Below are 138,307 nucleotides of genomic sequence, written 5' to 3' on the forward strand. Positions count from 1 at the left end.
GAGTCGGACACGACTGAGCGACTGAACTGAACTGAACTGAAGCAGAGAAAAAATGGCAAGGTGTTTTGTTTCTCTGGAATCCTATGGGCTTGGAGGCACAATCTGGTGTACAGCAGGCTAGAGGGTCCAGAGTTAGCTGTGAAATCAGGTAAATTACAATTTTAGTACTAAACTGAGAGTCTGTTTGGGGCATCAAGGCTTAACATGGAGATTGTCATGAGCCCGAATCCCATGTTGGTTACGGAACTCAGCAAGGGTCTTGAGGCTCCTTTGGCCAGAGTGTGACAGGCCTCAGGATTTCTTTGTACTAAGGAACAGAGCAACTTGGAAACTACTGTAGCTTCTGTTGTTGTTTAGTTGCTAAGTCATGTCTGACTCTGCGACCTCATGGACTATAAGCCACCAGGTTTCTCTGTCCATGGGATTTCCCAGGGAAGAATACTGGAGTGGGTTGCCATTTCCTTAATAGTTAGCTAGTTTGATGCTCCACAGTTTAGTTCTGGATCAGATATGAGTTGTTTCGGCTGGCCCTGTCCCAGAAGAAATTATGGAAGGTGTCTGCAAAGTAGTATGAGGCATTACCAACCCTCCAGAGAGAAAGTTGACTCCTATCATGTGTTTGAACTCATCTGGAGAGTCTGGGTGACAGTGGTTCTGATCCTTCCTCACTTGGGTCTGCAGGTGTTCTAGAGAGACTCTTCTGGGTCTTTGGTGGCCATTACACTCTAAGCACAGCTTCACATGGTAAGTTCCATGAGTCAGCAAATATCTGTACAGAGCCCACCTTCAGTTCAGTTCAGTTCAGTTCAGTTGCTCAGTCGTGTCCGACTCTTTGCGACCCCATGAATCGCAGCACGCCAGGCCTCCCTGTCCATCACCAACTTCCGGAGTTCACTCAGACTCACATCCATCAAGTCGGTGATGCCATCCAGCCATCTCATCCTCTGTTGTCCCCTTCTCCACCTGCCCCCAATCCCTCCCAGCATCAGAGTCTTTTCCAATGAGTCAACTCTTCGCATGAGGTGACCAAAGTACTGGAGCTTCAGCTTTAGCATCATTCCTTCCAAAGAAATCCCAGGGCTGATCTCCTTCAGAATGGACTGGTTGGATCTCCTTGCAGTCCAAGGGACTCTCAAGAGTCTTCTCCAACACCACACTTCAAAAGCATCAATTCTTCGGCGCTCAGCCTTCTTCACAGTCCAACTCTCACATCCATACATGACCACAGGAAAAACCATAGCCTTGACTAGATGGACCTTAGTCGGCAAAGTAATGTCTCTGTTTTTGAATATACTATCTACGTTGGTCATAACTTTTCTTCCAAAGAGTGTCTTTTAATTTCATGGCTGCAGTCACCATCTGCAGTGATTTTGGAGCCCCCCAAAATAAAATCTGCCACTGTTTCCCCTGTCTCCCCATTTATTTCCCATGAAGTGATAGGACCAGATGCCATGATCTTCGTTTTCTGAATGTTGAGCTTTAAGCCAACTTTTTCGCTCTCCTCTTTCACTTTAATCAAGAGGCTTTTTAGATCCTCTTCACTTTCTGCCATAAGGGTGGTGTCATCTGCATATCTGAGGTTATTGATATTTCTCCCAGCAATCTTGATTTCAGCTTGTGTTTCTTCCAGCCCAGCGTTTCTCATGATGTACTCTGCATATAAGTTAAATAAGCAGGGTGACAATATACAGCCTTGACGGACTCCTTTTGCTATTTGGAACCAGTCTGTTGTTCCATGTCCAGTTCTAACTGTTGCTTCCTGACCTGCATACAGATTTCTCAAGAGGCAGGTTAGATGGTCTGGTATTCCCATCTCTTTCAGAATTTTCCACAGTTTATTGTGAGACCAGGAAACCTGTATTCTACTGACTGATTCGCTATTAAGAAGCCACATAGGGGACTTCCCTGGTGGTCCATTGGCTAAGACTCCATGCTCCCAATGCAGGGGGTCCAGGTTCAATCTGTAGTCAGGGAGTGTAGTGTAGTGTTAGTCACTCAGTCGTGTCCGACTCTTTGCGACCCCATGGACTGTAGCCCACCAGACTCCTCTGTTCATGGGATTCTCCAGGCAAGAATACTGGAGTGGGTTGCCATTCTCCGCTAGTCGGGGAACTAGATCCCATATGCCATGCTAAGAGTTGGCATGCTGCAGCTAAAGGCTCCACACACTGCAAGGAAGATGAAAGATCCTGTGTGCCTCAGCTAAGACCCTGAGCAGAAAAATTTTTAAAAAAGAAAAAAAAAACATGTAGAGTTGGGGGAGAGGGGCAGGAGAGGAAGCTATGGGACTTCCCTCTCAGAGACTCAGTTTTCAATTATCTTTAAATGACAGGAGTCAACAATATATTTATAAGACTCTTCCTAGCACTGAACTTCTGTGATTCTGGCAGAGATTGTGTCATTTGGATTTGCTTCTCTGATTAAAATGTGTGTAGTTGCTTGAAAAGTATTTGGTTGACTGTATGTGAAGCTAGAGTCATGTCTTTTTCAGGTTGTCCCATTACCCTTTTGTCTGGTCTATCCTTCTTTTGCTTGCTCAGATAGGATGAAGTTTCTTTGCACTAACAGTGTCAGGAGCTGGAACTGGAGTTACATGTTTGGTTTAAAGAGCTATCCAAAGGTTTCCATTTCTACTGGCTTGAGGGCAAAAGAGGTTTTGGGGGGGCTTGCCTTTGGCCTCTGAGCCCAAGGGATTCCAAATGAATGCTCCTCAAAGGTAAGCCTGTATCATTCAGCTTTGTGCATTCACCCCCACAGCCTGTGCAAGGCAGACTGTTCAATAAAGAAATATTGTACCTGAGAATAAAATGGCATTGTCCTTTAGTTCCCTCCCCAAACCACTAGGTGTCGCCTCCACCTCAGAGAAACTAGACCCCTCCTCTCCCTGCACACCCACCCTTCTCGCTCCACTCAGGGAGCTCTCAGCTTCTTGGAATTGTGATTGCTGAAGTGGCCTGAAGCAGGAGACGCACTGTGGCTCTTGGCAGGGGGGAGGAAAATGGGTTGATATTCATCTCCTTAATGACAATTTGAGGAAAACTCCCTAAGGTCCCATGGCAGTTCCTCCCAGCAACCATGATTTCATCCCTCCCAAGCTGGTCCTCGCAATCAGATCAGCTCCTCCAGATCTGGGGTGTCTGGGGTGAGCCTTCTAGGCTGGATGCTTAGGAGGGAAGGTGGAACCCAAAGGGGACACAGTGGGCTTCCACTGCTGGAACTGTTCTGCTGAGTCAGTCCCTGAGCTTTTCTTGGGTGCGAGCCCGGGCCGTGAAGGGAGACAAAGAGAAGAGGCTGTTCTGGGGTCCTGCCCAGGAGCAGATGGTGTGATGGAAGCCCAGTGGGCTGTGGTGGCCTCTGAGGACCCGGGAGGGCACAGACGGGGCGTAGGGCCAGGAAGAGAGAGATTGGAGAGTTGAGTCTTAAGGAAAAGGGAGACTCATGGACTTCGTAAGGACTCAGGAAAAATCGGTCCTTGGGACGCCTTGGTCTTGGAGGGGCCTGTTCTTCAGGGAGCAAGCATGTTTTGCTGGTGAAGGGGAGAGAGAATTTGCGGCAGTGAGAAGGGTGGTGTGGCTCGCTAGGTGGAGGACAAGTGAGGATACCAAATACGTGGGGGTTCCAGACTTCTTCCTGAAACTGGAGTGTCTGAGGGACTCGGGGAAATTGAGAAAGGAGACCCTAAGAAGAGCGGGATGTGCGAGGGCAGTGTAGAGAGGCCCCGGCTCCTGGGAGTGAGATGGACAGCGCGCGCTGGGGTGGCCCGGGGGGCCTGGAGGAGACCGGGCAGGCCTCAAAGTGAGGGGACGCCCGGAACCTCGCCGGCCTGGGAGGCCCTTCCGCGGCGCCCCCTGGGTGGGTGTGAGACCTGGGAGGCCCCCGGGCGGCCGGGCAGGGGTGGGGGTGCGGAGGGGCGGGTTGGGGGAGACAGCAGGCGCCGGAGGGTGGGGCCGGGCGGGGGAGAAGGAGGGGCCGCGGGGAGGGGGCGGGGAAGGCGCGGGGCGGGGGCGGGCGGCTCGCCCGGGGAGTCGCACTCGGCTGCCGCCGGCGCAGCGAGCGGAGACGGCCGGGCCGCGGCGACCTGACCCGGACGAGCGGCGCGCCCGGGGGCCCAGGCAGGGGGCGGGAGGAAGCGCGGGGCTGCGCCGGCCGCCCGGGCCCAGGAGAAGCGGAGCAGAGAGGAGCTGGGACACGGGCGGGGCCGCCGCAGCTCCGGATGGGACCAGCGCCCTGGGCCCGTTAGTCCAAGCAGGAGCTTCGGGAGAAGCCTTCTCAGGGAGATTCACCCCTGCCTTCCCTCCCCTCCGGCCCAGGCCTCGCTTCGCTCCCCGCCGCCCATGGTCCCAGTCCTTCCGCCGCGCCAGCCCCCTCCCACCTTATCCCCCTGGTCCTCCTTTCCGCAGCTCTCTGCCCTCCTGGCCCCTTCGGCTGTGAGGTGCCCCCCAGGCCTTCTCTTTGTACCAGCCTGCCCCCCACCCCCACCCCATCCCAGTCTCGGATCCCCTTTTCCTTCTCAGCTTCAGATTCATCAGCCGACTTCACCCCTCACTGTCCACATCCCAGTCACAGGCCCCCTCGGTCCTTCCGTCCTCCTGCCACCCTACCCTTAGTCCTCCTCAGTCCCTGCCCTGGGCTGCTGGACCCAGTCCTCACCCGCTCCCTGGGGCTCCCTTTCTCCCTCCTCTTCCTCGCCCGTCCCTGCCCCTCTCCTGTGTCCCGGCCCTCCTGGCTCATCATCACTTCTCTTCTGGCCGGTCTTCCCCTGGTTCCAGGCTGGGTGGTGCTGGTGTCTCCCCCGTAGGCCCGCCTGGCCCTGGGTTCTGGGGGCAGTGGGGCCGCCGCTTTCTCCCCATGGCACTGCCATCTCTCCTGCTGGTGGTGGCAGCCCTGGCAGGTGGGGTGCGTCCTCCCGGGGCGCGCAATCTGACGCTGGCGGTGGTGCTGCCCGAACACAACCTGAGCTATGCCTGGGCATGGCCACGGGTGGGTCCCGCTGTGGCCCTTGCCGTGGAGGCGCTGGGCCGGGCACTGCCCGTGGACCTCCGCTTCGTCAGCTCTGAGCTGGACGGCGCCTGCTCTGAGTACCTGGCCCCTCTGCGCGCTGTGGATCTCAAGTTGTACCATGACCCCGACCTTCTGTTGGGCCCGGGTTGCGTGTACCCCGCTGCCTCTGTGGCTCGCTTTGCCTCACACTGGCGCCTTCCCTTGCTGACCGCGGGTGCTGTGGCCTCTGGTTTTTCGGCTAAGAGTGAGCATTACCGAACCCTGGTGCGCACTGGCCCCTCTGCTCCCAAGCTGGGTGAGTTTGTAGTGACGCTCCACGGGCACTTCAATTGGACTGCCCGTGCTGCCTTGCTGTATCTGGATGCTCGCACAGATGACCGGCCTCACTACTTCACCATCGAGGGCGTCTTTGAGGCCCTGCAGGGCATCAACCTCAGTGTACAGCATCAGGTGTATGCCCGTGAGCCGGGGGGCCCTGAGCAGGCCACCCACTTCATCCGGGCCAACGGGCGCAGTGAGTGTGGCCCGGGCTGTGTTAGGGCTAGGGGAGGAGGGTTGTGGTGTCCCTGGGGCTGGGCACTGGGAGGCTGTAGATGTAGATGGGTGTTGAGGAGCTGATGGTGGTGGTTGGGATCAAGAAGCAGAGGTGGATGGAGCCCCTGGGAGAGGCCCAAGGCATTGTATTGGGGTGGGGGGCGGGGGGCGCTGCTGGTGGCCGTTCAGGTAGATGTGAACAAGGAATAAGATAGCATGGAGGGTAAAGCTTGGGTCAGGGAGAGTGTGGGGTTGGGGGACATTGAATCTGGAGAGCAATGTGAGTGCCCTGGAGTAGTGAATGTAGTTGATGGTCACTCCAAAATGTGTGCCTGTCTGTGAGCAGAGACTTCTCAGACTGGGCTGCCAAGACCCCTTGGAGGCATAAGAAGAGTGAGGACTCTGTTAATGGGCTTTGAGGTACAGCAGATTTGGTGGGGAAAGACAGGTAAAGCTCACACTGAGAGAAATTCTGAGCAATCAGTGCCTTTGAGCCTAGGGAGAGGCAGGGCAGAGTGGGGGAGTGAGGAGGTCTGGGTGGGAGCAGAAGGCAGGGCTCTGGGAAGGGGAGGGGCTCAAGGGATAGCTCCCTTCCTTTGGAGTCTGGAGTCAGGCTCTGACTTCTGCCAGATGGTCCTTATAGCCCCAGGGTACTTATGACATAGACTCCCAAGGGGAGGGATGGGGGACATCTGGTGGGTGGTTGATAGGTTAGGGCCTCTATTCCTTGCTAAGCATGGAAATGCAGACGCTCAGAAAGGGGGCTGTTCAGGGTCCTGGCCCCTCTCTCAGGGGCCCCTCTGTCATGTACCTGCCCCAGTTGTGTACATCTGTGGCCCTCTGGAGATGCTGCATGAGATCCTGCTGCAGGCCCAGAGGGAGAACCTGACCAACGGGGATTACGTCTTCTTTTACCTGGATGTTTTCGGGGAGAGCCTCCGTGCGGGCCCCACACGCTCCATGGGCCGGCCCTGGCAGGATAATCGCACCCGGGAACAGGCCCAGGCCCTCAGAGAAGCATTTCAGGTATCATCTGAATCAAACTTGAAGGAAGGGGGAGAGGAACTTTTGGGGGATTCTCTTTCTCTCACAAGACCCCACAGAAGCCCCAGCAATAGGGCGAGAATTGTAAACTATAGAGGTGAAATGGACAAAGGATTTTCTAGCCTAGTCTCACCTTTGTGGTTCTTTCTCAGCGAGTCTGCCAAGGCCACCTCTTAAGATCCTGGAATGGCTGGCTTTCCTAAGTACCAATGGTAGATATACCGTCAGGGAGAAAAGTCCAGGAGAAGATTTAGTCCCAGCCCCTGGGAGGGCTTCCACCCTTTCTGAAGAGGTGAGGCATGATTGCAGTACAGTTAGATATAAGTATGAGATAGGATGTGATTATAGGTCCTGGAAGAGATGCTAAGAACGTGAGTGGTTCAGAAGAGAGAGTCACTGTGGGCTGGGTTTAGGGAATGCTTTTATAAAGGAAGCAAGACTCTATTGTGACTCTAAAGACAGATGTTGTTTTCCTAGTCAGAGTGGGAAAGAGGATCCAGGCAGCTAAGAGAAAAAGACAGGAATGGACCTGTTTGGGGGTCCAAGGCAAACTGACCTGACAAGAAAGAGTGGTTCACTTGGGGCAGATTATAAGAAATAATGTTGCACGGGTAGCCTCAGCTTAAGAAGAGCCCTGAACCTAAGACTGAGGTGCTTGGACTTAAGTGGCCGAGTTTTCGAGGTTTGTTTGTTTGTTGTGATGAGAAGTATACTGACAGAATTCAGGTTGGATTGGAAGAGGAGAAGACTGGAGGCAGTGAGGCCACCTATATGTAATAGGCTAGAATGAGGCCTAGGGCTACGGGCTTGAACTGTGGTAATGATGCGTGTGTGTTCATTTGTGTCTGCTGACTCTTTGCAACCCCATGCACCGCAGCCCACCAGGTTCCTCTGTCCACAGGGTTTTCCAGGCAAGAATACTGGAGTGAGTTGCCGTTTCCTTCTCCAGGGGGTGGTGATGATAGCAGGAATGAAAAGAAATGGATGTGAGAAACAACTTGTAGGGAGAAGTGACAGGACTCTGTTCACTTCTCTGCTCAAAACTTTGAATGACTGATTTCCTACTGAATGAAGTCCTGACTCCTTATCATGACTTTTAAGATTTTCTACAGTCTGTTCTCAACCCACTTTTAAAATCTTACTTTCCAGTACTGCTGAGTACGTCAGCGGCTAGACCTCTCTCAAATCCGCGACCAAACGCTGCCCCCATCTTTACGCTCTCTGCTCCTGTTCACAGTGCTCTTCCTCCCTTCACCCCAAATCTCTACCTCTTAAAAGCATACCCATGAATTGCTCCCCTCTTCTCCCACCAATCTTTCCCTGATTTGTGTGCATAAGTATTTTTTTTAACATATTTGTGCATATCCCTCCTTTTCCCAAAAGGATTTGAGGTGGCATATGGGATAACCTTAAGGTCCTTTCAACCCTTAGATTGTTTGACTCTAAGTAGGTATGTATAAGTGCTGGACTTGTTTGGCCACCTTCTCCAGTAAGTGAGGTTTTACATGACTTTTTTTTAATAATTGGAGGATGGTTGCTTATGAGATTTGTGTTGGTTTCTGCCATATATCAATAGGAATCAGGCACAGGCATATACATGTGCCCTCCCTCCTGAGAACCCCTCCCATCTCCCTCCTCAGCTCACCCCTCTAGGTTGTCACTGAGCACTGGGTTGAGCTCCCTGTGGCTGTGGCTGTGATTTTGTATTTGGTTGTGTCTGACTGTGAATGACATATCTGTTTGCACTCCTGAGTATGAGTCTGTGACTGTCACATGTGAACCCAGGCAGTGACAGGACAGGTTTTGTTGATGCTGTAACTTTTGCCTAAAACGACCTTCTCACCTATTGTCTGTCTGAATAAGGCATTCTTTAGGACTCAGATCCGTTATCTTCCCTTCTAGAAACAATCCCTGAATCCTCAGGCTGGACTGAATTTCCCACTCTTTACCTAACTTTGTCTTCTCTGGAACTTACTATTCAGTCAATGTTTGAGTCACTTGAAGGCTGACTCGTTCTATTCGAGTTTATTGAGCACATGTTACGTCCCAGTCTCTGGGCTAGGTACTAGCATACAGCAGAGAACATGACAGATATAGTCCCTGCCTTTTTGGAGTCCACACTCAGTAGAGTAGACCAACATAAACAAATAGGCAATAATACTAGTATAGAACAAATTGTGATATGGTATGGTACTTAAAAAAAAAAAAAGAATGGAGTGGTTTGAGAAGAGAGTAACAAGAGAATTGTGCTTTAGCTACCGTGGTCAAGGAAGGTCTCCCTGACCCTCCCATATGGGAAGACTCCACAGCCTTCTGGGCCACATTTTCTTTGTTGAGGGAACACTTCTCTCTCTTGTGGGAGAATTCCTATCAGCCAAGCGGCCCCAGCACTTAGGATAGGGGAGGAGGGATATAGTCCACTAACAATTAGCTACAGACAATTGATCTTTGGATATTGTGGGAAGTGGGGACACCCATCCCTCCATGCAGTCAAAAATCTGAGCATCACTTTACAGTCGGGCCTCCCCATCAGAAGTTCCACATCTGTGGATTCAGCCGACCATGTCATACAGTACCGTGGTCTGTGTTTACTGGGAAAAAAAGCTGCATTATCAGTGGACCCATGCAGTTCATACCCATGTTGCTCAAGGGCTGACTATAAATTAATTCTCAGCTTTCCCACTCACTGTAGGCATTATTCAGGCAGAAAAGCAAAGAGGGAGGTTTTGCTACAGTATAAGAGAAGGGACAGTCAAGAACATGCCAATGGGAAAATCAAGGTGGTGAGGTGGGGAGAGAGGGTGATGGGGTATCCTCTGACAAAGCTCTTCTTAGCCTTTTCTGATCCTGAAGCCGGGCAGGGGGTTAGGGAGGTTATGTGGTCAGTTTCAGACAAAGATGAAAGAGCAGAGAGGCCACGCCCCAGACATACCTGGCCCACTGTGGTCCCGGACTGGACTAACCTGGAGAAGGCGGCAGCAGAGGCGAGGCGTCCCTGATACAGATATCCACGGCTTTCTAGGCAGGTGTTGTGCCCAAGGAAAGGGTCCCGGCTCATGCTGGATACTAGCTAGAGTGGGGGAGAAAACCCTAAAATTAAGTATGTTGCTATGATTTTTAAACCTCATTAAACCTAGAGGGTAGGAATCATGCCTATCTGTGTAGTCCATGTGCCCAGCACTTGTTTACTGAGTTGAATCAAGGTGTGTGTTGGGAAGAGAGGAACAGTCAGGAATTCTTCTAGAGAGGAGTAGAGCTGGCAGATACTATAAACCGAGATGATCAGCCAGGAGAGGGAAAAATAAGTAGGTACGGTGGAGCTAAACAAATGGCTTAGCTCTAAGGACCCAGAGCCTCTGTCTGGGCATTTTAGAACATTGGACAGACTGGCCCAGAAACCCAGGCAGAAGCAACCACCTAGGTGACCAGCATGAGACTGGGTTACAGAGAGGGGACTCCAACGTCAAGAATGGAAGTTAGCAGTAAAGCAAGGGCTGTGTGGGGCAGCATCTCTTCTGGAGACCACCATTCTGTCCATTGATCAGGGTTAGGTGTGGGTGGGCCCGCAGGCTGAGCCAGGTGTCTGCTGCCCTTCCACATTTCCTGGGTGCCCTTCTAGCTTCCATCACTGCTGCGCTCATTTTTGGCAGCCTTTGCTTTTTTTTTTCCACCTGGGGTCCCCTATGAAATGGGACACAGAGACCTACCTTTACCTTCTCTCTAGCCCCTGAGCAAGAACAGCAATTCTTTGGAGGTTCTTCTGCTTCTCTCTCTCTTTTTTAGCAGCTAGTAACCACAGCAGAAGAGTCTAGCATAGCAGTTTTCAATGTGTGGTCTTGGGATCCTGGGGGCCCCTGGAATCCTTTTATGGGGACCATGAGGTCAAAACTATTTTAAAAATACTGAGATGTTATTTGCCTCTGTCACTCTCATTCTTCCATGATTGTACAGTGGAGTTTTCCAGAGGCTACGTGATGTGAGATGATGTCATCACTCTGGCAGCTATAGAAGGTGTGCTTGTGTATTCTTGTGCTTTAAAACTTTGTCAGTTTTTATTTCTCCTATGGTAAATATTGATAGATGTAATCCAAATTACGGACTCCTTGGGGTCCTCCGTAATTTCTAGTAGTAAAGGGTTGTGAGATCAAAAACATTTGAGAACTGCTGGTCTAGCAAACGAATAAACCTAGGGAGTTACTTTTTAAAAAGCACTGGAAATCTATTATTGACATTTGTATTGAACTGTAAATTGTGTGAAGCCTGATCTTTTCAAGTTTTTTTTTTGTAATGTTTAAAACATTTTATTTACTTATTTATTTTTGGCTGTGCTGGGTCTTCATTGCTGCGTGTGGGCTTTCTCTAGTTGTGGGGAGTCGGGGCTACTGTTGGTACTGTGTGCGGGCTTCTCGTTGCAATGGTTTCTCTTGCTGTGGAGCACGGGCTCTAGAGCGTCGGCTCTGCAGTTGTGGCGCGTGGACGCAGTTGCCCTGTGGCATGTGGGATCTTCTCGAGCAGGGCTCAAACCTGTATCTTTTGCATTGGCAGATGGATTCTTAACAGCTGGACCACCAGGGAAGTCCCTCAAGTCTTTTAACTAACTTTTTACGTTGTCAACCATATCCTACCTTTCTGTTTTTATTTTATTCATTGAACAAGTGTTCCTGAATGAACCCTTCCAGCCCCACCCTCAGTCTCCCTCTCCTTTTAAATTCTGCCTGACAGTGGGAGAGTATTAGCAATGTGTGGTCAAGCATCCACATACTCCAGTAAGAATAATTACCTCAGTAGGCAAACTCTAGTCTGTATATTGAATGTGTGTTATAAACTGACTTCACTATGTTGTACCTGGAGTGAATTGATCTAGAATAGATCATAAGTAATATATCTAGTATCTCTATGGTACTTTAGGGATTAAAGACACGGATATACACAATTGCTAGAAATGACTAGTTTTAGTCTATCATTTCACAAAATATATTGATCTAAAGTCTTTCCCCAAAGTTGCCATGCCAGTTTTCTGACCAAGGCAGAGAGGCTAGTGACTGTGGAGGCCTGAGGTACAGGCAGAGGCCAGGAAGGGGGAAGTGTGTGAGGGCGGTGGGAGCCAAGCAGGCACCCCCGTGGAAGATGGAGAAGTGCTGACGGTGGCCAGGGAGCAGTGTGCACAGCTGAGACCGCATGTGTCACTGGCTTACCTGTGAGGCGTGGGTGGGCATGGGACCGTGTGCTTTCCTTGTGACTCATGACTTGTGGGACTAGGCTGGAATGCAGGGCAGTACTGCATATAGTGGGTGTTCTACACACATTAAAGGAATGGGCTCGTGGCTTTTTACAGATGGAATCACTGTCTCCAGGTATTTCCCCCACTTGTCATAGGACCTCACTGGGTGGGAGCACTGGGCCAGCATTGTGCTGATAGCATTAGCAGTATTAACACCAGGGAGAGGAGCTGTTGCTCAGGGTTGTCCTTGCCGATAACAGGTACCCAGAAAGGAAGGGACCGAGGGCTGTGACGGATAGTAGGGGCTTCAGGAAGATGAAGGGCCCATTTGGGGGATGGAGTTGACTTTATCTGTTTCTTAGTCTCCACATTCCCGGAACCATCCATAGACAGATGGTTCTATCTATCTTGTATGAAGGAGTCCCTTCTCGCAGGTGTATTAAACACACACACAACACACATAGTGTTTAGTATCCTCTCAGCCTTCAGGGTCACTCATGTACATTTTATATCATGTGTATTTCACCACGTTTCTCTCTCCTGCTTCCTCTCTTCCCCTAATTCCCATCTTGAATCCTTTTCACTCTCCCATGTGCTGTGGGTCCAGACGGTATTGGTCATCACATACCGAGAACCCCCGAATCCTGAGTACCAGGAATTCCAGAATCGTCTTCTGATTAGAGCACGGGAGGATTTTGGTGTGGAGCTGGCCCCTTCCTTGGTAAGCAGATCTCTCTCTCCCTGAGAGTCAGACCAGGCTTTGAGGAAAGGCTCTTCTCCCTAACTCAGAATACAGCCTTGGCCACAGAGCCAGCCCTACTGTGGGGGCTGACGGCTTCCATCTGGGTTTTTCCCTTCTGCCCTAGTAAGGCAGGGATGGCCCCTTAGCTATGGGAGGAGGGAAGAAAGCAAACCAGGAGGAGGAGAAGAAGGAGACCTCAGAGATGGGAGGGAGGCTGGAGAAGGGGCCTGGCGGGACCTTTGGAGAGCACTGCTGAAGTTACCACCCCCAGATGAACCTCATTGCTGGCTGCTTCTACGATGGGATCCTTCTGTACGCCGAAGTCCTGAACGAGACCATACAGGAGGGAGGCACCCGGGAAGACGGACTTCGAATTGTCGAGAAGATGCAAGGACGAAGATACCGTGGTAATGGAGAGGGTCAGATGAGGGCCAGAGCGTTGCTGCCAGGCTCAGGAGTGGAGTGGGCAGAGGCAAACACAGACACCAGGGGCAGGAGAGAAAGTCAGCTGGGGCCAGAGCACCCGGCTGAGGTGGACACATGCTAAGGACAGGGGCGGGGACAGACCGCCAGGTAACTAGAGGGCTTGGGAAGATAGGAGAGCGACCAAGGGCAGATCTCCAAGTAAGGGGTGCTCCTTTCTGTCTTAGGGGTGACTGGACTGGTCGTTATGGACAAGAACAATGACCGGGAGACCGATTTTGTCCTGTGGGCCATGGGAGACCTGATTTCCGGGGACTTTCAGGTGATGGGGGAGGAGGCAGGGAAGAGAGTGTGGGTGGGGCCCACAAACCCAGCTTTTAGGGTTCTTATGGGGGCAGAACCAAAGGCACTGGAAGCAGGGCCTTACTTTCTCTCCTGGAGCTGCATGATGGTGGTGGGGGGAGCGGCAGGTTGGGGAGAAAAGCAGCCAAGTAGCTGGGTATGGGGCGAGGAGGCTGGTGGGAGCAGGCCTGTGGGCCCCGATCTCTCCATCCTCACAGCCTGCAGCCCACTACTCCGGAGCCGAGAAGCAGATTTGGTGGACAGGACGGCCCATCCCCTGGGTGAAGGGGGCCCCCCCCCTGGACAATCCCCCCTGTGCCTTTGACCTGGACGACCCATCCTGTGATAAAAGTGGGTGTGTGCAGGGACTGGGAGCAGCCCTTCCTCCCTTTGCTTTCCTTTCTCTTATTTCCTCCTCATGTCCCCCTGCCCCCGACTCTTAGCTCTGCTTCACCTCGTCTCCTCTACCCCCTCCCTCCTCTCTACCTTGAGATGGGTCTGCTCCCTGCACCTAAGAGCATCGCCGCCTTCTGGCTCCCAAGGCCACACACAGTCTTTCTCAGGGCCCCCCTCTCCCCTTCAGCTCCACTCTCAACTCTGGCAATTGTGGCGCTGGGCACGGGAATCACCTTCATCATGTTTGGTGTTTCCAGCTTCCTCATTTTCCGGTGAGTTCTGAGCTTTCCGCTGACAGGCTCCCTTAGCTGTAACTCCACCATCTCTAGCCTTTCTTGTCAGTTGTCTTTTAGCCCTGGACTTGTTTCCCCTCCCCGACTTTGGCTCTAGACTGGGTACACTAGTCTAGAATTAGTGATTTTGAGTGGGGTCTTCTATGGGCAAAGGTGAACTTTCCATGGATGCAGTGGTAGAGAGCCCCCCTGCCAGTGCAGGAGATGTAAGCGATGTGGGTTTGATCACCTGGAGGAGGGTGTGGCTGCCCACTCCATTGTTCTTGCCTTGAGAATTCCATGGACAGAGGAGCCTGGTGGGCTGTAGTCCATAGGGTTGCAAAGAGTCGGGCAGCATTTTAAGAAGGTACTTTATCTTCAGCCTCTGTGTTTTTACGTAAGCACAGGGCTTGTGTCTGACCCACAGAGGGTGCTTCACTCTCTCTCTGTCCTGTCTCTTGGTGTGACGACTGCAGCCTCAAGAGCTGCCGGGAAGCCCCCGCCACCCCACAGCTGGCCTCTGGGGTGGTAGGATCAGGCTTGCCAGTCAGCTGAGGGGTGCAGTCCTTACAGAAAACTGATGCTGGAGAAGGAGCTGGCCAGCATGTTGTGGCGCATCCGCTGGGAAGAGCTGCAGTTCGGCAATTCAGAGCGATGCCACAAGGGTGCAGGCAGTCGCCTCACACTGTCGCTGGTGAGCCCTCCTCTCAGCTGTTCCTCCGCTTTCCTCTGAGCGCCTGTCTTTTCGTGCCCTGGACCTTTCCCAGCACATCAGCCTGTAATGATAGCGCCTGCACCACCACCACCATCTAATGTTCCTTTCATCCTTCCGCCTCCATGTTGCCCTTGGCCCCAGCGGGGATCCAGTTACGGCTCGCTCATGACAGCCCATGGGAAATACCAGATCTTTGCCAACACCGGTCACTTCAAGGTGAACAGTCATCTGCTTATTCTGGTCCCCACCATTTCATCCTGTCTCATCCTCATCTTTCACCTCTTCCCGTGACCCTCTGCCCCTCGTCAGCCTCCTCTCTCTGTCCAGCTGAGCTCCTGGCTGCTCCCATAGTTCTCTAGTCTTTCCCAGCACCCAGAGGCTCCTTCAGAAATTAATGTTCCTCTGCCCCTTTCACTCCCCCTCTCAGGGAAATGTTGTGGCCATCAAACATGTGAATAAGAAGCGCATCGAGCTGACCCGGCAGGTTCTGTTTGAACTCAAACATGTAAGTCATGGTGTATGGGTTGAGGGCCCAGGATAAACTCCGATGTGGAAGGGGAAGGAGAGGACTAGGGAATAGTAATACTGGCTGGGAGGGCAAGTGGGTCATTTTTAAATGACTTTGAGTTGTGAGTACAGTTAAGAGAAAGGTCCTCTCCTTTAGTAGTAGATTTCTGTATCTAATTTTTAGCTCTCTTAATTCTCTTTTCTTCCTTTTTTTTTTCTTTTGACTAGATGAGAGATGTTCAGTTTAACCATCTCACTCGTTTCATTGGCGCCTGCATAGACCCTCCCAACATTTGCATTGTCACCGAGTATTGTCCTCGGGGGAGTTTACAGGTGTGGGATCTAGGTGGGGATTATGGGGGCAAGGGAGATAGACCCCAAATTACATCAACTGTGTGGGTGACAGTGGGGCTAGGATAGTCACATCATCTATCCCATGTCACTTACCAGGATATTCTGGAAAATGACAGCATCAACCTGGACTGGATGTTTCGTTATTCACTCATTAATGACCTTGTTAAGGTGAGTCTTCCCTGCTCCTTGAGTTCATCCACTTTAATAATGCCTCCTTTTTTCTGTCTTTGCTTAGGATTTCTCTTCCTGGTCTTCTAAAAATTCCATTCTCTCCACTTCCCCTTATTCTGAAGATTGAGTAATAATGGGTAAACAGGGGATCTGGGGCTTTTGATTGGGAGGAATGAGTTTTATTTGCCACAGAGAGTCTTCGTAGAAAATTTTTATTTTCCTACACTAGACACCTCAAATCTCTCTCCATCATCCTTTTATTTTTTTTAACCTCCAAGAGTTTATATTAAAATCCCTTAGCAGGGAAAAATAAATGGGGTCTCCAAACATACTTATCTTCTGGGTTTTTTACCCTCATTTTTCTCTGTCATTTACTTTCTAGCCAATATTTGGCATATCTGCTCTTTTGTTCAGAAAAACTGAAATTCAAAAAGAACATTTTACTAAGTAAATGTAAAGGTTACATTTACATAAAAAGGTAAGTTTTACTTACTTCTCCAAATAAAACTGAGAAGCCAAGGAAAACTATGCTGATCATTTGGTATCTTCTAAGATACTGCTGCTGCTGCTAAGTCGCTTCAGTGGTGTCTGACTCTGGGCGACCCCATAGATGGCAGCCCACCAGGCTCCCCCATCCCTGGGATTCTCCAGGCAAGAACACTGGAGTGGGTTGCCATTTCCTTCTCCTATGTATGAAAGTGAAAGGTGAAAGTAAATTCACTCAGTCGTGTCTGACTCTTAGTGACCCAATGGACTGCAGCCCACCAGGCTCCTCTGCCCATGGGATTTTCCACTGCAAGAGTACTGCAGTGGGGTGCCATCGCCTTCTCCATTCTAAGATACTAGGCTTCAGCTATTTTCAAGTGACCCAGAGGTCCATGGATTTGTGGAGGTATAAAGTTGCATCTCGCACAGGTGTTTAGAAGCAAGTCCCTGGGTCAGTGAGCTAGCCTAGTGGATCACCTGTACCACACCTGAAGCTGGCTTTGGTTATTCTGTTTAGTTCTAATGAAGTTATTTTAAAAATTTTGTGTGTAATGTAAAGTTTGCCATCAAATGAGAGAGAAATTATTAGGTAACGTTGATGTGGTGCTCAACTGGAGGTGTGATGATAAATTATAAGAAAAACATGACTCTTAAGAGAACAATGATTTGATAGAAAGGTGATTTGTAACAAATCCAGAAGTCTAATCATATCTATATTCACAAATTTGGAGATTTCCCAAGGTTTGTTGATGTCAAGATGAAACAAATAAGAAGAGTTCACAGAGAGTAGAGTTTTGAATTGTTTAGGCCCAGAGCTAAACATTTAGAGGAGTTTTGGTTAGCACTGTATCCTTTTTCTATTCCACCCGAACTGACTTCCCAGTGGAAGCATCACTCTATCCTCTTATTAGGACCTGCCTTAGAGTCCTTCACAGGCAAAGGTTCTCTCCTGTCTGGCCCTGTGGGGTCAGAAGTTTCAGGCTTCTGGATTGACTTGGCAGCTGCCTCCTACCTTGGTCCACTTTCCAGGGTTTTTTAAAAGAATGTCATTTATTTTTGGTTGTGTTAGGTCTTCGTCGCTGCATGGTCTTTCTCTAGTTGCCGTAAGCAGGGGCTACTCTTTGCTGCAGCGCATGGGCTTCTCACTGCAGAAGCTTCTCTTGTTGTAGGGCCCAGGCTCTGGGTGCTCAGGTTTCAGTAGTTGTGGTTCACAGGCTTAGTTGCTCTGGGTCATGTGGGATCTTCCTGTACCAGGGATTGAACCTGTGTCCCCTGCATTGGCAGGCAGATTCCCATCCACTATGCCACCAGGGAAGTCCTAGGTTTTCCTAATTTACCATCCTCTCCACTTTCTCTCTGGTCCACATTCCCTCTAGTAGATCACTTTTCTTCTCCATCTTGACCTGCCTGCCTGTTTATGATTATATGTTAAAGTTTCCAACTGGCTTATCTTCCTTGGTGCGTCTAGGTAGTCTTAATACCTGGATCTCAAAGCACGCCTTCTTGAGCAGTGGCCAAGCATTTGAGGCCATCATGGGTGTAGTATTCTTGGAGTTCACCCTCATGGTTCTGTTCCCTTTATTACTCGGAAGACAGACTGCCCTTCCCAGGGTAATAACTGATAACTCCCCTTGTCCCTTTACTTATGCATGTCTCCTGGCCCTGGTGCTTAGGTGCTGATATACTGCTTAAGATACCAAGAAGAGATGGTGGTGGTTTAGTTGCTAAGTTGTGTCGGACTCTTGCAACCCTATAGACTATAGCCTGCCAGGCTCTCTGTCGATGGGATTTCCCAGGCAAGAATACTGGAGTGAGTTGCCATGCCCTCCTCCAGGCGATCTTCCCAACTCAGGGATCAAACCCAGGTCTCCTGCATTGTAGGCAGATTTTTTACCATCTGAGCCACCAGGGAAGCCCGTGGAAGAGATGACTCTCCTATTTTTGCCTGCTTCTTTGAGTGGAAACTGTACAAAGGATGCCTTCCAAAATTAGCGTGTTTTTATGGCCCTGAGATCTTTAGACAGCTAGCTAATGCCCATCTCATGGAGAGGGGGTATCCTAAGCCAGATATGACCCAATCCTATGACTTGATCTGTATCCTGCAGGGCATGGCCTTTCTCCATAACAGCATTATTGCATCCCATGGGAGTCTCAAGTCCTCCAACTGTGTGGTGGATAGTCGTTTCGTGCTCAAAATCACAGACTATGGCCTGGCCAGCTTCCGATCAACCGCTGAACCTGATGACAGCCATGCCCTCTATGCCAGTGAGGCCTTTCCCCACAACCCACTTCTACATTGCCCTCCCCCGGCCCTGATCGTTTCCACTTAGGGAGGGTGGGAGAGGGAGATGGAGTGGCAGTACTGTGGCGAGCATTATGCGAATGAGCCCAGGTGGGCTTGGGGATTCCATCTGTGAGGACCTGGTTCCCTCTTTTCAGAGAAGCTGTGGACTGCCCCAGAACTGCTCAGTGGGAGCCCCCTGCCGACCACAGGCATGCAGAAGGCTGATGTCTATAGCTTTGGGATCATCTTACAGGAGATAGCACTTCGCAGTGGGCCTTTCTACTTGGAGGGCCTGGATCTTAGCCCCAAAGGTAAGAGTCAATCTACTACCCAGCGCTTCCCCTACCTGGAGGACCTTTTCTTCAACCAAGCCTTTGATCACCCTCAGAGATTGTCCAGAAGGTCCGGAATGGTCAGCGGCCTTATTTCCGGCCAAGTATTGACCGGACCCAACTGAATGAAGAGCTAGTTTTGCTGATGGAGCGATGTTGGGCCCAGGACCCAGCTGAACGACCAGACTTTGGACAGATTAAGGGCTTCATTCGCCGCTTTAACAAGTGAGAGGGCATGACGGGGCAGGGGCTCCCCAGGGATAGAGGCCTCATCAGCCTTAGTGGTTGAGGTGGGGCTGGTGGGGCCAAGAGGGTAGGTGGGCTGGGTAGAAAGCCCCGGGAGTCTTGACCGTCTTGGAGCAGGTACCATATCGTGGCCTCCTTCCAGGGAAGGTGGCACCAGTATATTGGACAACCTCCTGTTGCGCATGGAGCAGTATGCCAACAACCTGGAGAAGCTGGTGGAGGAGCGCACACAGGCCTACCTGGAGGAGAAACGCAAGGCTGAGGCTCTGCTCTACCAAATTCTACCCCAGTGAGACTTCTGACCCCTTCCTGAATTTTCCTTTCGTATCTGCTCTGTCGCTTTCTACCTCATCCAGCTCCTGACAACTCCCTTCCCAACCCTCAGAACCCTGCTTTGTCACATCTTGCTACCGTGAACCCATTCTGGCTCTAGACCATGTTTTTTATTCTGTCTCCAAATGAGCTGTGCTGCCTTCTTCCTGGCCTCCTAGCCCTTCTTCTTAGGATGCTGCTCTACCAGAGCTTCACTCCAGTGAGTGTAGGTAGAACAGTCCCATCTCAGGACATTTGGTCTGCAGCCCCAGGGATCCTCTTCCAACCCCCACCACGTGTCCACCCTATCTTGTCCTAGACTGTCATGACTTCCCAGCCACCTTCCTTCTCCTCCCGCAGGCTCAGCTTTCATGTTAGAACCCATCTTTGCTCCAGCCATACACTCTTTTCCCCTCCCTTTGCCCTCTTCTCTGAGTCTGGCTTGGTCTGTACCCTTGCCTCCTAGTTCAGTGGCAGAGCAGTTAAAACGGGGAGAGACTGTACAGGCTGAGGCCTTTGACAGCGTTACCATTTACTTCAGTGACATCGTTGGCTTCACAGCTTTGTCGGCAGAGAGCACCCCCATGCAGGTGAGAGACAGGTTAGGGGCCAGGGACGGGGTGGGGACCTAGGGAAGCTTAACTGGGGCATAGAGATCCTTGATAACAGGAAAGACTAGCCTGTTCTGGAGTTTCCATATCTTGCCACGGCTCGTGTGTTAAGAATTCTTAGAAAGTCAGGCACAAGTTTTAAGGCCTCTACTTTCCCATCCCTTTTAGGTGGTGACACTTCTTAACGATCTGTATACATGCTTCGATGCCATAATTGACAACTTTGACGTCTACAAGGTGAGAGCTGGGGCTGCCCTTCCACTGACACTCCTTTAAAAACCAGTCTCCCCGAACCACATGTGCCTTGCCCTCCCTGTGGTTAGTTTTCCTGCTTGAGTCTCCAGCAGTCTAGTGCTGGAGTGTCCCTTATAGACAACTGAGGCTCTGGCACTGTAGTTGTACATCCCAGTCTAAACTCTTGTGAATCCTTGTGGCTTCCCTAGTCAGAACCATCACAAGATCTAGTCTGCCACTTTTTGCCTGAGGGTATGGTCAGAGTCTAGCCATCTTTTCTCTTTATCCCCTCCAGACATGGAGGAAGCATATAGGATGTGGGTATAGAATGATATATTGGGATGAAGGACAAGCTCTGTAGTGAAAGCTTTTTGTTGAAGTCATTGAGTCATTTAGGGTAGTCTTTATGGTGCTTTGGAATAAAAAACAATCTGATTTTGTAGCTAACTGTGTGGCCTTGGGCAAGTAAGAGAAGCTCTTTGAGCCTCAGATGTTTTATCTGTATGATGGGAATAATAGACTTATTGGGAATAATAGACTTATTGTGAATAAGTGCCTAACATTGTGTAGATAATAAATACCCACTCTTCTCCCTTCCCTTTGGATTCACTCTGCCATCTCTTATTTACCATAACGAAAAATTCCCATAAACCCATTATTCAGATTTACCAATTGTTTGTATTTCCCATTTGCTTTATTAAAAAAAAAATCTATATATATGTATCCATATAATTATTTTCTGAACCTTCTGCAAGTAAGTGGCAGACACAGTGGCCCTTCGTTCCTAAATAAGTCTGTGTGTAGTTCCTAAAAACCAGGACCTTCTCTTACACAGCTTCAGTACAGTTAACAAAGCCAAGTGCCTGCTTTCTTTCCTTTGACACTTTGGGCTATGTAGGGCTCATTTCATTGGGCCTGCTTCTCCCAGATACTCAGGACCGGGGCACTTATTTGCCAGTCAATGTCTGGCTTCCTGGCTGCCAGGATGACTCATAGTGGTACTCAGCTTGTCTCCTCTTACTCTTCCCCACGCCCATTGATACAGATAGAGATGACCTTTTTATCCCCCTCTCAATCAGGTAGAGACAATTGGAGATGCCTACATGGTGGTATCTGGTCTCCCAGGGAGAAATGGTCAGCGTCATGCCCCAGAAATTGCTCGTATGGCCCTGGCGTTACTGGATGCAGTTTCTTCCTTCCGCATCCGCCACCGACCCCACGACCAACTGCGGCTACGCATAGGGGTCCACACAGGTAGGGCTGACTCTCCCTCCTACCCTCGTATCCACTTTCCCCAGGCTCTTCCAACCTGTTTCTTCTCACAGGGCCCGTCTGTGCTGGGGTCGTTGGCCTGAAGATGCCCCGCTATTGTCTCTTTGGAGACACAGTGAACACTGCTTCTCGAATGGAGTCTAACGGTCAAGGTGAGACGTCAACCCTCAACCTCAGCCTCAGCCTCCCCCTGGGTTGGCCTTTCCTTCTTTTCAGAGTCTCTCCAAGTCTCTCCGTTGGATAGACTGCCGTTCCTGATTGCCCTGTCCTTGGACATGCTTTGGTTCTAGTGCATGTGCCCTGGGAAGACCGAGACCCTCCTGAAGGATGGTGGTTGGGTAAAGGTCTCTCTGATACTGCAGTTCTTTGGTTGCCTTTTCTTTGATTCTTCTTTCCATCATCTCTCTTGTCCTGCCCCAGCCCTGAAGATTCATGTCTCCTCTACCACCAAGGATGCCCTGGATGAGCTCGGATGCTTCCAGCTAGAGCTTCGAGGGGATGTGGAGATGAAGGTGATGGCAGGCCACAGGAAGGGAGTCATGGAAAGGGAGGATCAATGTGACTGTGGAGGCTGTGGGGGAAGAGAGGGAGGTATGAGGAATAACAGAAGAATCTGAATTATCTCTGCTCTCCCAATTCCAGGGAAAAGGAAAGATGCGAACTTACTGGCTCCTAGGAGAGCGGAAAGGACCTGCTGGGCTCCTATAAACCCTACTTCTTCTCAAGCCAGACAATCCCCTGCTGCTGGTACCTGGGTGGGCAGTAGCCATCATCTCTCCATACATCAGAAGTGGACATTGTCACATGAGATGGAAACCAACATTCATAAAACCCCCACCTTATATGGAAACTTGCCCTTTGCAGCTCAGTCTTGTACATATACCTGTCCCTCTCTGGCCTGGTCCCCTTCCTCCCTACCTTCTGTAAATATCTGTATCTAAACCAGAATATTTTGGCCAAATATAAAACAAACAAAAACAGTTATGGGTGACATAGTCTGTGTAAGGGGGCGGCTTCAAGGAAAGGTTCTGGGGTGTGGACACAGTAACTCACAGAATCACTGAATCAGCAGTCTCAGGATGAGAGAGAACACTTTTTATGTAAAACCCTGTCACCAAGTACAGACCAAATTCACTTCCTCCCCACCTCTCCAGTACAGAGAGGAGATTCCATATTCCACATCTACTTGCCTCCTCAGCCCTTAGACAGGAGTAGTTCAAGCCCCTCCACCACCCTGCGCCCCTCCCTGACAGGCAAGGGAAGATATTTTTCCTTGTTGGGAATAACTCTCAGGTTCAAAGGGCAACGGCTCCCCTAGAGACAAAGGCGCAGGTGTTGAGAAACTGCAGTTCTTCCGGAACGGTGTGTCTAGTGTCCTGATGTTACTGACACCCTGGAGGAATGCCAGAATGAGGACGGGGCCTGCTCTGCCCCAACCCAGGACAGAACAGCCTCCTCCCCTCCTTTCACCCACTCCCAACAGCCGGTCACTCTCACACACCGGTAGCTGAGGTGCCCTCTCTAGCCAGAAGGTTTCAGGCTGCTCTGTACGGTAGTCGTGGAGCTGTGAGGGAAATACTGCGTAACTCTTGGCCTGAAGAGTTAACTCTTCAGCTCTTCAGCCTCTGGGCTGGCTGCTTTCCCACAGCCTGTCAGGACCCAGCTGCACAAGGGTGAGGGGTGGGGGTGACTGCGTTCTTACCTTTGTTGGGGCGGGAGGCCCTGCCTGCACCAGCTCCTTTTTGTAGTCGTGGTGTGTCACAGACTCGACCTCAAAGTCCTTCCTTGTGGGTTCCTGCTCTGCCTGCACCTCTTTACTACAGAGGCCTGGGGAGTGTCAAGGGCATTCTCCCCTGACTTTTGTCCTCCCCCTCCCCATTTCCCTTCACCCAGCCTCTCACCAGATTTGTTGGCGCAAGAGCATCTCCAGTATGGCTTCACGCTTCCCTGGGGGAGGTCAGGGAATGGACAGAATAGAGGAGGCTGCTTAAGAAACAGGCCCAGAAGAAACAAAGCTGGGGAAAGGAGGAAAAATTGGGTTTTGTCCTTACACCCTTCAGACAACCATAGGCCCACCTGATATTCTTTTCTCTACTGGACTCATTCTTGCCCATTCTCTCATGTTTCATACCTCGAATTGGCTGACAGTGGCTTGTTGGGGGCTGGTATGAGTCTTTCTGGGTGGTGCAGGAGGACATGGGTGACTGTGGCTGCAGGGTCAGCAGTCCCCGGTGTCCGTGTCGGAAAAAGAAACTCTCAGAGCCATCCTGCATGACTGGGACTTGATCCAGGTAGTTGGTGGCTCTCTGTAGGCCCCAAGTTGAGTGACAATGATATCCTTCCTTGTAACCCACCCCTATCAACCGAGGGCAGCCTTCAAGAAAAGGGAGCAGGTCAAACCTTAATACCTCCTCCTCCCAGTTGTAGAGAAGGCACTGGCCCCGTGGCAGTGTTTCACTGAGAACCGTACTCTTCCCTTCAACTTCGGGGGGCTTCCACAGCCCTCGGGCACCAGGTTCTGAGACTTTCAAAAATTTCCAGGATTGTTTCTGCGGCTCCCAGTGACAGTGGTGTTTGCAGCCAGTATAATTAGGGATAAGATCTCCCCTGGGGTTTCTGAAGCCTACAGGAGCAGAGAAGTTGAACCTAGGGCCATGGCCATGGCCTGGGCTATGCCTAGAATCAACAGCAGGACCAAGATCAGTGCCTTGACCAGAGCCACCGCCAGGACCCTGACCAGAGCCACTACCAGGACCAGGGCCATGGCCAGGATCTCCACCTGAGCCACCGCCAGGGCTACCACCAGGACCAGAACTGGAGCTAGGTCCAGGGTCAGAGCTGGAGTCAGGACCAGGGCTAGAGCTGGAGCCAGGAACAGGGCCAGAACTGGAGCCAGGAACAGGGCCACGACTAGATCTAAGGTCATTTGTAGTATAGGGATTCCGAGCAACATGGGAAACATAGACAGGCTGAAAGCCGAGTCTCCCGTGGCTTATCTTGTGGGTAAATCCGGGTCCAGTGTAGCGCTCTGTCAGACTGTCAGAGGAGGGCTCCGTGAGCAGGCTCCCATGAGAGTAGGGGGCTGGGCTCTTTGTCGATAATGCAGCTGCTCTGGCAGTGGAGGCGGCTGTAGCAGCTGCTGAAGCTGCTGCGGTTGCAGCTACCAGGGCCGATCTATGACGGCCATCCCAAGAAGAAAAGGGATCGGAACTGGACCCTAGTCTGTCCGAGCTGGGCTGTAAGTCTAAAGATCTGGAAAAAAAAAAAGTGAAAGCGGCAAAGCTGTCAGCACAGCAAAGTCTGTAAACTTCCTTGTCCCCTTCCGCCCGCAGCCAGAGCTGTGGCTCTCACCGCGACTGCGATCTGTCAGTAGACTCAGAGGTCTCCATCTTCCGACGCCAGCTACTGGGTTGCCATAGAGACGGCAAACCTTGCCAGGAGACTGCGCAGAACTAGAGCTAGGCGGACGTGGAAGGTGAGGGTGCTGGCAAGTTCTCTGAGGGGCGGAAGTCTTAAACCCGCTGTGGTTTGGAATGGCTGCCTTCCGTCCGGATTCCCTTCCGCGTCAGCCCGGCTCTTAAAGTTCCGCTGGCCTCCATACCTAACCAGGCGTGCTGCGATTCATGGGGTCGCAAAGAGGTCGACTGAGCGACTGAACTGAACTGAACTGAACTGAACTGAAGGTGGTTCTTTGTGTTTTAGAACAGGCACAGGGCTGAGGTATCAGTCAAAGGCCTATTTCGTGTATTTATGGAGGAACATTTTTTCAAAGCTTTTAAGGATGAAGAGGCATCAGACAAGTAGCTCAAAAGCAAAATGGTGAGACATGGGGATTAGCCAAAGGGTGGCCACTATTTTGGGGTTTGATTATTTCTCTTCCAGTAAAAGGCCCTCACACTGACAGTCCTCCTCACAGACCCTCCTTAGAATGTGGCTTGGCAAGTCTTGGGATTCAGTCTCTTCCTATTCATTCAGGTGAATTCCTACCACTACTTTTCTAGAAGCCTGCCCCAGGTAGACCATGAGTCTTGAGCTCAGAGATATATAGGCATTTAAATACTCCTTTACAGAATGGGCTTCCTTAAGTGTCTCAGACCATAGTCAAGGGGGATCATAGTCTTGAATCAGTTTTCTTTCCTATTTGTAGTATAAATCTTCATATATTTAAGACAAGGATCCAGAGTTGAGGGACAGCGAGTTTATTAGCTTCACAGGGTGCCGTTTTCCCTCATCCCATCCAAACATCCAGGTCTGGGGTCCCTGGTCATTTGGTAAGTTCAACCTGGAGGCCACTGGAGCTGTCGGCCCCCAAGTACGTGAATGTGTAGGTGATACACAGACTGTGCACCCAGCTTGCCATCGTTGATCACTGAAATGGAGTTTTGGGTTAGGGGGTGAGGATTATGGGAAGGTCAAAGAATGGTCACACAGAGGGGCAGGTGTGAGAATTCACAGTCGAGGGAAGGGCTCAGGGGCCAAACATCACTCACCAAGTCGGTATCCATCACCCAGCCCCTCAGCCTTTGCTGTTTTCTTGGCCACAAGGAGAAGGTGTCCAAGAAGCTACAGGGAAAGGGGAGGGAGATAGGTTGCTTCACTTACAGGGAGCAAAATTTCTAGAGGAATACAGGGCTCCCCCAGCCAAACCCTGGCCCTGTCCTTCCCACCTGTTGGTCTTCCTCTTCAGCCTGGCTGATCCGAGGAATGGGCTTCTTAGGAATGACCAGAAAGTGCACAGGAGCCTGTGGGGCCACATCCCGGAATACGAGACACTGGGAGCAGTGACAGGCCAGAGGCCACCATGTTACTTCAACCGGCTGGGTGGTATTTATGAAATTCTTAGGGGGGTGGGTCCTAAGGGCACCGCACCTGCTGGTCCTCATATAGGATGTCAGCTGGGAGGCTTCGATCCAGGATCCGGGAGAAGATGGTTGGGGCTGCTCCCCCAGGAGCTGCCTGCTGGGCCTTGGCCACTTCATTCCCATCAGTCACACCTGCAGCTCCTCGGACCTGCAGGTGGGTCAGACACACTCAAAGGAGGAAGTTGGCAATACCTCTCTCATGTACTTAGGTGGGGCTGGCAGAGACTGGACTCTGACAGCCATTAACTTCACCCTTCTAAGAACCTTTTAGTGGCTCCCACTAAAAGAGAGAGTTCCTCACTTTCACAGTATCAGCAGCAGGGAGTAGGCCCAGATAATGCTGGGCCTGGTTATATAACAGGCAGTATTACAGTGCAGGTCTCAGCAGTGCGTTGAGTGCTGCCCCTGAAGCACTAAGGAAACCTATCCCTGTTCAGGGGAAAGGGTGCAGAGTGAGAACCCGGAGGCTTACATCCTGGTTCCTATCTTACTACATTTTTTTGTTTAGTAGTGTGTGTTTAATTGTGTGTTTAGTTGCTCAGTCCTGTTAGACTCGTTGTGACCCCATGGACTACTGAATTACCTTAGCTAAATCCCTTCTCTCAGCATCAAATATAAAGGGGTGATTTTTATCATCTCTTAAGACTACTTTGGATCTCTTTGTTTATAAGTTTCCACTTCCATTACTTTTTGTCTGATCTTTATGCTGTCTTACTTGTTTTGTTGAGGTTTAATACAACTACCCTGTTTGACACAAGGGCGTCTGGGTGTCACACCTGACCTCTTACTGTGAATTTTGCTTCCAGTCTCCTGAATCAGAGGAGGGAGGAGTTGAGTCCACACAATCCCAGCCCCAGGGAACTAAGGGTAAGTCCCAGTTTCCCAGGGGCTGAAAGAAGGCTGAAGTCAGATGTGTCACATTGTTGGAGAAAGGGACGAGGTGCATCTGACTCCTTGAATCGTTCTAGTAAACGGGGAGAATGGCTTCCAGGACGGGGGTAAAAAATGGCTCCCTCTAATTCTGCAGGGCGCACTGAGGAGCTGCGGGGGTGGGGTGGGGGTGGGTAAGCCTTCGGTTGGCTGGGAGAGGGCAGCACATGGTGCAGTGACCTTGTGTCGACCTCGGGGCCAGGGACTGTGTACAGCATTGGTCATCGCCGGCTCGTTTCTCCCGCGGCGAGGTTTTAAGAGAGGCCACCGGGACCATCAGTCCGACCTCGGCGCAGAGCCCTGGAGCCTGCGCTTCGGGAGGGGCAACGTACCCCGCCGGGCACTCAGGTTGCGGTCCCGCGAGGCCTTAGGGCTGCTCTAGCCGTGGGAGCCGAGGAGGAATGCAGTCCCCGGCCCTGGAGAGAGTCAGAGCCCGCGGGACCCCTTCCTTGCCCCACAGCCACCTCTCACCTGCACCCCCCGAGGCCCTGCCACCGCCACCGCCCGACGCGCCACGCAGAGCCCGGCGGCCAGCACCACTGCCGCTGCCATCTTTCCCTCAGCCGCGGGAAGCTCCCACCTGGGTCAGCACTCGGGCTCCGCAGCCTGCTGAGGTGGGGCAGCGGGGAGCCGGCGAGCCACTGCCATTGGCTCCGGCCGAGGCCGGAAGCGAACTCCGTCGTCCCATTGGGTAGCGTTCCTGGGCCCGGCACGCCACTGGCTCCGCCGCCACGGTGGTTTGCGGAATCTTTTCATCCCATTGGCTTCTTGTGCCAACTCGAGGGTGAAGTTTTTACTCCATTGGCTTCGTCCTCTGGTCAGAGTGAAAGTTCCTATACCATTGGGTCCCCTCACTAGTTTTCGCTGTGAGATAGTTTCTCACTCTATTGGAAGGACTGAGACACCTGGAGGTGGGATTTTCCTCCAATTGGCTCTCAACACAAACTCGGCCCATCCTAGGCTGCGGCTCCCGGGTAGTGGGGCTTTTACCGTATTGACACCGCCTAGTCGGGTCGGGCCCCTATTGGTGGGCTGAGAGGAAGGGGGCGGTGCTCCGTCACCTGCCTCGCAGAAGCTCATTGGCCAGTAGGAGGGCGGGGTTTAGAGAGGCGGCCACTCGGCGTTTATTGGCTCCAGGACACTAGTACGGAAGTTCTAGACCGAAGGGGTACGGGGGAAAGAAGCGGGTGGGGGACTCCCGGCGGGTAGGGCTGAAAGTGAAGAGGGACGTGATCTTTTTTTAACTGGTGGGATAATTACCCAGCATTTACCCCAGAAACAGTTTCAGCCCTTTGACCGTTTCAAAGATGTTAACTTACTCGTCTGAGGGCAATTCCTCCTTAGTGTATGTGCTTGTTCACTCCAAGACTAAAAATTCTGCAGTTTGTTTTCAGGGCGGTTTTGCATTTTTCTTTCTTTCTTTTTATTTTAACGGGCGGGGCAGAAGTGTCCTGTCTATTGCACGACTAATAAGCAAAGGTATATGTGTCCAATGTCCTTTCGTGTTCAGAATAAGTATGTGATACGGTTAGCTCCGTGCCTGACATTTTCAGTGAGTCAGGCGGGTTCAAAGGACAAGGGAAAATGCCTTATGGCTAGAAGTATATTTTGTTCTGCTGGAATATATATTTTTTGACATCAGAAACATGGACTCACAAAATGCTAATATACTCTAATATACTCAAACCAGGTAAGTTTTAGTCTGATGTGTAATACAGGGCAAAAGTCACCACTGTGTCTTTTTTGTTTTAAAGCATATGACCTGACATATATAGACGCTCAAGAATTAATTGTGGAATGGATAACATTTGGTGTTTTCTTTCATTTCCTTTTGCATAATATATAATACATATGTATTACATCATGTATGGATGTGAGAGTCGGACTGTGAAGAAGGCTGAGCGCCGAAGAATTGATGCTTTTGAACTGCGGTGTTAGAGAAGACTCTTGAGAGTCCCTTGGACTGCAAGGAGATCCAACCAGTCCATTCTGAAGGAGATCAGCCCTGAGATTTCTTTGGAAGGAATGATGCTAAAGCTGAAACTCCAGTACTTTGGCCACCTCATGTGAAGTTGACTCATTCGAAAAGACTTTGATGCTGGGAGGGATTGGGGGCAGGAGAAGAAGGGGACAACCGAGGATGAGATGGCCGGATGGCATCACTGACTCAACGGTCGCGAGTCTGAGTGAACTCCGGGAGTTGGTGATGGATAGGGAGGCCTGGCCTGCTGCGATTCATGGGGTCGCAAAGAGTCGGACATGACTGAGCGACTGAACTGAACTGAACTGACATATTACATTCTTGTCACAATTTCTTATCCTTTTCACAATTTCCCATAATATTACATAGTCTATATAAATACTTTGTAATGGCTGCATAATATTAATACTTCTTTAAATGAGTTTATCACAGTTTATGAGTTTAAATGAGTTTACCATTCTTTTATTGTTGACTGCTAGTTGAATTGGTTTTACTTAATGGTCATCGTGGTGCTAATTCCATGAAAGTGAAAGTGAAGTTGCTCAGTCGTGTCCAACTCTTTGCGACCTCATGGACTGTAGCCTATCAGACTGTTCCATCCATGGGATTTTCCAGGCAAGAGTGCTGGAGTGGATTGCCATTTTCTTCTCCAGGGAATCTTCCCGACCCAGGAATCAAACCCGGGTCTCCCGCATTGCAGGCAGACGCTTTACCATCTGAGCCAATTCCATAATAACCAGTAATAAGGAATTCTACTTCTGGAGATAGTAATGATTTCTTTTGAATAGCCATATTAGAGTGTCTTTTCTCCTTCCCAAGGGAGACAGTTGACCCTGCGATTTCCCCCAGGAGTTCTAGCAGTCAAAGTTGCATTCCTTTCCTGGGAAGACTAGATGACCTCACTAAGTGTGGAAATGTACATTGGCCTTTTCTGTGCCCTGGAGGCTGCAGTAGTCTGTGTGCCTGTGGAGAAGGGCAAGTGATAAGAGGTGCTGGGATGTAGGAAGAGGAAACCAGCCAGGACTGGTAGGTGAGTACAAAACACTTGGAAACTGGTTATCTCTTTGGGTTCTTAAAGACACAGGTAGCACATAGGTCATCCTATTTTATAGACCCAGAAACAGGCTCTGAGAGGGAAAGTGACTGGCCTAAGATCATAGAGCCCATTACTGTCAGAATCTGCTGTTCTCCATTAGAATCATGTAAGGGCTTCCTAGTCACTCCCATACACTCGCCCATTCTGGCCCCTGGCCCCTGGATTCTCTGCTCCAGGCCCTTGTGATCACTTGTAGCTGCTCTCTGAAAGCTGCAGCACACTGTGGGTTCTGGCCACTGTCTCCTGTACTTTGATCCCTACCACTGCATCTGCTACTGGGCCTCATTAGAGACTTCTGTTCCCTTTTTAAAAAAAATCTGTTGATTGCATCCTGGCTTTACTTTTTTTTTTTTTCCTTATTTGTGTGGTCAGCTCCCTCCATATCCTCAAGCCTTCTTTTGGCTTATTTTCTTCCTCCCTGACACTTCCCATCACCACCCATTAATCTAAATATTTTGCTTCTCTGTTTCTCTGACTTGGTTCCAGCTTCCAACTATACCTGAATCCTCAATTACCCACCCATCAGGGTTTTCTCCAGTTCCTATCATTAACCTTCCCAAGCCTTTATCCCTCTTCCTGTCTCCTACCTGCTCCCCCCACCCAACTCTTATCCCTTTCCTCCCCCACCAGAAACTGACCTTGTCTCCTATGTTCACAGGGGAACTTCCACAGAATTCTACTCCCTGCAACTCAGTGAGGGCCCCATCCTTTCTTCCTTCTTCCTGGTCCTAGGAAGTGGTGTTTCTCCTGTCCAGACTGAATCCCTTCACCTCTGCCTTTACCTCATCCTCTCCTTTTGTCTTTGGGATCTGGCTTCCCTAGGCATCTCTCTTTTTCTACTGTATCCTTCAAGGTCTTTTTCTCTACTGGTCTCTCCTAACTAAAAAGGATGCTTTTTTCCTAACTAAAAATTGCTTCCTTGATTCCACATCCCCCTGTAGATATTGTCTGACTTCTTCCCTGCTCTTTTCATCTAAGCTTTCTTATAGAAATGCCTTCACACTTACTGTTGTTTGGTTACTCTCTCCACTGCACTGCTGAAACTGCACTTTCTGAAGTCACTAAAGACTTTCTAATTGCAGATCCAATGGACACTTTCAGTCTTTATCTTCCTGGAGCCCCCAGCTATATCTGACATCAGTGCTTCTTCTTGAAATCCCTCTCTCCTTGGGATGGCTTCAAGGAAGCCATTCTCTCTTCCTGATGCCAGAAATAGCCTTTTGAATGTAGGTGTGGTGGAGGCACACCTACATGGTTGGATCTACCCAGTCTCTTGCCCCCCTGGAGGTGCTAACTCCAAGGTCCTAGGATGTCTGCCCCAGGCTGGGCTCTATCTGCCTCATACAGAGTCAGTCAGATTCCAGTGGTTTTCTCTTTATTGCTGATCTGGGCCAAGCTCACAGAGGCCTGCACCAGGTGTTGACAGTGTCTGTCCCTGGAGAAGGGAAGAGCAGAGGTGAAAAGGTCAGATATGGGGCTTAGATGGAAGGCCAGGCTGGACGTCACGTGGGCTAGGGAGCCCTGGGGGACTAGGGTAAGAGCTGGGATGGCCAGAGAGCCCTTGCTTCTGGAGGGCCTCGAAGTCAGAGTTGTTGATGATGGCTTCTCGGAGGGTAGGCATCTCTGCAAAAGGCACATAGTCTGCTCCTGGGGGTATAAATCAGTGCGGGTGTGGGCTGCAGGAAGGAGGGGCAAAGTAGTCCTGGGTGGGATGGCTGAGGGCAGGAGTGCCTTCAGCTTGGCTGATTATAGACTCTTGAGTGGGCCCTGATCCCAGGTTGCCCTCTCACCGTGTGGCCTCCCTCCTCGCCGCCGGGTCTCCTCAGTCTCAAAGAAAGTCTCATGTTCCTCCCAGCGCCGGTCACAGGCCGCACAGAGGAAATTAGACTCAAAGCAGCTGCAGCAACAGCCTAAGACAAGGGGGCAGCAAGGAGAGTGCAGGGAATTGGGACTTCCCCAGGGGCTGACCACATCCTCACACCTTCCTCACCAACTGCATGCCCAAGTCTCTCCTCCCAGCTCCCCATCTGCATCCCCAAACTACTTGCAGCCTATCCCAACCCATGCCCACCCCTGCACTCTCCTTGCTTAAGAAGGTACCTTTGACCCTGCAGGAATGGGACCCGGTAGCTGTGTGGTCTTCATGGCTGTGTTTGCAGCGACATTGGGCCCTCCAAGCCCTGGGGTCAAAAGTGGCCCGTCTCTTGAGCCAGAACTCACCCACCTCCTCTGGGCGTGATGGGATGAAGCAGAACATGAGGCAGCGGCACTGGCCCATGTTGCAGGGCACGGATATGTCTGTGAAGAGGGTTAGACCAGCACCTGACTAGGCTTGGCCTTCCCATGTCAACCTCTCCCCAAAACCAACACACACACACGTGCGCTCACACATCTCAACACATGACAGAAGACAGTTACCCCCCACACCTGAGATGATCTGGTGCTCTCTCAGCAAGTGTCCACAAAAGCACTTGGACTCATCCCCAATCCGGAAACAGTCCCATAGATAATGGGGGCAGCGCCAGCCAATATAGAGACCTGGGTATGGAAGGATTGAGTAATAAGGGAAAGTAACAGGGAAAAATAGCCTAAGCTCCCCGCGAAGTGTTCTTTCCGCTCCCTCCATATGTGTCTGTCGCCACCCACACATCCTCCTCCCTGCCCCTTTAGACTTTTTCTTCAAGGTTTTTTCATCACCTCGTGAGTGTCTTCAGAGCCCGTCCCACCCGAGGATTCACTCCACCTGTGTCGGCCTGTCAGAGGGGACTGAAGACAGCCTTCATTTCTGAGCAGGAAGATTATTATAAATGAGCTTCTGTGTGATGATGCACATGTATCTTGGTGTGTTCTCTGTGACTGTGGGATTCTCATCTCCTCCCCTCCCAACGCTGAGCCCACCTTTGCTTGGTTTCCTTGAAGTGTCTAAGGTGATGGCAAAGGAAGATGGTGGGCCAGGTGCAGAATAGGTGGTGGAGATTGGCTCCTAAGGAGCGTAGTGGTGAAGGGACCTGAAGAGGAGGAGGTGGGGCAGCCCCAGTGCCACAAGGAAGGAGGCAGGCTTCCCTCACTTCTTCAGGCTGGCACTGTCATATGTCCCTTCCACATTCCTGAGGTTACTGAACTAATGCCTTCTGTGAACTTGAGAAGGGCTGTCTATGGTTCCCCAAGGTTCAGGAGAAAAGGGGAGGCCAGAAGTCATGAGTGGGGTGAAGAGCAAAAATAGAGGCTTGTGAGGCTAAGAAACGAGGCATGGGAAGGAAGATGAGCCTAAGCTGTATCCCTGAGAGCAGGCACCGGCCAGAGGTTGCTGCCCTTGAGATGAGAAACTGTCTGGCTTCACAATTAGTCTCACCACAAGGCAAGGGTGGTGCTGAGTAAATGTGGGAGGAGATCCAGAGCATTTCCCACTCAGGTTTTCTCATCCTTTGTGAGAGCTGAAAGTATCCCAACTTGAAGTCAACAATCCTGGGTCACCCTCCCAAAACCCCAGGAGTGGGGCCTTCAGCTCTGGGACTCGTAATCCTATTTAAAAGCTCCAGTGAACTGTCATCTCCATCTATAAGTTGTCTTCCCCTTCTGTCTAGGAGTCCCTCTCCTCCTGCCTTCCATGACTCTTGTGCTACTCTTGTCACAGCACTGTGCATTCTAGTGGACTGTTCACTTGTATTCTCCTTCGACTGTGAGTTCCTCTAAGGAAGCGTCAGTCTTTTCATCGCTGTTTTCAGTCCTCACATAGGGCCTGGTACAAAATAGGTGCTCAGAGAACATAGAAGCTTGATTGAATAAGCGATTGAGCAACTTTCTTTAGGAGGGAAGAGAGACCCAGTATTCCAGGTAAAGCCCTGAAGTTCCATAAGGAGAATGAGAAAGAGTCAAGTGTCCTCTGCTCTTTGACTCTGGCCAGGACCACAATCCACAATTCTGTGCCTGTCAAACTAGGTTTTCTTGTCTTACCCATGGTCTCTTAGGATCTGGAGCCTGTCCAGATGTGGCTTTTGGCTTTGATGCTTCTGACTTACACTGCCAGTCCGTTGTATTAGTGCCCCATCACACCAGGGAAGCTTGGTTGAAAAGGGGTAGAGTTTAGACCGAGTCACAATGGGGTTGGGTGGAGGCTGGGATTCCACTGGAGGAATTCTGAACTCTGTTTAGAATAGCAGGATCCAGTGCATGAACAGGTGAGGTGCCGAGTTGAACTAGGGTTCAGTTCAGTTCAGTCGCTCAGTCGTGTCCGACTCTTTGTGACCCCATGAATTGCAGCACACCAGGCCTCCCTGTCTATCACCAACTCCTGGAGTTCACTCAAACTCATGTCCATCGAGTCAGTGATGCCATCCAGCTATCTCATCCTCTGTCGTCCCCTTCTCCTCCTGCCCCCAATCCCTCCCTGCATCAGAGTCTTTTCCAATGAGTCAACTCTTCGCATGAGGTGGCCAAAGTACTGGAGTTTCAGCTTTAGCATCATTCCTTCCAAAGAAATCCCAGGGCTGATCTCTTTCAGAATGGACTGGTTGGATCTCCTTGCAGTCCAAGGGACTCTCAAGAGTCTTCTCTAACACCACAGTTCAAAAGCAACAATTCTTTGGCACTCAGCTTTCTGCACAGTCCAACTCTCACATCCATACATGACCACTGGAGAAACCATAGCCTTGACTAGACGGATCTTTGTTGGCAAAGTAATGTCTCTGCTTTTCAATATGCTATCTAGGTTGGTCATAACTTTCCTTCCAAGGAGTAAGTGTCTTTTAATTTCATGGCTGCAGTCACCATCTGCAGTGATTTTGGAGCCCCCAGAAAATAAAGTCTGACACTGTTTCCACTGTTTCCCCATCTATTTCCCATGAAGTGATGGGACCAGATGCCATGATCTTCGTTTTCTGAATGTTGAGCTTTAAGCCAACTTTTTCACTCTCCTCTTTCACTTTAATCAAGAGGCTTTTTAGTTCCTCTTCACTTTCTGCCATAAGGGTGGTGTCATCTACATATCTGAGGTTATTGATATTTCTCCTGGCAATCTTGATTCCAGCTTGTGCTTCTTCCAGTCCAGCGTTTCTCATGATGTACTCTGCATAGAAGTTAAATAAGCAGGGTGACAATATACAGCCTTGACGTATTCCTTTTGCTATTTGGAACCAGTCTGTTGTTCCATGTCCAGTTCTAACTGTTGCTTCCTGACCTGCATATAGGTTTCTCAAGAGGCAGGTCAGATGGTCTGGTATTCCCATCTCTTTCAGAGCTTTCCACAGTTTATTGTGATCCACACAGTCAAAGGCTTTGGCATAGTCAATAAAGCAGAAACAGATGTTTTTCTGGAACTCTCTTGCTTTTTCGATGATCCAGTGGATGTTGGCAATTTGATCTCTGGTTCCTCTGCCTTTTCTAAAACCACCTTGAACATCTGGAAGTTCACAGTTCACATATTGCTGAAGCCTGGCTTGGAGAATTTTGAGCATTACTTTACTAACGTGTGAGATGAGTGCAATTGTGCAGTGCCCCATAGTTCAAGGCCTTGCCTGAGGGCCTGAGAGAGTCAAGTTCAAGCACTGTTGTCAGAGTCATTGCTCATCTTTCAGATGAAGAAGACTGAAGTTTGAGCTAGAGGAATGGCAATTATACCTCAGACTCTATAATCCCCTTAATGTGGGACAATACAGAGTGGGCTGTGCATTCCAGAGTAGGGCCTTCTACTCTGCCTTGATTCCAAACCCTCTTCCTGTTATAATTGGACGAGGACTGGGGAGGAGACATTAGTGGGGATGCCATTTTGACTGCATAATACATTCATTTCCATGATCACACAGTCTCATTTGCATGATAACATCTCTTATGGTTAGAACATAACTCTATTCCCATCATTAGGGAAATAAACCGCCTCCCCCCAAATGCAGTGATACCTATTGAATTCAGTCTCGAAATCCCAGAATCCTCATAACAGGTCAGGTGACCTTCTTACCGAATTCCTACAGACGTGAAGTTCAGTGAAACAGATGCACGTGCTCATACACAGAATGGTGAGTGCTCACACGGTTCATATGCACACCCTTTAGATACAGAGATAGTGAAGCCCGGCATGCCATTAACAGGACTGTCTAGAATACTACTTCTGGGCTGAGACTTGGAGTTGATGGGACTAGAAGACATGGTTCTCTTTGGTGAGGAGACTTAGAGCTTTGGATTTTCAGGTGATCATGGGTCTGGCATGCAGGGATCACAGCCTTTTTTTTTTTTTTTAACTTCTAGTTGCACCATGTGGTGGGATCCTTGTTCCCCCACATCAGTGTCAGGGGTCAAACCTGTGCCCCCTGCAGTGGAAGTGCAGAGTCTTAACCACTGGACTGCCAGGGAAGTCCCCATGACAGCCTTTTAATACATTTCCACCAAGGGGACTAAGGCCTTTTGCCTTGCTAGAGCAACAAGTCCCCTGGAAACTGTCCAGGGTCCTGCGCCATCTCTGCTTTAGGATCTGTTTGGTGCAGGTTACCTGAGCCCTAGTTCAGCTACCTGTTCCTGCTTGGCTTTATATGAATATCCTCACTTTTTGTCTGCATCCACCCTCATCTACTTTGGCCTACCCATTTGCTCCCCTCCCAGATTCCAGGAATGTGGTGGTGCCGTTTTCCACAAGGGCTATCCACTGAAGGAGCAGGTTCCTAGATCCTGTTGGATAGAGGGATGGCCATGGGCCTCTCACAGGCCCCTGAAAGGCTGCCTGGTCTCACCTGTTTGGATGGCATTCAGGGCTGCATCCTTCTCCCATTGGAAAAGATAATTCACTTGCGTACCAAACTTCTCTCTGTGCATTGACTTAGCCATGTCCACCAGGTCTGCCTGTTTAGCAGGGACCACTGGGTGGATGGTGTAACCTGGAGAGGGAAAGGCTGAGTAACTAAGGGGAAGTGAGGAGGCCCCAAATCTAAGAGAAGGGGCCAGGTCACAGAGTAACCCAACCTCCTCCTCCTGAGGCAGGTCAAAGACGATGCTGAGAAAAGGGGAATGAGCAGGAGCAATTACGGCTGACTCCTTTCTTCCCCTTCTTCTTGCCCAGCCGGTGTTCAGGCTGAGCTGCATGAGCATTACTGTCAGCGACATCCATCTCTTTCTCGCCCTCTTCTTCCTCTTCCTTCACTTTTGTAGATGTGTCCAAGTAGACCTGGGATGGAGAGCCTGAAAGGGAGTGCTTTGGAAAGACTTCAAGTTCAGAGGCGTGGATGGACCTCTTTGCCCATGAGCTCTCGCTGGAGGAAGACTCAGAGAAATCTTCCTTTGGATTATGAGGGGAGGCATGGTTTAGTGACGAAGTCTGAAAAGCAAGTTGTTGATCTAGGACTTTGGGGATGTGGGTTGCCAACTGGGTCTCAGGGGTAAGGGTCTCCAAAGGGACCTCAGAGGCAGAGTGTTCCAAAGGGGTGGTAGAGGTGGAAGGCTCTACAGGGGCTTCAGAGGTGTGGATGTCTAAAGGGGTCTGGGAAGTGGAGGGCAACACAGGAGATTCAGGTGCAAGGGACTCTAACAGGGTTTCAGAGAGGGCAGGCTCTAAGGGGCTTTCAGGGATAGGGGGCTCCTGTGAGTCCTCAGGAGAGGGGTCCTTTGAAGAAAGGCTCTCTTCTGCATCCAAGGTGGTAGGAGGCTCTTCTGTGACCTTGTCTGCTTCCATCTAGTGGTAGAACAGGGTACATGTTTCATTAGGTTAGGATTAGAGGGTCTGCAAGGCAGGATTCTGGAGAAGGCAATGGCACCCCACTCCAGTACTCTTGCCTGGCAAATCCCATGGACGGAGGAGCCTGGTAGGCTGCAGTCCATGGGGTCGCTAAGAGTCGGACACAACTGAGCGACTTCCCTTTCACTTTTCACTTTCCTGCATTGGAGAAGGAAATGGCAACCCACTCCAGTGTTCTTGCCTGGAGAATCCCAGGGACAAGGGAGCCTGGTGGGCTGCCGTCTGTGGGGTCACACAGAGTCGGACACGACTGAAGTGACTTAGCAGCAGCAGCAAGGCAGGATTCACAGGGGGCTATGGAATTAAGATAAAGTTTTTAGTGCACCTGAGATATGACTTGGGGGAAGCCAGATGAGCTCTGGGCCAGGGCTTGGTGCTAGGAGGTTCACCCACGTGCCTAGACCCAAACTGCATACTGAAAGTCTGAAGCAGTCAGAATCCCATCAGTAGATGGTAGCAGAGAAGGGATCCTGAACATAGCATCTTGGCTAGTAGTTTAGGACCATAGAGGTCAGGCTGTGAAGTTCTAGAGACTGGGAAGACCAAGGCAAAGTGGAGGTTTGCTCCCAAGAGTGCAGAAGGGTGCAGTGACCACAGCCAAGTCTTGTCTAAGGACCCCTCCCTGCCCTTGGTAATGTCATTCATGTTCAGTGCTTCAGCTACTTCCAGTTGTATGTTGATGACCCCTAAATCCGTATTTCCAGCTCAGACCCTGAACTTCGCAGTCATACCCAACTGTCTGCTAAACATTGCTAAATTGATGTCCCACAGGTCATCAAAACTGAATTATCGTGGTCTTCTTTCCTCTCAGCCAACATCTTAGAATGGGCACCAAAGACTATCTTTCCTATCTTCTAAATATCCCACAAGTCCATTCTCTCCTCTCCTTTCCCTCCAATTTTGTTCAAATTCTCATTATTTTCTACCTGGATTATGCAATACCCTTGCTCCTCTGCTGCCTTCCCTAGCATATTAATCCAATCGTCCATTCTTTCATTGATTTATGTAACTTATGCTTTTAAAGAGCCTAATCTTAACACTTTTACTCAGGCACTGGACTCAGCTGAAAGAATCTGAAAAGGAGACCAGTTAACCAAAATGACAATACAAATGAGTTGGTGTTGTCCTGGGGTAAGCCCAGGATGCTGTGGGGACTGGGGTGTGCCTAATTTATCTTGGAAGGATGTCCAAACGGGGTCATGCATGCTAAGTCACTTCAGTTGTGTCTGACTCTGTGTGACCCTACAGACTGCCAGGCTCCTCTGTCTATGGGATTCTTCAGACAAGAATACTGGAGTGGGTTGCCATGCCCTCCTCCAGGGGATCTTCCCAACCCAGGGATCGAACCCACGTCTCCCATGTCTACCTGCATCGGCAAGTGGGTTCTTTTCCACTAGCATCACCTGGGAAGCCCAGGTACAAAGGGTGTCAGTCCTTCTTAATGACCCAGGTGTGAGACCTTTCTGAAATGGCATTCCTTTGCCTAAAAGCAATCAAGTGACTCAGCCTAAGGATTAGGTCCAAATTTCTTGGCCCTGACATTCAAGGCCTGTCATCATTTGCAGCAATACCTAAGGATTCCATCCTTACCTTCTCCTGCTCTCTACTTTGGTCCATGCTCCCCAAATACTACATTTATCATTTCTTAAACTCATCAGGGCCTTTCCAAAGAGGAAGTTTGTGTCAGAAAGTAGGGGGAGAAGTAGGATGATGGAGAGGAAGATAGTCAGACATTCAGCAAGAGGAGAAAGGGGGCCTGAGGGTGAAGAATCACACAGGATGGGAGGAGCAGAAAGGGGAAAAAGGGGAGGAGGGACCTGAGTGGAGAAAAGTCGGGGAGGGAGAGGATAAGGATGAAAAGCAGAGGATGGGAGGGGGTTGGAGTGAGGTGGGAAGGGACAGGAAGGTATTAGGAGGGAGTGGGATGTGGATTTGGAGGAGGGGCCACGTGAGAGACTACATACCTCTAGGCTTTGTCTCGTCTGTTACAAGTCTTTAGGTCAGGGTCTTGTCTGAAGCGGACCGGGAAGGGTTGGCCCCGAGGGAGAGAAGGCGCTTGGTTGTGGACTAGTCCTGACAGCAGGCGTTGTGTGCTGAGGCCTTGCCTACAAGTTACAGCTTGGGGAAGGAACTTGGACACCTGCAGAAATTCGTGAGGGAGTTCGGGCCGGTTCTGAGGAAGTGGGGGAGGGGAAAGGACGAGGCGGTCCAGGGCCGAATGAGGGAGAGGCTTGACTGAAGCCTCTGGAACCCTGTCCCGGAGTGGAGGATCCGTCACCAGGGCAACCGGAACGTTTAGTAGTCTCCGTGGCAACAGCGGTCTGGTCACCTCCTCGGTGAGTGAGGTCTTCTAAGGGGGCTGCGTTGATCCGGAGGGGACACACCTAGAGGGTTCACTTCTTTTAAGGGGGTTTCGCCGGATCTCTGTGAGTGGTTTTTTGCGGGATCTTTCTGAGACTCTGAGAGTCTCTGGGTAGGGTCTGCGGATATCTGTGGGGACGTCCGTGGGTGTCTGGGTTTGTGAAGGTCTCTGTAGGGTTCCTATGAAATGTTTGTGAGTTGGTCAGTGAGGGTTGTGAGGACCTTATGGGGGTGTCTGGACTCGGTGGTTGGGGTGAGAAAGGCGGGGACTCGGGTAGCGGGGACTGGGGCGGAGTCTGTCCTCGAGCCCAGCGGGGGCCAAGTAGGAGACCAATAGAACAGGGCCGGGGGCGGGCTTTAGTGAGAAGGACCAATCGACCTAATCGGAGGGCGGAGCGTCGTACAACGTCAGGCCGAGGCCGCAGCCGCGGGGCCTGGTTATCGCCTGTCCAGCGCAGCCCGGAGTCGCCCAGGCCTGAACTCCTACCCAGTCCCCGGCCTGGCCCCAGCCGGCTCGACTTCGGCCCTAGGCCCGCGAGGACACCGGAGGCCACCCCTGGGGGGTGGGAGCGGAGCCGCGGGTCAGCTCAGCGAGCGCCCGCGCTGGCCTGTCCGGCCCCGCCCCCGCCCCGGGCCATGGCTCAGCCCTTGTCCCGGCCCCTTGTCCTATCCCGTTCTGGGCCTTGGCCCCCGACCCCGCCCTCGCCCCGCTTCCCAAATCGGTTCCAGTTCCCGCCTGGGTCCCAGCGAATGCCCAGATCCAGGTCCCAGCTCAGGCCCCCCCTCCAGTCCCTGACCTGGGCCCCATCCCAGCCCCAGCCCCTGTTTCACCTCTTTTCCCAAATCCCAGCCCGGCCCCTGTGCCAGCCCCATTTTCAAAATTTGCTTAAGCCCGGGGCCCAACGCCTGCCCTTGTTCCAGTCCCCATCACAGCCCCTCCTTCCATCACACCCGCTACCTTTGCATAAGTCCCTGTGTCCAGCCCAGCCCAACTCTTTATCCCCGTCTGTGCCCTCATCTCTGTGTTTACCCAAGTCTCTCCCACTGCCCACCCCTCTCTCTCATACCCTGCCCCTCTGCCAGCCTCGACTCAGGTCTGGGCTCCAGCTGCCGTCAGCCTTACTGCTGCTGTTGCTGTTGTCTGTCCTTGGCCCAGGGGCTGGTGAGTGCAGAGCAGGAAAGAATGAGGCAGGGATGGGGTTCTGGCAGGGAGGGGTGGACTGGAGGGATTCAAGAGAGGTGGGACGTTGGCAACCAGATGGCTGGGGAAGAAGCAGAGAGAAATAGGGAGGAGGAGAGAAGACTTACATAACTGAGCGGAATTGGCAGGGTCAGAAGAGCGGCAGCTGTGGGCTTGAGCTCAGCAGGTGGCTGACAGAGACTGCACGGTTTTCTTTATGAGGGTCTATCTGGACTCCACTTTGACTCTTTTCCAAGGAAGTCTTTAGTGCTTTGTACCGGCTTGTGAAGTTTGATGGGGGTGAGAGTCCCCCACCAGAGAACTTCTAGTCAAGTGTGGGAGGATCTGGCCTAAATCTTGGATGTACTGGGCATACACTGAAGCAGGGCTAAGAAAGCAGTTTGGAAAACAACGTGTAGCAAACAGATGGCCATGGGTTAGCTGCCATTATAATGAGTTTTCTTCTTGTAGTGAAATTCGTTCCAAATAGTTTGATTTTCTTAGGAATTATGTCTGACACTTTTAGAGCAGGGTTGAAACTTGGACTCTATTTACAGATGGGGAAACTGAGGCACAGCAAGGGATCAATTGGCCTGAGGTCATACATGTTGTCAGTGACAGTCTGGGGCTAGAAAACAGCTTCCTGATTCCGACCCTATCCTAGTGTTGTTTTTTACTGTAATATATGCCCAATAGGAAAACAGATCCAAGTGCAGAAAGGCTCCAGGCACAACCTGTCCTCTCCCCTGTCTGCCCACAAGGGGGCTTCATCCACAAACTTTCCTCCTCCGCCAGTTGTCAGCCCAGGGCCACCATCTAGTAAGGAAGTGACTGGGACAGGAGAAGGAGATAACCAGTTTCCTAATGGGTGGAAGGTGGGTAGGGGAGGGGGTCCCGGCTGTAGGACATGGGCCATAAGGATGGCCCCATGATAAAGAATTTTCATGGCCCTAGCCCCCAGCTGTCTCTGGTGGGTAGCACTCTGGAGGGGATGTGGGGGTGCCTGAGGAAGTCTTTGGCAAAAACATCTAGCAGAGCAGCTGGAGGTAGCAGGCTGCATTCAGAGTATAATCTCGAGGAGACCAATGCACGCCAAAGGTCACTGCTCCTGCAGAAGTGCGAGCTCTGTGTAGATTCTCACGGGTATCTGGGTGCTTATGTGTCTGTGCATGTACCTGTGGGATCTGTGGGAATGCTGGGCATGTGTAGTGTGTACACGCTTGTGTGTTGGTAAGCACAGGCATATGTATGTTGTGTGGTGTGAGCTTGTGTGTCCTTAGTGTCTGTGTTATTGTGTGAGGGAGAGGTACGTGTTGTGGCCCATGCATGTTCCTCTTCAGCTCTTCTTGCTCCTCCTACAGACAGATCACCAAAGTATCACTTCCAAGTGGATAGCTCCTTGGTCAGAGGCAATGTTGGGTGCCTCCCGCAATATATATAAATAATCCATCTGTCCCTAGCCAGATTCCTTGAAGGGCTCAGTGCTGGTAACTGCTCAGGGTTGATTACTGCTGCTGGCAGAGCGGGCACTCAGCCGAGACAAAAGCCAAGTCAGTTTTTCAGTTTGGCTGAGGGGGAGTCCACTCTGTTGAGCCCAGTTCCTAGTTTCTATCCCTGCCGCTCTAGGTTCTTTGTTCATGAGCCATTAGGAGAGGAAGGTGATTATCAGTCACTGAGCTATAGAAAGTTGAAAGATGTGGATTAAAACATGACTGCCCAGAAGCAGGTTCAAGTGCTTCGGGAGGATTGTAATGAGGCTGAGAAAGAGCACTGACAGGCCACACAGCAGGCAAGGCCACCCTGAGTACAGTTAATGGTCACTGGCCTGCAGGGCTGCTCTGTGACCTGGTGACGGGGAGAGGTTTCCTTGAGGAGGGACCGGCAGTGTCACGGGACTGTGATGGCACTGTCAGTCTCTGCACACCCTTGGATCTTTTCCTTGGACTTGTCTGACTGCAGTTGCATAACCCAGGCATGCCCTGCCATTACAGCAAATGACCTTTTTGTTCTACTGAGTGCTGTCACTAGCAGGGCCAGCCTGAGCCCACGGGTGTGTGTCTGTGTGTGTTTCAGGTGGTGATGGAAAATCACCCTAGCCTCATTTAGAAGTGCTGGTGCATCCAGGACAGGTTTATCTGAGCTTGGTGAGGGCCTTCCTCCTGCTTCCTCTGGGACACAGAGCTGTAGGCCTAGTGACACCCCAAACCAAACCCTGCAGTGAACAGGGCTCTAGGTGCTTTCTCAAACATCTGCCCTCAGAACTTCTCGTTTCCTCCTAGCATCCCCAGGTGCTTTTTACTCCCCTTTCCCACCAGCCTATTTTGTGACCTCTGTAGGCCCTAGCCACTTGTGGGTGGCTTAACTAGTTCCTCAGTTTTGCAGGCCATGCCATTGTTCCTTTAATCACAGGGCTCTTTGTGGATTTCTGTCCATTATTTCCTAAAGGTCACTAGCTACTTTCACCATCAACTCTCTGAGAACCTGCGCTGGGGGGCCTGGCCACCATTTTTTCTAACATTGGCAATGGCCCATCCAATGACCTATCCCTGGTACCAGCCTTGAGAAGGAGAAGGAGGAGCCCTTTCCTAATCCCAGCAGGGGGTGCTCAGTACTCTGCTTTCCTGTAATAATAGTATCCAGGCTATTCATCTCTTGGCTTTCTGCCTCACCGTTGTCACTGCCAGGGCTCTTAGGAAACCTTTCTTCCCCATCACTTGTTTCATTTCCCTTCATCCCTTTTGAATACATCACTGCTGCTCTATGAGCCTCTTCGGTTCCTGGGCAGTGCTCAGCTTGCAAGGTGGCAGGTCTTTCTTGCTGACAGTTGAGAGCGATTATGTGATCTGAACTGCGATTATGTGATCTGAGCCTTGTGTGTGACTGCGACTTTTGAAGAGCATAGGCCCATCTAGGGCCAGTGACCTCCACCTACAGAGGACGGCTCTCTGCAGGGTGACTTGAGGTTGTTGAAATTCAGTAGGGCCAACCTTGACCCATGCTCCCTCCATCAGCAGCTTGCCTTTCCAGATGCTTTTTTCTCTGTTATTTCACATGCCTCATTTTGGAGTTATATCTCCCATCTCCAGAGGGAGAGACCGTCAGCATAGGCAAGGCCCGTGGGTATTTCCTCCGTGGCTGAAAAATCCACTTCAGGGTCTCCCTCACCCACTGCCCTTACTCCTGTTCTGAAGCTGCTAAAGTCCCCGACCTTTTCATCTGTCCTGAGGGCATCCTTCTGGGCTTCGCTGGAGCTGGTGTTCAGTCTGCAGAGCAGTCAGATTCCCCAGAACTTTTTGTCCTTTGGGGCCCTTTTTGTCCTTTTGGACCCTTTTCTGTCCAGCTGAGCCACTGGGTTCTTTTCACTGTGATACCAGCCCTAGTGCCTGTTTGTTTGCCTGGCAGTTGCTTACACCAGACTGTCCTGCTCACCTGTTGCACTCTGCTCCTAACGGCCATGATCAAGTATCTAGGCATTTCAGCTATGAGGACCACATCCTCCCCACCTCTCACCCCTGGCTTTGCTGGATATGACTATTCCCAAGCAGTTTGAGATTCTACTGTCTCACCACCTGACTGCTTCCCTGGGCCTCCCTCTGGGAAGCATCTCTAGCCCCGCCTTCTGAATCCTGGAGGCCCTGCTGTCCTCTCCTTTACTCCTCTGCCGGGGCTCTCGTGTGGCCTGCCAGCTCCTGTCCTTGCCTCTGCCACCCAAGCAGGCCCCTTGCAGCCTCACCACACTTCCCCTCCCCACTGCTGCCCTGAGCCAGTGTACAGACAGCTCTTGTGAAGCTTCTGAGAATTTTTATTGCTCCTGACCACAGGGGAACAGAAAGGGGAAGAAAATAAACAAGGAAGTTTCACAGTCCCATGCCGACTCCCAAGCCCACAGGTGGAGTTCCAGGCTGCTCAGTAGCCTGGGAACCCACGCCACTGTGTGCACGCACATGCACGTGCATAACGCACGTACTCATGCCCACCATCCACACCTGTTTTGTTAGGCTTGGTAAGAGGAGAACAATGGCTTCTAAGTGAGGGGCAACCGTGGGGATTATAAGAAGGGTTCTGGTTTTGGATTGAGACAGATCAAGGTTTGAGCCTCAGTTTCCTTACCTGTAAAGAAAGGTCATTTCCCCCAAGGTCAGTGTAAGGGTTAAAGCAGACAATGGCAAGGGCAGCACAAGACCCAGTTTGTTGAGTGGGTGCTGTGGGGTTGCAGCCTGGTGGGCCTGGGGGTGGCTGGGAACGGCCTGTCCTACTTTGCTCCTTTCTCTACCGTCTGCTCCCCAGGAGGCCTCTTCCTGACTGACTACTCCACCTGCTCACCCCGCAAGCTGAGTCCCTTCCGCTCCTTTGCCAGCACCGAGCTCTTCCACTTCCATGTGCCTGAAGACACGTTCCTGGCCGTGTGGAATCTCATCATCTTCAAAGAGCAGGGAGGAACCTTTGGGGACCACTGCCCAGACCAAAGTGTGACCGTGTGAGTGTCTGAGTTAACCTCCTGACCCTGTGCCAACCCCAGGCCACTCTCCATACTAAAATGAGACCTATGAGTACCTAAGCTGCCCTCCCGACCCCTGGCCTTTGTCCGGATTGAAGTGTGACTGGCTGAAGGCCAAGACCTCTGTCTCTGAACCATTCCTGAGTTCTGTATGACTACATGAATGCTCAAGCTGATCTTTTTCTCCTTATGTCTGACCCCTGACCTGGAAACATTTTATTGTGTGGGTCAGTAGAGGGAATCCATTTGTTTCACTGGCGATGAGTGACATTTCTTTCTTTTCCCCATTTCCCATTTCTTACCCCATTGCCTGCTTTCCCTTTCTCTTCATTCTGGTCCCCCAGGTATTTCCGGTCTGGGGCACCCCCTGTCATCAATCCCCTGCACACACACTTCCCAGGGGACACAGCTGTGCCTGGAGTTTTCTCACTGACTCTCAGCTGGACACTGCCCAACCGCACCTCCGGCATCTTTAATGTCAGCAGCCCCTTACCTGGGGACTGGTTCTTGGCTGCCCACCTTCCCCAGGCCCATGGCCACATCTCTGTCAAGGTGGGTTGATGCTGTCCAGGGCAGGAGGGGCCAGAGCTGCTTCTCCATCTCTGGGCTACTTGGCATTCCAACCTTGTGCCAATGTGGAAAAGAGCCTAAGGGTGGCTGGGGTGGGGCACAGCTAGAGGTCAGCAGGTTACCTGGTGGGCCAGACGCCATAATCTGCAGGAGGCACTTTGGGACCCTTAGGAGACACCGTGGGTCCAGGTAAGCTAGAGGGAAAGTCCAGAGCCTGTCATCAGAAGCCTGGTACTGGGGAGTGGTGTCTCTTCCTATTGGAAGATGCAGGGTTAATCACGGTGGTCAGAAGCCAGCCAGGGACTGGTCAGATGCTGCGGCACAAACCCAAGGCTAGTCTTGTTCTACCTCTTGGTTGGTGATCTACATCTTGGTTGGTAATAGCCCTGCAGAGTCTTGTAGGCTGCAGCCCAGTCATTAGTCCCTCTGGGAGTACATGTTCCTCTTCTATCATAATTTCAGTCCCTACACCTTATGAAGAGGGTAAGAGAACACTCAGTGATAGGCAAGCCCTTGCCTGTTAAGAGGAGGCTTTGGGCAACTGGTGTCCAACCTGACTGTTGCCCTCCTTTCCCCCAAATATCAGTGATTGCATAGATCAGAGCTTCTTAAAGTTCTCCAGTATTGTGGGGTCAAGGTCAGGTTGCTTCTGTGTTCTGGTTTGAAGGGAAGGAAATGCTGCTGAGTTTTCCTGCCACTCTCAGATACTGGGCAGGCTGGCCCTCTTCATCACAGGGAGAGGATTTCTTCCTGTCTGTTAGCAGGAAGGGAGGTTGGGACACGGTGGCCATGTCAGAGTGGGATGGCCAGGTGTGTGGTGCCAGCGGTAACGGCAGAGGACCTAGCACAAGTGTGAGCTGAGCAGGATTTAAAGAACAGGACACAGAACAAGAAAGTGAGTGGGCTTTGGCCTCTGAGAACTGGGAGGAACAGAAATCCCCAGTCAGGTGAGGATTCGACCAGATGTCTCTCTCCAGGGTGAGTTCCTCGAGGACAGGCGCTCTGGACTGTGTCAAACTCCCCTTCCCCTTCCGCTGAGGCCCAGCGTTCAGAGGTGTTATAGTGCTTTTGAATGAGCTGAGAATTGCACAGGGACAAGTGTGCTGGCCCTGCTGTTGCCAGAGATGGGAACTCACGCTGATGGGAACTCAGGCTGAGCCCTCAGGGATAGGTTTTCCTGAGAGTGAAGGACAGGAGAACTTCCTCTCCAGGCCTGGCAGCCCTCTGGGTGAGAACAGGCTGGGAACTTGCCCGGAAGTGGCTCTGGGCTTTAGGTTCTTGACTCCCGTCAGATCCAAGGTCTCTTATATTAGGAGGAATATCTTCTTAAGTCTTTGGCCAAATCCCAGAGAGCTTGTTTGTGATCCCAGCTGTGATCCTTGACTCTCTCTGTGAGACGAGAAAATCCTTCAGGAGCCATGCTGTAATTACCCAACAACCTTTCTGATTAAACCAGAGGAACCTGGCGTCTAGGCCTGGGCTGCGATTATGGGAGCTGAAGCCTGGTTAGGTAAGATCAGAACCAGGTCTGATGTGCCCATGTGCATCTAGATATAGCCAGTGGGGCCTGAGGAGCTTGGTACTGCAAGCCGGAGTCCTAGCCAGGAGAGATCTCTGGGTGTGGTGAGATGAGAGAGAACGGGCACAGTTATACCTTGCCAGGGAGTGGCAGCTGTGAGTGGACCCCATGACAGCTGGAGCTCTCCAGTCAGCCCTGTTTTAGAGGTTGGGGGAAGGGAGGCAAGGATCTTCTTTATGTTTCCTGTAAAAATTTGATTATCTTTTGGAATCTCATATGGGCCTGTAGGATTCTTTTTTTTAAAGTGTATTTTTTAAAAAATTTATTTATTTTGGTTGTGCTGGGTCTTGGCTGCTGCACACGGGCTTTCTCTAGTTGCAATGAGTGGAGGCTACACTTTGTTGCTGTGCGTGGGCCTCTCTCACTGTGGTGGCTTATCTTGCTGCAGAGCACAGACTTCGGTAGTTGTGGCTCTTGGGCTCAGTAGTTGTGCACAGGATTAGTTGCTCTGAGGCATGTGGACCAGATTGAACCCATGTCCTCTGCATTGGCAGGTGGATTCTTATCCATTGGACCACCAGGGAAGTCCTGGGCCTGTAAGGATTCTTAAGTTCTCTGGTTAATTCTCTAGAAGCAAGCCTATTGGAGGGTTGTCCAGGGCATTCCTCTAGAGCTCCAACTTCTCGCCTTGCTTCCTCCTCGTCCCATGGTCCTGACTTCCCATGAGGCTTAGTAACCCCAGGAAATTATGTGGGTTCAGGGATATCCTTGGGTGGGAACTGAAGGGTGCCAGCAATAAGAAGGCAGCAGTGTTCCTCAGCTTTGGGGATGAGCTCCCTTTAGACCTTAGTCTTTGTGCACCGGCTTTATCACTGGCCTTGGGTTGGGTGCTAGAGACACAGATAAATAAGACGTATATTAGTGAGATATGGAAGGCATTTTAAGAGGACAAAGGAAAGGTTTATAACTCAGCTGGGTGGTGTGGTGGAGAGGTGGTTTTAGCTTTTAAGAAACTGTTAGAAAGTGAGATCTGATGTTGAGAAAGCAGGGAAGGGGTCATTCCAGGTGCTGGGAGTAGCATGGGCTGAAGGTGAGAAGGGAGAGCTGAAGTGGTTCAGTGTGAGGGTGAGTGAGGGAGCTGGAGTGGTGAACAGGGGCCAGATCAGGAAGGGTCTAGAAGTTAGAGCTTTATCCTGAGAGCGATAGGGAGCCTTAACATGTTGTAAAAGGAAGGTGACTTATCTGGCCCAGGCCACTCTCCTGGGCTCTGGTCCCACACTTCTGCGTCCCTTTGTGTGTGTTAGTTTTACTTTGTTACTGTGTTCCTAGCACCCAACACAGAGCCTGGCACATAGTAGGGGCTTGGCAAACATTTGTTGCCCTTCTGCCATCTTCTCAAACTCATGTTTCTGAAACCGGTATCTATCATTTATCCTTCCTTCCGTCAACCTCTTCTGTCTTAACCTCTGCCTTCCATCTCCTTGCCTGTCTTGTGTTGGAGCATGTATTCATCCTGTGGTGTCCAGCTGCTAGTCTGTCCTGAAAGGCTGGCCTTTGGGTTTTGGGTAACATCTGGCATCCAAGTGCCTTATTAGGAGAAGTTCTCCAAATGCCTGGGGCACAGTTCTCCTTGAATGCTTCCTCTTCCCAGCTCCAAGATTTGAAAGCAAGTGAAAGCAGACAAAATAGTGAAAACAACCATAAGGAAAAGAAAGGAGCAGATTCAGTTGACTCAACCAGCTCGGACTTAAGTGTGGCTCACTCAGCCTCTCAACTGAAGGGGTTCAGATCTGCGAACCGTCTTCCTTCTGCTCTTCCTCCTCCTTCTAAATTATTTTGTTTGTATTTCAAATAGGTAATATATGCACCTGGTACAACTTTCAAAAGGTACAAAAGGCATACAGTGAAAAGTAAGTCTTCCTCTTCCCTTCATCCCCTTTCAGTCCCCATGTTCTCTCTCCAGAGTTAACTAGTAACTAGCTGTTACCTAGTACCTCTTTCCTCTTGAAATATTTTCTCCTCTTGTCCTTTGTGACTTTACAGAACCGTCCTGGTCTTCTTCCTGCCCACCACTCCCTCCTCTGTCTCCCTTCCTATCTTCTCCTCTGCTTGATCTGTTTGTGTTGTGGTACCCAAAGCTTGGTCCTGGGATAACTCCTTTTTATTTCTCCATTCTCTTACTAAGTGTCTCCAGCACAGTCGTTTTAAATACCACCTATAAGTTCATGTCTTCCAAGAGTTTTAAGCGGGCCCTAATTTATTTGATTCTCAGATTTTATCCCCAGTGGCTTACTTGACATCTCCGATGTCAAAGACCTGTCTCAAACTTAACAAGTACATATCCAAACAAAGCCTGAAGTCAAGAATCTCTTGAAGTCCTAATTCATGTCTCCCAAGTCTAAGCCTCTTCATTCTCTAATCTCAGTAAATGGCACAGCCAGTCAGTCACCAGTTGCTCAAAGCCCCACATTTAGGGGTCATACTTGATTCTTCTTTTTCCCTTATTTCCATGCAACTAATCCATAAAGAAAAGTCTTGAGACTCTCTTTCTAAAGCATGTCCTGGGTACATCTACTTCTCTGTTCACTCTTAGCACAGCCGTCTGCTGGGCCGTCTGCTGGGCTGTCACAGTAACCTCCTCAGTGGCCTTTTTGCTTCCACTCCTGCCCCCTGCCATGTGTCCAGCGCTCATTTGCTTCCATGTTGGTTGGTGCCAGCTAACTGTGGGCTGGAACTGTCCCGAACGCTGGAATATTCCCACAGAGATGGCCACAGAGACCAAGATCTTTGGGCATCTTCAGCCTGCAAGCCTCACCCAGAGGCTCAGGTGCTTCTATAGAAACTTAGCCCACCTGTACTAGTACAGTCTAGGAATCAACTGACGATCTTCCACGCCAGCTTCTTTCAGATCACTTCTCACTCCACTCCTCACTTTGGGCCCTCCTGGTTTCTCAGCCTGCCTCGCTTTGGCCCGATTCCTTCCATGACTGCTGCTGTTGACTGAGTTTGGATGCTCTCGCTTGACTTTTGTCTCAGCAGCTCTTGAGACCTGATTTCTGGTGCCCTTTCTGTGGTTCTGTGTCAGGGTGAAAGTTTGCGCACCTTCCCTGGTTTCCACTGATTGAACACGTGAATCCACAAATAAGGGAGGTGTTAGACATGCACATGATACAGTTTCAGGAAGAAGCACATCTTAACCAGAGAGGTCATGTCCACTGATCCTTTGTTAGGCCAACAGCAAGCAAGACATGGAACGAGGTGTTTCCTCCTTCTGGACCGTCTAGTAAGGATGCAGGCTATCTCCTGAGTGTGAGTCCCCACCCTCAGGGTCATTAACCGCAAGATTATTATGGTGGTGATTCCTACCTTAGGAAGTGGGGTCAGTAAAATAACTCATGAGAGTATTTCTGGTCCTCACCAAAGGTGAGGGACATCTGCTTTGTATATCAGAGATGGAAGTTTCTGAGCAACAAGGTGGGTTCAGGAGCTTTCTGAAGGGACTTCTTTTGACACTTGTTCTTTAACTCAGCAGATATTTTCTAGCACCTAGTATGTGCTGGGTGGTGTGATAGGTCTTGGGAATGAAGTGATAAAAAAGGCACAGGAAAATTCCAGGCAGAGGGTAAGAAGATGTTCTGGACTGGCACCCATCAAGTCCCCCTTCCAGCCTTGTGGAGCTTTGCTGCTGCTGCTGCTGCTGCTAAGTCACTTCAGTCGTGTCTGACTCTGTGCGACCCCAGAGACGGCAGTCCACTAGGCTCCTCTGTCTCTGGGATTCTCCAGGCAAGAATACTGGAGTGGGTTGCCATTTCCTTCTCCAATGCATGAAAGTGAAAAGCGAAAGTGAAGTCGCTCAATTGTGCCTGATTCTTAGCGACCCCATGGACTGCAGCCTACCAGGCTCCTCCGTCCATGGGATTTTCCAGGCAAGAGTTCTTTGCTACAAGTCAACAAACAAGCCTTGGCAGGCTTGTTCCATGACAAGGGACTCAGTGGGATGTCAGAGCCTGGAATTCTTGTCCCAGATCAAGGCTAATGGTATGTCTTGGTCAGAAGAACCACAAAAGTGAACCGTCGCCTCTAGTTTATTGGGCTAGTGTAAGGCAATTTGTCCAGAAGATGAGAGAAACCTAGTAAGGCCCCCCCAGCCCCCCACCCTGCTCCCCTGAACTGCTGGGACTGAGGGCCAGAGAGGTGCAAATGCTGGAACTAACAAGCCCGTCCTCACTGGAGATGCTGCAGCTGCCTGGGCCCGGGTGGTGTCCCCTGAGTAGAGAAGTGTTAGTGATTTTATCCAGAAGAGCTGCTCGGGGAGACGTGGTGGTTCTCCCCCAGTGACAGAAGGAACCCAGGCTTAGACAGAAGGAGCGCATGTATCTGGGGCCCCTGAGGCAGAGCAATATGGGGAGACAGAAGATAGGCTTTGGCTTCAGAAAAGTCACAGCTGCCCCAGCTGGGTTGATTCACTTACTCATTTATTCGGCAAACATTTATTTGTGAGGTGTGCACTTTACATTAGGCTTTATGTCTGGAGGAGCAAAAATAAGACCAGGTTTCTGTTTTCAAGTTACCCGTAGTCTGGAGTCTGGGGAGGTAGGGTGACTCTTCCCTGGGGGTATTAAAGCAGAGGCTGGACAGGTATTGACACTTGGGAAGGGCAGGTGGAAAATAAAGGAAATGAGAGATTCAGATGGGGGAAGTGGGGAGGTTTGGACTGGAGGCCTTTAAGGAACTTTATTTGGGGGCATGCTAGTGCCCAAAGAGTGTTAGTTCCTGTGGCCTTGGTAGGGGAATGGGCTGGTTTGAAATGACCTTGATGGGCTGTCTGGGGGTGTGCAGGAGGGATTACTGAAGGAGGGGCAGGCAGGGCCTGTCAGGAGGGGCTTGGATTTGAGCCCCCAAACCTCAGTGGGGTTTGAGGCCCTCAAAACCCCAATCCTCAGCCAATGCTGAGGATCATAGCAGACCCTGCAGACCGAGGAAGGACCCAGAGCTTAGAGAGACCGTAGTCACAGCCCCAGAAGCAGAAGGGCCAGAGGAGGTCTGTCCCACCTCTGCAGGCTGTTGGCCTCGCTTTAGTAGCGCATTGTGGTCTCTCCCCTCCTCCCACCCCTGCTTGTGCCTCAGGGTCTCCAGGATGAGTGTCAGTACCTCCTCCAGCCGCAGCTGATTGTCCGGCGTCTGCTGGATGTGGCTGTGCTGGTGCCTGGGAGACCCTCTGAGCAGACCCTCTCCGCCCACAATCGCTCAGCCCTGTACAAGTAAGTCAAGTACTCCCCCACCTGGGGCCCTTCCCATCTTCTCTCCCTGGCCTCAGTTTGCCTGCTGATCCTGCGCTTCCCCCGGCCAGCCTAGACTGCTGGGCCACCCAGAACCCCAGGGTGGGTCTGACCCCTCCCTCTCTCCTAGCATGGAGGGGAAGATCAGAAAAGGCCTCCTGTTCTCCTCTGTCCCCTACCCTCCATTATTCCCAGTGGTCCCCTCATCCTGTGTCCCTCTCACCTCTCTGTACCCTGTCTTTTCTCATTTCCACCCTCCCCTCTGCCCAGGGTCTTCGTGCCCAGCTTCACTTACAGAGTTTCAGCACAGTTGGTGTGTGTAGGGGGCCGTGGGGCATCCACCTGCCCCCTGACACTGCGCCTACGTCCCAAGGCCCCACCCCTGCACAACTCAAGCTCTGTGGCCTGTGGAGGAGCCTCGGTATGCCAGCTGGAGCTGGCACTGCCCCCCTGGGGGCACTGGGTCTACGTGCGTGTGGAGACACCATCCAGGGGCCCCGGCAGGACCGTCCGCTTCCAGCTGTGCGTGTGGCTGCAAGGTCAGAAGCCCTGCACCTGCCCCAGCCACCTGGCCTGTGCTGACATCGTGACTGGGAAGAGTCAGGCATGATGGCTGTGCCCATTGGTCCTCGGCCATGTCCCTATGACCTCCCTAGCACCATCCGGCTCCCTTATTCCGCAAAGCCCTCCCACCGGGAGCTTCACGTCATGAGAAGGCCTTCAGGTCACTTTTGGTACCTGACTTAGGCTTACTAAAGGACTTACTCTCCTTGATCTAACCTCCCAGTGTAATGGGGCAGGCAGGGACAGCTAGAACCTTTGGGACATGGTTCTTGCCAGAGCCCTTGCAGGTCAGTGAGAGGGTCCATCATCTGTTTCAGCAGTGCCCTCACTGCCACTGGGGAAGGAGAGATGACCTTCAGTCCCTCCAACATGACATTCCACTAGCTGTGACCTCTAGGAAGTGCCTGGACCCAGTCCTGTGACTTTAGATGGCAAACGCCACAGGGATATTTGCTTCAAGTCCTCTCCTTCCCCACCCTCTCTTAAACCCTGTGTGGCTCAGATCCAGTGTGTGGTGGGGCTACAGGACTGGGAGGGCGGCAGGCCACAGCTCAGATTTCCTCTGCCCCACAGAGTGCCCACAGCCCAGCCTGTCCCGTGCCCTGGTCCCCGGAGCTGCCATGAACATGCCCCAGTCACTGGGCAACCAGCCGCTGCCCCCAGAGCCACCATCCCTCGGGACCCCTGCCGAGGGGCCTGGGGCCACATCCCCACCTGAGCACTGCTGGCCGGTACGCCCGACGCTGCGCAATGAACTGGACACCTTCTCCGTCCACTTCTACATCTTCTTTGGCCCCAGCGTGGCCCTCCCTCCCGAGCGCCCAGCTGTGTTTGCCCTGAGGCTGCTGCCAGTGCTGGACAGCGGAGGTGTGCTCAGCCTGGAGCTCCAGCTCAACGTGGTACTCTTTGTGGAGGGCAGGGAGGTCACCCTGTGGGGGAACCTGAAGGAGAAGATGTCAGGGGTGAAGGGCCCTTACCTCCTCCAGGAAGCCCGTCCAGGTTGCTTCCAGTTTATGGTTAGAGACTATCCCTCAGCCCACGTCTGGTCAACACATGTGCTCTGAGCATTTACTGCAAATGTGCTGGGTCAGCCAGGGCAGCTCAGAGGGATCCAGACTTCCCCAGTTTTATAGGCTTACCTGCTACTCCCTAAAGGCCTCTCTCCGTGGCAGGTGTTCGTTGCTTCTCACGTATCGCTTGTGATGGGGAGCTTACCACTCACTGAGGCCATGCAGTCCATGTTTAGACAGCTCTGATCGCTAGAGGCATTCTTGGCATTCCATCAAAATTTGTCTCTGTGGATTTTTACCCACTGATCTTTGTTTTGTCCTAGAAGCTATATCCAATAGTCTACTCCTGTCCTTTTATAAAAAAAATAAGACTTTATTTTCCAGAGTAGTTTCAGGCTTACAGGAAAATCGAGGAAAGTAAGTTGAGTCCTCCTCTCTCCCCACGCAGTCTTCCCTTTTACTTCCGTTTTATATTAGTGTGGTGCATTTGCTGCACCCCTGCCCGGCCTTTCAGATGCCTCTCAGCCTTGCCAAAGCTGAGCAGCCTCCACATCCGAGGCCCCTCTTCCTCTGCTGTCCCCTCTGGCCATGCTTCTGGCTATCATGCCTCTGAAACAAGTGATCCCAGGCGGTCTGACCTGGGTGGCAGGCAGCGTTTGTGCAGCCTGAGAGCAAGGTGCCTCTTTCAGCTGCTGCCTCACCTGAGGCTCGTGGTAGACTAAGACCTCTGGATCATTTTTCTTCCTTTTTTTTTCACTTCAAAACAGTTTCATACATTTGCTTTTTTATTATAAAAATGATAGGATCACATATAAAAGCTTTGGAAAATAGAGGAAGATGCCCCCGTAACACAACTGCTTAGCTTGTTCGTTATATGTCCTAGTCCTTATCCACAGTAACCGATGTGTTTATCTAGTTGTAACCAAGGACCACACACATTTTCATGCTCTGAGCATGGTTCATGTGAACAGCTGCCAATTCCTATCTTGTATTTTTGCAGTGCACTTTTTAACCTGAGTGGAAGAATTTATGTTCATCTTTGAGGCATTGCCTAACGTTGGTTTGAACTGTGGGTCTTTACTACTTTGTGTAATTCACACACTTCTAAACCTCTTAGTCATTATTTTCAGCACTGAACAAGACTGGGCTGAGAGCAGAGCCCTTTCAAGCCTTTGGCAACTGTCTTGGTTGGCATTGATCTAATTATTTATCTACTGTTCCCTGAGCCAAGAATCATGAATCATTTTAACTTTACTATTCCTCAGCTCTGGGGCAGGGACCATTTTCCTATCAGTCCATCTGACACCTGGTTTGTGACTTGAGGTGGTATTTTGTGGGACATGGCTCAGGGCTTTCTAGTGATCCTGCTGGTTAGGACAGAGCTGATTCTTCAACCCCAAGACATTCCTTATTTTCATAGTCAAATTTTCTCTGATGGTGTTCTGGCTAAGACTGTACATATTTTGTGTTTGCTTATTGCCATGCCTTTGGGCAATGACAGTGAAGCCTTGATTTGGCCTTGAAGCTGTAGAGCCTGTGTCAGAGCCCAGCCACATGCATTCTCTTCCTCTGTCTCTGGAAAGGAGAGGCCTGCCTCCCCTACTGTCTTGCCCTGTCACTCTCTGCATTCTTGTTTATTTTCTCTAAAGGGCATCTGCTTACATTCTATCATCTGCATGCTGTGACACTGCTACATACCTCAGAGCACCTGTTCTGTTTATTCTGAGAGGTATATTGGCACACCTACTCTGATCTTTCCCTCCAAGCATTTTGATGTTTTCCCTTGCATCAAGAACTGGGCATTTGGAACAGAGAACTGCACACCTAGAGGGCATTTTCTGGTTCCCACCAGAATAAAACTGAATAAAACTGAATTTTTAAAAAAATTTGCTGAATAAAACTTTGGCGTGTTCTGGGCTTGCGTTGAGGGAAATTAGGAGCAAGTTGCATGGAGTTCACTCTTGCAGCTAAGCATTGGAGACGGGGCAGCACACAGTGCTTCTCTGATATGAATTTAACTGAGAGCCATCCCTTTGGGTGCAGTGCTTCTCCCAAGACCCTGATTAACTTATCGCGTGGACTCACTAACGTGGTAACTCACGTTTCCTTGCTTTGGTTGCTTGAAAGTCAGTGTCAAATATATGGCCCACATCTAGGTACAGACTTTCTTTTCTTATCCTGATGTATAAATTTCCCTCATGCATTGATTCTGTCCTGTTATTTGTATTTAATAAGCTGCCCCAAATCCTTCTTGAATGAGGTGAGCTTATGGGATCCTGTTACCTTTATTCTTACAGACAACGCTTTTCATTTAGTCCTGTGGGTATCCAGTTTCTTTTAATCCCAGCCAGGTTGCTACATTTAATCCTACAGGTGTTCTCTTACCACCAGTACCTAGAATCGTTTCACCTGAGGAAGCGCGCATATCTTTACACACCTCCTGCTTTCAGGTTTATGTGAAGATGTGATGATGATTGATGAGACACACAATTGCAGACCTTTTTCACAGCTAGTTTCTACATCCAGCAACAGTGCTCTTCCTCTCCCCCCACCCCCCAAAAAGCTAAGTAGGACTGAAAAAGTGGGTGCTGTCTCTTGCCTAGACAGAATTTAAACAATTCTGCCCAAAGAAAGGGTTTAGAAGTGGCCTTGGCTTCTCATCAGTCTGAAAGATCTCTGCTATGATCCCTGTGATGGTGTTTCCCCATTTTTTGGTTGTAAGAATGAAGGGGGTGGGTGTGCTTCCTGTGGGAGCACCTATAGGACCAGGGGTGTTAGGTGAGGGCCTGGAGGAGTTTCTAGGGAAGGGTTAAGAGGTGGAGGAATCTGGGGGTGGTGGTGGGAAGACCTAGAGGATGTGACAGCCTCATGTTTGTATCTGCCTGCCCAGAGCTCCCTGCGCCAGGAAAATGTGACAGTGTTTGGATGCCTGACTCATGAGGTGCCCTTGAGCCTGGGGGATGCCGCAGTGACCTGTTCCAAAGGTAGGGGGAGGAACAGGGGAAGAAGAGGGGCTGGAAGACCAGGGCAGGGGTAGGGTATGGAGGAAAGATGGGCTAGGGTGTCTGGGAACTGGGGGCAGGTGGGTGAGGGTTCCTTAGGTCCTGACCCCACACTGGCTTCTCCCTTCTCCCCTCAGAGTCCCTGGCTGGCTTCCTGCTCACGGTCAGTGCCGCCTCCAGAGTGGCCAGGCTGAGAATCCCGTTTCCGCAGACGGGGACCTGGTTCCTGACCCTGCGCTCCCTGTGCGGGGTGGGGCCTCGGTGAGCAGGGCGGGGCCTCAGTGGCGGCCGGGAAGGATGCGCCTGAGTGCCAGGTGACCGCGAGTTTGTGCGCAGGTTCGTGCGATGCCGAAACGCGACTGCGGAGGTGCGGCTGCGAACTTTCCTGTCCCCGTGTGTAGATGACTGCGGGCCCTACGGCCAGTGCAAGCTGCTGCGCACGCACAACTACCTGTACGCGGCCTGCGAGTGCAAGGCCGGTGAGCAGGCTGGGCTGGTGAGGGAGTCCACCTGGGGCGCGAGGTGGTAACCTGTGTAGCAGGGTTTGGAGAGGGTGGTGCGGGGTCAGGGTACCCTTCCCTGGCAGTGAAGTAGGGCCTGACCAGGAGGGCCAGCAGGAGTGTCTGCTGAACCCTGGGCTGCCTTCTGACATCTTCCACCCTGTGCCTGTCCCATTGCAGGATGGCGGGGCTGGGGCTGCACGGACAGTGCGGATGCGCTCACCTACGGGTTCCAGCTGCTGTCCACACTACTGCTCTGCCTGAGCAACCTCATGTTTTTGCCACCCGTGGTCCTGGCCATTCGGAGCCGATATGTGCTGGAAGCAGCTGTCTACACCTTCACCATGTTCTTCTCCACGGTATGCGGTGCCATCAGTGTCTGCACCGAGTCCTTCGCGGTGGTGGGTGAGGGTCTGCGTTTCCACCATGGGCCTCCCGGGTTTGGAGCTGTCTCTCTTCGCTGTTCTCTACAGCAGGGCTTCCCCGCTGCTCCCTATCATGGCATGCATAGAGCACGATCATTTTTATAAGACACATGGGAATAAATGAACAAGGCTGTTTGCGACTTAAGATAATGCCACTGCAGGCAGCATGGGGTCTTCAGCATCCTGCACTCTACCTGTCCACTCTAAGGGCTGAGAGGACCTTTACCTCAACACGCTAGCCAAAAAGCTCTGACCTACAATACAGAACTGTGTCTACACAATTCCCCTGAGATGCTTACATCTAGGGATCTGTTCATCTCATCCATGGGCTCTTGGCATCGTGTGATGTACAGTGCCTGCCTACGAGCACTGCAAACGTCTTAGATGGATTCACACTTCCATGTTTCTTAGGAACAAGAATATCACAGAAACCAGTACATGCCTCCCTGTTGTCCAGTATTAATAGATCAGACCTCTGTCCAAATCACAAAAATTCTACCTCTCATCTTAGGAGGAAGTGGGGACTGGGGGGGCATGTTCTGAGGTCCTGGATACTTCTCCACAGGTGAGGAACAGTGGTTGTAACTGTGCCGTGCAGTGAGGCCTTGGCCCCTTAAGCTGCATGAGAACAGCACACCCCATTTTTGTCTGAATGCCTCCCTTTTAGACCTGTTCTGACAATGCTCCATTATACTTTCATTTTCAATATTCTCCTTTCTTTTTTATTGCCAGATGTCCTTTATACTGTTGCTCACCAAATCCTCTAGCAACAGCGGTTTCACCAGTATATTCTTAGTTGTGTGCAGACATAATGTGGTTCACAATTAGTAAGAACATCTAAGTGAGTCAGGAGCCTAGATCATGTGAGGAGAGTTTATCCAGTCTCCTGCACTTCACGAGGCATCCTGAAAATTGGCCCCAGGGTGTTCAGTACCAGATGACTCCTCATCATCTGGGTTTGATGGCATATCATCCTGAAAAGAAAATACCTTCCCCTAGTAGGAACACTGTGGGAGCCAAAAGTGCCTGGTCCCGGGTACAATGCCTCCACTTTTGTAAATAAGGCAGTAAGCAAATGATCACAGAGAAGATACAGGCTCTGAGGGGTTACCTAAAGTCCTGCTCTAACTCCTGTTCTTTTCCCATGTGTGCCAAAGTGTAGAGCTACTTGTGATTCCATTTTCCCAGGCAGGATCCCTGTTATCCCTCTTTCCTGTTCTTTATTTAGCGTAGACTTCATTCATTCCTCAGCAGTCTCCGCATAAGGACCCATCGGTCCTACTGCAGGTGTCAGCACCAGCACCGGAGGCGGCAGTCTTCTCCCGTCCTAAATCCAGGACAGTCTGCACCTGGGAGTAGTGTGTTGATTCCTGTCCAGGGCCTGGAAGCAGACAGTAGCTTTGTTATCCAGGAGTTTAAAATGCAAAATGTAAATGTGTTTAAAAAAAAAACAAAACAGGCTACAAACCCAGCACTTGATTTTGTATGTAGCTGATAGTCCTGATGCTGGGAAAGACTGAGGGCAGGAGGAGAAGGGGACAACAGAGGATAAGATGGTGGGATGGCATCATTGACTCGAGGGACATGGGTTTCGGTAGACTCCGGGAGTTGGTGATGGACAGAGAGGCCTCACGTGCTACCGTTCATGGGGTTGCAAAGAGTCGGACACGACTAAGCGACTGAACTGAACTGAACTGATAGTTCAGATAACGATAACAGAAAAACCGCATCTGCTGATACAGGCTCTGTGTCAGACACTGCTCATTGAATCCTTCCCATAGCACTGTAACAATGGAGAAGTATTGCTATTATTATTATCATCCTTTTTTTGCAGATGAGGAAAGTTTAAATACTCTGGTTAAGGCCTGAGGTGAGTGGAGGAACCGGACTTGTCACTCAGCCTGCCTCTTGGTCCCTCTCATGTCTTCACTGAGCTGTAGGGCTCTCTTTGCCCCAGGCAATGAGCATGCGTGCATACATTCCCAACCTGAATTTAGCGTCTCAGAAGCCCAGGAGTTTGTGGAGATACTAACGACCTCAGGTTAGTAGTTCTTAAACTCTTAAAGGAGAGCCAGCCAAAAGGTCAGAAATTACGTCCAAGCCACATATTAGAAAGGACAGGGAAAATGTATAAGACATGGAGGTTGTACATCTCGCTCATACAGCTCATGCGATGTGTCCTTCCCAGTGCTAGAGACCTCATAATTGGATCCGGTAAGACCCAGACAGAGCTGGCATTCTGGGGCCCCGGCAGCCTTCCTTGCTGATTACTGAGATCCTGGCTGCAAGCCCACCTCCTCATTGTTCCACCTCCTCTCCTATTCCTCACATCAGCACAATCATTCTCAGTGGCCCTTGGCAAAATGCCATGATGTTTCCAAGAGGAAACAGAAGCAGAAAATAAGAGAACAGCAGTAAGTTTCAGTCTATCCTGAGTACAAATATTCCAGTCTTCGTACAGATTGAATATATTTGCATCTTCAATTTAAAATTCTGTAGTGCCAGGGTGCTCTATTTGGAGCGTTAGATGAGCTATAGAGTTATGTTATGAAAATATAAAATTCCACAGGAAGAACAGTTTAGGGTAATTTTCCAAAATTACCTTATAAGTAAAGAAATGGCCAAAATTGAGGAAGATGTCAAATTAGATTATACTGATGGAAGCCAGTTTGTAGTCTGAATTTGTTTTCTTAAATCTCCCAGTCTTTCTGTGTTATTTCTACCACTTCTTTTTATTGGTAATACAAAAGGAATACTAACCAAAAATTAGTCCACAATTTTCTGTGAGACTATATATATATATATATATATATATATATATATATGTATGTATTTTTATAGGGGAAAGTCTGTTAGTGTGGGGATATTATCCCATGAATATGCATGATATAAAGTATAAGATGACTAACATTTATTGAGCACATACTGTGTGCCAAATATATAGGAGAGTATTCCAGACTTTCAGGTAGTCCTTTCCCAGGTGCCACCATACATAACCCAGCCTTCAGTTCAGTCACTCAGTCGTGTCCAACTCTTTGTGATCCCGTGGACTGCAGCATGCCAGGTTTCCCTGTCCATCACCAACTCCCGGAGCTTGCTCAAACTCATGTCCATCGAGTCGGTGATGGCATCAAACCACCTCATCCTCTGTTGTCCCCTTCTCCTCCTGCCTTCAGTCTTTCCCAGCATCAGGGTCTTTTCCAATGAGTCAGCTCTTCACATCAGGTGGCCAGAGTATTGGCATTTCAGCTTCAGCATCAGTCCTTCCCACGAATGTTCAGGAGTGATCTTTAGGATTGACTGGTTTGATCTCCTGCTGTCCAAGGGACTCTCAAGAGTCTTCTCCAGCACCACAGTTCAAAAGCATCAATTCTTCAGGACTCAGCTATCTTTATGGTCCAACTCTCACATCCATACATGACTACTGGAGAACCATAGCTTTGATTAGATGGACCTTTGTCGGCAAAGTAATGTCTTTGCTTTTTAATATGCTGTTTAGATTGGTCACAGCTTTTCCTCCAAGGAGCAAACATCTTTTAATTTTATGGCTGCAGTCACCATCTGCAGCGATTTTAGAGCCCAAGAAAATTAAGTCTGCCACTGTTTCCATTGTTTCCTCATCTATTTGCCATGAAGTGATGGGACCAATGCTATGATCTTAGTTTTTTGAATGCTGTAGCTCATTCCAATATTTGGTACAGCTAGTTGCTTCTAGGTGATGAGTAAATGGTTATACCAGTGAAGTTTGCTTAACCTTATTTACTATAAATTGTGTCTCCTGGTTAGAGGTGGCAGTGAATGGGTGCGATGGCAATTGATAATGGATTCTGCTCCATGAATAACAAAGCAGGCTGAAGCCCTGCAGGTAGAAGAGACAGATATATGCCTAGAATATCTGATGACAAGATGCTGTCTCCTCTAGGTTGAGGAGTTTTAATGAAGTGAGCTGCCACAAGTTATTGGCTTGTTCCTCTAACAAACTGTGCTGCATGGTGGAGTCCGCGACGGACTTTACTGATGGCATTGTGGACATTGAGAGGTGACGGTGGCCTGGTCAGGACTGGTGAAATGTGGGTCATGTTGTTCACCTCACCCTGAAGCTTTAATTTAACTCGACCCCTGTGGGTTTTCTGCAACTTAAACAATCTCTTTGACCTTTTAGTATACTTGGATCAGTCATAGATCAGTCATAGAATATTAGAGAGCTTATTCCAGTTCTCCTTGTGTCCCCAGCATGCTCCCCTCTTAAACTCCTCAGTACTCTATTCTTTGCTGTGTTTCCACAGTGTAGGGTAGGTGAACACTGTCCCTTCCCCATGGTGTAAAGTGCCATGCTCTTCTCCATGGTTTTAGAGACTGCCTTTTTTATTACTGCTTCCTGCCTCCATGTTACTGGGTGGGAAAGGATGCAGAGGACCAGTTAGTCCAAGATCTGAAGGTGAAACATAACAAGAGTCTGAGCTATCAAATGAGGCTTGGGGTTTGGATTGGCCAAGAGGTCACAGTTCAGCCCCAGAGCTTGGGTCAGGCTGAGGATTACATGTGGGACCCTGTGTGAGCACAAGGAGATATAGGCAAGGATTGGCCTGAGCTTGAGAGTCCTGGCCTCCCCAGGCCTGGTACACTTGCAGGACATTCTGGAAGCAGGAAGATTAGGAAGGTGAGGCCGAGGTTCAGGGCTGCCGGGTACATACAAAGTAGGACACAGACTGGGCCTCTTTACCATACTCTCAGGGGTGGGGAGTCAGGCATTTCCCATTTCTGCTCAGTTGGTACCCTCTGCCCTCTGCTTTTCTGACAACAGCATTCCACCCCATGGCCTGTTTCTCCAGCTTTGTAGACTGGCCCTCTGCCCTGAGTTCTCTCAATGCTTGTCCTTTCTTCCTCCAGTTCTACCATGCCTGTGACCAGCCTGGCATTGTGGTTTTCTGCATCATGGACTATGATGTGCTGCAGTTCTGTGACTTCCTGGGCTCCTTAATGTCCGTGTGGGTCACTGTCATTGCCATGGCTCGCTTACAGCCTGTGGTCAAGCAGGTCAGTCTGGAGAGGGCCCTGGGGGACAACCATTGCCCAAATCTATTTGAAATTCACTTCCCAACCTCTCCCGGGGGCATGGCCAAGCACCCTCACCACCCTGGCCCAGCCCCTGGAGACCTCTTTCTCTAGGTGCTATACTTGCTGGGGGCGATGCTGCTGTCCATGGCTCTGCAGCTTGACCGGCATGGACTCTGGAACCTGCTTGGACCGAGTCTCTTTGCTCTGGGGATCTTGGCCACAGCCTGGGTAAGGCTGGGAGGGCTGGGGGAGGGGAGGTCCCAGCAGGACTTGGGTATCCGCTTTCCAGTTTAAGGTGGGCCCAGACTCTGTTGTCATCACTGTGCTGCTCACAGGGCTGAACTCGTCTCGGCAGACGCCGAGGGTCACCACCAGGGCTCAGGGGACACCTGAGAGCGACCGGCTCTGGCCTGGGTTCCGGAGTCGTTCCTGAGCCTCCCTTCTCTGCCTCCCCCAGACAGTACGCAGCGTCCGCCGCCGACACTGCTACCCGCCCACGTGGCGCCGCTGGCTCTTCTGCCTGTGCCCGGGCAGCCTCATCGCGGGCAGTGCCATCCTGCTGTATGCTTTCGTGGAGACCCGAGACAACTACTTCTACATTCACAGCATCTGGCACATGCTCATCGCTGGCAGTGTGGGCTTCCTGCTGCCTCCTCGTGCCAAAACTGACCGCCGGGTCCCCTCCGGAGCTCGGGCTCGGGGCTGCGGGTACCAGCTGTGCATCAATGAGCAGGAGGAGCTGGGCCTTGTGGGCCCGGGAGGGGCCACTGTCAGCAGCATCTGTGCCAGCTGAGAGGGGCTTAGGGCCGGCCCTGGGAGAACTGGAACCCTTCCTCAGGGCACAGAGCCCTTCCTGGGGTTCCTCCTGGGAGCATGGAGTCCTCTCAGGGCTAAGAGACAAGTTGTGTTTCTTGAGGACATGGAGTCTTTCTTAAGGACACGGAACTCTTCTGGGGACCTGGCAACTTCCTGAGGGCCAGGAGACCTCCAGCATCTTCAGGACTGGAGCCTGTGCAGGACCACCGAGCCCCTTCAGGACCGAGGGGTCCTGCCCAGGGTGTGGAACCCGCTGAGAACATGGAGACAGCCCTGATAGGACACAGCCGTGTCCCTAAGGAGATGGAGCCCATCTTGGGGAAGCTGAGTCCCCCGTCTCCCAGCAGCGCAGCCTCTCTGGCCTTGGCTTCCTTCCCGGGGGCAGTGTCAGGGCCGTGCTGCACTGCGAGGGGGTGCAGGACAGGCAGGGCGGGGCTGGGCTGGGGGTGCCGGTACCCTGGTGTGATACAGATGGAGTCTGGTGTGTCTCCAATGAAGAATTTCCCGGTTCTGTGCTGCCCTTTTTCCTGCGGGCAAGGGTGTGGGGAAGAGGAGGGAGAGATGGACCCTGAGGAGAGGGGCATGGGTGACGCAGCCCAGCTGGCATGAGCTGCTGGAGCAGCTGCCTGAGGCTTTTGCCCTATTATGTCAGGCTGTAGCAGCTTGGAGTACGGAGTTGTGAGTGTGTGTGTGTATACTTGATGAGATGATACAAATCAGTGAGACAGACCTCCTTTGTGGTGCCCACACCCAACTGAGGGAAGCTGAGGGCTCAGGAGATGGGATGAGCTGGTACGAATGTCAGATGTGCAAGAAATATCACAAGACTGTAACCCCTATTTTGCCCCAGTGCCAGAAACAATCTTTTGTCATTTTGGATATTTTTCTCTTTCCACAAAGGTCACAGCCAAGTCCCAAGGGTTTTGTATAATGCTGAGATGTGGAAAGGGTGTCCTCTCTGGTCAGAAGTGTGCATATCCCATACATCCCCTGAGATTTCATCACCCATCTGATCCCCAGCCAGTAAAGCTTTCAGAACACTAGTATAGTGCCTAGCCTGGTGTGTGATAAGTGTCTAATATATGTTAGCTAAAGATCCAGAGGTGTTTGGACATGAGAGGCAACAGCAAGGGGGAGACAGAGGGGCAGGAAAGACTGATACTCATGGGGAACTGTGTCTGGAAGGTGTCTGTGGGTGGAGTGGGGTGGAGATGAGCAGCCAGTGATGAGTTTGGGCAGGTAGATGGGATCTGGCCTTTATCCTAGGAGAGATGGGTAATGGTGTCATTGGAGGGGTTTAATCAGATGAGTAGCATGATCAGATTGGTGTGGTTTTCTGTTTTCTTTTTTCAGACAGGTTTTTTTTTTTTTTTTTAGTAGTGCAGAGGATGGATTTTAGAGAGTTTGGCACAACTGTTGCACACTCAGAGAGAGAAGGTGATGGTGGCGTTAGAGGAAGGAGAGGACTGACCTGGGAGCAGCTGTGAGGTGGACGCTCTGGGCCATGGTGATGGATCAGATGTGTGGGGCAGTGAGGGTGAGAGGACGCCTCTGATAACTGCCTGGTTTATGTCTGGGTGACTTGGGGTGTTGGTGCTGTTCCCTGAGAGGGTAACACACCTTTGGGGGCAGAGGGATGAGTTCAGCTGTGCATAGTTTAAATGTGAGGTGTCTTTGGGGAGGGGAAGGGCCAGCAGGAAGACCTTGCCGGACAGAGCAGTTGAACCAGGTCTGGAATCCTGGTCTCCTGGTTCCCCAAATGGGGGTTGTTTGCTGTATCCTGACTTGTTTTGGTGACTTCCTGGAAGGCAGGGCCATGACCACAAGATACTGCTGCTCCCCACTCGTGTCTGTCCACACGTTCAGACTAAGCCCCTGAGTGCCTGGAGCAGCACAGGATCCAGTCCCCAGGTGTGACATGTGACGGCTTCTGAGTGACAGTTCAGTTCAGTAACCCTCTGTTGGGAAAGCTCTGTGTGAGCTGAGACAGCTCCCCACAGAGTCCTGCCCTTGAGGCCCCCATGATATGTTGTGAAATATGAATGCAAAGGAGACAGGGATAGATACCAAGGGAAAGGTTCCAACAAAGTGCTGTGGGACGCAAAGGAGAGAACCCCTTTAAAAGGCCAGGAAAGGCTATGTCAGAAAGATGGTGTCTAAGCTGCTTGAAAAAAGTCCCAGGTCTCCCCAGAGAACAGCACGAGCGACAAACCAGGATGCGACACAGTGTGGACACTAGCGAGGGGTTGACTGTGTGCAGAGGCGAATGGGGTGTCGGGCTGACGGTGCAGAGCCGGGTTTTCAAGTTCTGAGGACTCAGCTGAAGAATCTGGGCTTCCTGCCCCAATAATGGGGGGCAAACATAGGTTCTTGAGTGGTGAATCAGCCAGGATCTAGCCAAAGTAGCAGGACCAGTGTGAGCAATGTAAGGCTTTGTTGTGGAGAACAGTGCTGTCATTTGTGGGAGCTGCAGGAGAATCAGTGCCACGCTCGGCCTCTGTGCTTGGTGTCGGGTCTGAAGCTGCTCTCGGGTGGCGTGAAGGGGAAGGTGAGGACAGACTAGCGCCCAGGAGGACACACTGGAACCCGTGTCTGGCCCTCACTGTCTTGGACTCAGGGACACTGGTGACCCGCAGGAGGAGCCGGCACTCTCTGCATTGGAGCTCCCCTCGCTCGGGCCTCAGAGCAGCTGCAGGTGGCCTGGCAGGAGCCAGAGGGGCTGCACTGACAGCAAGTGAGGGCTCCACCACCTCAGCGTGGCCTTGCCTCTGCCTTCCCATCTCTTCCAGAGTCTCTCGTGCTCAACCCGAACCCAGAACCTGAGAGCAAAGAAAGCTCTGTGAGGCCTGGATCTGACCTGGTTAGAATGCCCCAGTCCAGAGTCTCCACATGCCTGCTTACCAGCACTCTCTGGGATGATTAACTTGACAGCAGCCAGTGAGGGACAACTGGTCAGAAATGGAAGCTCTAGAAATCTCTAGTAGCTCCTGGGTGAACTGTAGGGTTTGGGGTCCTCACCAGCCCCTTCAGGAATTCCATAGTCTTTCCTCTCCTTCCAGATATATGCGGTAGGTGGGCATCCCCTTCCCTTGTGATCCTCCCTGGCCTGTGCCTTGCATTGGCCTATGCAGTGGAAGTGGAAGTAACACCTCACTTCTGAGTGGACGCTTTAAGAATCCTCCCAGGCCTTGTCATTTTTCCCTTCCTTTTTGCCATTTTGACCAGTAATGTGGTAGCTACTTTATCACCCTAAGGCCCAAAGGATGAAGAAGATGAGTTAGATCCCCTAACCAACCTCTGAGGACCTGCAGCATAAGCAAGAAGAAAAACCTTTGTGGTTTTAAGCCACTGAAATTTTGAAGTGACCACAGTGTAACTAGCCTGTCCCGCGTGACGGACTTAGAGAACAACAGGAAAGCGGGCCATCTTCCTGGAGAGGAGATCTCCCCTCAGCAGAGCTATGGCGGCAGCTTTCACCTCTGCATTCCTCAGGCTGTAGATGATGGGGTTCAGTGAGGGGGTCACGACCCCATAGAACAATGCAAGAAGCTTGTCCAAGTAGAGGTTCTCGGCCTTGGGCTTGAAGTACATAAAGGAGATGGTCCCATAGAAAATCACCACCACTGTGAGGTGGGCAGAGCAGGTAGAGAAGGCTTTGTGCCGGCTGGCAGCGGAGGGCACCCTCAGGATGGCAGTGAGGATGAACACGTAGGACAGGAAGATGAGCAGCAGCGGGGCCAGCGTCAGGACAGCTGAAGCCACCATTATTAGCAGTGCACTGAGAGAGATGTCCCCACAGGCTAGTTTCAGCACCGCCAAGATCTCACAGAAGAAGTGGTTGATGATATTGTGGCCACAGAAGGGGAGGCTCCAGGTGAGAATGGATTGGAGAAGGGAGTTGGCAAAGGCTGCCCCCCAGCTCAATGCTGCCATCCACATGCATGTCTGCCGGTTCATGAGCTCTGAATAGCGAAGCGGCTGGCAGATGGCCACGTACCGGTCACACGCCATCATGGCCAAGAGCACACACTCCGTGAAGCCCAGCGCCAGGGTCAGGTACATCTGCAGGGCACAGCCAGGGAAGGAGATGGTGCTTTGGGTTTCTAGGAAGTTGACTAGCATGAGAGGCACGAAGGAGGATGTGCCACAGATGTCCATGAGGGCGAGGTTGCTGAGGAAGAAGTACATGGGGGTGTGAAGGCAGGGGTCCAGCGTGTTCAGCCCAATGAGGAGGGCGTTCCCCAGCACATTCACAGAGTAGATGCCCAGGCAGAGCACAAACAGCACCATCTCTAGGTTGTGGTGGTCATGTAGCCCCAGCAGGACAAACTCTGTCACGACCGTCTGGTTTGCCCCATTCATCTCACTCTCCATCCATCTCATTCTCCCTCTTTTCCCATATGCACCATGAAGGTGTTGGATGAAAGCACCAGTGGGCCTGGGAGCCAAGCAACGTGGATGTGTTACCTGGGGTGTGTCAGCCCTGCCTCTGGAGCTCAGTTTCACCATTGGTACAATGAGAGAGTGGACTTCAGGTCTGCAAGCCAGCCCCCTCAGTTCTGTAGTTCTGGTGTAACTTACAGGAGATGGGGTCCATTCTAATCACCTAGGCTCTTCTCTTTTCCCTAGGAGGGCTCTGTGGAGACAATAGAACAGGATTCTTGGCTGTTAAGAGGAAGCACGTTTACTAGGTTATGACTTCATGTGACTGAATGATGCCCATAGGATTTCAGATTCATTCACTCACTGCAGATTTGTTGAGTGCCTGCCTTGCGCTGGGTGGTGTTTAGATGTTGGGCTATAGCAGTAAGAAAAATACGTGGACAAAAAGATGCCACAATTGTGACAAGTGCTGCTCCTCTTTCTCAAGTGGGATGAACTTGGGAAGGCAGATGGATGATGAGTGATGGTCACGTCATTCCTTTGGGCATAAAGGTTGAACATTTCTACTGCATAGGATGTACAAGCCTTATTCTTGTATCCCTCCTTAAGATCAGAGACCATGCATTGATTTTTAAAATAATATACAACAATATACATATGCCAATAGAGCCACAGGTCACAACATTTAACCCTGGTCCTAAAAGCCAAGTTGGTCTCCTCTTGGCCTCCATATAGCTTTTTAGCATAAATGATATTGACAATAATATTACACAGAAGGGAAGGGCAGGTTCTAATCTGGCAGAGGTGTCCTGGGTCACTAACCAGCTCTATAAAGGGAGGGTGGGAAGAGACCACAGTCTTTGCCCAGGAGCCTCCATGGCTCTTCTGAGCTGGTCTCAGCCCCTTGGGAAATGCCAGTGTCAGGAAAGAGCCAAGTGTCAAGTGTTAGATGGAAAGCTGTCTTGTGACCCCTGTGATCCCTGGTCTGAGGGACAAACAGGAGCTGATGGTAAACTTTAACTTGTCAGAAGATCAGATCACCCCTCCCTCAGTCCCTTCACAGCTACACTGCCTGTGAGGCCAGTGTCCCGTAAGCAGTAGAGTCCTGTTCTTGGTGCTGGATCTTTCCCCCTCGTGTGTGCTGTCATTCAGTTGTGTCCGACTCCTTGTGACCCCATGGACTGTAGCCCACCAAGCTCCTCTGTCCATGGGATTTTCCAGGCAAGAATGCTGGAGCAGGTTGCCATTTCCTACTCCAGCTCCCCTTCATTCCTCTTGCTCAGTTGCATCTATCATTGTAGGGGCCGATGGGCTCACCCTCTTCTGAATAAACCATGTCTTCCCAGAGCTACATCTTTGCCCAAGAAGTTCCCTTCTGCAGGCAGGTCCTCCGTCTCTTACCCAGTGGAGGCGCTGCTTCTCCTCTTCTGAGCGCGGCTCATCTCTTCTCCTCTGCCTTGTGAGCCCTGCCGAGTTAGCTCTCCCTTCTTCCTCCCACAGCCCTTGGCCACCATCTTTGTTCCTGTGCTGCACACCTGTCCCCTCTGCCACACTTGGAGCAGACTCTGTCACCTTCCTTCCAGCATCTCACACAGTGAGTGCTGCCAAGGGCAGTCCCTCAATAGCTACTCCACACATGATTCAAAACCCCAGCATTGCATAACAGGTTCCGCACTAACCAGATGTGTGATGTTGACCAAGTCACTTGGGCTTTGAGATTCAGTTTCCTTTAGAAAAATGGGGATTCTGTGTAGTCCAGATGAGACTCACAGACGAAAGGTCTGATGAGTCTCCGAGCAAGGCTGCAGATCAGAGACTACACCTTCAACCAGGGGCACATGCTGGATCCGTCTCCCCGCCTTCCAGACAAGACCTCCAGCATCTGTCATGACCCCCTTCTCCCCAGAGCCTGTGCTGTTTCTTCCTCTCCAGCGTAAATCGAGATCATTGTTAAGGAAGTTTATGAAACATACAAGGGTAGTTGATTAATCTGGGTCAGTCATTAACCATAAATCTAATCCATGTAAACATTTTAAGGTAGGGATTCTCTTGCTGAAGTTTGGCCAAAAGGTAAATAACTGCCTGAGTGTGATGGCTTATTCATTCACTCATTCAGGAAATTATTATTGAGTACCTACTATGTGCTGGGTGCTGGGAACACAGCAGAGGCAGATGTGCCTTCTGTCCTCCGAAGTTTACAGTCCTCAGTGTTTACAGTCATCCCGTTGTCTCTTGGTGACCTTGGTCATATCCCTCTCTCTGGGCTTTAGAAACTTCTAGATTTTCTTTGAACCTGGCATATAAAGACAAAATAAAACTTGAGGTCAGGAAAGCAGAAGTTAAAAGGAAGTATCTCTCCTAGGTCATGACTTCATGTGGCTGGATTAACCCTGCAGCTTAATTTAAGATTTCATTATAAGAACTTGGTGTTTATTGGGTGTGTTGCTACAGAAAGAACTGCTGCTACTGCTAAGTTGCTTCAGTCGTGTCCGACTCTGTGCGACCCCATAGACTGCAGCCCACCAGGCTCCCCCGTCCCTGGGATTCTCCAGGCAAGAACACTGTAGTGGGTTGTCATTTCCTTCTCCAATGCATGAGAGTGAAAAGTGAAAGTGAAGTCGCTCAGTCATGTCCAACTCTTAGCGACCCCATGGACTGCAGCCCACCAGGCTCCTCCTTTCATGGGATTTTCCAGGCAAGAGTACTGGAGTGGGTTGTCATTGCCTTCTCTGACAGAAAGAACTGGCAACCTCCAATTGTGACCCTGGATACAGGTGTGGGGAGAGTTTTCAGGCAGATAAAAGGCGGAATACCACCTGACTCTGCTTTTCTCTTCCCCACCCTTGTCTCCATCAGAGAGACCAGGTGGGAATGGCATGGACATCAGAGGGCTTTGTCATCAGGCTCTCGCTTGTGCCTGCCCTCACCTCTTACACACCCCGTTGTGCTGGCCTGCTCCAGCCACAGCAGACCACTCCCTGCTGGTGGACCAACCCCACAGACTCCTGTCCCCTCCCTTTTCTCCTGCTTTCCTCAGGCTGGAGCACCCTTTCTCTCCCACCCATCTTCCAAGGCTCAGCTCATATACACCTCCTCCATGGTGCAGCCTTCTCAGACATCTCCATAGCACTGACCATCCTGACACCATGACGCTCACACAGCCATTAGCACAGTTGGTTTGTTGTGTGTTTCGTTCCCTCTCACACAATAGACTGTGAGCCACGGAAATCAAAGGGCTGTGTCCAGTTTACCCCCAACCTCTCCAGTGCCCCACACGGGAGCTGCCGTCCGAGATCCAGTGCTTTGCTTCTGCTAAAATCCTGATCCCAGATTTCTTACCTTAGGATCACCCTCCTTTCCTTTTCCCCACATGCACACACAGGATGTGATTGCTGGGAGGACTAAAACAACAACCTTTCATGAGTGCAGGTTCCCGCAGCACTGTTGCCAGGATACACCCCATTTCAGAGCCCAGGATGCCCATGTGGAGGTCACAGGGTCACAGCCATGGGGGTGCCCTCTCCTGCATGCAAGAACTTCTCTCTGAAGAGCTAAATGAGAGCAGTGGGTTTCCTTGCAATTTAAGAGTCTTATCAGAACACATTCATTCAGAAATTAGGAACAGCCCATGAGTCAATGGGCTTATGACCCCAAAGAAATGAGATACTGTGTTTAGGAAATACCGTGCTTCCAGGTTACTGACAGCTTGGACTACAACATGGGCTCAGTCTGGGAGAGCAGCTGTAGTTCATTTAGTCCATCAATTAAGATGAGCTGAATTTTGGCTATATTAAAAATGGATAACCAACAAGGACATATTGCACAGTACATGGAACTCTACTCAATGTTATGTGACAGCCTGGATGACAGGAAGGGGTTGGGGGTGAGTGGCTACATGTATACGTATGGCTGAGTCACTTCCCTGTTCACCTGAAACTACCATAATATTGTTTATCGGCTATACCCCAATACAGAAGTTTAAGGTCTGAAAATAAAAAAAAGATTTTACAGAGGAGAAAAAAAAGATGAGCAGAGTTTTCCTGTGTAACACACAACCTCATGATTTTAGTGACTTACCAGGACAGAGGTTTAGTTCTCACCCTTTGTACCATTGCAGGTTTTCAGGGGGCTCTGTCCCAGGTTGTCATCCTCAGAGACCCTGGCTCCAACTTCTGGGGCATCATCGGTTCTCACAGCTGGGGAAGAACCCAGCAGAACATCTCACACCAGCAGATCACTGTGCTGACCCAGAAGCGAGATGCATCCCATCTGTCCACAGCCCACTGCCCTGTATAATCCTACTGCACACCCAGAGGAAGACCAGACACACTGCAGGGCATTTGGGTACGATGGTGTTTTGCACTAGACTCAGGAAACTACTCTTACGTCTGTCTGCCAGGTCTTACACTCCACCATATCCTGGACAATCAGGTTTACAGAGTGATAGGAGATTGCGTGTCTCTGAGAATCACTAATTCTCTCCCCAGTTTTACTCCTCCTGAGAGGCAGGGTGATGCCATGGAAGGAGCCCTGGCCTGGGAGTGAGGATCCAGGTTTGATTCTTGCCCTTGTTCTGTTTTTCCTGTTTGACCTTGGTTGAGTTTCTCCTTGTGTGAAATGGAGCTATTCAATATATATGATCTCTGGTACTCTGTACCATCTCCAAAACATTCCCTCATCTTTCTAGGAACTTCCAACCCAGGTAAATATCATGTCAGTTTCGTTGGCTGGTAAATCTAGTTTGAACAATTTAATACTAATTTTAAGCTTCAGACATGATTTTAAAAGGAAGGTGAGGGACACAAGAAGAGGCTCTTGTTACAATGTCCCAGAAGTGCCCATATCTGGATTCCTATGTCACTCCTCCTCACTGGCAGAGCCGGTGAATGTGGGCTTTGGAGTCAGACCGCCAAGCCCAAGTCTGAGACCTGCCACTTGCTAACGGCTTTCTCAGCCTCAGCCCCCTTACCTGTAGAAATAAGAGCAGCATTTCCTTATGGGATGATTTTGAGGATCCAGTGAAAGGTCTTAGCACAGAGCTTGGCACAGGGTGAGTGTTCAGTAAGTGGCAACTGATATTAGTAATATCATTATGTTCCCTTCTCCAAGCAGATATTCTGGTTTCTGTATGTTTAGAAAAGATTTCATGAGAATAGTCAACATGCTAGATGGATTCTCCTTGCCTCCTACCTGTTGACCCAGTGACCTTGGTATCAGCTGGTGGCTGAGCAGATGACAGGTGTGGTGACCCAAGGCTTGGGAGAGAAGGATGAGGGAGTGCTGAGTTCATTACCAGCAGACACACTGTGCTGGGGTGGGCCAGGATAGAGGCCCCGAGCCCCTGAGGCCCAGCCTCCTGGTCCCCTGTCACGTAGACATCTCTCCTGCTCCCTGCCCTCAGGGACCTTGCAGTCCCTGCCCAATTTAAAGTTCAGATTCTGCAATGACACAAGTTTGCAGACTTGGCATGATGAGGCTTCAGAGCCAGAAGGACTTGGCTGGGTGAGGTCGGCACAGAAGAGACCCTGGACAGGAATATGAAGATCGGGTCTCACTGCAACCCTGCTCCTTGGATCTGAGGCTCAGGGGCTGTGACCCTGTGTCCTTCAGGTGGGAGTCCTGGACTATGAAATGGGGTGTCTCCTCGCAAGAGTGCTGTGGGAACCTGCACTCATGAAAGGTTGTTGTTATACTTTAGTTGCTAAGTTGTGTCTGACTCTTATGGGACCCATGGACTGTAGCCCACCAGGCTACTCTGTCCATGGGATTTCCTACACAGAAATACTGGATTGAGTTGCTGCTTCCTTCTCCAGGGGATCTTCCCAATGCAGGGATCGAATCTGTGTCTCCTGCGCTAGCAGGCGGGTTCTTCACCACTGAGCCAGCAGGGAAGGTTAAGGAAAGTGAATTGCTGTACGGGGTGAGGCCTGGAGACTTGTGACAGACGTGAAGTCAGGGGTTTAGCTGGTTGTGTGAGTTTCTGCAGGTCCCCTTTTCTGTTTCCCTTCCCATGCCATTCTCTTTCCTTCACAAGAAACAATGACAACTTGACACAGCTCAGGGACTAAAGAATCGCTTTAAATAACACAGCAGCAGTTGCAAATTTTCCCATTATACCATGATTTGTCTCTTGGAATATTTTTTGAAGAGCACAGGTCAAAATAAAATATTGGAAAATTGTCACCACTTATTCTCCAGGTGCTCAGGACCGGGGAAGTCTGGCCACCCTGTGGATGCCCCAAACAAGCTCTCTCCAGTCCTCCCACCTCCTCCAACCTGCTTGTCTCATCTTGCCCATCTCTCAGAGTGTCTCTCACGGTGATGCAATATCCACCCAAATAACCCAGAAGTTCAAGCACCAAACCAAAAAGTCTCCTCCTTCCTCAGCCATCTCTGCTATCAGCCCAATGTCCCCAGGAGGTCTCAGCTCCACGTTCTCTGCCTGACCGCCCACCTGGGTCAGGCTCCACGGGTGCTTCCTCACTTCCTGCCCTTGGGCATGGGCCCTTCTCCTCTGTGCTCTATCTGGAGCTACGTGATCTTCCATTTCTCAAAAACAATACTATCTTTTAAGTTCAAAGTCATGTTCATTTTAGAAGTATTGAGCAATGTTGGAAAGAATAATTAAGAAAATGGTATTTATCTGTAATCGCATCTCCCAGAGGAAATAACTGTCAGCTAATGTTTTGTCCTATTTTTCTAGGATTTTCTATATACATATGTATTCATATATCCTAAGAAAAATATCTTTAAAATTAGGATTATACTGAGTACAAAGTTACATGTACTACTTTTTTCTGTTAATTACAGCATGAGCATTTCAAATTATAAAATATTCTTCAAAAAGTAAGATTTCTAATGGCTGTGTCACAGTCTATCATTGGGCTCCATCAGGATTTATTTAAACATTCCTCTATGGTTGCCCTTTAAGAGTTACCAATTTTTGTTACCACAAACAACTCAATGATTAACATCCATATATATGCTTTACATAAATCTTTGCACCTCTAGTAATTTTCTCAAAGTAATTCCTAGAAGTAAAGGTGTTATGTCAAAAGGTATGAAATTTAAAATATCTTGATTCATACCCGTAATTTAAATAGCTGGGATTCAGGACACAGTTAGCTGAGCACAGAAAGCCCTGAAGAGGGAGACAGAACTGAGACAGACCCCACTTAGGAAGGAGGGATCAGAAGGGGCTTTCTGGAAGGGGGGTGGGGTGGAGGCATTGAGTGAGGATTGAATGAGTTATCATGATGCTACAATGCTGGGGAACTGGTCTCTATGGTCCCATGTCCATATTGCATTCCTCACCTGTGATTTCCATCACCCCAACTGATCCCCAGCCGGTAAAGCTCTCAGAACTCGAGCATAGTGCCCAGCCTGGTGTGTGATAAGTGTCTAATATATGTTACCTAATGATCCAGAGGTGTTTGGACGTAAGAGGCAACAGCAAGTGGGAGACAGAGGGGCAGGAAAGACTGATATTCGTGGGGAACTGTGTCTGGAAGGTGTCTGTGGGTAGAGTGGGGTGGAGATAAGCAGCCAGAGATGAGGCTGGGCAGGTAGATGGGATCTGGCTTTTATCCTAGGGGAGATGAGCAATGGTGACATTTGAGGGATTTAAGCAGATGAGTAGTAATATTGGATTGGTGTGGTTTTTTGTTTTCTTTTCTCAGACAGGTTTCTTTCTTTTTTTTTTTTTTTTAGTTTGTGTAGAGGATGGATTTTAGAGTCTGGCACAGCTGTTGCATGATCTGAGAGAGACAGGAGGTGACAGTGGCATCAGAGTAAGGAGAGGACTGACCAGGAGCTGCTGCGAGGTGGCCGCTCTGGGCCGTGGTGACCTATTGGATGTGTGGGGTGGTGAGCATGAGATATATACGCCTCTGATGACTGCCCGGTTTCTGGCTGGGTGACTTAGGGAGTGTTGCTGCTGTTCCCTGAGATGGTGACAGACCTTTGGGGGCAGAGGGATGAGTTCAGCTGTGGGTAGTTCAAGTGTGAGGTGCCTTTGGGGTTCCTGAAGGGAAGGGCCAGCCGGAAGACCTTGCCGGGAGAGCAGCTGAACCAGGTCTGGAACCCTGGTCTCCTGGCTCCCCAAACAGTGGTTCTTTGCTGTCTCCTGACTTGTTTCGGTGACTTCCTGGAAAGCAGGAGATACTTCTGCTCCCCACTCGTGTCCATCCACACGTTCAGACTAAGCCCCTGACTGCCTGGAGCAGCACAGGATCCAGTCCCCAGGTGTGACATGTGAGGGCTTCTGAGTGACAGTTCAGTTCCGTAACGCTCTATCGGGAAAGCTCATGGGAGCTGAGGAGACAGGTCCCCTTGAGTCCTGCCCTTGAGGCGCCCATGATGTGTTGTGAAATATAAGGAGACAGGGAGAGATACCAAGAGAAAGGTTCCAACAAAGTGCTGTGGGACGCAAAGGAGAGAACCCCTTTAAAAGGCCAGGAAAGGCTATGTCAGAAAGATGGTGTCTAAGCTGCTTGAAAAAAGTCCCAGGTCTCCCCAGAGAACAGCACGAGCGACAAACCAAGATGCGACACAGTGTGGACACTAGCGAGGGGTCGACTGTGTGCAGAGGCGAATGGGGTGTCGGGCTGACGGTGCAGAGCCGGGTTTTCAAGTTCTGAGGACTCAGCTGAAGAATCTGGGCTTCCTGCCCCAATAACGGGGGGCAAACATAGGTTCTTGAGTGGTGAATCAGCCAGGATCTGGTTGAAGTAGCAGGACCAGTGTGAGCGATGTGAGGCTTTGTTGTGGAGAACAGCGCTGTCATTTGTGGGAGCTGCAGGAGGATCAGTGCCACGCTCGGGCTCTGCGCTTGGTGTCGGGTCTGAAGCTGCTCTCGGGTGGCGTGAAGGCGCAGGTGAGGACAGACCAGGGCACAGGAGGACACACTGGAACCCGTGTCTGGCCCTCACTGTCTTGGACTCAGGGACACTGGTGACCCGCAGGAGGAGCCGGCACTCTCTGCATTGGAGCTCCCGTCGCTCGGGCCTCAGAGCAGCTGCAGGTGGCCTGGCAGGAGCCAGAGGGGCTGCACTGACAGCAAGTGAGGGCTCCACCACCTCAGCGTGGCCTTGCCTCCGCCTTCCCATCTCTTCCAGAGTCTCTCGTGCTCAGCCCAAACCCAGAACCTGAGAGCAAAGAAAGCTCTTGGAGGGCCGGTTGAAACCTAGCTGGATACTCCAGTCCAGAGTCACACAAGCCAGCTAACCAGTGCTCCCTGGGGTGATTAACCTGGAAGCAGCCAGTGAGGCAGAGCTGGCCAGAGAATGGAAGCTCTAGAAATCTCTAGTAGCTCCTGGGTTGACTGTAGGTTAGTGGCATTGTCACCAGGCTCTTCAGGAATTCCTCATTCCTCCCCCTCCTTCCAGAAGTGGGGTAGGTGGGCATCCCCAACCCTTGGTGTCAGCACTGGCCTGTACCTCACATTGGGCAATGAAGTGGAAGTGGAAGGAAGAGGCCATTTCTGAGTGGAAGCTGCAGGAATCCACACAGGCTCTGTCATCTGCTCTTCTTCTTTTGCCATTTCACCAGCAGTGTGCCATATGGCAGATGCTTTGTCATCTGAGGCCCACAGGATGAAAAAGATGAAGTAGATTCCCCATCCATCTCTGATGGACCTGGAGAGTGAGCAAGAAAATGAACCTTTGTATTTTTAAGCCTCTGCAGTTATGAAGTCACGCCACAGAATAACTAGTTCCCCAGGTGGCGTTAGTGGTAAAGAATCCCCCTGCCAATACAGGAGACATGAGACCCTGGTTTGATACCTGGGTCAGGAAGATCCTCTGGAGGAGGACACAGAAACCCACTTGAGTATTCTTGGCAGGAGAATGCCATGGACAAAGAAGCCTGGCAGGCTAGAGTCCATAGGTTCCCAAAGATTTGGACAGGACTAAAGCGACTCCCCATGGACGGAGGAACCTGGTGGGCTGCAGTCCATGGGGTCGCTAAGAGTCGGGCACGACTGAGTGACTTCACTTTCGCTTTTCACTTTCATGCATTGGAGAAGGAAATGGCAACCCACTCCAGTATTCTTGCCTGGAGAATCCCAGGGACGGAAGAGGCTAGTGGGGTGCCATCTATGGGGTCACACAGAGTCGGACATGACTGAAGCGACTTAGCAGCAGTAGCAAAGTGACTCACCACACACACACCTGCCTGACGGACTTAGAGAACAACAGGAAAGCAGGCCATCTTCCTGGAGAGGAGATCTCCCCTCAGCAGAGCTATGGCGGCAGCTTTCACCTCTGCATTCCTTAGGCTGTAGATGATGGGGTTCAATGAGGGGGTCACGATCCCGTAGAACAATGCAAGAAGCTTATCCAAGTAGAGGTCCTCGGCCTTGGGCTTGAAGTACACGAAGGAGAGAGTTCCATAGAAAATCACCACCACTGTGAGGTGGGCAGAGCAGGTAGAGAAGGCTTTGTGCTGGCCGGCAGCAGAGGGCACCCTCAGGATGGCAGTGAGGATGAACACGTAGGACAGAAAGATGAGCAGCAGCGGGGCCAGCGTCAGGACAGCTGCAGACACCACTGTTAGCAGCGTGTTGAGAGAGATGTCCCCACAGGCTAGTTTCAGCACCGCCAAGATCTCACAGAAGAAGTGGTTGATGATATTGTGGCCACAGAAGGGGAGGCTCCAGGTGAGATTGGAATGGAGAAGGGAGTTGGCAAAGCCTGCCCCCCAGCTCAGTGCTGCCATCCACATGCTTGTGTGCCAGCTCATGAGCTCTGAGTAGCGAAGCGGCTGGCAGATGGCCACGTACCGGTCACACGCCATCATGGCCAAGAGCACGCACTCTGTGGAGCCCAGCGCCAGGGTCAGGTACATCTGCAGGGCACAGCCAGGGAAGGAGATGGTGCTTTGAGTTTCCAGGAAGTTGACCAGCATGAGAGGCACGAAGGAGGATGTGCCACAGATGTCCATGAGGGCAAGGTTGCTGAGGAAGAAGTACATGGGGGTGTGCAGGCGGGGGTCCAGCATGTTCAGCCCGATGAGGAGGGCGTTCCCCAGCACATTCACAGAGTAGATGCCCAGGCAGAGCACAAACAGCACCATCTCTAGGTTGTGGTGGTCGTGTAGCCCCAGCAGGACAAACTCTGTCACGACCGTCTGGTTTGCCCCATTCGTCTCACTCTCCATCCATCTCATTCTCCCTCTTTTCCCATCTGTACCACGAAGATGTTGGATTAAGCACCAGTGGGCCCAGGAGCCAAGCAACGTGGATGTGTTACTTGGGGTAAGTCAGCCCTGCCTCTGGAACTAGTTTCACCATCAGTACAATGAGAGAGTGGACTTCAGGTCCGCAAGTCAGCCCCCTCAGTTCTGTAGTTCTCATGTAACTTTCATGAGATGGGGTCCATTCTAATCACCTAAGCTCTTCTCTCTTTTCCCCAGGCTGACCTGGGGGAGACAAGAGAATAAATTCATGTTTCTCGAGCTCTTTTTGAATCTGCAGTGTTCTTGGCTTTTAAGAGGAAGCACGGTTTCTAGGTTATGACTTCTCATGGCTAATGACTCTAGTAGGATTTCAGATTCATTCACTCACTGAGGATTTGTTGAGTGTCTGCCTTGTGCTGGGTTTTGTTTAGGTGCTGGGCTATAGCAGTAAGAAAACTACGTGGACCAAAACACGCCACATTTGTAATAAGTGTTGCTCCTCTTTCTCAAATTAAGGTGGATGAGCTTGGGAAGGCAGGTGGTGATGAGTGATGGTCACCCCATTCCTTTGGGCATAAAGGGTGAACATTTCTACCACATAGGATGTACAAGCCTTATTCAGGTGTCTCTCCTTAAGATCAGAGACCATGCATTGATTTTAAAAGAGTATATAAGAACATATGTATCCCAGTAGAGCCATTGGTCAAAACATTTAATCCTGGTCCCAAAGGCAAAGTGAGTCTCCTCTTGGCCTCCGTTTTTAGAATAAATGATGTTGATAATAATATTTCACAGGAGGGAAAGGCAGGTTCTAATCTGGCAGAGGTGTCCTGGGTCATTGACCAGCTCTATAAAGGGAATGTGGAAAGCGGCCACAGTCTTTGCCCAGGAGCCTCCATGGCTCTTCTGAGCTGGTCTCAGCCCCCTGGGAAATGCCAGTGTCTGGAGGGAGCCAAGTGTCAAGTGTCAGATGAAAGCTGTCTTGTGGCCCATGTGATGCCTGTTCCAAGGGAGGAATGGGAACTGATAAAGTGAATCTTAACCTTTCAGAAGATATGATTACTCTTCCCTCCATCCCTTCACACCTAGATGATTAAGGCCGGTGTCCTGTGAAAACATTAAAGCCCGGTCTCTCCTTCAGGGCTGGCTATATTCCTAAATTCTCCTGCTAGAATGTATCTATCAAATAATATAGGCCAGTGGGCCCACCCTTTTCTGAATAAATCATGCCTTTTCCCAGAGCTACACCTTTGCACAAGAAGTTTCCTTTTGAAGGCATGTCCTTCCTTGCTTCCCCATTAGGGGGTCTCCTCCTCTTCAGAACCCAGTTCATCTCTCTTTCTCTCCCACCGGCCCCCTGCAGAGTTACCTGCTCCCTTCTTCCTCCCACAGCCCTTGGCCATCCTCCCTGTTCCTATGCTGCACACCTGTCTCTGCCACTCCGGGGAGCAGATCTCTCTGTCCACCTCCCTCCTGCGTTTCATAAAGTGAGTGCTGCCAATGGCATTCCCATAACAGATAGTCAACACACGATTCAAAAACCCATTGTTGACATAGAAAACCCTAAAGATGGTATCAGAAAATTACTAGAGCCTATCAGTGAATTTAGCAAAGTTTCAGGATATACAATCAATACAGAAATCACTTGCATTTCTATATACTAACATGGAACATGTTGGTATGGAACAACAGACTGGTTCCAAATAGGAAAAGGAATACGTCAAGGCTGTATATTGTCACCCTGGGTATTTAACTTATATGCAGAGTACATCATGAGAAATGCTGGACTGGAAGAAACACAAGCTGGAATCAAGATTGCCGGAAGAAATATCAATAACCTCAGATATGCAGATGACACCACCCTTATGGCAGAAAGTGAAGAGGATCTAAAAAGCCTCTTGATGAAAGTGAAAGAGGAGAGTGAAAAAGTTGGCTTAAAGCTCAACATTCAGAAAACGAAGATCATGGCATCTGGTCCCATCACTTCATGGGAAATAGATGGGGAAACAGTGGAAACAGTGTCAGACTTTATTTTTCGGGGCTCCAAAATCACTGCAGATGGTGACTGCAGCCATGAAATTAAAAGACGCTTACTCCTTGGAAGAAAAGTTATGACCAACCTAGATAGCATATTCAAAAGCAGGGACATTACTTTGCCGACTAAGGTCCGTCTAGTCGAGGCTATGGTTTTTCTAGTGGTCATGTATGGATGTGAGAGTTGGACTGTGAAGAAGGCTGAGCGCCATAGAATTGATGTTTTTGAACTGTGGTGTTGGAGAAGACTCTTGAGAGTCCCTTGGACTGCAAGGAGATCCAACCAGTCCATTCTGAAGGAGATCAACCCTGGGATTTCTTTGGAGGGAATGATGCTGAAGCTGAAACTCCAGTACTTTGGCCACCTCATGCGAAGAGTTGACTCATTGGAAAAGACTCTGATGCTGGGAGGGATTGGGGGCAGTAGGAGAAAGGGATGACTGAGGATGAGATGGCTGGATGGCATCACGTACTCGATGGACATGAGTCTGATTGAACTCTGGGAGATGGTGATGGACAGGGAGGCCTGGCGTGCTGCGATTCATGGGGTCGCAAAGAGTTGGACATGACTGAGCAACTGAACTGATACTGATACTGATATACTAGCAATGAAAAATCGGAAAGAGAAATTAAGGAATCAATCCCATTCACCACAGTAAGTAAAAGAATTAAATATCTAGGAATAAACTTACCTAAGGAGAGGAAAGAACTGTACACAGAAAATTATAAGACACTGATGAAAGAAATCAAAGATGACGTGGACAGATGGAGAGATAGTCCATGTTCCTGGGTAGGAAGAATCAATATTTTGAAAATTACAATACTACCAAATGCAATCTACGGATTCAGTGTGATCCCTGTCAAATTACCAATAGCATTTTTCATAGAACTAGAACAAAAAATCTCACAATTCATATGGAAACACAAAAGACCCCAAATAGCCAAAGCAGTCTTGAGGAAGAAGCTTGGAGCAGGAGGAATCAAGCTTCCTGGCTTCATATTATACTACAAAGCTACGATCATCAAGACAGTATGGTACTGGCACAAAATCAGAAATATAGACCAATGGAACAAGATAGAAAGCCCAGAAATAAACCCATGCACCTATGGGTACCTTATTTTTGACAAAGGAGGCAAGAATATACAATGGAGCAAAGACAGCCTCTTCATTAATTGGTGCTGGGAAAACTGGACAGCTACATGTAAAAGAATGAAATTAGAATACTTCCTAACACCATACACAAAGATAAACTCAAAATGGATTAAAGATCTAAATATAAGACCAGAAACTATAAAACTCTTAGAGGAAAACACAGGCAGAACACTCGATGACATAAATCAAAGCAAGATCCTCTATGACCCACCTCCTAGAGTAACAGAAATGAAAACAAAAGTAAACAAGTGAACCTGATTAAACTTGAAAGCTTTTGCACAGCAAAGGAAACTATAAGCAAGGTGAAAAGACAACCCTCAGAATGTGAGGAAATGATAGCAAATGAAACAACTGATAAAGGATTAATTTCCAAAATATACAAGCCATGCATACAATTCAATACCAGGAAAACAAACAACCCAATCAAAAAGTGAGAAAAAGACTAAACAGACATTTCTCCAAAGAACACATACAGATGGCTAACAAACACATCAAAAGATGCTCAACATTGCTCATTATTAGAGAAATGCAAATCAAAACTACAATGAGATATCAGCCCATACTGGTCAAAATGGCCATCATCAAAAAGGCTATAAACAACAAATCTGGAGAGGGTGTGGAGAAGAGGGAATGCTCTTGCACTGTTGGTGGGAATGTAAATTGATACAGCCACTATGGAAAATGGTAGGAAGATTCCTTAAAAAACTAGGAATAGTACCACCAAATGACCCAACAATCCTACTCTTAGGCATATACCCTGAGGAAACCAAAAATGAAAAGACATATGTACCCCATTGATCACTGCAGCACTATTTACAATAGCTAGAAGATGGAAGCAACCTAGATGTCCATCGACAGACGAATGGATAAAGAAGTTGTGGTACATATACACAAAGGAATATTCAGTTCAGTTCAGTTCATTTCAGTCGCTCAGTCATGTTCGACTCTTTGCGACCTCAAGAACCGCAGCATGCCAGGCCTCCCTGTCCATCATCAACTTCCGGAGTTTTACCCAAACTCATGTCCGCTGAGTCAGTGATGCCATCCAACCATCTCATCCTCTCATCTCCTTCTCCTCCTGCCCTCAATCTTTCCCAGCATCAGGGTTTTTTCAAATGAGTCAGCTCTTTGCATCAGGTGGCCAAAGTACTGGAGTTTCAGCTTCAACATCGGTCCTTCCAAAGAACATGTTCCTCAGCCATAAAAAGGAATGCATTTGAGTCAGTCCTAATGAGGTGGGTGAACCTTGAACCTATTATACAGAGTAAAGGAAGTCAGAAAGAGAAAGATAAATATCGTGTTCTAACACATATATATAGAATCTAGAAAATGGTACTGAAGAATTTATGTACAGAGCAGCAGTGGAAAAACAGAGAATAGACGTATGGACATGGGGGAGAGGGGAGGAGAGGGTGAGATGTATGGAGAGAGTAACATGGAAACTTACATAACCATATGTAAAATAGATGGCCAACAGGAATTTGCCGTGTGGCTCAGGAAACTCAAACAGGAGCTGTGTAGCAAGCTAGAGGGATGGGATGGGGAGGGTGATGGGAGGGAGGTTCAGAACGGAGGAGATATGTGTATACTTATAGCTGATTCATGTTGAGGTTTGACAGAAAACAACAAAAGTCTGTAAAGCAATTATCCTTCATTAAAAAAATTATTAATAAAACCCATCATTGCATGACAGCTTCATCACCAGCCTAACTGTGTGATGTTGACCAAGTCACTAGAATTTGAGACTCAATTTCATTTGAAAAAAGGGGATTCTGTGTAGTGCAGATGAGACTCACAAAGAAAAAGGCTGCTGATCCACCCAGCAGCAAGGCTCCATCAGAGATTGCACCTTCAGCTATTGACGCCTGCTGAACCTGTGCTCCCTGCCTCCAGGACAAGAGCTCCAGCATCTGCCATGACCCTCTCTCTCCCCAGAGGCAATGCTGATTTTCCTTCCTCCAGCCTAAATCAGGATGATTGTTAAGGGAGTTTATGAAACATACAAGGGTAGTTGTTTAATCTGGGTCAATCATTGACCATAAATCTTATCCATATAAACATTAAATGTAGGAATTCTCCTGCTGAAGTCTGGCAAAAATGGTGAAGAATTGCCTGAGTACAATGGCTCATTCATCCACACATCCAGCAAATTATTATTGAGCACCGCCTATGCGCTAGGTGCTGGGAGCACAGCAGAGGCAAATAGGGCCTTCTGCCCTTGCACTGTTTATAGTCATCCCCTTGTCCCTTGGGGACCTTGGTCATATCCCTTCCTCTCTCTGGGCTTTAGAAACCTCTAGATTCTCTTTGAGTCTAGGATGTAAAGACAAAATAAAACCTGAGGTCTGGGAAGCAGAAGTTAAAAGGGTGCCTAGGTCATGACTTTATGTGGCTGGCTTGATTAATCCTGCCGCTTAAGTTAAGATTCAATTATAAGAACTTGGTCTTTGTTGGTGTGTTGCTGCAAAAAGAACTGGTAACCTCCAACAGTGACCCTGGATACAGGAATGGGGAGTGTTTTTAGGGAGATAAAAGGCAGGATACCACCTGACTCTGCTTTTCTCTTCAACACCCTTGTCTCCATCAGGGAGACCAGGTGGGAATGGCATGGACATCGGAGGCCTTTGTCATCTGGCCGTGGCCTGTGCCTGCCCTCACCTGCTACACATCCCATTGTGGTGGCCTGCTCCAGCCTCAGCAGACAACTCCCCGCTGGTGGACAAACCCCATAGGCTCCTGTTCCCTCCCTCTTCTCATGCTTTCCTCAGGCCGGAGCACCTTTCTCTCTGATCCATCTTCCAAGGCTCAGCTCACACACACCTCCTCTGTGGGGTCACCTTCTCAGAGGTCTCCTCAGCACTGACCATCCTGACAACGTGATGCTCACAGCTGTTAGCACAATTAATTTGTTGTGTGTGTGTGTCATTCTCTCTCACACTCTGAGCTGCAGAAATCACAGGGCTGTGTGCAATTTATCCCCAACCCCTCCAGCAACCCACACAGGAGCTGCCATTTGAGATGGTGCTTTCCTTCTGCTAAAATCCTGATCCCGGATTTCCTACCCTGAAATCACCCTCGTTCCCTTTTCCCCCATGCACACACAGGATGTGACTACAGGGACGAGAGATTTGGGGGTTCCATTTTCTCCATGCAAGAACAGCTGCTCTCTCTCAAGAGCTAAATGAGGACACAGGTGTGTTTCCTTGCAATTTAAGCATCTGCTGCTGCTGCTGCTCCTAAGTCGCTTCAGTCATGTCCGACTCTGTGCGACCCCATAGATAGCAGCCCACCAGTCTCCTCTGTCCATGGGATTTTCCAGGCAAGAACACTGGAGTGGGTTGCCATTTCCTTCTCCAATGCATGAAAGTGGAAAGTGAAAATTGAATGTGAAGTCGCTCAGCGACCCCATGGACTGCAGCCTACCAGGCTTCTCCGTCCATGGGATTTTCCAGGCAAGAATACTGGAGTGGGATGCCATTGCCTTCTCCATTAAGCATCTGATCAGAACATTTTCATGGAAATCAGGAACAGCCCATGAAGCTGTAGGCTTGTGACCTCAAAGAAATAAGGCTGTGTCTAGAAAACACCATGCTGCCCGGTTACTGCCAGCTTGGAAAGGCAACATGGGCTCAGGCTGGTGCTACAGACAGCAACTGTAGTTCTCTTGGTCCATCAATTAAGATGAGCTGAGTTTTCGTATTTGCAAAATGGATAACCAACAAGGACATACTGTACAACACATGGAACTCTACCCAGTGTTATGTGCCAGTCTGGATGGTGGGGAGGGGTAGGCGGCAAATGGGTCCATGTGCCTGTATGACTCAGTCCCTTCCCTGTTCACCTGAAACTACCTCAATATTGTTCATCAGCTATACCCCAATACAGAATAAAAAGCTTAAAGTTTAAAATAAAAAAGATCTTACAGTGAGAAAAAAAAAAAAAGATGAGCAGTCTTGATGCAGTAACACACAGCCTCTCGATTTAATGCCTTACCAGGACAGAGGTTTAGTTCTCACCCTTCGTGTGCTGGTCCTACTGCTCCTAAGTCGCTTCAGTCATGTCCGACTAAGTGTGACCCCATAGACGGCAGCCCACCAGGCTCCCCCGTCCCTGGGATTCTCCAGGCAAGTAGATTGCAGGTTTTCAGGGGACTCTGTTCCAGGTTGTCATCTTCAGAGACCCTGGCTCCACCCTCTGGGACATCACCAGTTCTTACAGCTGGGGAAGAACCCAGCAGAGCGTCTCACACTGACAGGTCATGCTCTGACTCAGAAGCGAGAGGTGTCCCATCTGTCCACAGCCTGCTGCCCTGTGTAATCCTGTGCATGCCCAGAGGAGGAGCACCAGACATGCTGCAGAGCATTTTGGTGCAATGGTGTTTTGCAGTAGACTCAGGAAACCACTCTAGCTTCTGTCTGACAGGTCTCTCATTCCATCATGTCTTGGGAAATCAGGTTTACAGAGTGATAGGAGACTGAGTGTCTCTGAGAATCACTGTCTAATTCTCTCCTCAGTTTTACTCCTCCTGAGAGGCAGGGTGATGCCATGGAAGAAGCCCCAGGCTGAGAGTGAGGGATCCAGGTTTGATTCTTGCCCTTGTTCCCTTTCTTCTGTACAACCTTGGTTGAGTTTCTCCTTGTGTGAAGTGGAGCCGTTCACTATGTGACCTCTGGTACTCTGTACCATCACCAAAACATTCCCTCACCTTTGTAGCAACTTCCAACCCAGGTAAATATTTTGTCAATTTCATTGGCTGGTAATCCTAGTTTGAAACATTTCATTCTTATCTTAAGCTTCAGAAATGATTTTAAAGGAAGGCGAGTGGCACAAGAAGAAGCTGCTGTTACAATGTCCCAGAAGTGCCTGCATCTGGATTCCTGCGTCTCTCCTCCTCACTATGATGGCAGAGGTCCTGAGTGTGAGCTTTGGAGTCAGACCGCTAAGCCCAAGTCCGAGACCTGCCACTTGCTAACGGCTTTCTCAGCCTCAGCCTCCTTACCTGTAGAAATAAGAGTAGCGTTTCCTCATGGGACGATTTTGAGGATCCAGCGAAAGGTCTTAGCACAGAGCTTGGCACAGGGTAAATATTCAGTAAGTGGCAACTGATATTATTAATATCATTATGTTCCCTTCTCCAAGCAGATATTCTGGTTTCAGTAAGTTTAAAAAAGATTTCATGAGGATAGTCAACATGCTAGATGGATTCTCCCTGCCTCCTACCTGTTGTCCAATGACATTAGTGCAGGCAGGTAGCTGAGCTGCTGCCAGGTGAGGTGACCTGAGGCTTGGGAGAGCAGGGTGAGGGAGTGCTGAGTTCATTACCAGCAGACACACTGTACTGTGGTGGGCAGGATCGAGGCCCCGAGCCCCCCCGAGGCCCAGCCTCCTGGTCCCCTGTCACGTAGACATCTCTCCTGCTCCCTGCCCTCAGGGACCTTGCAGTCCTTGCCCAATTTAAAGTTCAGACTCTGCAATGACACAAGTTTGCAGACTTGGCATTATGGGGCTTCAGAGACCCCAGGTTCCCTGTGCTGCCCCAGAAGGGCCTGGCTGGGTGAGGTGGGTAGAGGAGAGACCCTGGACAGGAATCTGAAGACTGGGTCTCACTCCAGTCCTGCCCCCTGGGCCTGAGGCTCGAGGGTTGTGATTCTGTGGCCTCGGCCTGGGTGTCCTGGGTGTCTCCTGGCAAGAGTGCTGTGGGGACCTGCACTCATGAAAGGTTAAGGAAAGTGAACTGCTGTAGGGGGTGAAGCGCTAGACACTTGTTGGGGACGTGAAGTCAGGGACTGAGGGGGTGGGTGAGTTCCTGCGGGTCCCCTTTCCTTTTTCCCTTTCTGTGTCATTCTCTTTCCTTCTCATGGAACAATGATAACTTGACTCAGCTCAGGGGTTAAAGAGCAGCCTTATGTAACACTGTAGCAACTGTAAACTTCCCATTTACTATGATTTTTCTCTTGGATTTTTTTTTTTTTGTCAAAACACAGGTCAAATAAAATCTTAGCATTCGTCACCACTTATTTTCCAGCTGCTCAGGACCGGGCCCATCTTGGCACCCCGTGGATGCCCACAAACATCCAAACGAGCTCTTCACAGCACTCCCTCACCCTCCAACCTACTTCTCTTATCTTCCCAGTCTCTCAGGGTGTCTCTCAGGGTAGAGCACTATCCACCCAAATAACCCAGAAGCCTGTCACGGCCCTACAGTCCTCTTCTCCCTCAGCCACCTCTGCCATCAGTTGACTGTCCCCAAGGTTTCTCAGCTCCACCCTCTTTGCCTGACTGCCCACCTGGGTCAGGCCCCATCTGTGCTTCCTCACTTTCTGCCCTTGGGCGGGGGCCTTTCTACTCTGTGCTCTATCTAAAGCCACGTGATATTCCACTTCTCAAGATAATATTTTTAAAAATTCAAAACAATGTTCATTTTAGAAGTATTGACCATTATTGGAAAGAATAATCAAGAAAAGAGTATTTTTTCTGTAATCCCATCTCCCAGAGAATCAACTGTTGGCTAATGTTTTTTTATAGTTTTCCATAATTCTCTATAGACATACTTATTTTTATATCCATAAGAAAAATACCTTTAAAAACTTGGATTATACTGAATACAAATTTATTTGTTCTGTTTTTTTTTCTGTTAATTATAGTGTGAGCATTTAAAATCATCAAATATTCTTCAAAAGATAAGATTTCTAATGGCTGTGTCACCATCTATCACTGGGCTCCATCAGGATTTATTTAAACATTCTGCTATGATTGTGCTTGAAGAGTTTTACAATTTTTTTTTAACCACAAATAACCCTCAGATTAATACCCATATATAAATATTTACACCTCTAGTAATTTTCTCAGAGTAATTCCTAGAAATAGGGGTTGGGTGAGAAGGTTTGATGTTTTGAAATCTCTTGATTCATCAGTTCAGTTCAGTTCAGTCACTCAGTTGTGTCTGACTCTTTGCGACCCCATGAATCGCAGCACGCCAGGCCTCCCTGTCCATCACCAACTCCCAGAGTTCACTCGCACTCGCGTCCATCGAGACAGTGATGCCATCCAGCCATCTCATCCTCGGTCGTCCCCTTCTCCTCCTGCCCCCAATTCCTCCCAGCATCAGAGTCTTTTCCAATGAGTCAACTCTTCACATGAGGTGGCCAAAGTACTGGAGTTTCAGCTTTAGCATTATTCCTTCCAAAGAAATCCCAGGGCTGATCTCCTTCAGAATGGACAGATTGAGTCTCCTTGCAGTCCAAGAGACTCTCAAGAGTCTTCTCCAACAGCATACTTCAAATACATCAATTCTTTGGCACTCAGGCTTCTTCACAGTCCAACTCTCACAACCATACATGACCACAGGAAAAACCATAGCCTTGACTAGACGGACCTCAGTCAGCAAAGTAATATCTCTGCTTTTGAATATGTTATCTTGGTACCCATAACTTAAATAGCTGGGATTCAGGACTCAGTCAGCAGAGCACAGAAGGCCCTGAAGAGGGAGACAGAGCTGAGACAGACCCCGCCCAGGAAGGAGGGATCAGAGGGGCTTTCAGGAAGGGGGTGGGTGTGGGCACCGGCTGAGGACTGAGTGAATTCCCGTAATGCCATGATGCTGGGGAGGTGGTCTCTCTGGCCCTAGTGTGTATACTGCACTCCTCACCTGAGGTTTGCATCATCCCATCTGGCCCCCAGCCAGTAAAGCCCTGAGAACCCAGCATAGTGCCCAGGATGGTGTGTGATAAGTGTCCAGTGTAAGTTAGCTAAAGGGCCAGAGGTGTCTGGACATGAGAGGCAACAGCAAGGGGGAGACAGAGGGGCAGGAAGGGGCATGATGTTCATGGGGAAACTGGGACTAGTTCCGTGTGTCTGGAATGGGTGTGCGGATGGAGTGTGGTGGAAATAAGCAAGCAGTGATGAGGTTGGGTCAGTAGAGGGGATCTGGGTTTTATCCTAGGGGAGATGAGCAAAGGTGACATTGGAGAGATTTAAGCAGGTGAGTAGTATGATCAGATTGGTGTGATTTTTTGTTTTCTTTTTTTTCAGACAGGTTTTTGTTTGTTTGTTTGTTTTTAGTTAGTGCAGAGGATGGATTTTAGAGTCTGGCACAGCTGTTGCACTATCTGAGAGAGAAAGAAGGTGATGGTGGTATCAGAGAAAGGAGACGACTGACCAGGAGTGGCTGTGAGGTGGCCGCTCTGGGCCCTGGTGATGGATTGAATGTGTAGGGTGGTGAGTGTGAGATATATATGCCTCTGATGACTGCCCGGTTTCTGGCTGGTGGCTTAGGAAGTGTTGGTGCTATTCCCTGAGAGGGTTACAGACCTTTGGGGGCAGAGGGATGAGTTCAGCTGTGGGCACTTAAAGCGTGATGTGCCTTTTGTGTTCCTGGAGGGGAAGGGCCAGCAGGAAGACCTTGCCGGCGAGAGCAGCTGATCCAGGTCTGGAACCCTGGTCTCCTGGCTCCCCAAATGGTGGTCCTTGGCTGTCTCCTGACTTGTTTCAGTGACTTCCTAGAAGGCAGGGCTGTGGCCACAAGATACTTCTGCTCCCCACTCGTGTCTGTCCACACGTTCAGACTAAGCCCCTGACTGCCTGGAGCAGCACAGGATCAGGTCCCCAGGTGTGACATGTGAGGGCTTCTGAGTGACAGTTCAGTTCAGTTCAGTTCAGTTTCTCAGTCGTGTCCAACTGTTGTGACCCCATGGACTGCGGCAGGCCAGGCTTCCCCACCCAACACTAACTCCCAGAGCTTACTCAAACTCATGTCCATTGAGTTGGTGATGCCATCCAACCATCTCATCCTCTGTCTTCCCCTTCTCCTCCTGCCTCCAACCTTTCCCAGCAGCAGTGTCTTTTCCAATGAGTCAGTTCTTCGCATCAGGTGGCCAAAATATTGGAGCTTCAGGTTCAGCATCAGTCCTTCCAATGAATATTCAGGATTGATTGCCTTTAGGATTGATTCGTTTGAACTCCTTGCTGTCCAAGGGACTCTCAAGAGTCTTCTCCAACACCACAGTTCAAAAGCATCAGTTCTTCGTTGCTCAACTTTCTTTATGGCACAACTCTCACATCCATACATGACTACTGGAAAACCCACAGCTTTGACTAGACAGACCTTTGTTGGCAAAGTAATGTGTCTGCTTTTTAATATGCTGTCTAGGCTTGTCATCGTTTTTCTTCCAAGTAGCCAAGTGTCTTTTAATTTCATGGCTGTGTCACCATATACAGTGATTTTTGGAGCCCAAGAAAATAGTCTGTCACTGTTTCCATTGTTTCCTCGTTTGTTTGCCATGAAGTAATTGGATTGGATGCCATGATCTTTGTTTTTTGAATGTTGAGTTTTAAACTAGCTTTTTCACTCTCCTCTTTCACCTTCATCAAGAGGCTCTTTAGTTCCTCTTCAATTTCTGCCAATAGGGTGGTGTCATCTGTGTATTTGAGTGATAGTTCAATAACCAGTTGGGAAAGCTCTGTGGAGCTGTAGAGACAAGCCCCTAAAGAGTCCTGCCCTCGAGGCACCCACATTGTTATGAAATATTGTGGACACAAAGCAGAAGAGCATCAGTTCAGTTCAGTCACTCAGTCATGTCTGACTCTTTGCGACCCCATGGACTGCAGCATGCCAGGCCTCCGTGTCCATCACCAAGTCCTGGAGTTTACTCAAACTCATGCCCATTGAGTTGGTGACACCATCCAACCATTTCATCCTCTGTTGTCCCCTTCTCCTTCCGCCTTCAATCTTTCCCAGCATCAGGGTCTTTTCAAATGTCAGTTCTTTGTATCAGGTGGCCAAAGTATTGGAGTTTCAGCTTCAACATCAGTCAGAAGGGCTTTGTTACCAAACAAAAGGTTCCAACAAAGTGTGGTGGGATACAAAGGAGAGAGCCCCTTTAAAGGGCTAGGAAAGGCTGTGTTCAAGTGATGGTGTCTAAAGTGGCTTGAAAAAAAAGTCCCAGATCTCCCCAGAGAACAGCATGAACAACATACAGAGGTGTGGGGAGTACAGACAGTGTAGAGAGGGGTTGGTGGTGCGCAGGGCTGAGTAGAACACGGGGCTCACAAATTGGGGTCTGTTTTCTGGAGGCCCGAGGACTCAGCTGAAGAATGTGGTCTTCCTGCTCTGATAATGGGGGGCAAACATAGGTTCTTGAGTGGTGAATCAGCCAGGATCCGGTTGAAGTAGCAGGACCAGTGTGAGCGATGTGAGGCTTTGTTGTGGAGAACAGCGCTGTCATTTGTGGGAGCTGCAGGAGAATCAGTGCCACGCTTGGCCTCTGTGCTTGGTGTCGGGTCTGAAGCTGCTCTTGGGTGGCGTGAAGGCGCAGGTGAGGACAGACCAGGGCACAGGAGGACACACTGGAACCCATGTCTGGCCCTCACTGTCTTGGACTCAGGGACACTGGTGACCCGCAGGAGGAGCCGGCACTCTCTGCATTGGAGCTCCCGTCGCTCGGGCCTCAGAGCAGCTGCAGGTGGCCTGGCAGGAGCCAGAGGGGCTGCACTGACAGCAAGTGAGGGCTCCACCACCTCAGCGTGGCCTTGCCTCCGCCTTCCCATCTCTTCCAGAGTCTCTCGTGCTCAGCCCAAACCCAGAACCTGAGAGCAAAGAAAGCTCTTGGAGGGCCGGTTGAAACCTAGCTGGATACTCCAGTCCAGAGTCACACAAGCCAGCTAACCAGTGCTCCCTGGGGTGATTAACCTGGAAGCAGCCAGTGAGGCAGAGCTGGCCAGAGAATGGAAGCTCTAGAAATCTCTAGTACCTCCTGGGTTGACTGTAGGGTAGCGGCATTGTCACCAGGCTTTTCAGGAATTCCTTAGTCTTACCCCTCCCTCCAGAAGTGGCGTAGGTGGCATCCCCAACCCTTGGTGTCTGCTCTGGCCTGCGCCTTGAATGATTGGCCAAGGAGGTGGAAGTGGAAGGAAGAGGTCATTTCTGAGTGGAAGCTGCAGGAATCCACACAAGCTTTGTCATCTGCTCTTCTTTTGCCATTTCACCAGCAGTGTGCTATATGGCAGATGCTTTATTATCTTGAGGCCCGCAGGATGAAAAAGATGAAGTAGACCCCCCCATCCAATCTCAGATGGAACTGGAGAGTGAGCAAGAAAAAGAACCTTTGTGTTTTCAAGCCTTTGCAGTTATGAAGTCACGCCACAGTATAACTAGTTTCCCAGGTGGTGCTAGTGGTAAAGAATCCCCCTGCCAATACAGGGGTCCTAGTTCAATACCTGGGTTGGGAAGATCCCCTGGAGGAGGACATGGCAACCCACTTGAGTATTCTCGCCTGAAGAATGCCATGGACAAAGAATTCTGGCAGGCTAGAGTCCATAAGTTCCCAAAGATTTGGACAGGACTAAAGCGACTCAACACCCCACTCCAGTACTTTTGCCTGGAAAATCACATGGACGGAGGAGCCTTGTAGGCTGAAGTCCATGGGGTCGCTAGAGTCAGACAGGACTGAGCGACTTCACTTTCACTTTTCACTTTCATGCATTGGAGAAGGAAATGGCAACCCACTCCAGTGTTCTTGCCTGGAGATTCCCAGGGACGGGGAAGCCTGGTAGGTTGCCATCTATGGGGTCGCACAGAGTTGGACACGACTGAAATGACTTAGCAGCAGCAGCAACAAAGTGACTCAGCACACACACACCTGCCTGACGGACTTAGAGAACAACAGGAAAGCGGGCCATCTTCCTGGAGAGGAGATCTCCACTCAGCAGAGCTATGGCGGCAGCTTTCACCTCTGCATTCCTCAGACTGTAGATGATGGGGTTCAGCGAGGGGGTCACGATCCCGTAGAACAATGCAAGAAGCTTATCCAAGTAGAGGTCCTCAGCCTTGGGCTTGAAGTACATGAAGGAGATAGTCCCATAGAAAATCACCACCACTGTGAGGTGGGCAGAGCAGGTAGAGAAGGCTTTGTGCCGGCCGGCAGCAGAGGGCACCCTCAGGATGGCAGTGAGGATGAACACGTAGGACAGGAAGATGATGAACAGTGGGGGCAGTGTCACGACAGCTGAAGCCACCATTAATAGCAGTGCATTGAGAGAGATGTCCCCACAGGCTAGTTTCAGCACCGCCAAGATCTCACAGAAGAAGTGGTTGATGACATTGTGGCCACAGAACGGGAGGCTCCAGGTGAGAATGGAATGGAGAAGGGAGTTGGCAAAGCCTGCTCCCCAGCTCAGTGCTGCCATCCACATGCTCGTGTGCCAGCTCATGAGCTCTGAGTAGCGAAGCGGCTGGCAGATGGCCACGTACCGGTCACATGCCATCATGGCCAAGAGCACGCACTCTGTGGAGCCCAGCGCCAGGGTCAGGTACATCTGCAGGGCACAGCCAGGGAAGGAGATGGTGCTTTGAGTTTCCAGGAAGTTGACCAGCATGAGAGGCACGAAGGAGGATGTGCCACAGATGTCCATGAGGGCGAGGTTGCTGAGGAAGAAGTACATGGGGGTGTGCAGACGGGGGTCCAGCATGTTCAGCCTGATGAGGAGGGCGTTCCCCAGCACATTCACAGAGTAGATGCCCAGGCAGAGCACAAACAACACCATCTCTAGGTTGTGGTGGTCGTGTAGCCCCAGCAGGACAAATTCTGTCACGACCGTCTGGTTTGCCCCATTCATCTCACTCTCCATCCATCTCATTCTCCCTCTTTTCCCATCTGTACCACGAAGATGTTGGATTAAGCACCAGTGGGCCTGGGAGCCAAGCAACGTGCATGTGTTACCTGGGGTGAGTCAGCCCTGCCTCTGGAACTCAGTTTCACTATTGGTATAATGAGAGAGTGGACTTCAGGTCTGCAAGCCAGCGCTCTCAGTTCTGGCGTTCTGGGGTAAATTTCATGAGATGGGGTCCATTCTAATCTGCTAGGCCCTTCTCTGTTCTCCCCCAGCTGTCCTAAGGGAGAGAAGAGAATAAATTCTTGTTTCTCAAGCTCCTTTTGAGTCTGCAGTGTTCTTGGCTATTAAGAGGAAGCACATTTTCTAGGTTATGACTTCATGTGGCTGAATGATGCCCATAGGATTTCAGATTCATTCACTCACTGAGGATTTGTTGAGTGCCTGCCCTGTGCAGGGTGTTTCGTTGCTGGGCTATAGCAGTAAGAAAACTGCGTGGACAAAAACATGCCACATTTGTAACAAGTGTTGCTCCTCTTTCTCAAATTAAGTGGGATGAGCTTGGGAAGGCAGGTGGGTGATGAGTGATGGTCACCCCATTCCTTTGGGCATAAAGGTTGAACATTTCTACCACATAGGATGTACAAGCCTTATTCAGGTGTCTCTCCTTAAGATCAGAGACCATACATTGATCTTTAAAAGAATATACAAGAACATACTTATCCCAATAGAGCCACTGGTCACAACATTTAATCTGGTCATAAAAGCCAATTGAGCCTCCTCTTAGCCTCCATATCGCTTTTTAGAATAAATGATATTGACAATAATGTTACACAGGAGGGAAAGGCAGGTTCTAATCTGACAGAGGTGTCCTGGGTCACTGACCCGCTCTATAAAGAGAGTGTGGGAAGCAGCCACAGTCTTTGCCCAGGAGCCTCCATGTCTCTTCTGAGCTGGTCTCAGCCCCCTGGGAAATGCCAGTGTCTGGAGGGAGCCAAGTGTCAAGTGTCAAATGGAGAGCTGTCTTGTGGCCCAGGTGACCCCCTGTTCTTAGGGATAAATAGGAGCTGATAGTGAACTTTAACTTGTCAGAAGATCAAATCACCCCTCCCTCCATCTCTTCACTCCTAGATTGACGTGAGGCCAGTGTCCTATGACAACGTTAGAGTCCTCTCTGTCCTTCAGCAATGGTTCCCTCCCTCTCTCTTCCTGTAGAATTGCATCTATTGTTCATATCAGCCGGTGAGCTTTCTCTTTCTAAATAAACCATGTCTTTCCCTAGAGCTCTAAGTTTACCTAAGAAGTCCCCTTTTGAAGGCTTGTCCTCCCTCTCTTCCCCACTAGGGGGATGCTTCTTCTCCTCTTCAGAGCCCAGCTCCTCTCTCCTCTCCTGCCTGCCCCCTGCACAGTTGCCTGCTCCCTTCTTCCTCCCACAGCCCTTGGCCATCCTTTCTGTTCTTGTGCTGCACACCCGTCTCCTCTGTCACATCGGATAGCAGACTCTGTCTGCTTCCTCCAGGCACCTCATACTGCAAATGCTTCCAAGGCCAGTCAGTCAACAGATAGTTCAAAAACCCAGCACTGCATAACAGCTTCATAACTAAGGATAGCTCTGCAATATTGACCAAGTCACTTGGCGTGTGAGACTCAATTTCCTTTTGAAAAGTGGGGATTCTGTGTAGTCCAGATGAGACTCACACAATAAAGTACCAGTAAATCGCCTAGCGGCAAAGATTCAGGTCAGAGACTGCGCCTTCAACCATTGCACCTGCTGGATCTGCGCTCCCCTCCTCCCAGACAAGACCTCCAGCATCTCTCAGGACGCCCTCTCTCTCCAGAGCCTGTGCTGGTTTTCCCTCCTCCAGCCTAAATCAGGGTGATATTGTTAAGGAAGTTTCTGGATCATATGGGGTAGGTGATTAATCTGGGTCAGTCATTGACCGTAAATCTTACCCATGTAAACATTTGAAGGTAGGGATTCTCTTGCTGAAGTTTGGCAAAAGGGTGAATAACTGCCTGATTGTGATGGCTTATTAATCCACACATCCAGGATATTATTATTGAGCACCTACTGTGCACTGAGTGCTGGCGACACAGCAGAGGCTTATGTGCCTCCTTCCCTCGCGGTGTTTACAATCATCCCCTTGTCTCTTGGTGACCTTGATCCTATTCCCTCCTCTCACTTGGCTCTAGAAACATCTAGATTCTTTTTGAGTCTGGAATGTAAAGACAGAGTAAAACTTGAGGTCTGGAAAGCAGAAGTTAGAAAAGGGGCAGGTCTCTCCTAGGTTATGACTTCATGTGGCTGGATTAAGTCCACAGCTTCATTTCAGATTCAAGTATAAGGGCTTTGTCTATGTCCAAGAGTCTTGATAACCTCCAGTTCTGACACTGGACACAGGAATGGGGGTGTTTTCAGACAAGTAAAAGGTAGGAAACCATCTAACTCTGCATTTCTCTCCCCAAACTTGTCTCCATCAGAGAGACCAAGTGGGAATGGCATGTACATCAGAGGGCTTTGTCATCAGGCCCTGGCCTCCCCTCAGCCCTTCCTCACCTCCTGCACCTTCGTCATGCCTCCCCACCTCAGCAGACCACACTCCCCATTGGTGGACAAACCCCACAGGCTCCTGTCCCCTCCCTCTTCTGCTTTCCTCAGCGCCTTTCTCTCTACGCTCATCCTCCAAGGCTCAGCTCGTGCCCACCTCCTCCCTGGGGCTGCTTCTCAGACGTCTCCACGGCACTGACCGTCCTGACAGCGTGACGCTCACACAGTCGTTAGCACGGTTTGTTATGTCATTTCCTCTCACACAATAGACTGTGGGCCACGGAAATCAAAGGACTGTGTCCAACTTACCCCCGACCTCTCCAGCGCCCCACACAGGAGCTGCTGTATAAGATCCAGTGCTTTCCTTCTGCTAAAATCCTGATCCCGGATTTCCTGCCTTGAAATCACCCTCCTTCCCCTTTCCCCCATGTGCACACACAGGACGTGATCACAAGGATGAGAGCTTTGGGAGTGTCATCTCCTCCATGCAAGAACAACTGCTCTTTCTCAAGAGCTAAATGAGGAGACAGGTGGGTTTCCTTGCAATTTAAGCATCTGATCAGAACACATTCATGGAAATCAGGAACAGCCCATGAAGCTGTAGGCTTGTGACCCCAAAGAAATAAGACTCTGACTAGAAAATACCATGCTGCCAGGTTACTGCCACCTTGGACGGCAAAATAGGCTCAGGCTGGTACCACAGACAGCAAATGTAGCTCTCTTTGTCCATCAAGATGGGCTGAATTTTGGCTATATTCAAAATGGATAACTAACACGGACGTATTGCACAACACATGGAACTCTACCCAGTGTTATGTGCCAGCCTGGGTGGTGCGGAGGGGTAGGGGGAGAATGGGTTCTTGCATCTGAATGAGTCCCTTCCCTGTTCACCTGAAACTACCTCAATATTGTTCATCAGTTTATACACCAATACAAAATAAAAAGCTTAAAGTTTAAAATAAAAAAGATCTTACAGTGGAAAAAAAAAAAAAGATGAGCAGAGTCTTGCAGCAGTAACACACAGCCTCATGATTTTAGTGACTTACCAGGACAGAGGTTTAGTTCTCACCCTTCGTGTAGTTTGCAGGTTTTCAGGGGGCTCTGTTCCAGGTTGTCATCCTCAGAGACCCTAGCTCCACCCTCTGGGACGTCACCAGTTCTTACAGCTGGGGAAGAACCCAGCAGAGCGTCTCACACTGACAGGTCACTGCTCTGACCCAGAAGCGACATGTGTCCCATCTGACCACAGCCTGCTGCCCTGTGTAATCCTACAAATGCCCAGAGAAGGAGGACCAGACATGCTGCAGAGCATTTTGGTGCAATGGTGTTTTGCAGTAGACTAGGAGGCGGACACGACTGAGCGACTTCCCTTTCACTTTTCACTCTCATGCATTGGAGAAGGAAATGGCAACCCACTCCAGTGTTCTTGCCTGGAGAATCCCAGGGACGGGCGAGCCTGGTGGGCTGCTGTCTCTGGGGTCACACAGAGTCGGACACGACTGAAGCGACTTGGCAGCAGCAGCAGCAGGAAACCGCTCTAACATCTGTCTGACAGGTCTCCCATTCCATCATGTCCTGGAAAGTCAGGTTCACAGAGAATCACTGTCTAATTCTTTCCCCACTTTTAGCCCTCCTGAGAGGCAAGATAATGCCCTGGAAGGAGCCCTAGACTGGGGGTGAGGTGTCCAGGTTTGATTCTTGCCCTTGTTCCCATTCAGCTCTATGACCATCGTTGAGTTTCTCCTTGTGTGAAATGGAATTATTCAATATGTGGTTTCTTACACTCTGTACCATCCCTGAAATATTCCCTCATCTTTCTAGCAACTTCCAACCCAGGTAAATATCATGTCAGTTTCATTGGCTGGCAAATCTAGTTTGAACCATTTCATTCTTATTTTAAGCTTCAGACATGATTTTAAAAGGAAGGTGAGGAGCACATGAAGAAGCTTCTGTTAGAATGACCCAGAAGTGCCTGCATCTGGATTCCCGCGTCACTCCACACCGTGACGGCAGAGCTGGTGAGTGTGAGCTTTGGAGTCAGACCGCCAAGCCCAAGTCTGAGACCTGCCACTTGCTAATGGCTTTCTCAGTCTCATCCTCCTTACCTGTAGGGATAAGAATAGTATTTCCTTGTGGGGGAATTTTGAGGATTTAGTGAAAGGTGCAAACGGACGTTTGCGCAGGGTAAGTATTCAGCAAGAGGTAGTGGATATTGTAGTATCACTTTGTTCCCTTCTCCAAGCAGGTATTCTGGTTTCTGTATGATTAAAAAAGATTTCAGGAGAATAGTCAACATGCTAGATGGATTCTCCCTGCCTCCTACCTGTTGTCCAGTGACATTAGTGCAGGCAGGTGGCTGAGCAGATGACAGGTGAGGTGACCTGAGGCTTGGGAGAGCAGAGTGAGGGAGTGCTGAGTTCATTACCAGCAGACACACTGTGCTGGGGTGGGCCAGGATCGAGGCCCCGAGCCCCCGAGGCCCAGCCTCCTGGTCCCCTGTTATGTAGACATCTCTCCTGCTCCCTGCCTTCTGGGACTCGTAGTCCCTGCCCAATTTAAAGTTCACACTCTGCAATGACACAAGTTTGCAGACTTGGCACAAGGTGGCTTCAGAGACTCCAGGTTCCCTGTGATGCCCCAGGAGGGCCTGGTTGGGTGACGTGGGCACAGGAGAGACACTGGACAGGAATCTGAAGACCAGGTCTCACTGCAGCCCTGCCCCTTGGACCTGAATCTTGGGGGCTATGAAGTGGGGTGTCTCCTGGCAGGAGTGCTGCAGGAACCCGTGCTCATGAAAGGTTGTTATAGTCTAGTCGCTAAGTTGTGTCTGACTCTTTTTGTGAATTTTGTGACCCTGTGGACTGTAGGCCACCAGGCTACTCTGTCCATGGGTTCTCCTACACAGAAATGCTGGAGTTGCCATTCCCTCCTCCAGGGGATCTTCCCAACCCAAGGATCGAATCTGTGTCTCCTGCGCTGGCAGGCGGGCTCTTCGCCCCTGAGCCAGCCGGGAAGGTCAAGGAAAGGGAATTGCTGTGCGGGGTGAGGCCTGGGCCCCTGTGACGGGCGCGAAGTCAGTGATTGCGCTGGGCGTGTGAGTTTCTGCAGGCCCCCTTTCGTGTTTCCCTTCCCGTGCCTTTCTCTTTCCTTCACAAGAAACGATGACAACTTGACAGAGCTTAAGGACTAAAAACAGCCTTAAATAATGCAGCAGCAATTGCACATTTTCTGAATAAACTGTGATGTGTCTCTGGGAATATCTTTTTGTCAAGAACACAGGTTGAAATGAAACATTGGAAGATTGTCACCGCTCGTTTTCTAACTGCTGAGGAAAGGGACCATCTTGCCACTCCGTGGATGCCCACAGACAAGCTCCCCCTAGCCCTCCCGCCACCTCCAGCCTACTCTTTTCTTCCCCATCTCTGAGGGCGTCTCTCACGGTGGTGTGATATCTACCCAAAAAACCCAGAAGCTCAAGCACCAAACCACAGTCTCCTCCTTCCTCAGCCATCTCTGCCATCAGCCCAATGTCCCCAGACATCAGCTCCACGCTCTCTGCCTGACCGCCCACCTGGGTCAGGCCCCATCCATGCTTCCTCACTTCCTGCCCTCAGGCATGGGCACTTCTCCTCTGTGCTCTATCTGGAGCCATGCAATCTTCCATTTCTCAAAAATAATACTATCCTATAAATTCCAAGTCATGTTCATTTTAGAAGTATTGAGCAAGGTTGGAAAGAATAATGAAGAAAGCAAATCAATCTGCAACTCCATCACCTGTAGGAAACAATTGTTGGTTAATATTTTGTCATAATTTCCCAGGAATTTCTATATACATCAGTTCAGTTCAGTTCAGTTCAGTCGCTCAGTCGTGTCCAACTCTTTGTGACCCCACGAATCACAGCATGCCAGGCCTCCCTGTCCATCAGCAACTCCAGGAGTTCACTCAGACTCACGTCCATCGAGTACGTGATGCCATCCAGCCATCTCATCCTCTGTCGTCCCCTTCTCCTCCTGCCCCCAATCCCTCCCAACATCAGAGTCTTTTCCAATAAGTCAACTCTTCACATGAGGTGGCCAAAGTACTGGAGTTTCAGCTTTAGCATCATTCCCTCCAAAGAAATCCCAGGGCTGATCTCCTTCAGAATGGACTGGTTGGATCTCCTTGCAGTCCAAGGGACTCTCAAGAGTCTTCTCCAACACCACAGTTCAAAAGCATCAATTCTTTGGCGCTCAGCCTTCTTCATAGTCCAACTCTCACATCCATACATGACCACAGGAAAAACCATAGCCTTGACTAGATGGACCTTAGTCAGCAAAGTAATGTCTCTGCTTTTCAATATACTGTCTAGGTTGGTCATAACTTTTCTTCCAAGGAGTAAGCGTCTTTTAATTTCATGGCTGCAGTCACTATCTGCAGTTATTTTGGAGCCCCTCAAAATAAAATCTGACACTGTTTCCACTGTTTCCCCATCTATTTCCCATGAAGTGATGGGACCAGATGCCATGATCTTCGTTTTCTGAATGTTGAGCTTTAGGCCAACTTTTTCACTCTCCACTTTCACTTTCATCAAGAGGCTTTTTAGTTCCTCTTCACTTTCTGCCATAAGGGTGGTGTCATCTGCATATCTGAGGTTATTGATATTTCTCCCAGAAATCTTGATTCCAGCTTGTGCTTCTTCCAGTCCAGCGTTTCTCATGATGTACTCTGCATATAAGTTGAATAAGCAGAGTGACAATATACAACCTTGACATACTCCTTTTCCTATTTGGAACCAGTCTGTTGTTCCATGTCCAGTTCTAACTGCTGCTTCCTGACCTGCATACAGATTTCTCAAGAGGCCTGGAATGTCAGGTCCATGAATCGAGGCAAATTGGAAGTGGTCAAACAAGAGATGGCAAGAGTGAACGTCGACATTCTAGGAATCAGCAAACTAAAATGGATTGGAATGGGTGAATTTAACTCAGACGACCATTATATCTACTACTGCGGGCAGGAATCCCTCAGAAGAAATGGAGTAGCCATCATGGTCAACAAAAGAGTCCAAAATGCAGTACTTGGATGCAATCTCAAAAATGACAGAATGATCTCTGTTCGTCTCCAACACAAACCATTCAATATCACAGTTATTCAGGTCTATGCCCCAACCAGTAATGCTGAAGAAGCTGAAGTTGAATGGTTTTATGAAGACCTACAAGACCTTTTAAAACTAACACCCAACAAAGATGTCCTTTTCATTATAGGGGACTGGAATGCAAAAGCAGGAAGTCAAGAAACACCTGGAGTAACAGGCAAATTTGGCCTTGGAATGTGGAATGAAGCAGGGCAAAGACTAATAGAGTTTTGCCAAGAAAATGCACTGGTCATAGCAAACACCCTCTTCCAACAACACAAGAGAAGACTCTACACATGGACATCACCAGATGGTCAACACTGAAATCAGATTGATTATATTCTTTGCAGCCAAAGTTGGAGAAGCTCTAGAGAGTTAACAAAAACAAGACCAGGAGCTGACTGTGGCTCAGATCATGAACTCCTTATTATCAAATTCAGGCTCAAATTGAAGAAAGTAGGGAAAACCACTAGACCATTCAGGTATGACCTAAATCAAATCCCTTATGATTATACAGTGGAAGTGAGAAATAGATTTAAGGGCCTAGATCTGATAGATAGAGTGCCTGATGAACTATGGACAGAAGTTCGTGACATTGTACAGGAGACAGGGATCAAGACCATCCCCATGGAAAAGAAATGCAAAAAAGCAAAATGGCTGTCTGGGGAGGCCTTACAAATAGCTGTGAAAAGAAGAGAGGTGAAAAGCAAAGGAGAAAAGGAAAGATATAAGCATCTGAATGCAGAGTTCCAGAGAATAGCAAGAAGATATAAGAAAGCCTTCTTCAGCAATCAATGCAAAGAAATAGAGGAAAAGAACAGAATGGGAAAGACTAGAGATCTCTTCAAGAAAATTAGAGATACCAAGGGAACATTTCATGCAAAGATGGGCTCGATAAAGGACAGAAATGGTATGGACCTAACAGAAGCAGAAGATATTAAGAAGAGGTGGAAAAATACACAGAAGAACTGTACAGAAAAGATCCTCATGACCAAGATAATCATGATGGTGTGATCACTAATCTAGAGCCAGACATCCTGGAATGTGAAGTCAAGTGGGCCTTGGAAAGCATCACTACGAACAAAGCTCGTGGAGGTGATGGAATTTCAGTTGAGCTATTTCAAACCCTGAAAGATGATGCTGTGAAAGTGCTGCACTCAATATGCCAGCAAATTTGGAAAACTCAGCAGTGGCCACAGGACTGGAAAAGGTCAGTTTTCATTCCAATCCCAAAGAAAGGCAATGCCAAAGAATGCTCAAACTACTGCACAATTGCACTCATCTCACATGCTAGTAAAGTAATGCTCAAAATTCTCCAAGCCAGGCTTCAGCAATACATGAACCGTGAACTTCCTGATGTTCAAGCTGGTTTTAGAAAAGGCAGAGGAACCAGAGATCAAATTGCCAACATCCTCTGGATCATGGAAAAAGCAAGAGAGTTCCAGAAAAACATCTATTTCTGCTTTATTAACTATGCCAAAGCCTTCTATATACATACTTATTTATATATCCTTAAGAAAATTGAGATTTTATTGAGTACAAAGTTACTTGTTCTACCTTTTTTTATGTTAATTACAGTGTGAACATTTCCCATCATCAATTATTCTTCAAAAAATAAGATTTACAATGGCTGTGTCACAGTCCATTATTGGGCTCCATCAGAATTTATTTACACATTCTGCCCCAGTTGGACATAATGAGTCTTACAATTTTTTGTTACCCAAAATACCTCTGTGATTAATATCATATAGATAGACAAATAGATAAATCATTGTACCTGTAAAAATTTTCTCCAAGTAATTCCTAAAAGTAGAGGTGTTGGGTCAAAGGGTGTGAAGTTTCAAGTCTCTTGATTCATACCCACAACTTACTTGGCAGGAAGTTCATATAAATGTATTCCCACCCTCACCAGTTATTATGACATTACCTGCTTCACTGCACTATAGTTAACAATATATGTTAGAAAAATTCTTTGTTAGTTTCATGGGTGAAGTATGGTGTCTAATCAGTGACCCTGCTAAAAGTAAGTGTGATTGTAAACTCCCAGTTCCCACAGCATGAAGTCCAAACTCCTGGCACGGCATCAGAGGCCTAGCAGAACATCTCTGCAGAAGCTTCGCCCTGGCTTGGTTAGCTGCGGGCTGTGGGCTGTGCTGCTCTCCTCTGTGCCTCTGTTCTGACCAACAGAGGAAGCAGGAAAGGGACTGGAGGGTACCTGAGGGCTCAGACAAGGACTGTGCTTACCTACAGGGTGCAGGAGAGCTGGCCTGTTGCTCGGTGGCCGAGCTCTCCCATCAAACAAGATGGTACCACTGAGGCCAGAGAGGGCAGGGAATGGAGACGCTCTCAAGTCTGAGTCCGTTTCCTCTGTGTGTTCAAACCTGGGAAGAGGCTGAGCTCCAGGAAGAGGTGGAAATGGCAGGCTCTTAGTAGGTGGGTTGAAGACGGGTAAAGCAGAGTCTCCCCAAGGCCACATGAAGCCTGGATGCTCGGCAGGGAAGCAATGGAGCGGCTGCTGCTAAAGCGATAGAGGAAGCCAGACCCTCAGTTGCTCCGGTGACCAGCGTCCCAGGGCCAGGGCTGGGCTAGAAATCTTGGGGGCTGAGCCTCGTCACTGCCTCTGCCCAGGTGCTAGATATTGCCTGTCATCTGTGAACTTCATCTCAGCTCTGATCAGATTTGGGGAGGACCCCAGGCTCTGCCCTACCTTGATGTGTTTTCTGTTTAGTTAAGAAACCAGTGTGGGCTTGGGGTTGGGCAGGGCCAGACCTTGGGACAGAGTAAAATCCGGTATTACTGGCTCTTGCTGCTAAGTCACTTCAGTCGTGTCCGACTCTGTGCGACCCCATAGACGGCAGCCCACCAGGCTCGCACATCCCAGGGATTCTCCAGGCAAGAATACTGGAGTGGGTTGCCATTTCCTTTTCCAATGCATGAAAGTGTAAAGTGAAAGTGAAGTCGCTCAGTCGTATCCTACACTTAGCGACCCCATGGACTGCAGCCTACCAGGCTCCTCCATCCATAGGATTTTCCAGGCAAGAATACTGGAGTGGGGGGCCATTGCCTTCTCTGTACTGGCTCTTAGAGCAACACTGAAATAAAGCAGGAGGAGCACAGTGAGAGGTGCAGAGTGGGAAGGCTTCCTGGAGGAGTTGTCGTTCAAGATGGGCCTTGAGGTGGGGGCAGGGGTAAATCAGGAGTTGGGGATTAACAGATTTTCAGTACTCTATATAAAATAGGAAAACAACAAGGACCTCATGTGTAGCTTAGGGAATTACATTTTAAAAATAAAAAGACGGGCCTTGAGGATCAGGCAGTCCTTTTACACATGGAGCTGTGTGCTGGGTGGGGGCTGCCTTGTGGCAAGAACCAAGAAGGGCACAGAGCCAGGCATTGCTGGGCGCACGAGGCTCCGGCCGGGTTGGTGTGTGCCGCTGACAGGAGGGAGTCTGTGGGGCAGAGGGTGGGGAAGGGGGTTGGTCCTGACCAGCAGGGACAGGCTGCAGGGGTCTGGAATGCACCCAGCAAAGCCCTTTCAATTCATCCTGAGAGCTCTGGGAGCCATTCAGGGGTTTCAGCCAAGAGAGAGACATGATCAAATAGACTTTTCCGAAATATCCCTCTGGATGACCCTTGGAGAGTAGATTGGGAGGAACAAGATTGAAATCTTGAGGCCAGCCGGGAGGCTGGTGTGAAGATGCGGGGAGTGATGCTGAGAGCTGGCCCAGAGTTCTGCCTGGGGAAGGAACAAAGGTGGAACTGTGAGCTCAGATCTGTGGCAGGATCAGTGGGAGGTGATGCTGCCTTTCTGGGTTGAAGATTCCAGACCCCCAACCCTGAGCCCTACCCATCCTCTCTGTAGGCGAAGGCAGACCTGTGCTGCTAACCTGCAGGAGCCCTGGCCTCCCTCACCTGGAGGTCCGTATCCTGCCCCACACCTTCCTGGCGGCCTCCTTCACCTCCTTGTTCCTCAGGCTGTAGATGACGGGGTTCAGCATGGGTGTGACCACAGCATAGAGGACCGTGAAGACCTCGTCAGAGATACGGGCCTCCTTGCTCTTGGGTTTCATGTACATGAAGATGACGGTGCTGTAGAAAAGCATCACCACGGCCAGGTGTGCTGAGCAAGTAGAGAAGGCTTTGTGGCGCCCAGCGGCTGAGGGTACCCTCAGGGTGGTGGCCAGGATAAGCGTGTAGGACAGGCAGATGAAGGCCAGGGGCACGGGCAGCAGCAAGATGGCACCCACCAGCAGGAAGACCTCACTGATGGACGTGTCACCACAGGCAAGCTTCAGGACTGCCAGGATCTTGCAGGTGAAGTGACTGACCACACGGTGACCACAGAAGGGCAGCCTCATGGCAATGACTGTCTCAGTCACTGACTTGCAGAGACAGAGGACCCAGGCGCCTCCCGCCAGCAACCAGCAGAGCCGGTGGCTCATCAGCACGGGGTATCTAAGGGGCCGGCAGATGGCCAGGTAGCGATCATAGGCCATGATGGCAAGCAGCAGGCACTCTGTGGAGCCTGTAGACAGACTCAGACACATCTGGAGTGCGCAGCCAAGAAAGGAGATGGTCTTCTGCTCTGACAGGAGGTGGACAAGCATCAGGGGCACAAAAGTGGACGTGTAGCAGATGTCCAGGATGGAGAGGTTGCCCAGGAAGAAGTACATGGGTGTGTGCAGGCGGGCATCCAGCAAGCTGACCGCCACGATGCCTGTGTTCCCCAACAGGGTCACCAGGTACATGGCTGAGCACAGAGGGAAGAGCAGGTGCTCCAGGGCAGGGTAACCTGAAAATCCTTTCAGGAAGAACTCGGACACCTCTGTGCTGTTGACTGGCTCCATATCACAGAGCTCTGGAGGGATGCACAGCTGGGAGGCAGGGAAAGAGGGTTCAGGGTTTAGGTGTGAAGCATATTGCTAGAGCCTTTTCGAGCCCTGACACACTTTCTCTCTGAGACTTTGGGCAGTCCCCATACTTCTTCCAGTTTTCAATAGATCCACGTGAAAAATGAGGATTGATGTGGGTCAGAATTTCTCTAAGAGAGTGTTAATGGAAATGTGGACAATCTGAAAAAGCAATTTGAAACAACGTTGGATTAATCAAAAGTAAATAAATTACTGCAGAGTTTCTCAGAGTCGTTAACACACCACTGTGATTTGTGACTTTCTGAAAGTGATGCAGAGAGTAGGTAGTTCCCAAACTTATTTGACCATAGATCCTCCTTTTACAGAGCACCCATTAACCTTCTGCAAACAAGTATTCTAGCAGCATAGTTTTGGGAACAATGGGCTGGATGAAAGGTCCTCAAATCTTAGAATCACCTGTAAAGATTTTATGAGAATCACCTGGAAAGTTTGTGAAAACACAGAGTTTCTATACTAAGTCTGAGTGATGCTGTTCTGTTGGTCAGGGGACCACACTTTGAGACTCACTGGACTAGATGGTCTCTGAGGGTCCTCCTGGCTTTCAGGAAGCCTTGAGTTGTATCACACTGTTCCCCCGCATGGAGAGGCCTGTCTCATTTATCCCCCAGCCTGCAAAACTCTGACTTGCCTCTGCAGTCAGCTCTGGTCTCCATGCATGAAGCACACGTTGTGCTTGATTGGAGGGGCTCCTGGCCTCTGAACCTATTAGAGGCTTGTCCATCTGTGAGCCCATAAGTCCTGTTTCATCAGCAACTATTGACCTTGATTGACCTTCAGAATTGATCTTCACCATATTCATTGGAAGGACTGATGCTGAAACTGAAGCTCCAATACTTTGACCACCTGATGCAAGGAGCTGACTCATTAGAAAAGACCCTCATTCTGGGAATGACTGAAGGTGGGATGAGAAGGGGAAGACAGAAGATGAGATGGTTGGATGGCACCACTGACTCAAGAGACACGCGTTTGACCAAGCTCTGGGAATTGATGATGGACAGGGAAGCCTGGCATGCTGCAGTTCATGGGGTCGCAAAGAGTTGGACATGACTGAGTAACTGAACTGACTACCGATGTGCTTTTGAGTGAAAATTTGATGGACCTTTCAGCCTGCCTCCTATTTTCTCTTAACTTGAGCCAGGGTTGCTTGGGCTTCATGAACTCCTATGCAGATGACACCACCTTTATGGCAGAAAGTGAAGAGGAACTAAAAAGCCTGTTGATGAAAGTGAAAGAGGAGAGTGAAAAAGTTGGCTTAAAGCTCAACATTCAGAAAATAAGATCATGGCATCCGGTCCCATCACTACATGGGAAATAGATGGGGAAACAGTGGAAACAGTGTCAGACTTTATTTTTCGGGGCTCCAAAATCACTGCAGATTGTGACTGCAGCCATGAAATTAAAAGATGCTTACTCCTTGGAAGAAAAGTTATGACTAACCTAGATAGCATATTGAAAAGCGGAGACATTACTATGCCGACTAAGGTCCGTCTAGTCAAGGCTATGGTTTTTCTAGTGGTCATGTATGGATGTGAGAGTTGGACTGTGAAGAAGGCAGAGTGCCGAAGAATTGATGCTTTTGCACTGTGGTGTTGGAGAAGACTCTTGAGAGTCCCTTGGACTGCAAGGAGATCCAACCAGTCCATTCTGAAGGAGATCAGCCCTGGGATTTCTTTGGAAGGAATGATGCTAAAGCTAAAACTCCAGTACTTTGGCCACCTCATGCGAAGAGTTGACTCATTGGAAAAGACTCTGATGTTGGGAGGGATTGGGGGCAGGAGGAAAAGGGGACGACCGAGGATGAGATGGCTGGATGGCATCATGGACTCGATGGACGTGAGTCTGAGTGAACTCCAGGAGTTGGTGATGGACAGGGAGGCCTGGCGTGCTGCGATTCATGGGGTCGCAAAGAGTCGGACATGACTGAGTGACTGAACTGAACTGAACTGAACTGAGGCATCAAATTGAAATAAGCTCTGAGAGATTAATCCATTGGAGCTCCCATTGTACAGGTAGGGAAACTGAGGCTGCGCAGCAGGTTCCTGGCAAGATGACTCTAGAATCCTGTTCTCCTAACAGCATGACAGCTGCACTGAGCTCTAGCAGATGTTTGCTTCTGTTAAACCCCAAATATTGGTTGTTCTTTCATCACCCTAGATGGACATCTTTCTCCTAAGTGTCTCCCCCTACTCCCAATCTTCTCACCAGCTAAGGAGCAGGACTTAAACTTTCCCTAGTGTTTCAGCTCTTGGAGCCCGTGGGACACACAGTCCAAGCCTGGGTCTGGGTTGGGCACCAGTTCCTGTCAATGCCACCATTGCCGGAGACAATTTCCTTCTGTTAGTCCTACCATGTTTATTCCTTTCAGAATCGAGAAGGGATTGAGTTCCTATCAGACTCCAGACATGGTGCTAGGCATTAGGAGAAGGAATGAGAAAACTGTGCCCCCAGGCCAGGAAGCCTCAACCATTCCCTGATAAAAATCCTCTCCTGTTCCTACCTGAGCCTCATCCTGCTTCTGTTTGCACGCCTCTAGTGACGGGAAGATTACTTCCTTAGACACACTTTTCTTTTTGCTGTCAGGCCACTTGAAGCGTCACAAAATCCTTCCTGATGTGGACTCTCTGTGGGTCTCCCTGGGCTTCCACCACCCAGTCAGGCCCAGGCTGCCGCCCCTGTGGACTATGCCCTCACATGCACAGACGCGGGGTCCCTAGCTTTGCGTGCTGCCTCAGGGGCGGAGGGGCTTTTCTGCAGCAAAGGGAGCACTGGCCTTGCCCTGGGATCTCAGATAAAAAGTCTTGCCTCAGTTTGACTGTGTCTAGAGACGTTGCAGGGTCAGGAGAGCGTGAGCTGTGAGCTCCCTTCAAGTTTCAGCAGGGAAACTCCAGGCTGGCTTCCTGGAGAGGTACCCTGGACGGAGTAGCAGTGGCAGCAGGAGCCGTGCCAGGGTTGGGGAGGCACAGAGGTGGTGGGCACTGTGCTGCAGCACCAGTGGCTCGGTCAGGCCATAGCGTCCTCCTTTGCATATTTCAATGGACCACATAATTTATCCCCTAAAGTCATTGGCAACTGTCTGCAGTCAATGGCTGCAGACACGCCTGTCAGAATATACATACACCCACACAGGTCGCCACACAGGCACCTGCCTGCATGCACAACCACTTGACTGGCAGCCAGGTGCACACATTCACCTGTGAGTATACACACCACATCAGGCTCACGTGTGTGCATGTACAGTCCTTTGCTTGAGTGTATGTGTGGCAGGCACTCACTCTAGTTCTCTTTCACACACATACACACACACACATACACAACCAGTAGAGCAGACCCTTGGACCTGTGGCCAGAGCTTCAGAGGACCAGGCAGGACAGAGGAGGCATGTGGAGACCAGGCAGGGGCCCTGGACGTATCACAGGAGAAGCAGCAGCCCTGCAGGCGGGGAGCAGTCTCTGCCTGGGATGAAACATGACGACAAAGCAAGCTCAGACCTGGGACATGGTGAGCAGACCTGCTCAGTGCTTCATCTGCCTTCTGGCCTGAGTGCTGAGAACCTGAGAATCTGAGCCTCTCAGCCTTCTCTCCTGGACTGGGGGCCAAGAAGAGCTGGGAGGAGGGATGTGGCTGTAGGCTGTGGAACTCTGCTTCCCAGAGCTGGGCCAGGGAGCTTCGTTTGCAGAGCCCACAGTGTCTCTCAGTGTATCTTCTGGCCAAATGCTATCTGAAAACCAGTTCAAGTGCCACTTCCCCTGGGGAGCCTCCCTTTATCCTCTCCCAGGCCACCTGAGCCCTCTGTCCTGTATGCAACACGGCCGTGTGTGTGTACCTGGAGGATGGTGCTCATCTTTCTCACTGGCTTCCAGCTTGTTGCTTAGCCCCACCAGCCCACAGGGAGGTTGCCCTCTCCCCTCCTCACCCAGATTCTGAAGGCCAAGCTGAAGCCCCCAGCCTGGCCACAGCCAACTTCCTCCTGTCCCATTGCTACTTCCCGAGGCTAAGACACATTGGGAGTGAGCAGCTGGCTGCTCAATCCGAGTGGTTCCTAGCCTGGATGACACCTGTCTGAACTGGAAGGGATTTTGCAAGACTACCCCTTGTTATCTATGGGAGAAATGAAGCTCAAAGAAGGAAGGGGCTTGCCCAGTGCTGCGCAGTGAGTTAGAGGGGAAAGCAAGGCTGCAGGAGTTCCCCGGGGCTCCTGATCCCAGCCCCTTCCTCTGCCCCGTGTCACCATTTTTTTACTTACCTTCAGCCTCTTCCAGATCCATGTGCCTTGTTTCCTGGAAGATGTTTCTGAGACCAGGAACCTTCACTGGCTGTAATCAGGAGAAAAGAGGTTCAAGAAGCAGGTCTGAGCCTCCTCCATCCAGGGAACCTCAGTGGACAGGACCCAGAGTTTCACATTACTGGAGCTTTCCAAACTAAGAAGACACACTTAGGCTTTCGTAGAGTTTAGTGAAGTGTTTGCAATGTGACACAGTTAAGTGGAGCTCTTGGAATGTGGGAGAAGTAGAGCAAGCACTTAGAATTCAGCGCATTCTCTGCAGTGTGTCAGGTTTGGTAGAACTAGGAAATTCTGGTGGGCTCAAGGCTGAGCAGGGTGCCCGGTGGTTCACTCTCAGCAGCCAGGGACTGCCCGACCGAGCAGTTCCCAGCCCCATGCTGGCCGACAGCCTCCCGGGGAGCAGGGACCTTTCAAAACTCCCTGCACCGGGGGACCGCACCATCCCCAAGGCAATTTAGAGGCAGAAGGGGAAATTTGCCCAGCTTAGAAACTTTGGGGTGCTTCAGGGATGATGTCCCAAAGACCCAATTACACAGAGTCTACTTAGAGATCTTAATTGGTGTAGAAAAGTTGGAGGAGGTGGCTCAGGGCCAGGAATCCACCCTCACAGGTCAGTCCTCAGTGTGGGCCATGAACGTTTACAGGATCAATAAATGAATGGATGGGTGGATGCACAATTAAGTCAATGTATAGGCCACTCTTGGTGAACACATTTAAAGAGATTGAAGTGACTGAATGAACAATTGATAGGCAGTTTCACCTTTAAGGGAAACTCTGTCCCCATTAATAGTCACACTCCATTTCCACTCAAACGTCTTCTGGCCCTCAGTTCAGTTCAGTCTCTCAGTCTTGTCTGACTCTTTGCGACCCCATGAAACGCAGCACACCCGGCCTCCCTGTCCATCACCAACTCCCAGAGTTGACTCAGACTCACGTCCATCAGGTCAGTGATGCCATCCAGCCATCTCATCCTCTGTCGTCTCCTTCTTCCCCTGCCCTCAATTCTTCCGAGCATCAGGGTCTTTTCCAATGAGTCAACTCTTCGCATGAGGTGGCCAAAGTACTGGAGCTTCAGCTTTAGCATCATTCCTTCCAAAGAACACCCAGGACTGATCTCCTTTAGGATGGACTGGTTGGATCTCCTTGCAGTCCAAGGGACTCTCTAGAGTCTTCTCCAATACCACAGTTCAAAAGCATCAATTCTTTGGTGCTCAGCTTGGCCCAGGCCACCACTAATCTACTTTCTCTATATATAATTCTATTCTGGTCATTTTATATAAATGATATCATATGATATGTGTCCCTTCGTGACTGATTTCTTTCATATATTAACAGCGTAATGCTTTTAAAGTTGAGCCATATTGTATAGCATGGATCAGTACTTAATTTCTGAGTAAAATTCCATGGTATGTATATATCTTCCTCTATTTGGGCTGCTAGAACAGAATACCATAGACTGGGCAGCTTATAAGCAACAGAAAATTATTTTTCATAGTTGTGGAGGGTTGGCTATTGTAAATTGTGCTGCAATGAACATTAGAATCTTTTCAAATTATATATAGTTTTGTCTAGATATGTGCCCCAGAGTGGGATTGTCGGGTCATGTGGCAACTCTAGTTTTTTGAGGAACCTCCATACTGTTTTCCATAGTGACTGCATCAATTTACATTTCTGGGGTCTATTTTATAAAAGCATTAATCCCAATCATGATGCTTTTGAACTGTGGTGGTGGAGAAGACTCTTGAGGGTCCCTTGGACTGCAGGAGATCCAACCAGTCCATCCTAAAAGAGAACAGTCCTGGGTGTTCATTGAAAGAACTGATGTTGAAGCTGAAACTCCAATACTTTGGCCACCTGATGTGAAGAGTTGACTCACTGGAAAAGATCTTGATGCTAGAAAGACTGGCGGCAGGAGAAGAAGGGGAAGACAGAGGATGAGATGTTTGTATGGCATCACTGACTCAATGGACATGGATTCGGGTGGACTGTGGGAGTTGGTGATGGACAGGGAGGCCTGGTGTGCTGTGGTTCATGGGGTCACAAAGAGTCGGACATGACTGAGTGACTGAGCTGAACTGAACTGAATCCCATCCATGAGGGCTTAACCCTTATGACTTAATCATCTCCCAAAGGCCCCACCTCCTATGATCACATTAGGGTTAGGATCACAACATGTGAATATTTGGAAGATACAGTATTGTCCACGACAATGGGTGTTTTCGTTCATGTATTCATCAGTTGAAGGACATTGAGTTCCCACTTTTTGACTGTTATGGATATTACCACTATGAACATTCACATAATACAAGTTTTTGTATGGATGTATGTTTTCATTTCCTGCGTACATACCTAAGAGTGGGATTGCTGGGTCATATGATAACTCTCCTTAACCTTCTGAGGAATTATCAGACTGTTTTCCAAAATGACTGCACCATTTTACATCCCATCAGCAATCTATTAGGGTTTTAATTTCTCCAGAACCTCATGAACACTTGTTATTATCTGCCTTTTTGGTTATAACCATCCTAGTGTGTGTGATCTCTTTGTGGTTTGCATTTCCTTGATGACAACTCATGTAGAGCATTTCTCACATGCATATTGGCCATTTATGTATCTTTTCTGGAGAAACAGTTGTTTAGATCCTTTGCCCATTTTAAAATTGGGTTATCTGTCTTTGCATTACTGTGCACTTTTCCTGGGGCATGTTTAGGATTAACCTCTACTCACTCTGTTTCAGATGGAGTCAGATCCTTTGAAGGAGAGCTTTGGAATTTTCCCTTCTTGTAGACTTCCTCTTCCCCTGGATGAAGTCTCTGAGCCATTGCTCTGGGTGCTGGGTGAAGAGTAGTAGGTAGTAGCCTCTTGTCATCTTAGCTTGTCTCTCAGCACCCTGAAAGCTGGGGTGAGTGAGATTGGGGCCCAAGTATCCTCTGCTGCTGCATCTGGTGTAGAGCCTCCACCCCACAAGAGGGGACTCTGGGGAGAAAAGGAGCCCCCAACTTCTCAGCTGCACTGACCATAAATTTATCCTCTGTGACTCAGAGCTGGAGGGGATGAGAAATATTGGTGGCCTGCCCCGTGCCATGATAAATGTTTTCTATGCATTTTGAAAAAAAGTGTGTATCCTGCTGTTACTGGGTAAAGTGTTTTATAAATATCATGTTAGAGAGGGTGTTGTTCAAATCTTCTCTACCTTCCTCATTCTCTTTTTTTTTTTTTCAATTATTGAAGGAGAGGTGATGAAATCTACAGCTGCAATGATAGATTTGTTTATTTCTCTTTCTGTTCTGTCAGTATTTGCTTCATTTACTTTGAAGTTCTATCATTAGGTACATGAACTGTTAGGATTGTTATTGAATGAATAAGGGATGAATTGATCCCTTTGTCATTTCCAAATGACTCTCTTTGTTGTTGTTGTTTAGTCGCTAAGTTCTGTCCAAGTCTTTTGTGACCCCATGGACTGTAGCTTGCCAGGCTCCTCTGTCCATGGGGTTCTCCAGGCAAGTATACTGGGGTTGGTTGCCATTTCCTTCTCCAGGGGATCTTCTCAACCCAGGAATCGAACCCAGGTGTCCTCCACTGGCAGGCAGGTTCTTTACCACTGAGCCACCAGGAAAGCACTTTATCATTGTTAATATTCTTTAAAATCTACTTTATACACTATTACGTTAGATGTGGGTCTTTAATAATTCAATCTGATAACCTCTGCTTTTTAATTGGGGTGTTTAGACCATTTACATGTAAAATGATTATGAATATGGTTGGGTTTAAATCTTCCATCTTGCTTTTTATTATCTGTTGTCCCATCTGTTATTTTCTCCCTTTTAAATTTTATTCTGTGTTCTTTTGGATTAACTGAGTATTCATTGTGATTTCATTTTATCCCCTGTATTGGATGTGGTGTGTGTGTGTGTGCTTAGTCACTCAGTCGTGTCTGACTCTCTGCAATCCCATGGACTGTAACCCACAAGGCTTCTCTGTCAGTGAAATTTCCCAGCAAGAATCCTGGAGCATTCCCCTGTCGTTTCCTACTCCAGGGGATCTCCTCAACCCAAGCTTTGAGTCTGCATCTCTTTTATCTCCCGCATTGGCAGGTGAGTTCTTTACCACTGTGCCGCCTGGGAAGCCCCGTGTGACATACTAGTGATCGTTTATTTTTAGTGGTTGCTTTAGGTATAATCTATCAGTTTAGCTTTAATTAATACTGTACCACTTCACCAGTAGTGCGTAAACCTTTTAACAATGCACTTTTATTTCCCCTCTCTTGGGCTTTGAGCTATTGTTGTCATATATTTTTATTTCACATATGTTACGTATCCTGCAATATCGTACTACTTTTGCTTCAAATAATCAACTACTTTTAAAAGAAGTTTAAAAATTAGAGGAAAAAACTGTTATATGTATTCATATATAATATGAACATCTTTTATATTTATTTATATACAATATAAAAATCTTTTATATTATATTTATTTTACACTTCCAGGTCTAATTGCTTTGTATAGATCTAGGTTTCCTTCTGGTATCAGTTTTCTTTTACTTGAGGGAATTCTTTTAACATTCTTATAGATATGGCCTACTGATGATAAAGTATTTCAACGTCTGTGTATCTGAAAATATTTTTATTTTGCCTTCATTTTTGAGAAGTAGTCTTGCTTGGTACATATTTCTGATGGTATTATCTCCCCAACCCCTCCCCCCTCATATTTTAAGGATGTTTCACAGCTGTCTGGCTCTCATGGTTTCTAGAAAGAGGTCTACTGCCAGCCTTATGCTTGTGCCTTTGCATAAGGTGCCTTTTCCCTGGCTGCTTTTAATATTTTTTTTTTATCATTGGTATTAAGCAACTTGATTATGATGTGCCTTGGTGTAGCTGTTTTCATGTTTCTTCTGCTTGAGGCTTGTTGAGATTTTTGGATCTGTGGATTGGTAGTTTTCATCATATTTGGAAAAATCTCAACCATTATTTTTTTACATTATTTATTCTGTCACCATTTTCCCAGTTGTACTTATCTTAGGGCACTTGAGGTTGTCCCAAAGATCACTGATACTCCACTCTTTCTTTTCTTTTCCAGTTTTTTCCTCTCTATGTTTTATTTTAGATAGTTTATATTGCTATGTCATCAAGTTAACCAAATATTTTGTTCTGCAGGTTTTGGTCTGCCATTAATCCCACTCAATATATTAAAAAGAAACCTATAAAATGTTTTAGGTTGGCAGAAGAATTCCAGAACAGTACCTAGGTTTCCTATAAACCTTTCACCAAGCTTTCTCTAATGTTAACACCTTAAATAAACATAGTACATAATCAAAACTAAGAAATTAACACTAATACAATACAATTAAACTACAGGCTTTACTCAAATTTCAACAATTTCCCACTAATGTCATTTTTATTTTCTGGAGCCAGTCAAGAGTACCATGTTGCACTGAGTCATCTAATATAATTTTTGTCTCAGAAATACTATTTTTCATCTTTAAAAATTCTTTCTTTCCTTAACATGTTAAGCTTGCTGTGTAACAAATCACAATATAGACATTTACAGTATAGACATTTCCATATACTTATTTGTTTCTTGATAAGATGGTGCTTAATGATCTGTTGTATAAATATACTAAATCTTACTTGACCATGTCCTGTTTTAAATCTCCAGTGTTCTTCTTTTTGCCATGCAAACAATCTGCACAGAATGATTCTATGCAGCTCATTGACACACACATCTATTTCTCTAGGATAGATATCTTGGTAGGAAATTATTAGGTCAAAAGTATAATTATTTAAATTTTTGAAAGATGCAACCAAATTGCCCTCAAAAATGCTGTCTTAATTGAGATCTCCAAGTGTGCAACAGTACTCATTTCTCCATACCCTGACAGATATTGCGTGTTATCAGCCTTTTATATTTTGCCTTATGATGGGTGAAAATAGATATCATTGTTTTACTGTGCATTTTTCTTATTACTAACCCTGTTGAACATAATTTTATATATCAACTTTTGCTGTTAAATATTTTCCTTTTGTGAATTGTCTTCATATTTTATGCCCACTCTTCTAATTTTGAAAACTATTGATTTCTAAGAGTCCCTTATGTATTCTCTCCGATATCCTCTGTGTATTATATGTGTGGTGAATTTTTCCTATCATTTGGCCTTTCTGTTTGTTTATGGTGCCTTTTGTTATATAGAAGTTTAATGATTTGGGGTAGTTAAATTTCTTTCTCTTGCTTCATATCTCTAAACTTTTAAATACATATTCTTTTCTATATTTTATCCTAGTACTTTAAAAAAGTTTTTTTTAATTTCACTCTTATTTTATCTGGATTTATTTATCTAGTTATTTACTTGCAAAATAGGATAAATTTGTTTACTTGCCCCAACAGAATTTATTGTAAAGGTTATCCTTTTCTCAATATTTAAAAAAGCTATTTTTATCAATACTAATTTTTCGTATATGTTTGAGTCTCTTTCTAGGCTCACTGTTTTGTTCCAAAAAGTTTTTATGGTTTTTTTTTACTGTTCCCATATGCACTGTTCAGTTACTATAGATTTGTAGGGTATACTGATATCCTTTAGGGCAAATTTTCTCTTATTAGCTTATCCAATAATATATTGTCTATCCTTGCAAATTTTCTTTTCCAGAAAAATTTTGCAATAAGCTTGTCAAAATTTCATAAAAATTCTGAGATTTTGCTTTTCATTTATTGAATAACTTGGGGGCAAAAGTGACATTTTCATGAAATCAAGCTTTCCCCTTTAGGAACACTGCTGCTCAGTCGCTTCAGTCGTGTCCCACTCTTTGTGACCCTAAGGGCTGTAGCTCACCAGGCTCCTCTGCCCTTGAGGATTCTCCTGACAAGAATACTGGAGTGGGTTGCCATGCTTTCCTCCAGGGGATCTTCCCGACCCAGAATCAACCCGCATCTCCTCCATTGCAGTCGAATGCTCTACGGCTGAGCCACTAGGGAAGCCCTTCAGAAACATTGTCTCTCCATTAATCCAGGTCTTTTACTGTGAACTGATCACGTAGCTCTTTTGTAACCTGTTAATGAAGTGATTCCCATCCATATGGTTCCCATATTGAACTCTCCTTGTATTTCTGAGATAAACCCATCTTCCTCATGCTATTTCATTCTTGTCTGTTTAGGATTGACTTGGGTTGAGCTGAAGGGCTCCAGCTCCTGGGCTCCACCTGGTGGGCATCAGGCCATTCTTCTGGACTTTTGGGGCTGGGGAGTTGGAGTGGCTGTGAGACCTTGAATTGCAGGGCTCTAGCCCAGGCAGATCTCTATGGCAGTAGAATAATAGATGTAAGAATCTGGTAGAAATAAAATCGGTGTGTCCCAGCTCTGTGGGTCTTTATCTGGCCACCTTGGGCTTTGCTAGTTTCTTACTGCTTGGAGACTCTGAGAGAAGAGAACAAATCTGTATTAAAACAATCTATTCTCTTAGAATCTAGCTGTCTGTTCAATGACATGTTCTTTCTTTAAGCTTTATATTTATCTTTATGCCACTTTCAGTGAGAGTAATCCCTCAAATATCATCTCATTTTTATAAATCTGGATGGCTTTTCACATCAACAAATTCACAAATCAGAAAACTATGTCCCAACTTTGGTCCAGAGAGTAAGATCCTGAGTCTTTGGCACCAGCCTAGTGGTGACTTTGTCGGACTTTGGTGTAATGGTGATGTTAGCCTCGTAACATGAGTCTCTATGTGTTCCTGCTTCTTCTATTTTTTTCTTTTTGGAAGAGTTTTAGGATTGGTTTTAATTCTTCTTTGAACGTTTGGTAGTTTTCACCTGTGAAGCCAACTGCTGCTGCTGCTGCTGCTAAGTCGCTTCAGTCGTGTCCAACTCTGTGCGACCCCAGAGATGGCAGCCCACCACCCCTGGGATTCTCCAGGCAAGAACACTGGAGTGGGTTACCATTTCCTTCTCCAATGCATGAAAGTGAAAAGTGAAAGTGAAGTCGCTCAGTCGTGTCTGACTCTTCGCGACTCCATAGACTGCAGCCTACCAGGCTCCCCCGTCCATGGGATTTTCCAGGCAAGAGTACTGGAGTGGGGTGCCATTGCCTTCTCCGTAAATAGCAATGTTCTTGATCCCTCCTTAATTTTCCACATCAAAGAGTTAGAATGGCCTCTCAAAAATACACTTTAAATCTATTCATCTGTTCCTCTCCCTAATACTGCCTTAATGCAGGCACTCGTCATCTCTTGTCTGGACTTCTTCTAAGAAGGGATTTCTTTCTTTCTTTCTTTTTTGGGCACAACACATGGCATGTGGGATCTTAGTTCCCTGACCACGGGTCAAACCCATGCTCCCTGCTGTGAAAGTTAGGAGTCGTAACCCCTGGACCACCAGAGAAGTCCCTATGAAGGGATTTCTGAGCTTTTCGAAAGCTGGCTGTGATTCTCCCTCTGAGTCCTTCCACCTTTACCTGTTCCTCAGCTAAGGCCCTCTGTGGTCTGTGGAATGTTGAGACTCCATGTCCTTCAACCTGAGTTATGTGGGACACCCCTCCACACTCCCCATCTCCCATAGCTCCAGCCCCTGAGATCAGACCAAAGGGATGACTCATTATCCCCAGGCACCACTCCAGAAATGTTCTGTGCCTGTGGCATCTTAGGGCTGAGGCTGGAGGTGGTGCCCTGACTCTGGAGACAGGCTCTCAGAAGGCTAATTAGGCTGGGATAATTGAACGCTGTCTATTGGCAGTCTTTATAATCAGACAGGTTTCCTGCTGGGAGCCAAGCCCTTGGGCGTCCCTGACTACCCCTCCCTTAAGGAGACAGGAATTGGATTATGTGATTCAGGAGTCCAGGAAGTTCCTTGCTCTTGCCACCACAGACATAATGGTGCTGCCCTCTGTGGTTTGGAGAACAGGCCTCAGAGTCTTTATCCAGAGAGCAGAGACAGGTGCGTCACTCTTTCTTTACTTCTGGGTTTCTCAGCAGGTACCCTACTGGTATTTTGGATAGAAAAGTTCTTCCTGGACTATCTCTGTCACTGCGGTAATTACTATCCTACATTCTATATGTGAAATGCTGACCACCACCCTGGTCAACCTGACAGCTGCTCATACCCCCACATATTTCCAAATGTTCTCTTGGAAGATTCTGCCCGCAGGTGTAATCCAAAAGGCACCAAATAGACACCTACAAGCAGGGAAGTTACTGAGATTTCCTGAAATCATGAAATTATCTGATGTTTTCCAATCTGTGTTGGCTTGTCCCCAGGATTGCGACCTTCAGCTTTCTGAGTCTGTGACTGTGTTTGATTCAGCTCCCCTGGCACAAGGCTTGGTCCAGAGCAGGTGTAAGTGAACAAAGGACCAGGACCAATGGTGACTGGATGCTCTAGAGGGCTCTGTCCAGTAGAAATGTAACATGAGCTGCATATGTAATTTTTGTAGTAGGATTAAATATGTAAAAATAAATAGGTGAAATTAATTCCAATAACATTTTATTTAACCCAATATATCAAAATGATCATTTCAACATATAAAAAAAGGTAAAAATTAATCATGAGCTAGTTTCCATTCTTTTGTGTATTAAGATTTGACGTCTAAATTACTTATATAGAAGCTCTCAACTCAGACTAGCCATAGTTTATGTTATGTGTTCGTAGCCATGTGGCTAGTAGCTACCATATGGGACAGTGCTAGGAAAATCTATTCTCCTACTACCCCCTCAACTATTGCTTAATTTCCCCTGCCTCCAACATTTGTGTGTGTGTGAAAATTTTCAAACACATAGAATTGAAAAAATTGTAAACAGCCGTGTATTTGAAGTATAGTCTCCGCAGTTGTTAACCATCTGCTAACATTTGCTCGATCCACCTATCCAACCATCTTATTTTTTTTAATTGCCTACTTTTTTCTTCCATTTTTTGGCCAGGGTGCATGGAATGCAGGATCTTAACTCCCTGACTAGGGACTGAACCTGTACCCCCTGGAGTGGAAGCATGGTGTCTCAACCACTGGACCACCAGGAAAGTCCCTGTTATTGGTTACTTATTTACTTATTATGGCTATCCTGGGTCTTCATTGCTTTGCACCGGCTGCTCTTCGTTGCAGGGTGCAGGCTTCTCATTTTGGCAGCTTTTCTTGTTGCAGAGCACAGGCTCTAGAGCACAGTCTCAGTAGTTCTGGTGCACATGTTTAGTTGCTTTGTGGCATGTTTTTCAGATTTTTAGGACAAAAGTCCTTGAAAGAGTCTTCCTTTTTCCTCTCTGTCACCCTTTCCTGTCCCCCTTTTCCTTTTCTGTGGATTGTCAGAGGCACAATTTCTATTTCGGAGGGAGGTATCATGCCTTAATGGGTTCCATCTCTCAGTCTAGCACAGTGCTGACAGGGATTCAATGTAGGCTTTGGGGTCAGGCAGGCCTGGACTTGATTCTGGCTCTGCCATTTCCTAGCTGTGTGACCCAGAGCAAGTGCACTAATTCTGTAAGCCTGATATGTGACATGGGGATAATGGAATTGTGAGGATTAAGTGAGATAAGTTTAAATGTGTATTAAAATAGTGGGTTGGAGAGGAAAGGGAAAGGAGTTTATTGCTTATAAATGACCCTCTCCTTTGCACTTTCCTGGGGCCTTGAAAACACTCGGGTTCCAGAATTTACCTGGCACCTTGTAATCATTTATATTTCTGTCTCCCATTCAAGGTAACAAGCTCCTAGAGGGCAAGGGCTGTGTCTGTCTTCTCCCTAGCCTCAGCACCAAACACAGGGCCTGGTTACATGAATGTGAATTAAATAAATGAATAGAATTCTAAGTCACAATTACAGTACTATAATTACAGTATTAGAAGGTATACACTATATACCTTATCTGTGTTGTTGCTTTCTATAGTTTCAGTTACATGTGGTCAAATGAGGTCCAAAAATATTAGATGGAAAATTCCAGAAATAAACAATTCATGTTTTAAGTTGAATGCTGCTCTCAGTAAGAGGATAAAATCTTGCCAGGGCCATAAAGCACTTAGTAGCCATCTAGGTTATTCAGATTGACTGTCTGGGACAGCAGTGCTTATGATCAAGTAACTCTTATTTTATTTAATAATGGCTCTGAAGTGCAAGAGTAGTGATGTTGGCAATTCAGATGCACCAAAGAGAGGCCATAAAATGCTTCCTTGAAGTGAAAAGATAAAAGTTATTCTTAGCAAGGAAAGAAAAAAATCGTGTGCTGAGGTTGCAGAGATCTATGACACACGGAAGAATCTTCTATCTGTGAAATTGTGAAGAAAGAAACAGAAATCAAGAAATACAAAGGATCATAAGAGACTACTATCAGCAATTATATGCCAATAAAATGGACAACGTGGACGAAATGGACAAATTCTTAGAAAAGTACAACTTTCCAAAACTGAGCCAGGAAGAAGTAGAAAATCTTAACAGACCCATCACAAGCACGGAAATTGAAACTGTAATCAGAAATCTTCCAGCAAACAAAAGCCCAGGTCCAGACGGATTCACAGCTGAATTCTACTAAAAATTTAGAGAAGGGCTAACATCTATCCTACTCAAACTCTTCCAGAATATTGCAGGGGAAGGTAAACTTCCAAACTCATTCTATGAGGCTACCATCACCCTAATACCAGAACCTGACAAAGATGCCACAAAAAAAGAAAACTACAGGCCACTATCACTGATGAACATAGATGCAAAAATCCTTAACAAAATTCTAGCAATCAGAATCCAACAACACATTAAAAAGATCATACACCATGACCAAGTGGGCTTTATCCCAGGGATGCAAGGATTCTTCAATATCCACAAATCAATCAATGTAATTAACCACATTAACAAATTGAAAAATAAAAGCCATATGATTATCTCAATAGATGCAGAGAAAGCCTTTGACAAAATTCAACATCCATTTATGATTAAAAAAAAAACTCTCCAGAAAGCAGGAATAGAAGGAACATACCTCAACATAATAAAAGCTGTATATGACAAACCCACAGCAAACATCCTCAATGGTGAAAAACTGAAAGCATTTCCCCTAAAGTTAGGAACCCTAAAAACAAGGGTGCCAACTTTCACCGCTACTATTCAACATAGTTCTGGAAGTTTTGGCCACAGCAATCAGAGCAGAAAAAGAAATAAAAGGAATCCAAATTGGAAAAGAAGAAGTAAAACTCTCACTGTTTGCAGATGACATGATCCTCTACATAGAAAACCCTAAAGACTCCACCAGAAAATTACTAGAGCTAATCAATGAATATAGTAAAGTTGCAGGATATAAAATCAACACACAGAAATCCATTGTATTCCTATACACTAATAATGAGAAAGTAGAAAAAGAAATTAAGGAAACAATTCCATTCACCATTGCAACTAAAAGAATAATATACTTAGGAATATATCTACCTAAAGAAACTAAAGACCTATATATAGAAAAATATAAAACACTGGTGAAAGAAATCAAAGAGGACACTAATAGATGGAGAAATATACCATGTTCATGGATTAGAAGAATCAATATAGTGAAAATGAGTATATTACCCAAAGCAATCTACAGATTCAATGCAATCCCTATCAAGCTACCAACGGTATTTTTCACAGAGCTAGAACAAATAATTCCACAATTTGTATGGAAATACAAAAAACTTCGAATGGCCAAAACAATCTTGAGAAAGAAGAATGGAACTGGAGGAATCAACCTGCCTGACTTCAGGCTCTACTACAAAGCCACAGTCATCAAGAGAGTATGTTACTGGCACAAAAACAGAAATATAGATCAATAGAACAAAATAGAAAGCCCAGAGATAAATCCAAGCACCGATGGACACCTTATCTTCAACAAAGGAGGCAAGAGTATACAATGGATTAAAGACAATCTCTTTAAAAAGTGGTGCTGGGAAAACTGGTCAACCACTTGTAAAAGAATGAAACTAGAACACTTTCTAACACCATACACAAAAATAAACTCAAAATGGATTAAACATCTAAATGTAAGACCAGAAACTATAAAACTCCTAGAGGAGAACATAGGTAAAACACTCTCCGACATAAATTACAGCAGGATCCTCTATGACCCATCTCCCAGAATACTGGAAATAAAAGCAAAAATAAACTAATGGGATCTAATTAAAATTAAAAGCTTCCGCACAACAAAGGAAACTATAAGCAAGGTGTAAAGACAGCCTTCGGAATGGGAGAAAATAATAGCAAATGAAGCAACTGACAAACAAATAATCTCAAAAATGTACAAGCAACTCCTGCAGCTCAATTTCAGAAAAATAAATGACCCAATCAAAAAGTGGGCCAAAGAACTAAATAGACATTTCTCCAAAGAAGACATACAGATGGCTAACAAACACATGAAAAGATGCTCAACATCACTCATTATCAGAGAAATGCAAATCAAAACCGCAATGAGATACCATTTCACCCCAGTCAGAATGGCTGCAATCCAAAAGTCTACAAGCAATAAATGGTGGAGAGGGTGTGGAGAAAAGGGAAGCCTCTTATACCGTTGGTAGGAATGCAAACTAGTACAGCCACTATGGAGAACAGTGTGGAGATTCCTTAAAAAACTGGAAACAGAACTGCCTTATGACCCAGCAACCCCACTGCTGAGCATACACACTGAGGAAACCAGAATTGAAAGAGGCATGTGTACCACAATGTTCACCACAGCACTGTTTAGAATAGCCAGGACATGAAAGCAACCTAGATGTCCATCAGCAGACGAACGGATAAGAAAGCTGTGGTACATATACACAACAGAGTATCACTCAGCCATTAAAAAGAATACATTTGAATCAGTTCTAATGAGGTGGATGAAACTGGAGCTGATTATACAGAGTGAAGTAAGCCAGAAAGAAAAACACCAACACAGTATAATAACACATATATATGGAATTTAGAAAGATAGTAATGATAACCCTGTATGTGAGACAGCAAAAGAGACACAGATGTATAGAACAGTCTTTTGGACTGTGGAAGAGGGAGAGGGTGGGAAGATTTGGGAGAATGACACTGAAACATGTATACTATCATATAAGAAACGAATCACCAGTCTAGGTTCGATGCAGGATACAGGATGCTTGGGGCTGGTGCACTGGGATGACCCAGAGAGATGGTATGGGGAGGGAGGTGGGAGGGGGGTTCAGGATTGGGAACACATGTACACCTGTGGTGGATTCATGTTGATGTATGGCAAAACCAATACAGTATCGTAAAGTAAAATTTAATTAAATTAAAAAGAATTTTTTTTTTAAAGAAAGAAACAGAAATCACCTGGAGCAGTCAGGTCAGTGGTAGCTTAACACCATATCACAGTGCCTCCATCATTCCCCTCACTTCATCTCATCAAAGGCATTGTATCATCTCCTGTCATCACAAGAAGACGGGTAAGTGCAGAACAGTAAGACATTGTGTGTGTGTGTGTGTGTGTGTGTGTGTGCATGAGAGAGAGAGAGAGAGGTGTACATTCACATAATTTTTTATATTATATTTATATATTTAGCATATATTAGTATATTGTTAGAATCATTCTATTTTATTATTAGCTATTGTTAATCTCTTACTATGCCTAATTTATGAATTAAACTTTATCATACGTACAAATGTACAGGAAAATATATAGTATACATAGAGTTCAGTACTATCCATGGTTTCAGGCATCTGCTGGAGGAGGGGATTTTATTTTATTTTTTTTAATTTTTACTTAATTTTACTTTACAATACTGTATTGGTTTTGCCATACATTGACATGAATCCACCACGGGTGTACATGCGTTCCCAAACATGAACCCCCCTCCCACCTGGAGGAGGGGATTTTAGAACCATAACCTCCTCCTGGATGTGGGGGCAGGAACTCCTGAAAGCCCAGGTCTTATCAGTCAAATCCATTCCACCTGCCTTCAATAAGCAAGGTTGTTTTAAGACTGGTAAATAGAAAGTAGCCCAAACAAGATGTTTGCCCGGGTTGTTTTCCAGGAACTTGAAGTCAGCTGTGTCTAGTTCAAACTGAGCCAGTTAAGACTGGGGCGGACCATTGAGCCTCCAACTGGATGTCCGCTTGGTAACCTCTTGACACCAGAGGGCCGAAAACTCCACCCTTAGATCGTGATAAGCCTCTCCATTCATGAATGTTTAGAACCTGTAGCTTAGTTATGCCTGCGAGAAATGATGGTGACCACAGCTTTTCCCAATCACCTTACCCCACGCTCCCCACGCTCCCCAAGCCTCAGACCACCCCATTGCTTTATTCTTTATCCCATTATTATCCCGAACCCCTTGCCTTTGGGAGGCACACCTGAGACTTGTTCTCCGCACTTGGCTGCCTTGTAAACAAACTTCTTTGCTGCAAATCTCAGCAGTTTCGCCGGGCTTCTGAGGTGGGCGCTAGTGGTAAAGAACCTGCCTGCCAATGCCGGAGACTTCAGAGATGAGGGTTTGATCCCTGGGCTGGGAAAATCTCCTGGAGGAGGGCATGGCAACCCACACCAGTATTCTGGCCTGGAGAATCCCCATAGACAGAGGAGCCTGGTAGGGCTACAGTCCATAGGGTTGCAAAGAGTCAGACGTGACTGAAGTGACTTAGCACACACATTGGGCAAAACAAACCTGGTTCAGCAATACTATTGTGTATGTTTGTGTAAAGAATAGAAATGTATTCTCTCACAGTTCAAAAGGCTACCAGTTCAAAATCAAAGTGACAGCAGGGCCGAGCTCCCTCTGAGACCTGTGGAGGAGAATCCATCTTCCCTCTTCGCAGCTTCTGGCGGCTGGTGGGGGACCCCAGCTCACAGTCCAGCCCTCCAGTTGCTGCCTCCATGGTCACAGGGCATAGTTCTCTGCATCTCGGTAAACGGACACAACTCATATTGGATTAACAGCCCACCCTTCTCCAGGATAATCTAACCTTTGCTGATTATACCTGCCATGAAGCACTGCTTTTTTATTTTTTGGGGGAGCCATGTGGCTTATGGGATTTGAGTTCCCAGATAGGGGTCTGAACCCTGGCCCTTGGCAGTCAGAGCACAATGTCCAAACCACTGGACCACCAGGGAATTCCTGACCCTAGTTCCAAATAAGGTTACATTCCGAGGTTCTGGTTCAATCTATCATTCTTGGGGAAGCCAGTTCAAGCCATAACACTTGGGGTTGCTTTCTATTCCTCTGTCAGTTCTCTGAGACCTGCCCCTAGCTCTTTAAAGTATCTTTTCATGGAAACTTCTTTAATTACCCCCTTTGTGTATGCTCTGAAATCAATCCTTGCTCTGACCCTTATGAGCTGTGTGACCTTGGGCACAATAGCTAACCTCTCTGAGCCATGGTCACTTCAACTCTAAAGTGGAAATAATTGTCATACCCATTCTATATACTTTTCTGCATTGCTGAAAGTGCTTGATAAACCAAAAAGGCCCATAGCAATGACTGGGGTCACAATTATCCCGTGTGTGTTGCAAGGTACAGTTGGAAAAGGGGTGTGTCTATACTTCCCTCGTGGTCCAGTGGTTAAGACTCTGACCTCACAATGCAAGGGGCCTGGGTTCGATCCCTGGTCAGGAAACTAGATCCCACATGCCGCAACTGAGTTCTCACACTGAAAGTAAAGATCCCTCCACAACTTAAAAAAAAAAAAAAAAAGGAGACAAATCTTCCCCTGGCCCTGGGTAGCATGGCCTTCATCTTCCTTAGAGTTTCACACCGCTGCTACTTGGCTGTCATTTGTGGGACAGGGTGGTTTCTGCATTATCAGGGAATATCATGGGCTGGTCCTCAGCTTGTTTCTTCATTCAGTATATTGAAAGTGGGAGGAAAAAGGACTTAGATCCTCTCAGGAAAATGGCTTGACCTGAAAGACAAAGCCCTACTTTAAATATCAAAGATTGCATGTTAACTCCTCTTTGTATACTTTCTGTAATAATTTAAATCTCTCTATAGATGGATGTCCCATGAAGTAGGAAGAAGTTCACATGTTTCAGTTCAGTTCAGTTGCTCAGTCGTGTCCGATGCTTTGCGACCCCATGAATCGCAGCACACCAGGCCTCCCTGTCCATCACCATCTCCTGGAGTTCACTCAGACTCACGTCCATCGAGTCCGTGATGCCATCCAGCCATCTCATCCTTGGTCGTCCCCTTCTCCTCCTGCCCCCAATCCCTCCCAGCATCAGAGCCTTTTCCAATGAGTCAACCCTTCGCATCAGGTGTCCAAAGTACTAGAGCTTCAGCTTTAGCATCATTCCTTCCAAAGAAATCCCAGGGCTGATCTCCTCCAGAATGGACTCGTTGGATCTCCTTGCAGTCCAAGGGACTCTCAAGAGTCTTCTCCAACACCACACTTCAAAAGCATCAATTCTTCAGCGCTCAGCCTTCTTCACAGTCCAACTCTCACATCCATACATGACCACAGGAAAAACCATAGCCTTGACTAGATGGACCTTGGTCGGCAAAGTAATGTCTCTGCTTTTGAATATACTATCTAGGTTGGTCATAACTTTTCTTCTAAGGAGTAAGCGTCTTTTAATTTCATGGCTGCAGTCACCATCTGCAGTGATTTTGGAGCCCCGAAAAATAAAGTCTGACACTGTTTCCACTGTCTCCCCATCTATTTGCCATGAAGTGATGGGACCGGATGCCATGATCTTCATCTTCTGAATGTTGAGCTTTAAGTCAACTTTTTCACTCTCCTCTTTCACTTTCATCAAGAGGCTTTTTAGTTCCTCTTCACTTTCTGCCATAAGGGTGGTGTCATCTGCATATCTGAGGTTATTGATATTTCTCCCAGAAATCTTTATTCCAGCTTGTGCTTCTTCCAGTCCACCGTTTCTCATGATATACTCTGCATATAAGTTAAATAAGCAGGGTGACAATATACAGCCTTGACATACTCCTTTTCCTATTTGGAACCAGTCTGTTGTTCCATGTCCAGTTCTGTTGTTTAAGGGCCAGCTGTGTTTCATTTCCTGGGCATTTCTTTCTTTCCTTAGTCTTTTTCAGAGTTATAGGGAAGGTTCTCAAAGCAGTCTTTCTTGATTTGATTTTTAACTTGAAAGTAAGATTTTGCATATTTTTCCAAACTTGTATATGAATTGACTTTTTGAATATTATTTAGAACATAATTTGGAAATTTTACTAAGTCTCTGTTTTCAAGATTTTAGCAACTCTCGTAATAAGGATACAATAACATATCTTTTTTTCAGGTGTCTAGTAATTTTTCTTTATTTGTTCGCTTTACAGAGGGACCTACCTAGATCTATGTTTGGGATTGGGATTTGAAGTGGTTCTAGAAAGGACTACGCAGATTATTTTCAAGCACATTGGTTCTTTATGGTTTAGTTTTCTAGGTGGGGGCATCCAGCTGGCCATGATTAATGCATGGGAGGGCTCTTGAGAGAAGTTTGAGCTGTGCTGGGAAAGTTTGCTTTCAGGATTTATGGAGGCCCCTCAAGGTTAGCTGGAGGAGTGTCTTCTTTCTCTAAGTGAGGGTACAGGTTAGGAATCTTCTGACCAGTGTCTCTGCTTTTATGTGCAAACCAAATGTTGGGCTAAGTCTTGGCCAGCCGATTTGCAAGCAGACACATGTGCAGTTTTCAGCATCACCAAAATTGCTTCCTTCCTGTGCCAACCTCACCTTAATGCATAGCCCTGGTGTCTATCATGGGGCTTAGAGTGGCTCTGCTAGGGCATCACCCCCATCGGGCTTCCCAGGGATGCCCTTCCTTAGTCAATACATCCATTGATCTGCTTCCATCTGCACTATGTATTGCAGAAATTCCTTACATGTTCTTGACCAGAATTTGGAACAGAGAAGAGTTAAGTGGATGGTTTAAAATTATGATCTATAAGCAAAGATCAGGGAACTATAGCTTTTGACAAGTTTGAATACAAAACTGATTTATTTACAGTGTCACCACTAGGTGGTGCCACCAATTAGTGAAAACAATGGTTACTGTTTGGGACAACCAAAATCCACTTGCAGCTGGTACCAGCGCAAGTTTGTGAGCTTTTAGGGAGCTTGTGTGTACTTGTGTGTAAGTGTGTGTGCACATAGTTCTTGGTGCATGAATTTGCTTTGATGCAATGTTGGTTTACAAGTGTTCACATGCATGCAATTATATGCAGAGATTAGGGTTAGGGTGCACCTTCATATCATATCATGAAGCTAATGATATGAACTCCAAAAGGCTGCCCCATCAGCCATATGTACTGTCTGGAACTCTGGTCTCTCAGCTTGAAAGGCTGCTAGTGGAGTGTGCAGAACCCCCAACCTTAAGGGAGAAATACAGTGACAACACCACAGGAAAGTTTTTTCAGGGCAGGGAACCCACAGTCACATATCCTCTAAGGTCATCTGTCCTGCAACCCTCCAAGAAAGTCTCAGTCACTTGTAATATCCTGGAGGACCATGGTCTCAATATCTCCCTGAGTGCCCAAAGCTTCAAATCAAATGTTCACATTAGGAGTGCATCTTCTGTCCAGATAGGGAGTGACTCTGCACTTGAGAAAATAAATGTGGGGGTGGTGGTGGGGGAGGCCCCAAATCCCTTCCCCACCAGAGTCATCCGTGTCAGCACATCCTTTCCCTGTTACCACTAGGGACAGCTGATCTCAGACTCTCACTCAGGAGACTGGCCCCCACTCCAGCAATCTTGCTGCCTTGATTACATGCTGTACAGAATAGCCCATGAGGCTGGGGAAACTTAGACAAGCCCCTTCCCTTCTCTGGCATCAATTTCTCTAGCTCTCAGTGAGGGCTGAAGCTGCATGATTCCAAGGGGCTCTTTGTGCTGATGGGAGTTCTGCCATTTGCAGGGCCCTGCCCTCCTCCTGTGGCTGGTATGCAGTGGGAGTCTCCTTGGAGAAGTTCCCAAGTAGGAGAAAGTTCTGCTTGCCTTCCTTCTCCTCCTTCCAGCAGAATTCCCTCCTTAAAAGGCCCCCAGGGGAGGCAGCTGGCCTCCCAGGCCTCCAGAAGCTGCAGGAGGGAGTGCTCACTTGAGCATCATTAAAAGTTCAAGTGGCTTCCTCCCTCCACCCTGCACCCCATGGGGTGCATTAAACCCCAGGACTCATTAAACCTTCTGCCCCCAGAGCCCAATTTGGTTGAAGGGGATGTTTGATCTTTTCATCCAGAGGAGGTTTGCAGTAAGGGTTTGGGGCCTCCCTAAGACAGCTCATCTCAGATCCAGGTCAGAGAGGGAGGGTCCCCAGAGGTCACCTCTTGCCCTGGCACTTTTCCAGAGGAGGAAACAGGCTGCAGGGAAGGGGTGTGTCCAAGGTCACACAGGAGGTGGGCTGCTGGAAGTATTCCTCTGGGTGGCAGAGAGTTGAGCGGGGGCCGGGTGGGGGTTCTCTGTGGAGGGTCCCCGGGGAACTCATGGTCTCAAGATCGAGGTGCAGAGCTGTGGCTTTGGGGAAGATCCTGCAGCATGTAAGGAAGGCCTGTAAGAACAGCCTGACAAGCCCACAGTGGGAGGGGCTGCCTGGAAAGATAGCCAGCAACCGTCCCTGGCCCCCTGGCCATGTGGTAGGATAGATAAGTGCTTGTCTAGATGAACAGAGGGTTCTGGACTGGATGGGCAGAGGGATTTGCAACTGCTCAGGTCCTGCCTGCTCTGTGAATTCTCCCCCAGGCAGGAATGGTGTGTCTTGACTGTTGAGCAGGGAGCCTCAGATGGAGTGGGGAGCCTGCTGTGTATGGGCAGTTGAGCCGGTTGACTGGGAGCCAGGAGGCTGACCCTGGGGCTTGGCCTCTCTGACCTCAGAGGCCACTTTCCTGCCTCCTGCAGCCCTACACTGACACCCGGCTCCCAGACCCAGCAGGACTGAGGATGCAGAGACAGTTGTTCGGCTTCCCTGCCTGCTGGGCTGGCCTGAGCTTCTGAAGTGTGAGACAACTGCAGGACAGAACGTGACTCATTCCCCGCGGCCACTGTGAGCTGCAGGACAGGGAGCCGCAGTCTCTCAGATGACACTCGGTCCGCCCAGGTCATCTGGTCCAAACCCCACTGCCTTAATCTCAGTGGCTTCCCGGGTGGTCGGGTGGTAAAGAATCTGTCCGCAATGCAGGAGACCCAGGTTTGATCCCTGGGTTGAGAAGATCCCCTGGAGAAGGGAATGGCAACCCACCCCAGGATTCTTGCCTGGAAGATTCCATGAACAGAGGAGACTGGCAGGCTATAGTCCGTGGGGTCGCAGCATCCGATATGACTGAGTGACTTTCACTCACTCACTCGGTATCAGTAGCAAACGTGTGTCAAGACCTGGTTTAAGTGCCTTATAAACACTAATTCCTTAAATCCTCAGAAAACTCTACTAGGACATATACTCTACTGAGCCCTTTCACACATGAGGAAGCTGAGGCAGAGAGTGTAGGAAGCGTGTACAGTCACAGAGCTGGTGAGTCATGTGGTTCCAGAGCCCGCGATCTTAGTTGCTGTGCCGTACTGCCTCTAAGAGAGCAGGGCCCTGAGGCCCAGGGAGGGGACGGGCTGGCCCAGTCACTGGGCTAGGTGGCAGGGATGGGGGCCCAGACTCTTATCTCTAGCCTCTGGCTCTCCCCTCGCCCCGAGTCCCCTCCTTCCAGCTCCTCTCTCCCCACCTAGCCTCACTTGGCCCTCCCCAGAGTTAACAGTCGCTGGGCCTCCCCTCAGCTGGCAGCTCCAACCCAAAGAGGCTGCACCCACATTCCCTGGCTGCTCTCCAACCCACAGGAGCTGAGAAAACAAAGTCCAGTGACTGCGAGGACCGAGCAGAGGCTGCTGAAGGGGAGGAAGCAGCGAGAAGCCACCAAGCGGAGGCCACTGTCAGCTCCCAGATGCTGGACCTCCTGGAGAGCACGACCCTCGTGGGCTTGATCATAGGCACTGCGGCCTTTCTACTGCTGTTGCTGCTGCTGGCCGCCTGCTTGTACTCCAGACAGGAGGAACCTGACATGGAAAGGAACCGCCCCGCCGCAAGGAGAAACCGGATCAGGTGGGCCCAGCCTTGGATCTCGGGCCGGGGCCACCTGGGACACTTGCACCATTTCCGTCATGCTGGCCATATGTCTCACATGCCCCATGCGAACCTCCACCACCACCACCTCGCCCATCACCACGCCCACCATCATGCCGCCCACCACGCCGCCCGTGCCCACCGAGGCCATCACTGATGCCCATGCAGGGCAGCCGCTGCCTGCCCTGCCATCACCAGATGAGTGGACCTGCCGACGTTCCTGTGCAGAAGGGCACCTCCCTGCAGTGAACACCAGGCCCTGCTTGGGCTTCGTCTACCCACTCGCCCAGCGCACTGTGGTGGAGAACTGAGGAGCGCCAGGGCTGGCCCTGCACACACAGGAGGGTGACGGGGCTGAGCGCAGCGGGTGCTGGTGGTCCTCTGGGGGCAGACACCAGCTTGTGACCTTAACTCCCAAAGGGCACCAGAATGGACAGCCAGTCCGGTCGGTGTAGGCGTGCTGGTGTGTGCAGATGTGCAGGTGTACCCTGCTCTCTCTCAATGACAGGGCCTCTGGCTGGCAAGGTAGCTGGGAGGGGCCCTGGCAATGTCCCTTTGTTTGAAGGAGGTCTTGAGGCTGCACAGTCAATTCAGTGGTATCTTAATCCAAGAAAATAAAAACCATTAAGAAGCTTTGTGAAGAGGCTGTTGATTGTAACTCAAGTGGGAGGGAGGGAGCGGCCAGGCCTATTTCTGCCTTTCCTTGGACCTTCCTCTCTGATGGGAAGTGAATGTCTGAGTGGGCCCTGCCGTGGGGGAGACTGGACGGCTGTGCTGCGCTCCATGGACAGTAGGTGAGAAGGCCTGGGGCCTGAGCTCTGACGAGGGGCATGGTTAGGGTTTGCAGGCAGCCCTGTGTACTGGTGGGGCTCGGAGAGAAGGAGCGAGGCCGTCCAGGCTCGCCCCCAGGGCTCTTTCCGGTCCACCTCTAGGGTACACTATGCTCTGGGCCTGCAGAAGCCCCCTGCATGGCTGTGCTGAATGAATGTTTCTTTGGTAAACTGGTCAGGGTTTCTTATCCAGATATTGAGTCTCAGCCAGACTGACCCCACCAATGCGTGTGTGTGTGTGTGTGTGTGTGTGTGTGGCTGGCTGGAGCCTGTGTGTGCAGCTGTGAGGTTAGGAGGGACAATGTGGTGCTGGGCGGCCCTGGGAGAGGGCTTGCCTCCTCGGAGTCTCAGTTTCCCCTTCCCTAAGATGAGATAGGTGACAAACACTTCTTGCCAAAACCTGTTTCCAGCTACCCCAGAGCAGCTGACAGGATTCCGCAGCCAGGACGGAAATCTAGTTCTGAGGCCTTCGGTGAGGAAGGAAGTCCTGTGAACTGGGGTGGGAAGTGGAAGGGGAGAGGCTTGAGGGCCAGGCGAGGTGGTGGGGAGGGACCGGAGAACAGGCCATAAAGTCAGGGGCCTGGTGACTGACTCACTGGAACAGAATGTCCTGTTTCTTTTCTATTTCCCGGTGGATTCTCTATGAGGCCTAGGGTGGGAGGCAGGGAGAGGGAGGCAAATTCACTGATAGCAAGGCCAGATTTCAGGCTTGGGAAAGAGGATCCAGGGTCTATAGCACTCTTTGAATCTGCCTCCCCTCCCTTACCCCTATGGTTGCCCTTAGTTCATCCCTGATCTGGATTCCTGCCACAGCCCCTCCAAGTCTGCACACCTCCAGCCCTGCCACTTTGCAAAGCCTCTCCACACTGTAGCCTCCTCATTGCCCTTGGGACCAAGTCTCTGCCGCTTGGCTGGCCATCCAAGGCCCCTGGTCTGGTTCTTGCTTACTCCTGTTCCTTTTATCCCATCCACGCTGCTCCAGTCCTCAGGCTCAGAAAACACCTTGCACGTTCCCCTCTCTGTGTCTTTGCCCAAGAAGGATTTGTCGTTCACTCCTATGGGTTTCTAATTTATTATTATTGTTGTTGTTGCTGTCATTTCTGCTGGAGCACTCAAATCTCTTTCCCTAGAGATTCAAAGGCCCCTGTCCTCCTAGATTGGAGAACACTTGAGGGCCCCCCATGCCCAAGTGTGGAACCAGCCCACGTGACAGATGCTTGAGAAAGGTTTCCAGAGCTTCATGCTCTCTGGAAAAGTAAACGTACTTGGAATCATCACTGCCCAAAGCTTAGGGCTTGAGGGCTTCCAAGTACAGTAGTGGGACATTGCAGGGATTAGTCCTTTAAGCTTCTAGGGCCTTGCTGAGAGAGCTCCTGCTTTACTACTCCATCTGCTCAGTGTTGGGGTGTGTGGAGGTCAATAGCCTGCCGGCCTGGACCTCCCTTATCCCTCTGCAGAGCCTGATGTGAGCCTTGGATGGCCTGCCTTTCCTACGTGTGGCCTCGAGCATTCTCTGGGAGAACCAGGATGCTTGCCATTACCTTTCCCTTCTTAATGTAAATGGAATCTATGACGGACTTCTCTGGCGGTTCAGAGGTTAAAACTCCATGCTTCCACTGCAGAGGGTGCTGGTTCGATCCCTAATGGGTAACTAATATCCCGCATGCCGTGTGATAAGGCCTATATATATATATATGTTTGTGTGTGTGTGCATGTATATATATGGAATGTATGGGCCATGGTCTTTTCTCTGACCAGTTGACAGTGATAGATGCTGGGAGGACAGATGTATGTCTAAGTGGTAGACATCTTTCAGAGCCCCGTTGTGTCTGGGGCTCCTGGGTAGGGGCTGTCTGTCATAAGATTACAAAATCCACAAGAAAAGAAAACGTCTGGAGAAACCCTTAGGACAAGCAGTCCGCCTGGTGCCCTCCACCTCCCAAAATGACTGACTGACATTGATAATTCAATCTGAAACCATAGGGCCCACAGAGTGGTTTGTCATATTTCCTGACCCCTGCTTCTGGTCACTCCAGTTAATACAAGTAATTCAAGATGTCCAGCTTCCTGTTGCAGCCCCAGCTGGCTCCGGGCTCCTCCTCTGTGTGGGTTGTCCAGTTATCTGAGAAAGGGGAGGAGAGAGAATTTGGCAGAGTACCGTTTATTCCGAATAGTCACTCTCCCATTCTGTGCATAAGCAGATTCCTAACACTGGTACCAAAGAAAGTTCAGGGCCTTGAAGAAATTGAAAAGGATCTAGGCTGTGTGGCCCTGGGCTAGCCCTTGGTTCTCTCTGGGTCTTCACATTCTGATCAGTAAATCTACAGATGGAGACAATTGCCCTGTGGAATGGTGGTACCTGGAGAGAGCTCTGAACTAGGAGGAAAGGGAGGGAAGCCCCTCCTTGGCTATTTGGTGCTCTAGTTATCACT

General features: G+C 49.0%; 10 protein-coding genes across 16 annotated transcripts; 3 read left to right on the plus strand and 7 right to left on the minus strand.

Moving 5' to 3' along the window:
• On the plus strand, positions 4,036-22,475 carry NPR2 (natriuretic peptide receptor 2). Of its 2 annotated transcripts, NM_001285674.1 has the most exon segments (22): positions 4,849-5,515; positions 6,356-6,561; positions 12,408-12,521; positions 12,814-12,949; positions 13,193-13,287; positions 13,526-13,658; positions 13,891-13,975; positions 14,549-14,669; positions 14,832-14,906; positions 15,118-15,195; positions 15,426-15,530; positions 15,648-15,719; positions 18,314-18,473; positions 18,648-18,803; positions 18,881-19,049; positions 19,213-19,359; positions 19,849-19,972; positions 20,162-20,230; positions 21,307-21,481; positions 21,553-21,651; positions 21,920-22,011; positions 22,142-22,333. In NM_001285674.1, coding segments are annotated over 22 exon segments (3,144 nt in total). In that variant the 3' UTR covers positions 22,208-22,333.
• Positions 22,580-25,579, minus strand: SPAG8 (sperm associated antigen 8). 3 transcript variants are annotated; one of them, XM_005683853.3, is made up of 7 exons: positions 24,851-25,579; positions 23,908-24,751; positions 23,631-23,805; positions 23,401-23,446; positions 23,202-23,316; positions 23,001-23,063; positions 22,580-22,892 (listed from the first exon to the last, which is right to left on the minus strand). In XM_005683853.3, exons 1-7 carry the CDS (start codon positions 24,886-24,888, stop codon positions 22,716-22,718), a joined length of 1,458 nt encoding a protein of 485 aa, XP_005683910.1. In that variant the 5' UTR covers positions 24,889-25,579; the 3' UTR covers positions 22,580-22,715. The 3 variants fall into 3 exon arrangements, with proteins under 3 accessions (XP_005683910.1, XP_017907643.1, XP_017907642.1); XM_018052154.1 differs by having other exon boundaries at positions 22,580-23,063; XM_018052153.1 differs by lacking the exon at positions 22,580-22,892 and having other exon boundaries at positions 22,961-23,514.
• Positions 25,683-28,246, minus strand: HINT2 (histidine triad nucleotide binding protein 2). 2 transcript variants are annotated; one of them, XM_018052155.1, is made up of 5 exons: positions 27,872-28,246; positions 26,369-26,509; positions 26,167-26,271; positions 25,990-26,062; positions 25,683-25,868 (listed from the first exon to the last, which is right to left on the minus strand). In XM_018052155.1, exons 1-5 carry the CDS (start codon positions 27,977-27,979, stop codon positions 25,777-25,779), a joined length of 519 nt encoding a protein of 172 aa, XP_017907644.1. In that variant the 5' UTR covers positions 27,980-28,246; the 3' UTR covers positions 25,683-25,776. The 2 variants fall into 2 exon arrangements, with proteins under 2 accessions (XP_017907644.1, XP_017907645.1); XM_018052156.1 differs by having other exon boundaries at positions 27,763-27,938.
• Positions 31,709-41,602, minus strand: FAM221B (family with sequence similarity 221 member B). Of its 2 annotated transcripts, none has more exons than XM_013966030.2 (8): positions 41,514-41,596; positions 40,050-40,469; positions 37,380-38,022; positions 37,088-37,231; positions 32,796-32,906; positions 32,469-32,666; positions 32,159-32,278; positions 31,709-32,015 (listed from the first exon to the last, which is right to left on the minus strand). In XM_013966030.2, exons 3-8 carry the CDS (start codon positions 38,020-38,022, stop codon positions 31,834-31,836), a joined length of 1,398 nt encoding a protein of 465 aa, XP_013821484.1. In that variant the 5' UTR covers positions 40,050-40,469; positions 41,514-41,596; the 3' UTR covers positions 31,709-31,833. The 2 variants fall into 2 exon arrangements, with proteins under 2 accessions (XP_013821484.1, XP_013821485.1); XM_013966031.2 differs by having other exon boundaries at positions 31,710-31,803; positions 40,050-40,626; positions 41,514-41,602.
• TMEM8B (transmembrane protein 8B) lies at positions 40,636-65,378 on the plus strand. 2 transcript variants are annotated; one of them, XM_018052158.1, is made up of 13 exons: positions 40,636-41,608; positions 45,914-46,103; positions 46,469-46,676; positions 53,341-53,474; positions 53,763-54,031; positions 54,630-54,955; positions 57,957-58,050; positions 58,206-58,329; positions 58,405-58,547; positions 58,749-58,927; positions 63,884-64,030; positions 64,163-64,279; positions 64,509-65,378. In XM_018052158.1, the coding sequence occupies exons 1-13, from the start codon at positions 40,672-40,674 to the stop codon at positions 64,842-64,844; spliced, it is 3,204 nt and encodes a 1,067-aa protein (XP_017907647.1). In that variant the 5' UTR covers positions 40,636-40,671; the 3' UTR covers positions 64,845-65,378. The 2 variants fall into 2 exon arrangements, with proteins under 2 accessions (XP_017907647.1, XP_017907646.1); XM_018052157.1 differs by having other exon boundaries at positions 64,513-65,378.
• LOC102180040 (olfactory receptor 13C7-like) lies at positions 65,780-69,857 on the minus strand. The gene has a single exon (XM_013966032.2). The coding sequence runs from the start codon at positions 69,374-69,376 to the stop codon at positions 68,267-68,269; it is 1,110 nt and encodes a 369-aa protein (XP_013821486.2). The 5' UTR covers positions 69,377-69,857; the 3' UTR covers positions 65,780-68,266.
• LOC102180313 (olfactory receptor 2S2-like) lies at positions 79,433-80,416 on the minus strand. Its single transcript, XM_005683937.2, has one exon. The coding sequence runs from the start codon at positions 80,414-80,416 to the stop codon at positions 79,433-79,435; it is 984 nt and encodes a 327-aa protein (XP_005683994.2).
• LOC102180592 (olfactory receptor 2S2-like) lies at positions 95,262-96,224 on the minus strand. The gene has a single exon (XM_005683938.2). The coding sequence runs from the start codon at positions 96,222-96,224 to the stop codon at positions 95,262-95,264; it is 963 nt and encodes a 320-aa protein (XP_005683995.2).
• On the minus strand, positions 107,777-108,774 carry LOC102182872 (olfactory receptor 13J1-like). Its single transcript, XM_018052828.1, has one exon. The coding sequence runs from the start codon at positions 108,722-108,724 to the stop codon at positions 107,786-107,788; it is 939 nt and encodes a 312-aa protein (XP_017908317.1). The 5' UTR covers positions 108,725-108,774; the 3' UTR covers positions 107,777-107,785.
• On the plus strand, positions 134,448-135,679 carry HRCT1 (histidine rich carboxyl terminus 1). Its single transcript, XM_005683859.3, has one exon. It carries the CDS (start codon positions 134,867-134,869, stop codon positions 135,200-135,202), a length of 336 nt encoding a protein of 111 aa, XP_005683916.2. The 5' UTR covers positions 134,448-134,866; the 3' UTR covers positions 135,203-135,679.

Source organism: Capra hircus, chromosome 8 (genome assembly GCF_001704415.2).
Source record: "Capra hircus breed San Clemente chromosome 8, ASM170441v1, whole genome shotgun sequence".
NCBI classification, from domain to species: domain Eukaryota; kingdom Metazoa; phylum Chordata; class Mammalia; order Artiodactyla; family Bovidae; genus Capra; species Capra hircus.

What these genes read in the sequence shown, in the direction of transcription:
- NPR2 (XM_018051777.1), top strand. Translation starts at nt 4,849, where the DNA reads ATGGCACTGCCATCTCTCCTGCTGGTGGTGGCAGCCCTGGCAGGTGGG. An exon ending in CGACCCATCCTGTGATAAAA is followed by an intron (nt 13,659 to 13,890) that starts GTGGGTGTGTGC and finishes TCTCCCCTTCAG; the next exon opens with CTCCACTCTCAACTCTGGCA. An exon ending in GTCGCCTCACACTGTCGCTG is followed by an intron (nt 14,670 to 15,117) that starts GTGAGCCCTCCT and finishes TCCCCCTCTCAG; the next exon opens with GGAAATGTTGTGGCCATCAA.
- SPAG8 (XM_018052154.1), bottom strand. Translation starts at nt 24,888, where the DNA reads ATGGAGACCTCTGAGTCTACTGACAGATCGCAGTCGCG. An exon ending in CTCTTGCGCCAACAAATCTG is followed by an intron (nt 23,317 to 23,400) that starts GTGAGAGGCTGG and finishes AGGCCTCTGTAG; the next exon opens with TAAAGAGGTGCAGGCAGAGC. An exon ending in GGCCTCCCGCCCCAACAAAG is followed by an intron (nt 23,064 to 23,201) that starts GTAAGAACGCAG and finishes TTTCCCTCACAG; the next exon opens with CTCCACGACTACCGTACAGA.
- HINT2 (XM_018052155.1), bottom strand. Translation starts at nt 27,979, where the DNA reads ATGGGACGACGGAGTTCGCTTCCGGCCTCGGCCGGAGCCAATGGCAGT. An exon ending in GAGCCCGAGTGCTGACCCAG is followed by an intron (nt 26,510 to 27,871) that starts GTGGGAGCTTCC and finishes ACCCACCTGCAG; the next exon opens with GTCCGAGGAGCTGCAGGTGT. An exon ending in TCCTATATGAGGACCAGCAG is followed by an intron (nt 26,272 to 26,368) that starts GTGCGGTGCCCT and finishes CACTGCTCCCAG; the next exon opens with TGTCTCGTATTCCGGGATGT.
- FAM221B (XM_013966030.2), bottom strand. Translation starts at nt 38,022, where the DNA reads ATGGAAGCAGACAAGGTCACAGAAGAGCCTCCTACCACCTTGGATGCA. An exon ending in GGGGAAGAAAGGAGTCAGCC is followed by an intron (nt 37,232 to 37,379) that starts GTAATTGCTCCT and finishes TTCCCTCTCCAG; the next exon opens with GTTACACCATCCACCCAGTG. An exon ending in AGAGCACCAGATCATCTCAG is followed by an intron (nt 32,667 to 32,795) that starts GTGTGGGGGGTA and finishes CCCTCTTCACAG; the next exon opens with ACATATCCGTGCCCTGCAAC.
- TMEM8B (XM_018052157.1), top strand. Translation starts at nt 40,672, where the DNA reads ATGGGGGTGTCTGGACTCGGTGGTTGGGGTGAGAAAGGCGGGGACTCG. An exon ending in TGGAGCTCCAGCTCAACGTG is followed by an intron (nt 54,956 to 57,956) that starts GTACTCTTTGTG and finishes CTGCCTGCCCAG; the next exon opens with AGCTCCCTGCGCCAGGAAAA. An exon ending in TACAGCCTGTGGTCAAGCAG is followed by an intron (nt 64,031 to 64,162) that starts GTCAGTCTGGAG and finishes CTCTTTCTCTAG; the next exon opens with GTGCTATACTTGCTGGGGGC.
- LOC102180040 (XM_013966032.2), bottom strand. Translation starts at nt 69,376, where the DNA reads ATGGTGAAACTGAGCTCCAGAGGCAGGGCTGACACACCCCAGGTAACA.
- LOC102180313 (XM_005683937.2), bottom strand. Translation starts at nt 80,416, where the DNA reads ATGAGATGGATGGAGAGTGAGACGAATGGGGCAAACCAGACGGTCGTG.
- LOC102180592 (XM_005683938.2), bottom strand. Translation starts at nt 96,224, where the DNA reads ATGAATGGGGCAAACCAGACGGTCGTGACAGAATTTGTCCTGCTGGGG.
- LOC102182872 (XM_018052828.1), bottom strand. Translation starts at nt 108,724, where the DNA reads ATGGAGCCAGTCAACAGCACAGAGGTGTCCGAGTTCTTCCTGAAAGGA.
- HRCT1 (XM_005683859.3), top strand. Translation starts at nt 134,867, where the DNA reads ATGCTGGACCTCCTGGAGAGCACGACCCTCGTGGGCTTGATCATAGGC.